This window comes from Eumetopias jubatus, unplaced genomic scaffold (assembly GCF_037043125.1).
Source record: "Eumetopias jubatus isolate StellerSeaLion01/CBP00866 unplaced genomic scaffold, mEumJub1_p1.0 scaffold_7, whole genome shotgun sequence".
NCBI lineage: Eukaryota > Metazoa > Chordata > Mammalia > Carnivora > Otariidae > Eumetopias > Eumetopias jubatus.
Genome location: NW_028274813.1, coordinates 69,643,722 through 69,787,900, shown reverse-complemented (window position 1 = coordinate 69,787,900; position 144,179 = coordinate 69,643,722). Strand labels below are relative to the sequence as shown.

General features: G+C 38.7%; 1 pseudogene; it reads right to left on the bottom strand.

Annotated features, from left to right (window-relative positions):
• Nucleotides 1-51,576: 51,576 nt before the first annotated feature.
• Nucleotides 51,577-116,350, bottom strand: LOC114217849 (glycerol kinase 5 pseudogene; annotated as a pseudogene).
• Nucleotides 116,351-144,179: the final 27,829 nt, after the last annotated feature.

Genomic DNA, 144,179 nt, shown 5'->3' with positions numbered 1-144,179 from the left:
AGTAGTTGTATCTCATAGTCATATGATTGGACTGACCAGTGAATAAATTTCTAGGAGTCATTTTGCAAGATAAGATACATAGATACTACATATCTATATATCTATATCTGAAATAAAGGAACAGGTAAAAGTTGCTTTTGATTTAGGTAGTGGGAAGCATTAGAAGATAAGTAACCCAGATGGACTGGGGACAATAGAAAGATTAAATACTAAGGTCTGACCTAATGGAGAATTTTTAAAGACCATGAATGGAAATACTCCCTTCTTCTCTTAAACTCTGTTTTTGTTAATATCACTTATGCCCTTGTAAAGCCACCATTCCAATACATAGGGCCATATTCTCCTCCTTTTAGTATTTTTCTTACTTAATTATTTCTATTTCAAGAATTCTGCAAGCACCATAATGGTTAAAACCAGTAGGGTCTCTTATATAATTATGAAGTCTTGCTATCCTGAGCATTAAGGAATATTTTTAGCTCTAGAATGGATACTATTATGACCATGCATACAATAAACAGTCATTGAAGATTTTGTAAAACAGGGTTGTGCTTAAAGAGTATTTTAGGAAAATTACCAGAGAACCAATTTGAGTAGGAAAGAATGGAGCTAGGAAAAGTGGTTAAAATGGCATACAAGTAATAAAAGTAGTGCCAATGAAGATGAAAAGAAAATAATGAACATAGGAATCATTTCAAAAGAAAATAAGGGAATTTGCAAATCAAAACCACAATGAGATACCACCTTACAACCTGTTAGAATGTCTATTATTAGAAAGACAAAAAAAATATCAAGTTGTTGGTGACCATGTAGAAAAAAGGGAACTCTTGTGTGCTATTGGTGGAAATGTAAGTTGATACAGCCACTATGGAAAACAGTATGAAGCGTCCTCAAAAAATTAAAAATAGAAATATCATATGATCCAGCAATTCCACTTCTGGGTATTTACCTAAGGAAAATGAAATTATTATCTTGAAAAGATGTCTGTACCCTTGTGTTCACTGCAGCATTATTTATAGTAGCCAAGACATGAAAACAATCTGATGGAAAAATAGCTAAAGATATGTGGTGTGTGTGTGTGTGTGTGTGTGTGTGTGTATAAATATTATTCAGCCATTAAAAAAAGGAAATCCAGCCATCTGGGACAACATAGATGGACCTTGAGGGCATTGTGCTAAGTGAAATAAGTCAGGCAGAGAAAGACAAATACTGTTGATCTCACTGATATGGAGAATCTTCAACAAACAAACAAAAACCCTAGACTCATAAACACAAAGAGCAGATTGGTGATCACTAGAACTGGAGGGTGGGGAATGGACAAAATGGGTAAGGGTGGACAAAAGGTGAAAACTTCCAGGTATAAGACAAATGAGTCCTGGAGATATAATGTATAGCATGGTGACTATACTGCAGTCAATACTGTATTAGCAATATTATATTGTATATTTGAAAATTGCTGAGAGAGGAAATCAAAAATTCTCATGACAAGAAAAAAAATGTGTAACCAGGTGGCGATGGATGTTAACTAAACTTGCAGTGATCATTTCTCAGTACATACATATATCAAATCATTATGTTGCACACCTAAAACGAATAGTGTTTTATGTCAATTACATCTCAGTTTAAAAAAAAAAGAATGAGATTTGGTTTTAAACATGAAGACTTTGTTGTGAACATGGGGTCTCTGAGCAGAGGTAGTCAGCAGGCAACTGAGAAGGCAGGATCAGAGCACATCAAGGACATCAGGCCTGAACATCCAAATGCAGAAGGTGACCTGATAAATGCATCTGACCAAATGTTCTTGATGTTCTCTTCAGTTTGATTAAACTTTAGACCGATTTCTTGCACTCTAAAGATCCTGACCTCCCTTTTCTTAGGGCATTTACTTAAGAAACTTGCAATTGTAAATTCTTTCTCTGCCCCTTTGAGATGCAAATCTTCTCCCAGCCTCTTGCCAGTTTTATAACCCAGGAATGTCTTTCTCAAGCACTTGGGAGCCATCCCTTTGAAATGGAATCATCAAGAAAGAGTGCTTTTATCTCTCAGTCTCTATGGGAGGATATGAGCCTAACTTCAATAAGCACCAATTAGCCAACTCAGATGGGCTAATCACATTGATCAACCTTCCTACTAATACTCTCTTTCTCAAGTACTTTTCCATTAGCTCACCCCAGTGCGTAAAATGCTCTTGACTTCTGTTTCTACAGAATTGAGTTCAATATTTCTCTTCTATCCCAATGGTTTTGAATAAAGTCTTTCTTATCTGCTTATATAGTGCAATTTTCCTTTGATAAATCCATTGGATTCATGGAGGTATTTGAAATACCCAAGAAAGGCAGTGAGAAAGAGATAAAGGACAATTTTGTAGATTGGGGGAACTCAACTTTTTAATTAGAGGACTAGAGAAAGAATTGTACAAGTTGAAAGAAAACCGGAATATATAATATGCAATTTAAAGGCCAAGAGAATTTCAAGAAGGGAAATGTCAACAGCATCAGTTTTCCATTAAGATATGGAAAAGTGATTCCTGAATAAAATAAATAAAAAGGTAATTGGCCAAAACAAGTGGGAGATAAGTGCTGATATTTATTCTAACATCTTTATTGCATGCATACTGTGTACCATGCAATTTTCAAAGCTTGGGTTTCAAAGGTGAGTCAGACAAACAAGGTACCTGATCTCATGCAACTTACACAGAGCTGGAGAAGACAAAAAATAAAATAAAATAACAATACAAATAAACAAAAGAAGTACCAGAAATTATAGATGCTATCAATCTGGCTAGAAGGAGCCAGGAATACAAGGCAGATAAACTGTGGCAAAGACCATATTGCAGGAACATGCTGGTTGAGTTCAAAGATGCAGAGCCTGGCTCTAGCACGGTGAACAAGAATTGTATGAGATGAGATCAGCAGAGACCATAAAACTGTAGGCCAGCATTTTATTTTCAGTGTGACATGGAGCCATTGGAGAGATTTAAGCACAAGAGTGACATCGTCAGGTTTATGTTTTAAAAGGATAACTCTGACAGCTTTATGGAAAATGAATTCTAGAGATGCATGATATGGGAAGCAGAGAGGCCCTTTGGGACCCTGCAGTGCTAGAGACTGTCATGGCTTGGACTAGGGTTCATGAAGAAAACAGTTTCAATAAAAAAGAGAGGCTGGGAGTCAGATCTGTGTTGGGAGGAAGAAGATGGGTGATGTGGAAGCAAGGGCAACAGACACTTTGCTTACATGCTTTGAATGTGAGATTTGCATGGCCAGAAATGAGAAGCATTACAAAATCTTCATGTAGGGCAAGACTGAGATTTTCAGAGGAGAGGAATGGACATAAAGGAGAAAGAGAGTTCATTGCAGAAGGAAAGGGTTTAACATTTGAAACAGAAAAGAGCAAGAGTAAAGAAAGCAGTTCCATGAATACAGATGGTGCTTGGAATATTGTAAACCTTTACACCGTTTCATCAATGAATAAGCAATTTCTTCCTTTCTTTCCTTTCTCCTCTGGAAGAGCATACATGATTGTTAAATAACAATGGAACATAAAGCCTAGCAAATACTAATTTGTATCACTAGAGCCTCATTCATTCTGGAACTTGCAGATCAACGTCAGTGTCTACTTACTGCATCAGCTGCCACTGGACTTTGTCTGGCTCTCAGGAGAACTGAACAGGAAAGTCACAACGTAAGGAGTTGAAAGCAAAAACAAAGTAAAACAAAACTACTTCCTACCACTACTACCAAATATTTCTCCTAAGAAGGACCCTTCTGAATAGGGATGGTTAAGGAAAAAAAAGCCTAAGAAGACTGCACACAGGGGAAGGAGACCAGTGAACCTCTGAACGCACTTTTGTGAAATTCATGCTGGAGAGTACTTTTGAGCACGTGACCCAGCTGCTCACTAAGACATCTTTCCAGTTCCTCTACAACTGTGCTTATGAGTACAGATCACGAAAATGACAGTCAGAGGAGAATTCTTTTCTTATTAAAAAAAAAAACACACTTCTAAAAGTGCTTTACAGCTACCAAAGAAACGATTATAGCCCACCAGATGGAAACATTTTTTTTTTTGCCTCAGCACCCCAAAAAGACAAGGCAAGTTAAGCCTGAGTGTTATATGGTTTTCCCCAGAGGACGTTCCCCTCAAGCAGAAATTGACCTCTCAGGGCTCTGTGGATACTTTCTGTATACTGTAGTGGATACTTTCCGGGAATCCAAATTCACAAGTAAAATATTTTGGTAGCATAATGTGAATATATTGTTACCCATTGCTGAATTTTGTCATCATGATGATTTTTGTTTGTTTGTTTCACGATCGCTAAGTTCTGCCAAATTTCCAGTGGTAAGATTTATCATCATATGTCTGACAAGAAATAGAGATGTTCATAGGAGGTTGGAGGTTGGACTGGAATACTACCAATAGCTCCTACAGTTCTGAGATTATATGAAGTCCATACTTTCTGTGGGAAGCAGGGGGCTGTGAGTCTGTCATCCTGGCTCCTGAGCTAAACCCACAAAGCCCGACCCCTCGGAAGATAGTATAAATGGGGGCTAAATGTTTACAAATATTCCAAGCACAGTCTGCCGCGTGTTTCTTAAAGCTCCCAAGACTTCTAGATGATTATTTTTTTTTTCCATCATAAGTGTATGAAGGTGAATTTTTATGGTCTGGGGATTGGCGTGAGTTTCGTTCATGGTCTGCTCTGCCGTACTCTCTTTAAGAGTTGCAAGTGTATATGTCATCTCTAATTGGAACTCCCAGGCAGAAATGATGCCATCAGGGAACTTAAAATATGTGGCTGTATGAATCACCCTGCAGATCAACCATATTGCTATAAAGCAAATAATTTACATTTAAATAACTTATCTGCATTCACCTAATTTAAAAGTAATCTTTATTCTTTCTCAACTAATCCCCAAACTTATGGACTAGTTTGATCATATTTGTGCAATAAAATTGAAATTTTCAGATATGGTAGGTAATCAATTTTAGTCACCTCATCTGCGTTTCCAATCTCATTACAGATTGCAATTTTCAGTGCAGATTACATGATGACCCATCAGTGGCTTTGTTGTTTCTGAATTACCGATTCCTTGCCTACTGCCAGATAAGAACAAAGCCTATGCATCAGCCTGACAGCTTGCAAACAGAAAATGGGCTTGTAGGATTGGATTTAAATCCCAGGTGTAGGGGATAATTACCACATCACTCATGCAGTAACTGAAAAATGGTATTTCAACAAGAAAAATTACATTCCTTTTATAGTGCCAACAGAAATCATTATTTGAGGCTTCACACTGATTCACTGTATCATTACATGTGCACTGTACTCATTAAATGTAATGTTTGTTGCAACATAAAAAAGTTATTGTTTTAGGTACTTTGGTAGAGCAGGTAGCTTAAATTTAAGGTTTGTGGAACCTTGATGGTATAGAGGTCGTTTGGACTCTAATATATACCGTGCAAGAGAAACGACAATCCCAATGCAGAGCTTTCCAACCAGCTCCTATTACAGAAGGCGTGGATGGATAGCACAAAGAAAATGGAGTATAAATCTTTTGTTTCAAAACCCCAGCCATTTAACCCTACAGTCTGTCCAGAGGAAGAGGACAAATAATGATTCAGATCTCCTTGGCAGAGCGGTGCCGCATAGTGCATATTTTACCATTAGCTTTGAAATCATTGAAGCCCAACATACACGGTCTAAAGGACGGAAGGATGGAGACCATATTCATTTGAAAAATCATTAAAGAAAACAGTGGCAGACACACTGGAAATGTACTCCTCACCACTGACGTCTAGTCCATCACCCACAAGCTTGCAGTTGTTTCCCAGAGATTGCATGAGCGGCACCACAGTGAAAGCAAGAGCGCAGAGTCTCTGTAGATGCAGGAGGCTAGTTCTCTTGTACAAAGCTAACTCTCAGCTGACTGCTGAGAGCAATGACCCATGCTGTAAGAATCAGAGCCCTAGTTATGTTTATGGCCAACTGGCTTTCTCATTAGGATGATCAGGACAGTGCAAAAGACGACCATGTCCTCAGCTTTGCTGTACTCTTGCATGGACTCGGATGGGAGGCACTGACTACTGGTAGATAGATGATGCTAGATGCTAGATAGATGATAGGTGATAGAATTTTATGTGTCAGCTCATAGCTTCTTTGCCTCGCATTCCTAATTTCATATAATGAACCTAACTCTCTTTCCATGTGTGGAGAATGAGATCTTTTGTGGAGAGGCTTAAAGCACAAGCGTGAAGAGCTGAAATATGTCTTTCTAATCCTCTCCTCCCCTCACTTCTGTAGTCTTTCCATCTTGACAATCTCTCCAGGATGGCCTGAGACCTTCCCAATGCTGAAGCAGGCTGAGTGGGTGGAAGGTATACAAAGTTCTCTAATTTCTCTCTAGGTTTAGGAAGGTACTTGCAGCAACAGACTTATTTTTCTAAGAGCTAGTTCCTGTCCTCTTGTAACTTAAGAGAAAATTCACCCAACAAACTTCAAAGTGGTGTACACAGATAAGGTCCTTGTGCTCCAAGAGCTTATACTCTAGTTGGAAAGGAGAGACATGAGGGGCACCTGGGTGGTGCAGTCAGTAAAGCATCTGACTTTTGATTTCTGCTCAGGTTGTGATAGTGTTGTGAGATGGAGCCCCGTGACAGGCTTCACGCTCAGCGGGGTGTCTGCTTGAGATTCTCTTCCCTCTGCCCCTTCCCCCACTCACATGCTCTCTAAATAAATAAATTAATAAATAAATTAATTAATTAAATCTTTAAAAAGAGAGAGAGAGACATGGAAGGAAAAAAATATATATATACAGTAACAAAAGGTCTTAGGTATTAGGAGCTGAATGAGTAACAGGGGCATAGAGCTACAGAAGAGGCAGTAACCCCTGGTTGAAGAAGGCTGCATGCAGAAGCAGGGGAAATAAGGGAAGGAAGCCCTTAAGTACACTAGTGAAAGGGCTGAGGGAGCTTCAGTAGTAAAACATTTAGTGGTAAGACTGCGAAAGAATGCTCTGCCCTCCTCGATGTAAGGTTTTCAAAGACAGAGACTGGCAATGTTGCTAGTACTTAGCAGGTACTCAATCATCATTAATTTGAACTTTAATCATAATAGAAATAAACATTTATGTGTACTTTTTATGGAAGGCACAGTGCTTATCTTGTTTAATTCTCACGTCAGTCTGACGAGGTTATTAGCACCCCATTTCAAACAGGTGGCAAACGAGACAGAGAGAGGATAAGTAATCTACCAAGTGATGGAACCAGGATTTAACCCAGTCTGTTGTCCTACAGAGCTTATTCTCTTAATCACCACACCAGCTATAATGGCTTCACAGCAGCTAAGAAACCTAAAATTAAAAAAAAAAGTCTTTTTTTTTTTTTTTTTTTTTTGTTCTCTTGTACAAAGCTAACACTACCTAGCCCCAGTCATTTACCAATGAAAATCCATCACGGCTACTAAGCAAATACGAGTCGTGTTGATAATCATTTTAGAACAATGACTTGGGATCTGATTAATAGTCATAATAGCACACATCTCAGGTGTGGGTCAAATCTCACATTGTCTTTGAAGAGCATACTCTGAGCTCCAGCTATGCCAGTATTGAAATTCTGTGTTGTTGGTGGCATTTCGTTCTATTTCTTGAAATGCAAAGCATAACCTATTCCACCCCCTCAGAAACTCAGCAAACCTAAAAAGATAAGTCCCTTTGAAAGATGCCTTAGAGGAATTTTTTCCCCCAGGCTTATCGGGGAGAATAATGTGGGTTCGGTTCTGGATCGGGTGGTCATATTAGAAAATGCATTAAAATGCAGGCTGACAAACAGGACCAAATGCAAAATTACCATTCTGTTTTGCTCCTGACAGCACTGTGGAGAATGGGATTTCTCTGTATTCGTGCCATCGGGGCCTTCCGTGGCATGGTTTAATTGGGGGTCAACATGTGGTTGACCTAGAGATTGTAAGCTGGGTTCAGAAATTAAAACTGACCAGACATGAATGTCGTTTCCCACCTGCATAGTCTTTGTGGTTCACAGGCCAAATTTTCCACATGAAAATCCCTACACCTTCCCAGCACCCAGTCTCTGGTCACACTTGCTCTGCAACTCCTAATGTAGTCAGAACCGGAGCAACCACATTCACCTAAGAATCCCTGTGCAGGGAGGCTGATCAAAAGCCTCCCCTCTGTGAATAAATTGGCTGTGCCCAGAGTAAGAAAATCTGCTGTGTATTCTTAAAAGGAATGTGATCAGAGCGTGTATGATATCCAAACTAGCCAGTTATTTTCATTGCAACATGAAAGCGCTCAGCTCTTTCTCCTGGGGCAGGGAGGGCTGCCTCTTTGGCCCCGTGGCATGTCCTTGTGAGGGCAGTGAGAAAGCAGATGCTTACATTACCTGGGAGAACCCTCTTTACAAGCCTCTCTTGGTCTAAAGAGCTTTGCTGCTTAATTTGGTTGTTTTCTGAACATGTGAGACGTCGCCCGTCGGTACTGCCTCCTGTGGCCTCATTGTTCGTGTCTGGGTTGTGCAACATCTCTGTGCTGGGGAAAGGTGCGGTACAAATTGCACAGAGGATGTCTCATTGTGCGGGAGTCTGAGCCAGGCCAGGAAGATCTCACAGCATTAGCGACTGGCGGGCCTCCAGCCTAGAAGGTAGGAGTGGGAGGTGGGGAGGTGGTACACTCCTCATGCCGTGCGCTAATCAGTGAAATGACTAGTCTGAAATCACACAGGAAGGAAAAGGCATGCACAGAGCAAAAGGAAAGGCATGCATGGAGTTAAGAGGGATTGGGAAATCATTTGTGTGCCTTCCACACTGCACTGCTGCATCTCTTCTTTCTTCGTGAAAGTGGCAAAATAAAATGCCTTTATGTTGTTCATGATGGGTAGGGGGTTTTCCTTCCCTGTTTGTGATCCTGTGATAAAGACATGCATCCATTATGTATTTTAACTTCTCCTCATGAAACGCTCTTGGGGGAAAAGGGACAATGAAGTCTCTCCTCTGGGCAAGACCAAACCTGGCAATGGAGACCGAGAAGTTAACTGCCTGTTCTATGTTTGCATGTGGCAAATGTTGCCACGTACCTTCTAAGAATTTCTTCAGCTTTGAATCGCTCAGCAGTGTAAATGTAAGTTACTAGATCTTTGAAAGTCAAATACAAATCTATTGCAGTTTTTGGAATTCTGGGGCAGCCAATACAGCCATATCAGACATATTCATTGCTTAATCCAAGACCTGAAATTTAAATTTTTATAGTTCCTTAAGTCAGATACTTCATAGGACAGTTTCTGGGGATGATCTATGGCCAGTGACCTTATTTCTGAACTTTTCCTAACTGTTCTTTTTTTTTTTTTCAAGATTTTATTTATTTATTTGACAGACAGAGACACAGCAAGAGAGGGAACACAAGCAGGGGGAGAGGGAGAAGCAGGCTTCCTGCCAAGCAGGGAGCCCGATGCGGGGCTCGATCCCAGGACCCTGGGATCATGACTTGAGTGGAAGGCAGATGCTTAACGACTGAGCCACCCAGGCGCCCCTTCCTTACTGTTCTTAAACCCAAAGTCTCAGTAGAATTGCTCTAGGGCTGTTCTTTCACTCAATTATTGTTTATTCATCAGCTAGCAGCAATAAAACTTCATGCTGGATGCTTAGGGGGAAGATGAACAGCACATGATTCTGCTTTCAATCATTTTATAATCTTGTGGAGGTTATCAGCCTCCCAAACTGGCTATAGTATCAAAAAGATCTGAATTACACACCCCAGAAGACAGAAGTCATTTTAGCGGAAGTGACTACAGAAAGATTCCTGTAGAATGTGCCGTTGAGTCGAGTCTTACTGGAAGGGTAGAATTTTGAAGAGCAGAGATAAGGAAAAGAATTATAGGTGGGTGAAAAAGAAAAGAAAACTGGAGCTGGCTGGAATGTAGGCTATATGTTCAGAGGGAGTGGAAGAGGGTTATCCAATGCCAGCTTATATTTCATTTGATAGGGGACAGGCATGGAGGATACTGGCTATTGCTCTGGAGGGTGCTATAAGCAAGTAATATTTTAGGAAGATACACGTGGAACTAGAGGCGGGGGTGGGGTGGGTGGTGAGACTCAGGTGCACTTGATAATCCAGGTAAAAATAACAAGAGCTCACATGAGAGCGAGAGCATTGCAGAAGACACACAAATGGGAGAAACCTGGGATGTTTTCTGAATCCTGTGCCAGATGTTACAAACAGCCACCATAACTCTGAGCCATACCCAATAGAAAGCAGGAAGAGGATGACCAAAAAAAAAAAAAAAAAGGCAAGACAAAGAAAGAACAGAAAGAGGATTCAAATCAGCATTGAGTTTATCAAGGGACCAAAAAGGATTTTTTTTTTTTCAAATAGGAGCTCAAAGTCAATAATATCAAATGGTATAAGGTCAATGATAAGAATGGTACACAGACACCGGGATTCAAAATCAGGAAGTATTTGTTCACTGCCAAGAGAAGAGTTTCAGATTACAAACATTAAGGGGTGAGAGATGGTAGGGAAGTAGACTCATAGCTCTGTCTTTAACATATTTTCTTTTTTTTTTAATTTTATTTATTTATTTATTTATTTGAGAGAGAGAGAATGAGAGAGAGAGCACATGAGAGGGGGAAGGGTCAGAGGGAGAAGCAGACTCTCCGCTGAGCAGGGAGCCTGATGCGGGACTCGATCCTGAGACTCCAGGATCATGACCTGAGCCGAAAGCAGTCGCTTAACCAACTGAGCCACCCAGGCGCCCTTTAACATATTTTCTAATGTAACTTGGTGGGGATGTTGGAAAAATAGCGACTGATACACAGATGATGGCAACGTAAATGGGCAAAACCTTTCTGGAGAGCATTTTGGTCATATGAACTTGAAATGGGAATCTCCTTTGATCCTGTAATTACATTTTCTTTGAATCTATTTTAAGGAAATATTGTTGATCGTTTAAAAAATTATCTACAGGATGTTTATTACAAGTCTTTATATAATGGTGAAAAATTGAAGTAAACTAAATGAATTCTGATAAATCCACTTTAGGACATAGAACTATATATCCCTATGAAAATGTGTCATATTAAAAAAAAAAAGCTTGTGATATAGAAAAGAGTTTATAATTTTTATCTGTTATTAAGTAAATTAAACAGGTAATAAAAAGGAAGCAAGGTGTGATTTCATTTTCAAGTGTAATTATATATACCACAAACATTTTATTTGTAAATGCATATGTGTACAATACAGTCATACACACGTGTGTATGGTTATGTGTACATACAGATATGCATATAGATATACATGTATACAATGATAGATACAGCCAGATATTTTTGTTTATCTGTTCAAACCCATTTTATATACTTGGTCTACTTTGCTCTCTGCCTCCTGCTCTCTGATATATTTGGGTCACCTCCATAAGCTCCCCTGTGCTATAGTAGGGTTAGGAAGGTGGGACAGTAAGGCAGGAGAGTGGAGGGAGCAAAGGGAGTGAGTGTCTGCATGTGTTTCCCCAACTCCATCCCAGTTTGGTTATCTTGGTCTCTTTGGATTTCCCAAACAAAGTACTCAACTCCCAGCCACACTGGGTTCTTCCCTACAAGATACTCTCCTTGTGGGTTCCAGTACTCTTGCTTTGCTTTACTTCTTCTGGGCCAGAGCTGATCACAGATAGATAGCAGATATGATGCATCATCCCTTATGGCTCCCCTATGTCTTGTCCACACTTAAAAAATGTCCCTTTATTGAATTTGCTTTATTCCCATTTCAGTTTGCCTACTTTGAGTGGGACAATTGTCTGGCTTGTGCTGCTACAATTTTAGGAGCCCTCTTTAAGGAAAATAATACAAATTTATAAATATAAATTTAGGTATGAGAAATAATATTTAGAATGAGAATGAGAAAATCAATTACAACACAGTATAAATTTCAGAGATAATTTATATGGCAAAGTTTCCTGAATCAAAAAAAATGTTCTTATGAATTAACCTTATGACAGAGCTCTATAATACAATTTTTTCAATATTGGTTTCCCATATATTCTGTTTCTTTATATGAAAACAATTTAGTAAACTTGTCACCAGTAGAGAGAATACAAAAATGAGTTGCTTTCCTCTAGCATGGATGAAAATGTTTTAACTGATAGTTTAGAAAAGTTCATTGAAGTTTTACAACTTACTATTGATAAGATCATGTCAATTATTAAGAATGTTGTTAAATTTGGGAAAAATTATTTCTAGTATCATTCATATAAGTTCTAAGAGGCATTATTGAGTATATTCCTGTCAGAAGAGGACTTTCATTTTGACCACTCATCAATGAGATCAAATCCTCTTTTATTTATAATTTTATTCATCAAATTCCTGGAAGAACTTTCCACAAATTGACTTCTGGTCCTGCGTATTTTAAATCTTGTTTCTCCTCCTCTATCCACATTGCTGTAGTATCAGGCATCCAGAAAACATTCATCTCAAGATATGACCTCTGGCCCTGCACCTTTGTCTCCCAGCTCTGGCTGAGTTGGCACAGTAGGTAGGAGGAATTTCCTGGAACTGATGCCTACCCTGAGATGGCTGGCAGTAGCCCCATATATATGTAACAGCAGACCACAGAAGTATATCTCACTAATCCTAACTTTTTCCAGGTCAACTTTCCCCTAATTGTATCTTTAAAATGCCTGTGTCTTCTCCAAGGCCCCCTGAGCTAAGGGAAAGGGAAGTATGTTGGAGGGGATATTGGAGTTGAAAGAGAAGATGGTCTTAAATAACAGGGGTTAAAATATATTATACAAAAACACGTTACCACAAGCATGCATTGGAAGAGACTCATGCAGGTGCAGGGCCATGGAAGATAAGTTTCATCAGTAAATCTACTTCTGGATATATTCAAGCTGCCTCATCTTACATGCTCTCCTTCCTCCTCTTATCCTCCATATCTAGCTCCCTCCATTCCATGCACTATAGGCAGAATTAATCCCTCGTCTCTCCTTCTGTAATATTTCTTGAAGAATCTTCTCTAAGTACTTTCTCATTATAGTACTGTTAACGGTTTAAAAGTCGTTTGCCTATAGATCTTCATTTTGATTTAGTTATAAAGACATAGAACCAGGCAATTGATGAAACATACCTACAAATACGAGTTCAATAAATGTTTTCTTTTAAGTTATTGACTAATTAATAAAAGGCGATAAGATAAATAATAGTAAAAAAGAGAACAAAACTGATAGGCGAATTCTAAGCATGGCTATTGAAAGGAAGGAAATTATAAGAGGATAAAACAAATCCTCAAGAAACAGAGAAAAGATGCAGTGGAGAAGAGGAAAGTTGAGTAAGCTCCTAAAAGATGCCTTCAGGCTTTTTAGTAAAATAAGGAGGTAAGTCATCAGTTGAAATAAGGGGATATAACAGATTTGATGTGCAGGAAGCCAACCAGTTGGAAAAAATACTAATAGAAGTATATTATGAAATCAAAAAGTATAAACCATAGGATAAACAAAGAATAAACAATAGATGAAACAGCTATTGTTGAAACTCACAACCTGAGTTACAGTTTATAGTTGTAACTCACTCAAAATCTGTAATTTTTTTTTTTTTACATAATTCTGCCCTTTGTACAAATCTAGTTTGCCAATCCAGGCACTACTGTTAGAGATTATCAGAATGTTTCATTGGAGAATTCAATCTCCTGAGCCATTACCAAGAGAAGCAGGGCTCTCCATCAAATTTCTTGACAGCATTACGTGGGCCAAACAAAATGTATGTACAAACTCAATCCTGCCCGCAGGCAACCAGCATGTAACCTTTACTTCAGATCCATTCAACATCTATAAAAGCTATGAAGAAGGATGCTGTTTCCTCCCCATCACCTCTAATGAACTTCATTGCGAATCCGCAGGTGAAGCCAGGGGAAGTTGGGGAATTGCACTATTGTGAGTTTATTAAATATGTTAATTTGTTTATGTCAGAGTGATATATTTATTATTCTAAAACTAACATGATTAGCCCTCAATAAGGGTGACATGTGTCAATAGAGGGAATGCCAAATTAAGAATTGATGGGTTAAAAGAAAAACAATTAAGAAAGCAGTCAATTGATCTGATTTGCACAGGGCCTCTGACCAATGAAGATGGAAAGCAAGGGGCAGTAATGATAAGGTAAGCTCCCATACCAACACTTCTTACCTGTCTGATTGCAGATCTGATTACAAATCCCCTGACTGATAGAGACCACCATTCTGCTAGAGGAATGCATCATGCCTTAGCCTGTGGGGAAGAGAGATTTGATTTCATTGTTACACTTATTAGAGAACTAACTTCATTTAACAGCATTATCAACAGAAACTAAGTGCGAAGTGTGTATAGACAATTCCATCAGGCCTTGTAAAACAGTCATAGACTAATAGCTTCAAACAAATCCTTCAAAACAAATGTGTAAGCCAGGATTCAAAGCAGATATGGAGTTTTCCTTTTTTTTAAATATTTTATTTATTTATTTATCAGAGAGAGAGAGTGCGCATAAGCAGGGGGAGCGGCAGGCAGAGGGAGAAGCAGGCTCCTCACTGAGCAGGGAGCCCATTCAGGACTCAATCCCAGGACCCTGGGATCATGACTTGAGCCGAAGGCAGATACTTCACCAACTGAGCCACCCAGGCATCCGTGGAATTTAATTTTAGTAATAAATCTGGTGCTTCCAGCTTGTTCTCCAGAGTCACAAGTAGATGCTTAAGAGGAAGAGAAGGGGAGATTTTACATCGGATGGGCCATGAAACGTGTCCTTTCCATATGGTATTAAATCTCACACCCAAGTAGTATGGACTCCTCTCATCTCTTCATTAAGGAGGGAAAACAACTGAACTGCCCACTGGGAGATGGGGACTCTTGCTGAGCTTCAGACTCTGCTAAAACACTCACAATGAAGATATTCCTACATTCTCAAGGGAAACTGGGCCTGTGTCTAAGTGACCCTTTCTCAACATGTTTCTCCTAGTGTTTAACCTGAACCTCCTATTGTTTCAGTTTAATCCCATTTATCCTGGTTCACTCCCCAGTGGCCACACTGACTAAAGGTAATGCTACCTCTGGAAATGAACTTGCAGTCCTGGATAGGCAGGTTTATCAAGGCTGCTAGTGAAGGAGAGGAGATAAAACAAAATGCCTCAGGAGGCCACAAATGGTTCAAAATCCAATAGAAGTGACATTACACATTCAGTATTTATGAGAAATGAGCTAAATAAATAAAAACTCTAAATGTTTCAGTGCGGGTGAATAGAGGAGTGAGGAAATAGAAGTTAGGCTGTATACTCTATATCAGAACACTTTACAATGATTCCTTGAAAATTTCCTAGAATTGATAGTTTTTAAGTTCATGGGAAGGAGGTGTAAGATGTAAGGGTCATAAGGATTTATTGATAATTATTAGGCATGATGAATTTATTACCTTATTGTCTATAGTTGCTAGCCCAGTGAACAAGAGAACTTCCAGTTCTGGATGATTACCAGGTCTCTGAGCTCACTACTTGGTGGATAATTGTGGGATGGTGAAGACTGAAAGGGAAGAAGTTAAGAGGGAAAAGAATAAATTAAATTTGAGATATTGTGAGCTATCCATACAGAGATATTGGGTAGATAATTGGATATGAAAATGTGGAGATCAGTAGACAAGTTTGAGTTGGAGAAATGTATTTGGAAAAAGGTAGATGGGGAAGTAGAAGAACAAAGTAAATAGGGAGGTAGGAGAAAAATTTGGATCATGTGGTGTCCTAGGAGTCAAGAAACATGTTTCAAGAAGGTTATGTTCTAGCAAATGTGTTAAGTGGTGCTAAAGAGTTGAGTAAGATGAAGAATGAAAAGTTCCTTTAGGTTTGGAGATGTGGTATGATCTAGTGAGATGATATGGGAAAATACCTTCAAACTTTTATTTTCTTATTTGTAACTTCAGTTTCTTAGCTGTTACCTGCAATGACTACAGATGTAGTTTTATCAAAATTTATAGCTGGCTGTTTTTTTGTTTTTTGTTTTTGTTTTCTGTTTTTGTTTTTGTTTGCAGAATATCCCCATTTGCCTGAGGAAAATTCATGCCTTAATTATTTGGGGCATCTCCAAGGATGCTGACATTATCTATGAATCAGTACTGGCCATTCCTTGCCAGCAGTGGGAATGGAAATCCATCACACCCACTGTCGAAACATGACAGTGGTGCACAACACTGAGGACCTGATTGCTGTGGTGACGTGTTTGTGACTAGAGTCAGATAGACTCCTCTGTTGTATTCAGTTGGGAATACATCTTGATAAAGCCACTTGGACACCAAAGTGTATACAATGTAGTGAGGCAGTCCTATCAACCCACACACAGATACTCCTATCCTCAGAAAGCACACCTGTCTTCAGGGTGGCTGGATTTAGTATGGGCTCTGGTATCTTCCATTGCTCCAGCTGGCAAATATTTTTCCTTTATGTATCACTACCTGGATTCCTCCTTCCATTTTGGGAAGCTCCACCTCAGGGGCTTCTCATTGTCCTTCCAGCTATTGGCTTCTTTCACTGCCTTGCGGGTGCATGAGACATAGGTGAATATGGCAGAAGCTCAATGGAGGACAGGAATCATGTTCCCCAGGAAACCATTCAACACTTTGCAAATCAATGGATACAAACAGGGAGGGTGGAGCCTATGCAATTTCACCAGCAGAAGAGCTTGATCCTTAACCTAAGACACCCTGTTATGTACATTCACATCACTTCTATGAAGTTTGAAAAGGTTCTAATAGAATCATTTTAAGATAAATCTGATCCTCTGACCCTCAGAGATGTTAAATAATTTTTCCAAAGACACACAGCACATGAGTGGACAAGGTGTAACTTGAATATAGACCAAACTGACCTCAAGACTGTATTCTTTCTCTTTTTCTCTCTCTCTCTCTTTTTTTTTTTTTGGTAATGTCTTAATGAGGTACAGTTGTCATTGTCATGCAATATATCACATTTAATGTGTAAATTTTGGTAAGTTTGAACATATTGTATACCCATGAAAGTATCACCATAGTCAAGAAAATGAAGATATATGCTACCAACAAACATTTCTTTAGGCCCTTTTATAATATTTCCCCCTTTCCTGTCTCTGACACTCTAACCCCAGACAACCACTCATGTATTTTCTGTCACTATGGATTAATTTGCATCTTCTAGAATTTTATATAAGTGAATATTTATAGTACATACTCTTTTTCTCTAAATTTCTTCACTCAGCGTAGTTATTTTGAGGTTTATTTATATTGTTTTGTGCACTAATAATTCATTCCTATATACTGCCTAATAGTGTTCTATTTTACAGATGTGCCAAATTTTATTTATTCATTCACCAATTGATGGATATTTGGGTTGTTTCCAGTTCGGGGTTATTACAAATAAAGCTGCTCTGGACATTCACATGCAATGTGCAATCTTTGTAGGACATATGCTTTCATTTCTCTTGGGCAATACTGTACGTACATGTTTACTGTTTTAAGAAACAGCAAAACTTTTTCAGAGTGGTTCTACTATTTTCCATTTACTCTGAGCATGTGAGAATTCCAGTTCCTCCACATCTTCACCAATATTTGGTATGATTAGTATTATATCAACCTAGCTGATCTTGTTGAGGTATCTCATTATGGTCTTAAATTGTGTTTCCCTAGTGACTAATGATGCTTAGCATCTTTCATGGGTGTTTATTTGCTATCAGTGTATCTTCTTTGAAGAAGTGTCAGTTCTTGTGTCCATTTTTTTTTTAATTTGGTTGTCTATCATTGAATATTAAGGGTTCTTTGTATATTCTGTTTTTTTTTTTAAAGATTTTATTTATTTACTTGAGAGAAAGAGTGAGAGAAAGAGCACGAGAGGGAAGAGGGTCAGAGGGAGAAGCAGACTCCCTGCCGAGCAGGGAGCCTGATGCGGGACTCAATTCCGGGACTCCAGGATCATGACCTGAGCTGAAGGCAGTCGCTTAACCAACTGAGCCACCCAGGCGCCCTCTTTGTATATTCTGAAGACAAGTTCTCTTTATCAGATATATGATGTACAAATATCTTCTACCAGTCTGTGTCATACTTTTTCATTTACTTACCAGTGTCTTGCAAAGACTTTCATTTTTCTAACAATGTCTTTCACAGAGTAGAAATGGTCAATTTTGATAAGTCCAATTTATCAATGTTTTGTTTATTTTATGCATCATGCTTTTGGTGTCTAGCCAATGAAATCAGTTTGACTTAAGGTCACAAAGAATTTCTCCCATGAGTTCTAGAGGTTTTATAGTTTCAGCTTTCACATTTAGATGTATGATCCATTTGGAGTCATTGTTGTTTATAGTTTAAAGTATGGCTTGATGTTCATTTGTTTTGCTAATGGGTATCCTTTTGTTCCAGCACAATTTGTTAGAAAGATTATCCCTACTCCACTGAATTTGGCTTTGGTACTTTCCACATATGTATGAGTCTATACTGGCCTTTCTATTTGTTCCTTCACTCTATTTGTCTATATTTAAGCCAGTTCTAAAGTCTTGATGACTAGCTTTTACTAAGTCTTGAATTCAGGTATTGTTAGCCTTCTGATTTTTTTTTTTAATTCTTCCAAGTTTGGGCTACTCAAGGCCTTCTACATTTACCATGGGACTTTTAGAATCAATTTATTAATTTCCTTAAAAATCTGGCAAGATTTTGATTGTAATAGTGTTGCATCTATAGACCAATTTAAGGAGAACTCACATATTAACAGTATTGAGAATTCCAACCCATAAAGGTGGTTATCTTTCATTCAGGTTCACTTTAACTTCACTACATAATGTTTTATAGCTTTTAGTTTAAGGATTTTACATATCTTTTGTCAAATTTATCCCTAAGTTTCTATATTTTTGGATGTTATTATAAATGATATTTAAAAATTTAATTTCCTATTGTTTGTTGCTACTATATAGAAATATAATTGTGGGGATGGGTTAGCCTGGTGATGGGTATTAAAGAGAGCACATTCTGTGTGGAGCACTAGGTGTTATGCACAAACAATGAATCATGGAACACTACATCAAAAACTAATGATGTAATGTATGGTGATTAACATAACAATAAAAAATTTAAAGAAAAAAAGAGATATAATTGTATATACTTGATCTCATATCCTGCAATCTTGTTAAGCTCACATATTAGTTCTAGTATCTTTTTAGATATTCTGTACTTTTTCTACATAAATGATAATGTTGTCTGTGAATAGAGTTTTACTGCTCCTTTTCAATTGGATGTCTGCTATGTCTTTTTCTTGCTTTATTACACTGGCTAAAGCTTGTACTCCTGGCCCTTCATTTATTCATTTAACAAATATTGTTTTGATTGCCTATTATATACCAACCATGATTTGAAGTAAGATGAATGCAGTATGAATAAAACAGGAAGGGTATGTATTATCATGGAGCTTACAACAATTGTGCAATTGCTTAAGAAAATAGATGTATTTGAACATAAGTGCTACTATGAGCGAGGAATAGCTAATAAAAATAGGAATATTTAGCCTAAAAAAAAAAAAACAGATGAAAAGGAAAATAATTATGCCTTCAAATATGCAAGGCACTATTTTGCAGAAAAGGATTAAATTTTTTTCCATATAATTCCAGAGGACTTAACTAGGATTAATGACGGAATGTTGAGAAGAGAAATTTAAGAATTTGCTGCCATAAAAAACCATTTGATATCGAAACAAGCTGCCTTCTGAGAATCTTTCTGCGAGAAGTTTATCAAGAGGCTGGATAATCTTTTATTAGGTATGCCATAGAGAAGCATCATTCTCGGGTAAAAGACACAGCTAAAGGATTACCAGAGTGATTTCCAATTTGAATAATCTGAAATTCTATAGATATAAAGATGAATGGGATGTGGCCTTTGTTTGTATTATGTTTACAATCCCATTGGAAAGAAAAATAGGTTTATAATATAAACAACTCAATTCAAATTGTGGTTCAAGAAACTCAATTCAAATTGTGGTTCAAGAAACCAAATGAAGATACTTACAAAGTAGGGTGTAATTAATGGCTATATAAAAGGTACAAATTATATATTCAGCAAGAATTGTCCAGATATTTGTTGTCAAACCAAATCTATAAATGGCAATTGTAATCCCATTATTTTTTCACATATTCCAATTTCTTTCCAAACTTCCTATTTGCCTTCTTTTGAGTATCATTTCCTCTTTATATAGTTTCTACTTCCTAATTCCTCCCTCAATATTGATCTTAAATCCCAAGAGCATCCTTCATGAAGATCCCCTCAAAATTCCAGTCCTCTGTAGTCATTCTCTTTTCTCATTGATTGTTTACACTTCAGTTAGATCATCAGGAGAGAAAATAAGTCTTACATCACTAAGTAGATCTGATCCCTAGACTTGCATTCACAATGTGCACTCAATAAATGGGAGCTAATATTAACAATGATAATAATGCAAAGAAGAACAGGGAGGGAAGCTACGATGCTAACTTCAGGTGGTATGGTCAGAAAATGTTTTTTAGAAGAGTTAAGATTTTACCTCCTACTTTTCTCCTGACTCACCAATACATTTGCTCATTTTATAAATATGCATTAATGTCTTGTAAGTCACACCTTGCCAGAGACTGAGACACAAAAAAAGGATAAGACAGGCATGGCTTCCCCACTCTGGAACTTATATTCTTACTATAGAAATAAGAAAAAAAAGGCAAATAAGCACCAATAAATAAATGAATTAAAAATTACAAAAGGAATGAACTAGAGACTAATTTTATGTAGAATGATTACGAGCAGCCTTTCTAAAGAGCTGATATGCAAACAGGGTTGGGAGCAAGGAAGTAGGGGTATATTTTGAGAAGAGGAAAAGAGCTTCTGCAAAATTTGTTATGTGAGAATGACCTTATTTTGTTCCAGGAATGAGCAGAAAATCATTTGGCTGGAGCAAGGGGGAGCATAGGATGAGATGAGCTTAGCAAGGTAGACAGATCCAGGTCATGCAAGGCATTGAGGGCTAATGGGGAGGGGCTTCAGACTTCATTTTAAGTATAAAGAAAGACATTAAAGGATTTTAAGCAAGAGTGGGACATGATATGCTCGTTTATATTTTTTTCAGAACATTGGTTGCTCTGTGGAAAATGGATTGACAAGAGTATGGAGTCAGAAGGTGGTTGGCAGTAACTCAGAGAAGAGATGATACTTGCCTGAATAAGGGTAAAGTAGCAGAATTGGAGAGAACTCAACAATCTTCCAATCTTCCATTCTGCAATCTGATGTGGCCCCTTTAGCAGCCCTTTGAGCTTTAAGAATATTGGAATTCTGCTCTTATAAGCCTCAAATCAAAGCTGCAAAGAGTACCGCTTTTTTTCCCCCCCTAGGAAACTCACTGTTCTCTATTTGGATGCTGGTTTATTTATGGTGGCTTGGAAGAGGGCTGCTGATGAATGAAGGTTATGAATGTTCTAGGTCTCTGCCAGCCACACACTGGTGACACCTCAGGTGACCCTCCACAACACAGCTGTCTGCTGCTCCATCAGCAGTGGTCTCTGCTCCTCTGAAACATCAAGAAGCTCTAACCGCCATAGGATCTAGTCTGGCATGTTTGCTTTATTAAGAAAAACAGTTGAGACACTTTGTTATTAAAGGTAAACAATCTGGCCAGGAGAGTGACTCATCATGTATAGACGGACGGCAGGCTAGATCCCTAGATACCACATGGATAAAAAAATGAATTCCATAGCTTCTGGAACATTGCCCCCTCCCCTAACATAATGTTGGGATTTGAGCACAGGCAATTCTAAAAGGGCAGGAAGGCCACACACTTTGGGATAGGCCTGCTTCTACAACTGGGAAATACTTTGGCCCACTGACAAAGGGTTCAATCATCCTACTTGCTTCAGGTCCAACCTCAGTCCCATTGGCTGCCTTGGAATCATAATCGGCAGGGCTGGGCCCATGTTTATCCTCATCCACTACCATCTTTGCTGCTTGCAAAGTAAATAAGTGGTATGTAGTCTATGCCACTTGTGCCTGGGTTTTAGCTTACCAAAGTATTCAGATGCCAGGAGGCAGAGAAACTGCCCCATGCCTCCCATGATAGATGCTGCCAAGTCAGAAACCTTGTAGTAAACCCAACAAATTGTGTGCAGGTGTTTGTTTGTTTGTTTGTTTATAAAGTAGACTCCACAACCAAAGTGGGACTTGAACTCATGACCCTGAAATCAAGAGTCACACGCTCTACTGACTGAGCCAGCCAGGCACCCGTGTGCAGATGTTTGAAAAATCAGGCGGCAAAGGTTTGTTCACCTGCATCTGCTATCACCTCCTGGTGCCTCACACAGCAAAAGAGAAAATTTACCTGCTAAGCTTTTACCACAATGACTATAGCCACACGGACTGACAGAATAGGATTCCTTGCCCTCTTCTGTTTTTCTCTCACGTGATGGGCACATTTCTGCTTAGTCAGCTGCTTCAAAACTGGGCCTCCAGGAGGTCTATAACAGCTCACATCCAAAAGAAGGTGAGCAGAAACTGGACTTTGAAAAAATGCATTCAATTCAAAACCTGTTCTTTAGTGGACATGACAACATGCAAGGAGGAGGCTGCCCAGCTCTTTTAGGAAAGGTGTCTTCGTTCTTAAAGTCATGAGAAAGGGGTAGACCCATGACCATCTCTGGACATCCTGCCTGAACAGGATGCTTGGAGTGGCTGTAGCAGCCTCAGGACTGAGAAGGAAGCAGGTCCGAGCTGATTAGAAAGGTGGACAGACAGGGTTCTGAGCATCTTCGAGTCTATCTAGGAGATATTAGACTCCTTTTCTTTCAGACTCCTTTTATGAGAGATAAGCTCCCTATGATTGAAGCCAATTGTTACCTCAGCTTTAGGTTGTCTACCTGGTTTAGTGGGCAAGAGAAGATTCCCTTGGTGTTTCAGAAGGGCTTTGGGCTCCTGAAAATCTACTCAAAGAGTAACCTCAACATTTTAAAATGTAGAGGGACTAAGGCAGCTGAGGGATGCTCCTAGTGACATTAATGTGTCCTGATAGCACATGGCTCCCCATTTCTCAGCTGATTTGCAGGAGGCCTTGACCTTCTCAGGGAAGATCAGGGGCCACTGCTCTGATGGTTATCTAAGTCTCCTCTGACCTTGGAGTATGTTCTCTTACAGACTCTCTCCATTTCTTGGTGTTTTATGTTTTCTGCTCGCACAAACTCCACTTGCTAATGGGAAAATGATTCAAAAAATATTAAATCTTAGCATTCAGAGAATGTTTAGCATTGCCATGGCATATATACTATACATGTGTATGTGTTTCTGATTCATATTTACCCTTTTGAAAATTTGATCGTCATACTGTATCTAGTTTTATATCCCCTTATTTGAACTCATGACTCTATTTATTATGAGCATCTCTATCTATTACTAAATGTATTCTTAAAGCTCAAAAAAATACCCTTTGGTCTGGGCAATGCCTCCAAGGTATTCCAGTGTGCAGTGAAAGTACTTGAGATGAGGCAGATAATTTCCCTCTTAACTTTTTTTAAAACTCTATTTCTCAGTACCACTTCTAGATTTAATCTTGACAAAAGGATGAGTGACTCTGAAGGCTGAGCTGCTAGGCCACGTTCTCTCTACTTAGGAAGATAACATGCCCTAGCCAATGGGGAGACAGTCTGCCAGTACCAACCACATGACTCTGTGGAGCTCTGCACAGTGCACTGTTTGAGAGCATGGCCACAGGGTTTCTGCCCACCCCCCTGCCCCACCCGTTCCTGGTTGCCTCTGAGATGAACTTAAGCAGGCCATTTATCCTCTCTCATTCTTCTTTTCTTCATTTGTAAAATGAAAATAAAAATAGAAGTAATTCCATAAGGTTGTGGTGGGAACGCAAGAGCCTAATTCTGAACTGAGAGCAGGCTGTCAAACGTTAGCTACCTTTACTATTGTTATTAAAGTTTTAAGGGTTTTACCATGAGTTTACACTTACCTCCTGTAATCTAACTATCCTCTAAAAAAGCAGGAATTAAAGATTCAGCAGGCATGTTTTTCATCTCAGCCCTACTCAGGTGACCCTCTTCTAGAATGTCTTCATGCCTCAGACTCTCACCATGTGTAAGCCCTCACCATTCCCAGAGTACAACAGACCTTTCCATCCGTGATTTCATAATCCCTGTCCACACGTGATTTCCTCTGCTAGAATGCTCACCCCCTCACTTCTTCACCCACCTGCCAAATGCTTGTTCTTCCTTTAATATCTCCTCCTCTGGGAAGCCCTTGCCCAAATCTCCAAAGAGGTGTTGTTCCATTCTCTTGCGCCCCCACAACACCATTTTTAAACCAATATCCCCAACACAGCCCTTACCAGGGTGTGTTCATAAGTGATCTGTTTGCATGATTCTTCCACTGCGGTGTATGCTTTTGGGGGGGTCCAGGAACACGTCCTTATCATCTCCAAAGAGCACAATAAACGCTAAATGCGCAGAGGAAAAAAAAAACCTGTAAGCCATACATTTCCCCAGGGGGGGAAAAATACATGAACTTTTAGGAATCTGAAGGGCAGATCAGTTCCCCTGCTTTGAAGCCCTCCATGTGTTCAGGACGAGAAAAGCCCCCAACGGAGTCAGAAGGAAGGGTTCCATTCAACACACACCTAATTACAGTCCTCACTCGATTCCCTCTTATAAATGACAACCATCAGATGCCAAGTTGTGGCAGAATGACATCTGGCTCTTTGGCAGACACCCCCGGCAACAGCGTTAATGACTTCGGAGATGGCTCTGGATGTGTAATGCTGTTAAGTTTGTTGTCTGGATTACATTATCCTCCTCAACATCTTTTTACATTGTCCTCTAACTCACTTCTGATTTTGAATCTGTGAGACCTGGACACATTTATCCAAATTTGCCCAATGCCCTTCATGGCCTTGACATGCCAGTCCTTTCATACATTTTCATCAGCTCCTGGGCATTTTTCACAGAGAGCTGTGGATGTACTTCACAGCTAGTTTGTGTTCTCATAGGCAACTCAAAGGGGAAGGTTTTTGTCATCTGGGAAAAAGTTCTTTAGTCCTCGACCAAATTACATTTTCTAAGATGACCACATTTTGGGCTTCTTTTGAAATCATGCTATATAAAGAAAAAATGCCTCAGTGACTACATATGCTTTGAATTTGAAACCAATATGCAACGCTTCATTAGCTCCCAGGATGAACTATAAAAAGGCAGGGGTTGCAACCATAACAGTCTTGCCTCTGACTGAGAAAAATATATACATTTTAATTTTTTCCTAGGCATTAAAAACAAAGCCTTTATCTGAAATTTCATCCAGTTTTCAGAAATGATGCATTTAATTTCAGTACTCACCCACTTTCTTTTCTTTTTTTTTTTTTTTCTCTCCACCGCGTAGAAACAGGAGGCCAAACTGGAAAGCCAGAATACCATGAGAAACAAAATCCCCTAAGCTTTCTCTTCTGTACCAGTTGGTTATTGGGATTTTGGAAAAGACCAAAATTAATCAAATAGGATATAAATGAAAATGTATAAACTATTAAGAGAAACGTTAAACTCCAAATGGTAAATCATTATAGCAAGTAATGACAATAAGAAATTGTTGTAATGTAAATCAGCCCCTGAAATAAACGGGCTTAATGTTAACTTTATTCTATGGGTATTTTGACTGTTTTTTTTTTTCTTTTTTGCTTACAAAATAACTGCAATACTCACAATTGGAGAAAAAAATCACATTATCTAGTGTTTTGACTTATAGGGGAAACATTTATGTGTAGAACCAATGCATTTATCATGCTTAATTGGAAATTAATGAAACAATATTTATATTGCCTGTGTTTTTACTTTTTTTTCTAAATTTAGGCATGCCATCTTAAAATGTATTACATCCACCTAAAATACTGATGGAAATCACAGATATAGGATTATAAAATGTCAAATGCAAAATTAAAAGGAAAAAGATAATTTTTAAAACTCTATGTAGTAGTTCTCAATGATACCATAGTACCCTGTTTCTTCAAAATTCTGGGATGATTTGTAAGAAATAGGAATGCCCATGATTCAAGTCCTATGAGTTTCAAATGTCATACGTTTCACTTGTTTTCACAGAAGAGACAGAACAATAGACATCAGAATACAATGTTCTGGAAATGGCAAAATGGTTTTTATTTATTAACTATAAGGAATAAATAATGGGATCTTTCCAAAAGTTGTCAGTCTTTGGCCAAAGTTTCCTGTGCATTGGTTAACAAAACTTCAATTCCCATAAATATATTGATGCTTCCAGGAAGGTATGAACAGATGCTTTATCTCTACATCGTGTGCATAAATGTACGTTCTGAGATGTAAATTGATCAAACTGTAGAAACAAATCATTTAAGATTTGTGCAGTGATTAATAACAGAAGCCAGTAATCAAATCTCCCTGCCACCAGCACATCTGTTACAGAGAGTTTCTAGTTTGCCCTATTATGCAAATGTGCAATAAAACAAATACATTACTTAATTTAGCAGCTGGTTCAAAAACATTATTTTAGGTGATTTCACTATGTTTTGTGTACTTTTGCCATTGATCGTGGTTAATGTGAACTAATTCAGTTGTTTATGAGATGAGGGCTTCCACATAAAAAAATAGCCCTCGGGAAAGCCAGCCTTTGGGAAAATCATTTTGACCCTTGTCTCTGAGAACGAAACACTGCGGCAAACGCATGATAAGTCATGGCTCTCAGGACCCCTACTCAAACAGCATGGGAGCCTCAAAGGCTTTAAAATGGAAGCTCCCTTTACTTCCGTGTTCTTGAGGATGGAGACAAATTCTGACCAGGGCTGAAACTTGCTGGATTGGGGCTTTAATTTAAAAATAAATAAGTAAAATAAAGTAATAAAAATATTAAAAAAACCTGAAGTTGTTTTTTATATTAAAAAAAATCTCGGCACACACAAAAAATAAATTCTAATAGGAGCACTGGACTGTATGTTCTGGTGTTTTGCTAGTGAAAGGTAGGGTCTCATGGAATCAGTTAGAACCAGTGAATTATCTGGTATATTAAAAAGTAGGAAACTCATTTCTCTTGAGCTTGAAAATTACATGAAAACCCACAAGCAGGTGGGTCAGGCTCTTACTCAGTGCTCAGGGGTACCTTTTGCGTAGGTGGTGACCAAACTTGGATTTGCTAGACCAGTGAAGGGAGGAGATGAGAAAAGGCAGCAGTGGAATCCGGTGCAATCTCCCACAGAGTCTTCAGCAGCTGGATAGCAGGCAGGAGAGTAACCTTGATTGGTTAGCAATGGAGCTAAGGAAAATGGTGACTAGAGAATAAGAAGTAATATGTTACTGGAGAGTTTTAAATTGTTTGGAGACTGCCACCATACTTAGGACAGCAGATAGATGAAAAATAAGATATATGCCCAGTTCATACTTAGGGTCTCTCAGTTAATATGCAGGTTCTCAGATTCCTTCCATTAGAGGCCCGTGGGACAGTTTCAAAAAGGACCTTTTAGTTAGCTGTTTATGAATCTACCTTCACTTCAATGGCAAAAGACTATAGCTTAAAGATGAGAAATGATACACACGCTTACATGCTTACTGATACCTATAATAATCCAAATAATCAGTGTCTATTGAACACTTGTGTTAGCACAGCTCTGTGAAACATCCTTACAGACAGTATCTCTTTTGATCTTCATATTTTACCAGTGAGGGTAGTATACTTAAGTGACCTGCCCAAGGTCATGGGACATTGGGACTGGAATAAATGACTGATTCCAAAGCCCATCGTCACAATTATGTTATCTCGTTTCCTAAACCAAGGTTAAATTTCCATAGGAGACCCGAAGAAAGAAATTGTGAAGTGTGTCCTTAGCACCACAGAGGTAAGTGGGACAAATTCCAGTTTTCTAAATAAATACTTCATTGCATGTTCTGCAAAGTAGGTGGGATCATACTGAACTGAGAATTCAAATATTAACATTAAAAAAGAAAAGATAGAACACTTGACTGAGGGCAAGCCTTTTGGAAATATGGATTTACCCAGCAGACAGACTGATTATTCAAGGTTCTCTAGAGAAACAGAACCAACAGGGTGCGTGAATATACGGAAAGAGATTTCTTAGAAAGGAACAGGCTCACATGGTTATGGAGGCTGGCACGTGGGAATCTGTGGTGTGGGCTGGCAGGCTGGAGATGCAGGAGATGCAGGTGCAGGTGCAGATGAAGTCCAAAGACAGTCTGCTCAAGAATTCCCTTTGGAACAGGAAGGCCAGTCTTTTCATTCTATTCAGATTTTCAATGATCAGATGAAGTGCACCCACATTGTGGAGGGCAAAATGTTTTACTCACAGCTCACCGATTAAATGTTAATTTCATCTCCAAAAAGGCCCTGCAGGTTGACACATAAAATTAACCATTACACAGACCAAGTTTATACTGAAGACACCAGCAAAATAAGGTACATCAGAAGAAAAGAATATTTTAAAAATAACTCAGTGTGTGATATTTCAGGGGAAAAAAAAACAACCATCATGGATAAAACTATGATTCTGGCTGTCTTATCCTTATCTTATAGTTTAGCATTTTTTGTATTTTGATTAGATGCAGTGCGGAGGACCAAAAAAATCTCCATAATCACCACAATATTTTAGTGCTTGGGACCTCGAAAGGCCTGCCTCCTGGCCATCACTTGAAATTTCAAACCATCATTACATGATTTTTTTTCTGTCCAATCCTTTAAAAGTTATAATGAAAGTGAATTGAATTCATTTGGCAAATATTAGGCCTGCCAACAATATTCTTACTTTCTGTAGAGAATGAGAGGGCAACGTAGCATAATGGGCAAGAGCAAGCCACTGAAATCAGAAAGGCTTATTTCTTAACTCATTTTAATACTTTCTATCAGTATGATTTTTGGCAAGTTACATAACTTTCTAAGCCACCATTTCCAAAGCTATGAACTAAAGATAATTGAGCCTATTTCCTAATGCTAACCTGAGGATTAAAGGAGTGAAAGCATTTGGAACTTGGGGCACAGTGCCTGACATGTAATAACTCAATAAACATTCTTGTGATAGCCATAGGAAGAAGAAAAGGAGTCAGAGCAAAAGGCATAGCTGTTGGACCAAATCCATCTATGAAGATTCTTCTACATGTTGCACAATGAGAATTCTTGATGAGGAGACCACTGAGTTAATAATAGGATCCTCAAAGAACCATCATAAACCCTATGCTCTCTATTTTCAGAGGCCATTTTCCACGTCATTTCATTAAAATACACTCAAACTCCACATTAAAGAGAAATTCAGAAGCTAAACAGTTTTGAAAATTTATTTTTTCTCTAATTTTGCTTTTTAAAAATTTTTTTATTTAAACTCAATTAGTCAACATATAGTACATTAGTTTCAGATATAGTGTTCAATGATTCATTAGTTGCATATAACACCCAGTGTTCATCACATCACGTGCCCTCCTTAATGCCCATCACCCAGTTACCCCATTCCCCCACCCACCTCCCCTTCAGCAACTATCTGGCTCTAAACTAATTTGTATTTATTGACTTGGAATTTTAGGAGTTTCTTCAAAGTAAGAAAATCTATAATTTTTCTAATGAACTGGAAGCTTTATGGAATTTAAATTTATTTATTTTTAAAGATTTTATTTATTTATTTAATTGACAGAGAGAGAGAGACAGTGAGAGAGGGAACACAAGCAGGGGGAGTGGGAGAGGGAGAAGCAGGCTTCCCGCTGAGCCAGGAGCCCGATGTCTGGCTTGATCCCAGGACCTAAAATCATGACCTGAGCCGAAGGCAGTCGCTTAACTAGCTGAGCCACCCAGGTGCCCCGTGGAGTTTAATGTTTAATGAAGTTGTCACTATTTTGTGTTGTAGAGGTTTTAATAAACATTTTAGAATTTGCATTTTTTGCTTATTTTGGAGTCAATAAAGTTTATCCACGGGTTGCAAATATTCTTAAAAGTTTTTGACAAGTTTACAGATATTATTCCCATACTGCATAATGTTTGAAACTGTCTTGCATAAGTTTTAAGTTCTACAGAAAGACAGAGAAAGAAAAAAGGTCAGGCAGGGAGAGAAAGAGAGAGAGTCAGAAAACCGTGTTTTCATCCTTAGTCTAAAAGTCTTTATAATTTTTAGTTGTAATTATGAAACATTTCAAACATACAAAAAAGTGTAAAAAATACTGAACTACATCTTATTGTTTATTACATCTCCCACCTTACTTTTAATTTAATGTTCTTTCTTCCAGAAGTACATTCATTAATTTCAGTTTGGGCTCATGGTTGAATGCTAGGCTGAATATAAATTTCTAGTTTCAAAGATAATTTTTACTCAGCACTTTGAATATATCATTCCATTATCATGTTACCTGTGCTATTATAGTTGAGAAGTTTGTTGTGAGTCAAATTGTTCTTTGAGATCTACTTATTAGCTTCTCAGGTTTGCTCTCTTACTTTGGTACTCTATACTTGGTCTACAGCATGCTTAGGTGTAGAATGAATATATTATATACATATAGTCCTATATATAATATATATGTGTATAAATATATATACATGAATATATATATGGAATATATGAATATACATATATACATTGAGTTTATATATATACGGAAGATCTGAAGATTCTGGTCATGAATCAATTCAGTTAACTTTTAGACATTCAAATATTTCAAATATTTCTTTTTTGCCTCTTTATTTTTCCTTTTCAGAATTCTATTAGTAGAATGTTGGACCACCTTATTTTATCTGTTTCTTAAGCGCCTATGCATGTTTTCTGTATTTTTATTTCTCTTGCTTCTTTCTGGTAATTTCCTCAGATTTACTTTACAGATTACAAATATCTCCTCATGTATGTTCAATCTACTATTTAACCCTATCTTGATAATTTTTAACTTCAGTGACAAAATTCTTTATGTGTTCTATTTTTATTAATTTGAAATTTGCCTATTTAATGGTACCTTATGTTCTTAGACTTCTTCTTTCATGTCTTTAATTACTTTAGGCCTCTTTAATTCTTTTTCTCTTTGTAATTGTTAATCTATAATCTCAAATTCTAGGCCCTTAATATTCTTGGTTTTGTACCTATGGACTTCACTCATGGTGGATTATAGTTTGTCTTTATAAATTCATCCCTCCTCCCTCCCACCCCTTGAGAATCCCTTGAAGCCTGAGTTATAGGAGAATCCCTATAGAGAAGTTTTCAATTTATTTCTGCCAGTCCCAGGGATTCCACCACAGGGGTTGTTATTTGGCGTTCTTGGATTACAGATATAGATATGTACAGATATAGATATCTATACCTTGGATTACAGGTATAGATAATGTAAACCTGAACCTTAAACTTACACAGGGCTCATGCTCAGTATTTCAAGCCTCAGGAAAGACGTCTTCTCACTCAGACGCTGGTGAAGACTGCAAGCTTTGTTCTTGTCTTAAGATGGTAGGTAGATTTTTTTTCCTAGTTCATCCTTCCAATTCTTAGACTTATGCAGACATCTCAGTACCAACACTGATTTATATGGATCCAAAACTTCATAGTCTTTCTCTGGCGGAAAACTAAAACCTAACCTATTTTGTTACCTGGACAATAACCCATTCTGGTCAACCCGTTAGTGTACCTTCTCTGTTCTTTGTTTTTGGCATCTGAAGGTTTCCTTTTCTTTTAGTATATTCGAATGACATTCAAATATTTTTTATCTATCAAAATTAACAATATTAAATGTTTATTGCTGGAGAGAATTTATTTGTTTTAGTCAGTGTTATGGGCTAAATTGTGCCCCCCCATTCATATATTGGAGTCCTAATCCCCAATATGAAGGTATTTGGAAACAGGGTCCTTGAGAGTTAATTAGGTCATCAGGTTGGAACCCCCATGATGGGCTAAGTGCTCTTACGAGAAGAGATACTAGAAAGCTTGCTCTGTCTCTCCTTGCCATGTGAGAACACAGTGAGAAGGCAGTTGTCTACAAGCCAGAAAGAAAGTTCTCACCAGAACCAGAACATGCTGACACCTTAATCTGGACTTCCAGCCTCTAAAACTGTGAGAAAATTAAACACCTTTATTTACGCTGCCCAGCCTATGGTACATTGTTATAGTAGCCTGAGCAGACTAGGATAATCAGTCATCTTTCTGAAATATTGAATCTCTGATCCCTTATTTGTTCAATTAATATTGTTTTAAGGAAAAAAGTCTTGCTGCTCTTACCTTTAAATCAACAACTGGGGCTCTGCTGATTCTTCCTGGATTCAGATAAACCATACTATCAAAGCAAGTAATAGACAAAACAAACAAACAAAAAATACCTACTAGTTCATGTGGAACAAGTAGTTCAATTCATGTTAATTCCAAATGGACCACAATGTAAAGAATCAAATTCAAAAGAATAGCCAAGAATAGAATGATTTTACTTTATTTTTTTTTCTCTTTTTTTTTCCTTTTCAGTGTCAGCATCGGATTTTACTTTATTAAGGAAGAAAGAAAGCAAAACAAACAAAAAAAGAGCTCCTATATGAATTCAGAAGGCAATCTACAGAAGCCTAATAAAGTGAAATCTTCCATCAATATTGCAAATGAAATATCTTGAGGGACTGTGTATAATTAATAAAAAGATGGGGCTATAATTATGGTGGTAGATATAAATTATTACCAAGAGACCTCCAGCTAATTTGAAGGACCTTTGGCTTTTATGTGTCTATAGTTAGAAATAAGAAATTTACTACAGGAACACATGTAGTATCTATTGCAATCTTAAAACAAAGAAATCTGGTGAATGACAGCAGTATAACCCCGAAGCATCCTGATGAACTGTAAATAATCCAGGCTCTTCTGTGTGTGCGGGGGAAAAAAAAAAACAACTTAGCTGATAATTCATAGAGGATTGTATTCTTTCCATGTGACCAAAGGGCTTTAAAAGGACCTGTTCCTTGTGCTTCAGAGGCTGGTATTAATAAAATTACTTGGTAATATGGCAGTTGTAAATTGCGACCTCTTGTCATTGGCTGGGTCATAGATGTCCCTCTCCTTTCCTTTTTAAACGCTGATGGGTTCAACAGAGTAAACATTGACTTCATAAATGAGCCAGGAGTCAGAGCACTTTAGGTTCTAGTCACTTCCATAATGGGAAGTAAGCAGAGCAATTTAACAGGGGATGTGAGAAGGGACGGAGGGGGACTGGGATCCCAGTCAAACAGACGACGGAAGGAATACCCTACGTAAGTGTGCCAGACATACTCATATAAAAGAAGCCGTGGGTCACCAGAAACTACAGGAATGGCATTATTGGGTTGCTCCCATAATTAAGGGAAAAGGCATAAGTCAGGAGCATCTCAGACTAAACGTGTTCCTCTACCATACACTACAATTATCACGCTTACGTTCTTACTCCGATAGGCACTTCACATTGATGGTGTGGAATACCTTCTCTTGTTAGTATCACGAGTCAGAGTGAAGTGTACGACAGATCAGAGATCAGTTAAACCTCCCACCCTTGCAAAGACTGTGGCCATCACTCTGTCATGGCAAAGCTAGAAACAGAGATTTCCAAAGGGCAGCATCATAACTGGCCGATTCTGAAAAAATCCATCACTTTCAGGGCAATGCATACCAGATGAATTTCTGCCAGTCCTTTCCCAAACTAGGAAGTTAGTAATCATGGGAGAGAAAGGTTATTAAACTCACAACATCATTAACACTATCTGTCATGATACATACATTCTTATGCCCAGCAGAAGCACTGACATGTTCTTTCTTCTCTCCTCCTAAAATCTTGTTCCTTATAACATCTCCAGATATTTATGTGGAAGGCATGGTTAGATGTCTACCCAAGATCCCCTCTTAGCACTTTTCCTTGCTCACAGTGTCTGAATTGTGCTGGGGGCAGAGTATGACCATCCCTAGGCAATGTAACATGATTGACTAAAGCCAGTCATGACAGTCATTTCTGTTGCTTAGGATGTAAGAGTAGTCATGTAACAAGTTCTGTCTGATGAGACCTTAAGGAAAGTATGCAGGTATATTTCTGGGGAAATAATTTAATGCTTTCCAGATAAAAGAAAACAGACAGCTGTGTCACACTTCCTGTGCCCTGCAGATACTCTGTGAACACAGTCTGGCAGTTGGGCTGCAGGGGTCATTTGTGCTCAGGAGAGAAAAGTGAGCAAAGTTGAGAAGACATGGACCCCGATACCACCAAGCTGCTGACCAATACCAGCATCAGCTAACCTCTCGTCTTTAGGTTATGTAGAAGAAATAAACCGTATGTTTAAACAACAGTTAGTAAAATTTTGTTACTTGCAGCCAAATCCATGTTTAACTGATATAAAATATATAAAACTACAATTTAACAAGCCCATTTCCTAGTTACCATCAGCAAGCATGCAGTATTTTACTTTCATAATAACCTCAAGGTAAAGGCAGTCGATCACTCCAAATCCCAGGTTAACATATGGGGAAGCTAACACAGTGCAAGTTGTTGGCTTAGCTTGGGTTGCCCAGTGAGTATGTGGCAGAGCCCAATTTGAAGCTGCGCTTGATGTCACTCTTTCTTTGTTCATTCATTCATTCATTCATTTATCTAACAGACTTTGACAATCTACTTTAGGAAGAAATAGTTGTGCACCAGGAATATAAATATTAATGATTAGACAGTTTGTGCTCTCAAGGACCTCACAGTCTAGTGAGTTCATAATCTTTGAACTCTCAGTTCAGTGGCATTTTAATTATATCAGTCTACCTTCTTGCTGATAGCCATTGTCATGTGAGCTATGTATTCTTTTTTTTTTTTTTTTTACTCCAAATGCAGGTGATTTCAAGGGCATTTGCCTAATCAAAAGATATACCTTTCATCTGTTACTAGGATGTGAATGGAAATTTCCAGCATCATTTCAAAACCAGAATTTTCTGAACAGTTTACCTTTCTTTCTACAAAGGCAATTCTGCTAATGTTTCTCTTTAATGCTTCATCTGAATGATGGTTGCATTGAGATAGTGTGAGGTGGTCACATGTCTAGAGCTGGGAAATCAAATGCATAGTGACACATCATGGGGTACAATTCAAAAGAAGGACTGAACATGTAGGTGGAGGGATGTGGGCCAAGAAGATGCTGCAAAATATGGAAAGATGCTGTGCTCAAATGCTAACTTAAGTAGAAGTCAAAATATTCTACTAAATTCAGAAGCCCCAGAGAATGATGAGGATATGCTAATGAAAGTACATGTGATATGATGAAAAGACTCAAAATAAGTCATGCCAACAGCCAAAGGACTGATAATGGCAAAGAGGTATTTTCAGTCAATCAGTTGTCTAAGCAATTGACTAAAAATAGTTTCTTGAAAACTATTATGTGCTTAGAAATGTGCCAAGTGCTTTATAGGGAAGAGCAAGACATAAAAGAATCATAAAACATCACCTTTTTAGTCAGTTAAGTCAGAGTCCATTTGGGGAAAAGAGACTAACACATATGGAAAAAAGTAAACAATATTCGAATGGCATGGAAGGCAATGCTAAGAGATAGGGCACACAAAGGTGTTTCAGGACTGGAAAGGTGTGATGCATGGTAGAAAGCGTCTAGGACTGAAATCAGAGATCTTGACTCCAGTTGCAGAACTATACCCTATATAAACAAATGGTCCCACAAACCTCTGCTTCTCAGGGAAGAGCTAATTTAAGAAGACAAATAAGAAAATATGGAAGATCTTGTGAACTCTTAAATATTAGATACACATTTATGCTATCATTTTCATGAATGTGAGAATGTTTTATAGAAGAAAACAAAAGGGAGAATTAAAAAACCAGAAAAGATCCACACAGTCCAGGAAATGAGTGATATTTCCTAAGAGGGAGATAAAAGGAGCAAAGATGGAGGACACAGGCAGAACTCTTGAGCTCTACTTGTAACTCTGCCAATTAGACCTTTACTGAACCTTCCTTTCCTCATTCAGAAAACAGGAAAAAAATAGTGCCTTCAGTGGCTCCCACGGGACGCGAGGATGAAATAAAATCACAGATACCAAATTGTTCCACCAAAGGATGTTCTCTTGGCTGCAAGATTGCTGGACTGGCTGGAGCAGGAGTGTGAGCTAGAGGCTAAATGAGGTATAGGATGATATAAAATCAGGGGACTCCTCACAGGCAAAGAAATTCCAATTCTGTATGCCATCAAGTGATATCAATACAGGAGTGTGAGTCGCCCACCACCACCAGTGCATTGTGCCACCATCCAAGGGAACTCGACCATGAAGAGTAGTATAAAAAGAGTCAGTCCCCTAACCACCAAGGTGAGACAGACAGTTCAAGTCTTAAATTATGCAAACTACACATAGGATCCATTAGAAGAGACACAAACACAAACAGTGAACTTCCCCCCCACCCCACTACCCAGTTGCCGCTATGCAATGTGATCTGCCACCCAGGTGCAGGCAAAAAGGAAATGCATTGTTGACAGAGAATGAAAAATTTATTACTATACAAGTGACCAAAAGACTGTGTGCTTTTCATTATCACTGTGCACCAGCAACTCTAAACAATGTCAGTGATGAAATACTCCACTGCAAAGGTCTTGTTGGCCTCATTTCTAAACAATCACAGAGGTTACAACTGAGTGTTATTCCTATATATACATGAACTTCAGATTAGCATATTTTATTACTTATTAGTTAACAAACACTGTATTCTCCATGAAAGGTACTTTAGAGAACTCCCAGTTGGACAGGAGCCCCTGACACATGTGGACTCAGCTAAACAAGTTTGGTCCAGAAGAAGATCATCATAGTTCGGCATTCTCCAAGTGCAGATCCAAATGCTGTAGCTTGACGTATGCCTGAGTATAAACGGTAAAAAAAAAAAAAAAAAAAAAAAAAAAAATCGCACATGATTATAACATGAAGAAAGAACAGAAGTTCTTCAGTTCTATCATTCTGGTGATGACTTTAAGTCGGTATGTGTGTTTAAAATTTGTAAGAGTGAAATAGAGCATGAACTCCACATTACTGGTAAGTGCAAATTTTAGATCATACATGAAATAATTTACCAAACTTGAACTTCTTTCAAGTTGGAATCTATTCTTTTTAAGTTGTTAATTATTTTAAAAAAATAAAGGATGAATCGAAATCAGTGAGTATCACTGGTTATTAGATGATCGCTACTGAAAATACTTTTTGTCACAGAAAAGGGAAAGATCTTAAAACTGGTCCACTCTGAGAGCTAAACATTCTAGGTATGCCAAAGGGAGAGAGTTCAAAAGACCCCTAAGTACTTTTTTTTCAAGGAAGTTTTGTGCTTTGTGTGTGCTATGGATAGACAGTGCTATTGAACACTCAGCAGATTTTAATTCACGGTCAATTCTACAGTAGGACATGCACTAAGAATTCTCTGATACATTGTGCCATATCTTCCCTGCAACCCCTTAAAACAAAATCTATGGTATTGGAAAACTCTTCATTACTGCTATTTACACGATGAACAGAAAACACAGTGCAGTATTGAGAGATTGCTTTTGAGAGATAATGCAGAACTAATTCGTTTTGTTTGGAAGGTATAAAGTGTGAGGTTTTGCTCAGAAACATGGCTCTAGGTATGCTTTCTGAGGCTTGATTCTAGCTGTCTTCACATACTTTTGTGGATAAGAACCATCTGGAATATTCCCAGCTGGACAGACTCATGGAAATGCAGGACTCCTGAAGTCTATCCCCGAAGATTCCAAATTACAAGATTTGGAATATAGCCTAGAATTTGTGATTTCAATGAGCACACCACTGATTCCATTCAGGTTACTCCCGGATTAAACTTTAATAAATATGGAGAAACTGAAGGTCTCAGAAAAGCAGAACTTTTTTGGTAATGTTTTCCTATTGACTGTCATGCTTTTAATTCAACAAACTGGCATTTTGCAGCACGAATAAACAGACAAATAAATAAGGAAAGAAGTAAACAAATATTACCCACACACCCACTCTCCTCCAAAATAAGAGGACAAAATGAGCAGAGCAGATGAGAAGAGTTGCTGTTGATGGAGATAATTCACAGGAAAACACCTGTAATAGTGAAATGGTCTGAGAATAAAGTACCCTGCCAGATTCAAAGTGAAGAAAAGAAATTTTAATTGTTACTTTCCATTGTCTGAATGATGGTGGCCCTCCAAAACTCATCTGTTGAAATCCCACCCCACAAAGTGATGGTATTGGGAGGTGAGGCCATTGGGGGTAATTATGTCATGAGGGTGGAGCCCTGATGAATGGGATTGGAGCTCTTATTAAAGAGACCCCACAGAGCTCCCTAGCCCCTCTCGCTATGTGGGGGCACAGGAAGAAATTGCCTTCTATGCACTAGGAGGCAGGAGCTTACCAGACACCAAATCAGCCTGTGCTTTGATTTGGACTTCCCAGTCTCCAAAACCATGAGAAATAAATTTCTGTGGTTTAGAAGCCACCCAGTATCTGATACTTTGGTATATCAGGCTGGGGGGAATAAGACAGTTTAATAAATATAATGAAATTCTGGCACTGGATCTCACTTCTGAGAGTTTTTAGAAAGGCAAACATTACATAATTTAAGAAGCTATAAATACAAACAAGAAATATATTTTTTTCCTTAAAATCTTCTCACATTTTACTTTTAGTAAAATGTGACTTTTATAGTCCATTGATTTTTATATGCAGCTTAATTCAGAAATATCTACTGGACACCCATTAGGTGCCACACATGGAGATCTAACCGGCATCGCTCTTAAGAGGCTTTTAGTCTAGTTACAGAGACAGGTGCATAAAGGGATTGAGGCACGCTCAGCACCACACTCTGCAGACACCAAGAAGCCCAGAGGATCACCCCCTGCCTTGTGCTGGTGGAGGGAGGCCCCCTGTGGGTTAGTGTGACAAGGCGGGGCCATGTGCGGCATTTGCGCATATATGCTGGTAAGGTATCCTGGTACATGCTTTCCAAGGAGCGACATCTCTCAAATAAAATAACATCACCACCTGGATTGAGTGCCTTGAAGGAAGCATCCACACGCCAGACTGAATAGAGAAGAGCATATCCAGAAGAAGGATGACTGGGGAGAGGAAGTTCACTTCCTTGATGTAAGTCCCAGTAAGCTGTAGTTGCTTCTCAGTATCCCCGGCCTGGGACTAGGGGACTGTAATTGCCAGCCTCATCCATTGGGCAGATTTGTGGGCAGCTTCTGTCACAGATCCTTTTCCTTCTTGTCACTTCTTACTTTTTCACAACAGTCAGATGCTGCTGCTACTGCCACCGGCCTCTCCCCAGCTCTAGTCAGGCACAAGGGAAGCAGGGAGACCATCTTGTTCTCATATTAAATATAAGCCCCAAGGGTGATGTACACAGCACTCCGTGTTCTTTCCAGTTGTTTCAGATGAAAAAATAATGTCTGCGTGTGTTGGTTGGTGGTTTTAAGACATTTCATTTCTGAAAACAGAGAGATAATAACAGGCGACAAAAAGGTTCCCAAAAAAGCAAGTGTTTCCCTTTTCCCCTCATTTCACGAGCGAGGGCCTGTTCTCCCACGGAGGGAGCCCTTTCCTGCTCATCTGTCATGGTTTCTCAGGGGAATTTTCCTCCTGGTGATTTCTCACAGCCCAACAAGCCTCTTCCCGGCTCAGTGTGCTTTTCTGGGGGCTGATGGTTTCCTCCTGTCCAGATTTGTCCCCTTCCCACTGGTTCCTCCCCAATTCCAGAATATCCGATTTGCTGGGAACATCTGGGCTTCCAGAGAGAGCTGACCCGGGAAAGGAAGTGCGGGGCAGTCTCAGGGAAACCATCCTCTATGGACTGAGTCCGTCGGGTCACCCCATGGGACCACACTGGCTGTCTCTCAGAAAAAAACGCTCACACCGACTCCACAGTGGCCGGCCCTACTACATAACCAAAGATGACAGCATTTCAATACTACATTAAAGAACCCGTAACTTCCAGAGCCTGGTTTCTGAAGTGATTCTGAGATTGAGATTTTACTTTTGCAAACTATTTAAACCTAAGCATTTGAGTTTGAAAGATACAAGCATCCCCAGAGGGCAGAGCGACGAAATGCCCCTTCCATGTGTGTCCCGGCCGCAGCCCACTGCCCCCCTCCTCATCCACTGAGGTGGGGAGGAAAGAGCCAGAAATTGCCCATAATCACGCTATGCCTTTCTACTGTACATCCAATATGTGCTGTCATTATTTCAGTTTTTGAAGCTCTCATGGCAGCATTGCCAGTGAAGATAATGGGGCCTATTATTTTCAATGAGCTCCATCAGGAGGTTTCAATGGGCCTGCTATCACTCGAACAAAGAAGCATTGGGAAGCAACACTGCTTTCTTGTCATCAAAATGGCTGTGAGTTTGTGTGAAGCTAAAGAACACCCCTTTTCCTTTTCAGCCCGGTTGGATCTGAAAGGGCCAAGAAAGCCAGTTTAGAAAGAAACAAGCCTGGCTCCTTGCCGAGTGCCCTTTGCCCTGGCCAGACGTATATATGAGCTGCTTTCATTTTATAGAATCGATAAGTTCAGCAAAGTGAAACCTGCATTTCCATTGATTTCCTATTTATAGCCAGAAATATGTTCCCATGGAAAATATCGTCTGTTAGAATCGAAGACAAACGAAACAAAACAAAAGCAAAAAAAAAAAAAATACCTGCACCAATGAAGTAGTTGAGGGGGTAGTTAAGTCTAAGGCAAATTAAGACATTCTACACCATTGGCTCGGCCTTGAAATCTCTTTCCTTCCCCTGTTCCAGACTCTTCTCTTCCCCAGACTTGAGAAGTTTTCCTTTATCTTTACATCCATAGCAACTTGAGCTCAATCCCAAAGCTCCTTTTGTTTTGGTATTTTCCGAGCCTTAGTAGTTACCTTTTAATAGACACCATAATCACAACACTACCAGTCTAACCCTTCCAAATCATGGTCAATTTTAGGATCGGTAATATGCATTATTTGAGGTTTATAAATAGGAGAGTCCAAAAAATGAGTTCACTTATAATAACAGTTCTATCAGAGTCTGTTAAATAAAAAATAAAGGTCACTAAAACATTTCAACTTTTGCATGCTTATTAGTGCATGCTTCTAAGTATGTTACGCATTTACTCGTTTAATCCTCGTAACCACCCATGAGAAGGAGTGCTGTTGTTACCCTCACCCACAGAGGAGGCCTAGAGAGAGGAAATCACTTGCTGAAAGTTATACAGCTAGCAAGTTCCAGAACAGGAACTGAATCCTTGCAGCTTCATTCTAGGGTCCATGAAATGGGGGAGGCCTCTCTATCTGATTGAGCTATTGTACAATTGTTTGAAGTGCTGGCCAGTTTTTCTCTTCCATGCTTATATTTCTTACCTGTTCCCAACCTGTCCCTCCTTTCCCTTAAATACCTCCATTCAAGCAGTTAGTAGGTTCCTGGTCCTTGTCCTTAAGTTTGCCAGAGTAGAAAGCAGGAATAGCCTGCCAATCTGTCTCTAGTGTTCTCAGATGCTTAAATTCTGTTAGATGCATTATTTTAGATGCCTCTGTGTCAAAAGCATAAAAATGGAGGCAATGCATTTGAGAGGAGAAGGATAAAAAACCAAGATTCCTGGAAACGTGGTGAATCTGCAAGTTTCATACAGGAATGACAGCTGTCTCAGCCAAGTTATTCCCAGCACAGACATTTTTGCTGTGTTCCAAAGCTCTGTGGACACCATATGATAATTTGCAAACATCCAGCCTTCACTCCAGTGAGGTCCATCCAAAGCCTGAAGCCAAGGCTTCAACTGGGCTGCCTTCCCATTCATTGCAGGGGGACACTGGCCTTCATGGGCATCCTCCACAGCAAGTCCCCCAGTGGCACCCTTCTGGGCCTGCAGACCTGGCTTGGCCCTGTCCAGTTTATCACCTCAATTTATCCTGCAGTGTTCCAGACCACCTACAATCCCAAGAGAAGGAAGGGTGATGGAGAAAAGGGAGTGGCACTGGATAGAACCAGTTTAAGTTGCTCTGCGCTAGGACAGAGGTTGGCCGCAGCCTTGTTACACCAGCTTCGTCTTCTGCCATGTTTGAAAGAAGTACAAGTAGACTTTGGCTATAGGCAGGAAAGTGCTACCCAGCTACTGTCACCACTTACTTCAGTTGTCATCCTAATAAGTATAGAGTACTGCAAGGTGAATTGACTCATAATAGTACTGTCAATGAAGAATGATTGGAAGTGTTTGGAATGACCACAGTAGGGTAGTGAAAGATCATCTGTGCAATGCCACTTGAACTCTGGTTCGTGTGTCGGGTACTGGAAGGCTCAGATAGGAGGTGTTTTATTGATCCATATGCACGGTTTATATTTATGTTTATTATCTCATTGCAAAAAACAAGGTTTGAGATGACAATGTCTGAAACAGTCTAGCAAGGACAACTTCCATGATGCATAAATATGCCCATAATTTCTTTCCACTTTAATTTGGCACTAGCTTTATCCCCATTATATTCTAGTCACTCTTGTACCCAGTATTTCTCATCTGTTTCTAAGAGATCCATAGTGGCTACATTTTTAAGGATTATTTTTAGGATAAAACACATTACAGTCCCCAACTCCCTACCACATGCAATAGTCATACTTCTAGATACATTTTTTTGAGAAAATATGTAAGTGCATGGAGATACCTGAGTACATAATGCCCCCTTGAGATACCTGAGTATGGCTGAAAGCACTGATCTGTCCATGTGACCTATGATATAATTGTGGTTTAAGTATTTGTTAAAATTATTAGACTCTAAATTTTTTTAAATATCTTATTTATTTGGCAGAGAGAGAGAGAGCGCGCACAAGCAAGGGGAGCGGCAGGCAGAGGGAGAAGCAGGCTCCCTGCTGAGGAAGGAGCCCAATGTGGGACTTGATCCCAGGGCCCTGGGATGATGACCTGAGCAGAAGGCAGACACTTAACCGACTGAGCCACCCAGGCGTCCCTAGCCTCTAAATTTTTTAAGCAAAGATTCTGTCTTATTAATATTTTATAAGCACAAGTTAAGCACAGCATCTGGAATATAGTAGGTCCTTAGTAAATGCTTCCTGGTGAATGATCAAATATTCTTATTCAGCTGAAGGTTAACTAGAGAACAGAGAAAACAACTGAGATCTTCGACCTTCTCCATGTGGGTAGTAGCTACTTCAGTTTGGTAGTGATGGAAGAAAATCATACTTATCTAAGTTAGCAAACATTTACATTATGTTTACTATATAGTGCTTTTCATAAGCCTGGCGGAATTTAAATTATCCTACAAATATAATTAATCTTCATAATGCCCCCTTGAGATACTGTTTTTATTTTTATTGTTGTTTTCCCTATTTTACAAAAGGGGAAACTAAGGCACTGTGAGGATGATCTGCCCAAAGCAACATTAGGAGTTTACCAACAAAAATATTTAGTTGGTTTATTTTTAACATGAATTATCATTATGCCATCTTATATTTATCTAGATGATTTGGGTTAATGAGAAATTAAAGGTGAATCTGTTGATCTATGAATCGAATGAAGTTTAAAAGTACTTTTTTAAGATAGATTCCCCACTGCCTCAAAATTCCTCTACTATGAAATAGCTTGTGTGGGGGGGTGCATTCCAGAACTAGGTGTCTTAGACTCCAGAATTAAGATAAATGTTTTGAATCACGACTTATTCTATTTAAGTCTATATCAACAGCTTACCAATCAGCTTAATAGATTTGGTTATCCATAAATCACTCTTTCTTATTTAGAAATATAAACCACTTCATAATATAATCTTCCAGGGATTTTTCCCAGACACTGCCCAACTAATTACAGCTTGTCAAAATATCAGATTATGAGGACAAGTGGAACCCTTGCAAATCAAATGCTAAAAGGTAGCATAACAATTAAGGGGGAAAAAAAAGGTCTGGGGGTATTAGTTGACTACAGTTTCAAAAGATGCCAAGATGATGGTAAGACTTTTGAAAAGATAATGCCATTTTATGATAAATTAATAAACATACAGTGTCTGGTTTGTGGTGGGGTGATAGGCCTACATTTGAATATGGGTTTCAGTTCAAGCACCTTATTATAAAAGAAGAAAATGACAAACTAAGGTTACTCACAAAAAGTATGCTAGGGAAGACAAGGCATCTCTAAATCAAAACAAAGAAGGGGAGATATTTGGTTTGACAAATGGAAGCTCTAGAAAACTCACAACAGTTGTCTTAGAATATCTGAAAGAGACTCGGCAGCGAGGGGTAAATATTTTCACTGCAGAGCCCTGCCTTTCTATCCCTGAACTACACCTTTATCTCTCTTATTTCCACTGCCTCTGACCTAAAATGCTTCCTTATTGCAATAATTTTCTAATTAGTGTCCCTGCATCTCATCTCATATTTCTCCCACACAAACTCTTCATAGCCTATCAGAATCATCCTTCCAAAACACAAATCTTACTGTGACATCTCCTGGCTTAAAAACCAGTGGCTCTGCGGTACACACAGACTAAGCAGGAACCCAAGGGCCTTACAGGGTCTCTGACTATAGCTCCCATTCTCCTGCCCCTCCTCTCCTATCCCAACCTCCCAACTATCTCCCTTTCATTAAAATTATGCTCTGGTTTCTGAGGACTGGTGACTCTAAGGAACTTGGCACCTCTAAACCTGTTCTCCTTTACTCACACTGTTCTTTCTCTCAGTCTGAAATTCTCCACCCCCATCCCATCTCCAACTAGTGAACTTCTATCCATCCTTGAGAACCAGCTAAAGTACATCAGCTCTTCTACAAATCCTACCCTACTTCCCACAGTCAGGATTCAGAGCCTGCTCCTCAGCACACCACTAGCACTTTATACATAATTGCCAAGTTATTGTTAGAAATTCATGTGCAAGTCTTTCCATTTTGCCAAACTTTCAACTTCTCAACTCAGTGTCTTCCTGACCTATGACAAGCCCTGGGTCAAGATAAAGACTCTTGTTTTTTGTCAAGTGAATGAATGAGGATAATATATCGAAGGGCAACACTTTGGAGCAGATACTGGTTCAATATAATAACAGCATCAATGATGACAGTGATTTTAATAGCCATCATTTCTAAGCACCAATGAGGTGCCAAGCAATGTCTTAGGAGCTATGCACATACCATCTTGATCCACATAATCCTAGGCAGTAGGTTACTTACAAATAAAGAATCTGAGAGTCAGGGAGATAAAGTGACTTGCCCAAGGTCAAACAACAACTAAACGGGGGATCTGGGATTTAAAAACAATTCTCTCTGACTCTAAAATCCATGCCCCAAGCTGTACATCGACCTGCCTCCTTTTAAAAACTCCAAAAAATCAGAAGTATTCAGTTGATTCTAGGGCTTTCTCTGGAGGTTTGTTTCAAATCACTGAAAGTGAATGTTTCTCAGAAATATTTTGAAATGATACCTTCACTCTTTGGAAGATTGGACTCTGCACAGATAGGGCACCAAGGTAGGAGTGGCTTAGAAGGGCGCTATCCAGCTTCCCCTCTTGAATAATCCCCATCAGCACTCTCCAAGGTACTCTGAATATCTATGTTATCTAAATAAAATTAGGCACTTAGAAATGAACAGAGTTTCCAGACTAGCTGCATTTACTCTCTCACCAGATTGATGCCCCAAGTCCCTCCCGCTGAGAAATTTGGGACCTTCTGTTAACTGCACAGGATGCCTTCATATCTATCATTTAGTGAAAAAACTGATTCTATAGAAAGAGCACAGAGATGTACAATACTACTGTTTAGGTCCTCTGCTTAATGTTAATTATGTACATTCTATATCACTCTCCTCTCATCCTCTACAGAGAACATTCTTTCTGAATGTGCCATGGGTTTATTTAAGTTATAAGAGCTATAGGCTAATGCTTCTCGGCTATTTGAAAGCCCAAGAAACATTCTGAAATAGTTTACTGAAAAATTGCTTACCATTTGCTTATCTCCCTACCATGGGATATATGCAAGGACAAGTTTAATGCACTTATCTCCCTGCTCCGATTACATCTTGCCATCTGTGGTGCGTTCAAAAGGACCAGAGAGGCCTGCATCTATAATGACTGTGTTTTAATATTCTGGATGCTATTGTAGATACCAATAGATTTGGGAAGGAATCAAAGCCTAGGGAAATATATGGGTAAATGCAGCTCAGTTACCTTCCTTCCTTTAGATGACTTGCCTGAAGTGGAACATCCTAAAGTTTGCAGGTTTGTACATGACATCTTTGAAAATAGCTCTAGACGTGCGTTGGCTCTGTTCAAAAAATGGAACGTCAAAGGTGATTCAGCCTAGCTGAAGCAAGAAAAGTTTAATTCAGAACATAATTTGCTTTCCTTTATTTGCACACTGCAGTTCTGGGGAATAAAAGCCATTATGGAATCAAAGGACAATTTGCTTTTTTGTTGTTGTTGTTGTTCTGCACTGAATTTTTAAAGGCTTTTTTAAAAGAACATAAACAGATGAATGGTACTAGATTCAGTGCAGCTTAAAACTAAGTACCTTGAGCTCTTTCCCATGATAAACAGAAACCAATCTTGGCTCTCTGCCCCCAAGCAGAGTTCTGTGAGTACTCACTGAGGCAGATCTCTTTCTTGTCTGGGGGAATGGAAGTCCAGGCAGCGTGGGCAGTGATTCTCAGAGAGATGGGGATTTTAAAAGATATTCAATTATGAATGTTTCAATCTTCTCCCTCTTCCCCCCTTCAAAAGTAAAGTCTCTCGCCACTTTTAGGTCTCTCTGTCTCTCCAAACTTCAAAGGGAGATGTTGAGCCTGTATGAGAAAACTCTGGGCCTTTCTATGCATCTTGTGGGGGGTGGGAAGGGAATATCATTAAGGTGGGAAGATCGGAAGAAACAACACTCACACTCGAAGGAAAGTAAAACAGAAGATCTAATAAAGTGAGGGAGACAGTGAAGATTCCAAGAGCCAAAAAATATGTGTTTCTCTAAGAGTTTTTGTAGGATGAGGATACAAGGTGTGGATGCAAAGTTTGGGGGGCAATGACAGAGTGTGAGGATATTGATATGAATTATGCATTGAATCCCTTGGACCTTCTTCAAGAAATACTAGTAAAAAGGTAGGATTGCTTCTAATTACTTTTTGATTGCTGAGCCCTTTCTCTGAATGTGACAGTGTACAGAGAAAATAGACAATGTCAGGACCCAGCTTATAAGAGGAATTAAAGACGACACTAAGTCTAAAGCCAGGAGGGAGTAAGTGAGTTCTGTCTCTACAATCCTTCTTGAATTGGAGATGCAGCATGTGGCCTTGAGGTCCATGAAGCCTCGGTCATAGAATCCCCAAAGAGAGTGTTAACCTAGAGCATGGTGGAGACCTTTGGAAAGGTCTCTGTGCCAAACATTTAGCTCTACGATATAGGTCAGGAATTTACTACTGGCCACCAAATAATAGGATTCATGACTACTACTAAGAGATCCCTGCTGTAGTTAAGGACAAAAGGCAGGAACAATTAATGATGTGTGAGCGATCTACCAAGGGCTCCGTTCTGGGATAACGCTAAAAACCGTGTAAGGCAAAGCTGCAACCACCCAGGAAGTTCATAATCAGGCTAGGGAATCATGGTTACCCATAGGGCACAACTGGTGATTACGAAGACCTGGAAGAGTCAGGAAAGGCAGATTCAGTGGCAATTCAGTAGAGGCTTCTCACCAACTCCCCATTTAGGTAAAGTGTGTCCCAGAACAGAGGATGCCATCCCTTTGGGGGGAGGTCACCTATCCCCAGGGGTTGGGGTGGCAGTCCCGTCAGACTGGAAGACAGACTTCCTGACCCGCAGTCAGGGCCTTGCATTTTCATTCTGTGCTAGGCACTGCAAATTATGTAGTTAATTCGAAAGATGGGTAACGTTCATACAGGAGAAATGGAGAAAGGCAATGGATCACAGGCAGGGAAAATGGGTATGGTAGAAAGGGACACTTCATCCAGCCGTATTTATGGAGATTCATAAGTACTTTCTCAGCTTCCGACAAGACATACCATAAAAATTAATAACTATTTTCCATATTATCATACTTTCTCAAGTGTCCAGAACCCACTTGTGATTCTTTCATCCTTGCATTATTCTACTGTAAAGGCTAGCAAGTTAAAATAATCAATTTCCCATGCTGCCTTGCTGCCCCAGGTAGGCTTGTGACACAGTTCTGGCCAATGAGATATCACCAGAAGTCCGGGGTTTGCTTCCCAAAATCAAAAGGCATAGCCTAGTGAACATTAGTCTTTGCCTTTCCTCTGTCCAGGAATGCTGACATAAGGTGAAAAATCCCATTCTTCAACGCTGAGACAGGAAATAATAAGTTAGTGAATGCATAGTAGGGATGGAGTAGCTGAGGAGAGAAAGAGCTTTAGTTCCTAATGATACCATTGAACTGTCATGGCAACCCTGAATTTCCCACCCTTTAACTTCCTGTTTCATGAGGCAACATCCTATTTAAGCCATAGTAATAGAACTGTCTGTTATTTACTACCAAGTGAATTCGTAACTACATCTACTACACGCTTCAATTCAACATAACTGCCATTTACTCCCTTCCTCATGTCAGTAACATCTTCTCATAGCGGCAAACTGAGCTCTTCAGGTTCCTATGTCCTTTTCTGAAATTCAGAATGTCTTTCTGGCTTTGGAGCAAAACATCCATTTTCCACAGGTGGTACATTAATATTCAAAATCTCATATTGATTGCCAAATGCTTCCAAAGGTATGTACCATTGTGTATGAAATTATAAAACCATATTTAGCCCCAAATTAGTATTAGATGCTTTTAAAGTCAAGCATATATGCTAAATAGTAAAATAATTACCATGTATTTTGTATTTCTACATTAATATGGTAATATAGCATGGTCTAGAACATTTCAATTTATGAATAAATCTATATGATTTTAGAACAGCTGGTTGACAAGCAACAACTCAGACTACTTCTTTGGGTCAATTCTGAAAGTTCTTCCCCATTTATAGCTGGTCAAACCAGTTTACATTCTAGCATTTTGACCATATCAGTTATACTGGCAATATGCCAAAGTTACTTTTTTTAATCTGGATTCCTTACTTATTTCAGGTGTTTTTGAAACATATTTGAAGCATACTATACTGTGAGATGTTGCAATATCTGTTCATGATTTTTTTGACCCAAGAGATCTGTCTCAGTTAGGATGCCTTCAGCTGCCAGAACAAAACGTCTAAACTGCAGTGTCTTGAACCACTATGCAAGTATGTATATTGTTTACTACCAAGAATGCTGTATGCAGGTAATTGCAGAGTTGTTTTGGCAGCTTAATGACGTGATAAAAGATACTGGTTCTTTCCACTGCACTAATCCTTCATTCTCCATGTGTTTATTTTCATCCCCATATTTGTCACTTCATGGTCACAAAATGGCTGCCATAGCTCTAGGCATGTCATCTTTATCAAACAGCACCCAACTAGAAAAAGAGGGAGAAGAGGGCTAAGGAAGATATTCTCCTTACACAACTATCTCTTTCATTAGGGAGCAAACTGACTTCCAGATGCTCTCACCAAATTTCTTCTTTAGGAAATCATCCTACAACAATCTCCGCAAGGGGTAAGAGAAGAAAACAAGCGCCATTATTGGCCCAGACTAATCATGGCACACCTCTTTGGGTTAGTCACAGTGCTATATGAATCCTATTAGCAAAGGAAACATGTCTGAGGCCAAGCAGCCACTTACAAAGCTATAGAAACAATGGACCCCTTATCCCCTTATTGGAATGTTATTCATTATCCTCCACCATATTCTTATATTCTCACTGGAAGTTAGTTATTAACAGTAAAATGTTATACAAGCCTATAATATTTTTTTTAACTGATAACAATAGCATTTACCTTAACCATGGAAACTCTAAAGAACTTTACATAGTATGGAAATGTAAAACTATACAGTAGTGTATTTTTGTTTATTCATTTATTCAAATAAAATTTTACTTAATATGTCCCATATGCCAAGCTCTGTTCTATGTACTTAAAACTTATCAGGGGGAAAAAAACACAGACAGAGAGATAAAGAGCACTGTCCTTGAGGCGCTAGTGGGGGGAACACAATGAATAATAAACATTAACTAGTATTAAGCCCCTTTCTATGGGAGGATTTTCTTCCTACATTTTTTACTTCAGGCTTGGCCAAATTACCTGTTTTAGCCAATGAAATGTCAGTGGGAATAATGGGTGCTATTCCAAGCAGAAGTTTCTGTTGTCTCTCTTTTCTCTCTACCAGGAGAAAGGCAATTCAGCATGGAATATTCAGAATGAAAACGACATTGAAGCACAGCTTCAGTCAATCTCTGGAAATAAAATGTTATTTTAAGTAATGGAGGTGTTTTGTTACTATGCTCTGATAGTAATGTGATAGGCTAAGCTGACCAGTATTGGAACTCATACAGTGTATAAACACTGAAAAGTACTAGAGTACAGGGGCTCAGAGGGGCGTGTTCAGATAGCAGTATTAAATAGAATAATCAGGTAAACCCACTGAGGAGATGAGATTTGCATTTGCATTCTAGAATAAGGTGAGAGAATTTTACCAAAGGGATATCTGGGGAAGGAGAATTCCATATACAAGCACCAACTAGACAAAAGGCCCTCACATGCATACTGTATGTGGGACCATCAAAGAGTTGTCTGTGGCTGGCCCTGGCTTTTAAAGGGGGGACAGTGATAGGAGATGAGTTCAGAGGAGGAATGGTGCCAGATGGAGTAGGGTTTTGGAGTTCAAGGGCAGGATTTTGGCTGTTACTCTGAGCTAACTAGAAAGCCGTTACAGGGTTTCTAATAGAGGAATGACAGGTATTAACTTAAATTTAAAATTTCACTTAGCTACTGTATTAACAATAGACTATTGAGGAACAAAGGTAGACATGGAGACCAGATAAGAGGCTAGTGCTAGGAATCCAGGCTAGATAAAATGGTTATGTGAACCATAGAGGTAGCCAAGGAGATCGCAAGATATGATAAGATTCTAGACAAATTATTCAGGTAGAGAAAACGGGATGTGCTGATGGATTGGGTGTGAGGTAGAGAAGAGAAAAATCTATGCTCCTCCGAGCAAATGAAGTGTGCTCCCTTAGAAACAGTAACTCCATGCTCTCCAGTGGACAGAAGTATTCAGCACCATCATTCCTGCCGACCACTTGGGGTACTCACCAGTTGTGCCCACCAGGCCTGGGAGGCACACCATGCTGCCAGATCACTAGTCAGTAGTGTCCACAATGGCTTCTGAAATATGAGAGGAGATTAGAAATTGGCTATTCCTGTATAGAAAAGAATCTGAGCATGCTTGCTAATAGTTTTACCATCTATTGTATTATTAGTCAGACATTGTATGGCATAGATCTAAAACTATTTGTTTTACTATTTTGTAATTGTTTGCAATATACTTTTTTGGCTACACTAAACTAAAAATCACTAAATTCATGTTTAATAATTAAACAAAAAAGACTATAGTCTCCATTCCTCAAGAAACTTGATGATAAATATGCAACCTACATGAACTCTTGATGATATTTACCATCTTCCATGGGGGTATTAATGATACCACAGATCAATGAAAATCAGAGGACAGCTCTCTTCTCCTCCCCCTTCTACAGACAGCCCATCATCTGGTGCAGTGCCAGCCATGCCCCCGGGACACAATGCTGAACATGTTCCTGTATGATTCCACCCACAGCAAATTCAAAGGCACAGTCAAAGCTGAAAATGGGAAACTCGTCACCAATGGAAAGCCCATCACCATCTTCCAGGAGCGAGATCCTAGATCCTGTCAACATCAAATGTGGTGGTACTGGTGCTGATTAAAAAAAGAAGAAGAAGAAAAAGAAAAATAGAGGGCAAGGATGAAGAAACATCAGTGTCTACTTCAAGTTTTTTATTTAAAGAAGATTGTCCCTCAAAATGATTTTATGTATGCACCTGCCAGATGGAAGTTCACAGATTTACTAAATGAAGAATGTCTTTTCATTTAGATCAATGTTCATTATTTTATTTTTTTTAAGGTTTGATTTATTTATTTGTCAGAGAGAGAGAGAGAGCACAAGGAGGCAGGCAGAGGGATAAGCAGGCTCCCTGATGTGGGGCTCGATCCAAGAACCCTGGGATCACGACCTGAGGCGAAGGCAGCCGCTTAACCGACTGAGCCACCCAGGGGCCCCCAATGTTCATTATTTTAAATTACATTTGCTCAGCTTCCATTTCAAGTTTTCTTATGGTCCAACAGCTGAAAAGCTTCGCGAATGATTGATGCTGGTGCCCTGTGAGTGTCATCAGATTTTTCAAATAGAAAGTCCGTTAATTCAGTAATGCTTAGATTACTTTATTCAGCTAGTTCGAAGTAAAGCTTTTAAAATTTTATCCCTTTGAAGGTGAAATTTCTAACACTATTTCACATTCCAGTTGGCTAAGTGCAACAATAAAGATAAAATTATTTGTTTTGCAGTGAAAATTTGAATGCAAATTTTGGGGACTACAGTATCATAATCATAATGCAAAGAACAACATTCTTTCTAATTAAGATCCTCCTGAAGTAGAAGTATATTGGAATTGATTGTGGAACACACACGACTCAAAACTGAGTCCAAATTTGGGGTGATATTCTAAAAATAAAAATGAAAGTTGTCCAAATTTACAAATAATTTATAAGCACACAGAAAAACTGAGCTACAAAGCTGATATTTAATTTAAAAAAACAGCTACGAATAGCTGCTGCCAGCAAAGTGGTGGAACCCATAGCTGATCCTTTCAAATACAACTAAGTATTCTAAATGGCAATGAAACTTTTCTGTGTCTTCTAATTGTTGGTAGATTTCCGTTCAAAAGCATTGAAGTCTTTAACTGAAGTGTTCAGTAATGAGAAAACCTAAACAAAACAAAGCAAAACTCCAGCTACTAAAGATTTTAATGTATTGCAGCTAATTATTAAAACTAAAGCCTGAAAACAAAAAGACTTTTATATTTATCTCTATAAAACCAAAGGAATAACAGGACAAAGTGATGACATGTCAAATGAGTTATGCAATTTCATTTTGAAATTTTACAACTTCACTTTGCAATATTCCAAGTGTCTCTAGAAAGACTCATTTCATAGAACTTTTATTTTTTATTTTTTTATTTTTTTCTTAACATATATTGCATTATTTGTTTCAGAAGTACAGATCCATGCTTCATCAGTCTTGTACTATTCACAGTGCTAACCATAGCACATACCCTCCCCAATGTCTATCACCCAGCCATCCTATCCCTCCCAACCCCCACCACTCCAGCAACCCTCAGTTTGTTTCCTGAGATTAAGAATTCCTCATATCAGTGAGGTCATATGATACATGTCTTTCTCTGATTGACTTATTTCAGTCAGCATAACACCCTCCAGTTCCATCCACATCATTGCAAATGGCAAGATCTCATTCCTTTTGATGGCTGCATAATATTCCATTGTATATATATACCACTCCTTCTTTATCCATTCATCTGTCAATGGACATCTTGGCTCTTTCCACAGTTTGGCTATTGTGGACACTGCTGCTATAAACATCAGGGTGCATGTACCCCTTCGGATCCCTACATTTGTATCTTTGGGGTAAATACCCAGTAGTGCAATTGCTGGATCGTATGGTAGCTCTATTTTCAACTTTTTGAGGAACTTCCATACTGTTTTTCAGAGTGGCTGCACCAACTTGCATTCCCACCAACAGTGTAGGAGGGTTCCCCTTTCTCCACATCCCCGCCAACATCTGTCATTTCCTGACTTGTAATTTTAGTCATTCTGACTGGTGTGAGGTGGTATGTCATTGAGATTTTGATGTGGATTTCCCTGATGCCAAGCGATGTTGAGCACTTTTTCATGTGTCTGTTGGCCATTTGGATGTCTTCTTTGGAAAAATGTCTGTTCATGTCTTCTGCCCATTTCTTGATTGGATTATTTGTTCTTTGGGTGTTGAGTTTGATAAGTTCTTTATAGATTTTGGATACTAGCCCTTTATCTGATATGTCATTTGCAAATAGTTTCTCCCATTCTGTCGGTTGTCTTTTGGTTTTGTTGACTGCTTCTTTTGCTGTGCAAAAGCTTTTTATCTTCATGAAATCCTAATAGTTCATTTTTGCCCTGGCTTCCCTTGCCTTTGGCGATGTTTCTAGGAAGAAGTTGCTGTGGCTGAGGTCGAAGAGGTTGCTGCCTGTGTTCTCCTTTAGGATTTTGATGGACTCCTGTCTCCCGTTTAGGTCTTTCAACCATTTGGAGTCTATTTTTGTGTGTGGTGTAAGGAAATGGTCCAGTTTCATTCTTCTGCATGTGGCTGTCCAATTTTCCCAACACCATTTGTTGAAGAGACTGTCTTTTTTCCATTGGACATTCTTTCCTGCTTTGTCAAAGATGAGTTGACCATAGAGTTGAGGGTCAATTTCCGGGCTCTCTAATCTGTTCCATTGATCTATGTGTCTGTTTTTGTGCCAGTACCATACTGTCTTGATGATGACAGCTCTGTAATACAGCTGGAAGTCCGGAATTGTGATGTCGCCAGCTTTGCTTTTCTTTTTCAATATTCCTCTGGCTATTCGGGGTCTCTTCTGGTTCCATACAAATTTTAGGATTATTTGTTCCATTTCTTTGAAAAAGGTGGATGGTATTTTGTTGGGGATTGCATTGAATGTGTAGATTGCTCTAGGTAGCACTGACATCTTCACAATGTTTGTTCTTCCAATCCATGAGCATGGAACGTTTTCCCATTTCTTTGTGTCTTCTTCAATTTCTTTCATGAGTATTTTACAGTTTTCTGAGTACAGATCCTTTGCCTCTTGGGTTCAATTTATGCCTAGGTATCTTATGGTTTTGGGTGCAATTGTAAATGGGATCGACTCCTTGATTTGTCTCTCTTCTGTCTTGTTGTTGGTGTATAGGAATGCCACTGATTTCCATGCATTGATTTTATATCCTGCTACTTGACTGAATTCCTGTATGAGTTCTAGCAGTTTTGGGGTGGAGTCTTTTGGGTTTTCCACATACAGTATCATATCATCTGCAAAGAGTGAGAGTTTGACTTCCTCTTTGCCGATTTGGATGCCTTTGATTTCTTTTTGTTGTCTGATTGCTGTGGCTAAGATTTCTAATACTACGTTGAATAGCAGTGGTGATAGTGGACATCCCTGCCGCCTTCCTGACCTTAGGGGAAAAGCTCTCAGCTTTTCCCCATTGAGAATGATATTCGCTGTAGGTTTTTCAAAGATGGCTTTTATGATTTTGAGGTATGTAGCCTCTATCCCTATACTCTGAAGAGTTTTGATCAAGAAAGGATGCTGTACTTTGTCAAATGCTTTTTCTGCATCTATTGAGAGGATCACATGATTCTTGTTCTTTCTTTTGTTAATGTATTGGATCACGTCGATTGATTTGCGGATGTTGATCCAGCCTTGTAGCCCAGGGATAAATCCCACGTGGTCATGGTGAATAATCCTTTTAATGTACTGGTGGATCCTATTGGCTAGTATTTTGGTGAGAATTTTTGCATCCATGTTCATCAAGGTTATTGGTCTGTAATTCTCCTTTTTGATGGGGTCTTTGGTTTTGGGATCAAGGTAATGCTGGCCTCATAAAATGAGTTTGGAAGTTTTCCTTCCATTTCTATTTTTTGGAACAGTTTCAGGAGAGTAGGTATTAATTCTTCTTTAAATGTCTGATAGAATTCCCCTGGGAAGCCATCTGGCCCTGGGCTTTTGTTTCTTGGGAGATTTTTGATGACTGCTTCAATTTCCTTCGTGGTTATAGGTCTGTTCAGGTTTTCTATTTCTTCCTGGTTCAGTTTTGGTAGTTGATACATCTCTAGGAATGCACCCATTTCTTCCAGGTTATCTAATTTGCTGGTGTAGAGTTGCTCATAATATGTTCTTATAATTGTTTGTATTTCTTTGGTGTTGGTTGTGATCTCTCCTCTTTCATTCATGATTTTGTTGATTTGGGTCCTTTCTCTTTTCTTTTTGATAAGTCTGGCCAGGGGTTTATCAATCTTGTTAATTCTTTCAAAGAACCAGCTCCTAGTCTCGTTGATCTGTTCTACTGTTCTTTTGGTTTCTATTTCATTGATTTCTGCTCTGATCTTTATTATTTCTCTTCTCCTGCTGGGTTTAGGCTTTATTTGCTCTTCTTTCTCCAGCTCCTCTAGGTGTAGGGTTAAGTTGTGTATTTGAGACCTTTCTTGTTTCTTGAGAAAGGCTTGTATTGCTATGTACTTTCCTCTCAGGACTGCCTTTGCTGTATCCCAAAGATTTTGAACGGTTGTGTTTTCATTTTCATTGGTTTCCATGAATTTTTTAAATTCTTCTTTAATTTCCTGGTTGCCCCATTCATTCTTTTTTTTTTTTTTTTAAAGATTTTATTTATTTATTTGAGAGAGCGAGAATGAGAGAGAGAGAGCACATGAGAGGGGAGAGGGTCAGAGGGAGAAGCGGACTCCCCGCTGAGCAGGGAGCCCGATGCGGGACCCGATCCCGGGACTCCAGGATCATGACCCGAGCCGAGGGCAGTCGCTTAACCAACTGAGCCACCCAGGCGCCCTGCCCCATTCATTCTTTAGTAGGATGCTCTTTAGCCTCCATGTATTTGAGTTCTTTCCAACTTTCCTTTTGTGATTGAGTTCTAGTTTCAAAGCATTGTGGTCTGAAAATATGCAGGGAATAATTCCAATCTTTTGGTACCAGTTGAGACCTGATTTGTGACCTAGGATGTGATCAATTCTGGAGAATGTTCCATGGGCACTAGAGAAGAATGTGTATTCCGTTGCTTTGGGATGGAATGTTCTGAATATGTCTGTAAAGCCTATTTGGTCCAGTGTTTCATTTAAAGTCTTTATTTCCTTGTTGATCTTTTGCTTAGATGATCTGTCCATTTCAGTTAGGGGTGTGTTAAAGTCCCCCACTATTATTGTATTGTTGTCAATGTGTTTCTTTGCTTTTTTTATTAATTGCCTTATATAATTGGCTGCTCCCACGTTAGGGGCATAGATATTTACAATTGTTAGATCTTCTTGTTGGATAGACCCTTTAAGTAGGATATAGTGTCCTTCCTCATCTCTTATTACAGTCTTTGTTTTAAAATCTAATTTGTCTGATATAAGGATTGCCACCCCAGCTTTCTTTTGGTGTCCATTAGCATGGTAAATGGTTTTCCACCCCCTCACTTTCAATCTGGGGGTGTCTTTGGGTCTAAAATGAGTCTCTTGCAGACAGCATATTGATGGGTCTTGTTTTTTAATCCAGTCTGATAGCCTGTGTCTTTTGATTGGGGCATTGAGCCCATTTACATTCAGGGTAACTATTGAAAGGTATGAATTTAGTGCCATTGTATTGCCTGTAAGGTGACTGTTACTGTATATTGTCTGTGTTCCTTTCTGATCTATGCTGCTTTTAAGTTCTCTTTTTGCTTAGAGGCCCCCTTTCAATATTTCTTGTAGGGCTGGTTTCACGTTTGCAAATTCCTTTAGTTTTTGTTTGTCCTGGAAGCTTTTTATCTCTCCTTCTATTTTCAATGATAGCCTAGCTGGATATAGTATTCCTGGCTGCATATTTTTCTCGTTTAGTGCTCTGAAGATATCCTGCCAGTCCTTTCTGGCCTGCCAGGTCTCTGTGGATAGGTCTGTTGCCAATCTAATGTTCTACCATTTTAGGTTGCATATCTCTTCTCCTGAGCTGCTTTCAGGATTTTCTCTTTGTCTCTGAGACTCGTAAGTTTTACTATTAGATGTCGGGGTGTTGACCTATTTTTATTGATTTTGAGAGGGGTTCTCTGTGCCTCCTGGATTTTGATGCCTGTTTCCTTCCCCACATTAGGGAAGTTCTCTGCTATAATTTGCTCCAATATCCCTTCTGCCCCTCTCTCTCTTTCTTCTTCTTCTGGGACCCCAATTATTCTAATGTTGTTTCATCTTATTGTATCGCTTATCTCTCGAATTCTGCCCTCGTGATCCTGTAGTTGTTTATCTCTCTTTTTCTCAGCTTCTTTATTTTCCAGCATTTGGTCTTCTATATCACCGATTCTCTCTTCTGCCTCATTTATCCTAGCAGTTAGTGCCCCCATTTTTGATTGCACCTCATTAATAGCCTTTTTGATTTCGACTTGGTTAGTTCTTTTATTTCTCCAGGAAGGGTTTCTCTAATAACTTCCACACTTTTTTCAAGCCCAGCTAGTATCTTTAAAGTCATGATTCTGAACTCTAGGTCTGAAATCGTACTAATGTTCGTATGGAGTAGGTCCCTGGCAGATGGTACTACCTCTTGTTCTTTTTGCTGAGGTGTTTTTTTTTCATCTTGTCATTTTGTCCAGAGGAGAACAGATGAATGAGAGAACAGAATGCTAACAGGTTAACAATGTCTCCAGCAAATATACTCTATACAAATCAGAAAAGACCTGAAACCAGGGGACAAGAAAGGGAAAGAAAGAAGAGAAAAAAAAAAAAAAGGAAAAAGAAAAAGATAAAAACAAACAAAAACAGAACAAATAAAAAAAAAACAGAATATGATCAAATATTATCAGGCTAGTGCATAGATCAGTGCCACACACTAGCTTTTGGGCATATTTTGGTTTATTAGAAGAAAGTGCCTCCTAAAATTTTAAAGGAAGAAAGACTTATATATGTACAAAACAAGGGTTGATACAATGAAGGGATGGCAGATGACTGTAAAGATTAAAATTATAAAAGATTTTATAAAAGGAATTGATAAGATAAGAAGTTGTTTTTTAAAAAGAAAGAAGAAGATTTAAAAAGAAAGAGAAAAAAGAAAAAAAAGAAAAAGGGAGAGAATGTGATCAGGCAGGAGAATAGAAGAAAGCCATACTCTAGTGATTTAGGGTATACTTTGATCTGTTAGAAGAAATTGTATCTCAAAATTTTAAAGAGAGAACAACTTATATATATATGCAAAAATAAGGGTAACTACTATGAAGGGATAAAAATATGACTCTAAAAATGAAAAATAAAAATGTTTTTTTTTAAAAAGGGATTGATAAGATGTTGTTTGAAAAAGGGAAAAAGAGAAATTCAAAAAAAAAAACAGTTAAAAAAATTAACTTTGAAAAACTAATGAATTATGGTAAAAAAAACCCTGAATTCTATGTGCAGTATTCCCCTAGCGCTGGAGTTCTCCCGTTCTCCTTGATCGGTAAACTTGGTCTTGGCTTGCTGGCTGTTCCTGCTGATCTTCTGGAGGAGGGGCCTGTTGCCGTGGTTCCCAAATGTCTTTGCTGGAGGCGGAAATGCCCCGCCCTCGTGAGTCGGGGCTAAGCAAGCTGCTCCAGTTTGCTCTCAGGAGATTTTGTTCCCTGCAAGCTCTCAGTACAGCTTTGGAGGATCAGGGTGAAAATGGTGGCCTCCCAATCTCCACCCGGGGGAGCTGAGAACTCGGGGCCCCGCTCCTCAGTGTGCCCCCGCTCCTCAGTGTGCCCCCAGAGAAAAGCCGTCACTCCCATCTCCCCGGTCTCTGGCTGCACTCCGTGCTCATCCGGCCTGTGATCGAGCATTTCTATGTCTGGCACCTGACCCCGTGTGGAGTCTCCAAACCCAGCAGATCGCTGCGGTGCACTCCCGCGCCACTCCTCCTGGGGGAGGAAGGGGAGTCTCCCCGGCTCTGCCACTTGTTGGGTCCCTGCTGGAGGAGCAGTAGCCCGACTGGGCTGCGGATCACAGTTTATGGCCACCCCGAAATCAGAGCCCGCGCCTCGGCTCCGTCTCTGCAGCCGGCTTCCCCGCTCCGATACCTGAGAGCTCTGCTGCACTCAGGCACCCCGCGTCTTTCTGTGACCCCAAGGGTCCTGAGACCACACTGTCCCGCGAGGGTTCCACCCCCCGCTTAGCCACTGGAGCAACGTCCCTCAGCGGAGCCGACTTCTAAAAGTTCCGATTTCGTGCTCCGCCGGCTCTATCACTTGCCAGAAGCGGCCGACGGAGGCCCCCTCCCCCGCTGTCTATCCTCCCAAATATCGCCTCGGATTCACTTCTCCTCACGTCCTACCTTCCAGAAAGTGGTCGCTTTTCTGTTCAGAGTGTTGTTACTATTCTTATCTTGGATCTCCTGTTGAGTTCGTAGGTGTTCAGAATGGTTTGATCCCTATTCAGGTGAATTCCTGAGACTCCACGAAATCCAGGTCTCCTACTCCTCTGCCATCTTGCTCCACCCCCCCTAACTTTTATTTTTTTTTAAGCTTTATTTATTTATTTGACAGAGAGAAAGAGCGCACACAAGCAGGGGGAGTGGCAGGCAGAGGGAGAGGGAGAAGCAGGCTCCCCACTGAGCAGGGAGCCCTATATAGGGCTAGATGAAGGGCTCTATCTCAGGACCTGGGATCATGACATGAATGAAGGCAGATGCTTAACCAACCAAACCACCCAGGCGCCCCTCAAAGAACTTTTAATTGTATATATGTATATTCTATGCCAGTAGGATAAGATTGCAAAGTCCTATGGTTTTGCAGTTTTTAAATTTGGTGCAACACTCAAAAGAAAAATATATAGAGAAAATTATTTGACAAATTTTTATAATAAAAATATTTCTCAAAGAAAGGTCCCCTTGATGGAAGCAAAAAGAAAGAATTTGTGGCCTATTTTAAATGAACCATATATGCACTTTAATGAAAGAAATTAGATTTGAGATTTCTTCCATTCAACAGAATTTTCTCTGAACTTCCTGGGATCCTTGAAACTTGCGGATATACTGTTCTTCTCATTTAAAAATATTATAGTGTACAGAGAAGAATCTACTGACTACATCAGTAATTCAAAATTTCTATTTTGTATTTTTAAATGTAAATTTTATTTAGAAAATTGTTTTCAAAGGTAGTTTTGAATAAACTCTTTTCTAGATCCACAATAAAATCAAATTTTCCATTGAGAAATACCCATTTCAAAAACTATATAATTTCAATTATTTTTCATTTCTGTTTTCTCACCCAAATGTATCCCAGTTTGGATGATAAATTATATAGCCACTCTAGACAGGGACAACTTCAAGGATTTTGCCAGAGCAGCTAGAGGGATGGATTTACCATTACTTGGGACGGAGAAGGTGGTGTTTGGAGCAGTTTGCCACAATTACCTTTGTGATATGACTTTGTTCTCCTCTCACCAAAAAGTGAAATGTATTTTCCTGTCTCTTGAATGTGCATTGCTCTTGCAACTTGCTTCAACCAACAGACTGTGTCAGAAGGGATGATAGGACTTTTGAGGTTAGATCTGTACAGGCCTTCCAGCTTTCCCTTCTACCCTCTTAAGAACTCTGCTCTGAAACTGCCATATAAGGAAGCCCACCTGACCAATAAAAGGATGAGAGGCAATAAGCAGGAGAACAAAGACACTCCAGCTGACAGTCAGAACCAACTGCCGCACCTACGTATGAGGCCATCCTGGACCTTCTAACCTACCTTCCAGGTGAACACAGCTGAGTGAGTAAGTCAGGAATAACCATCCACAGAACCATGAAAGATAACAAATTATTGTTTTATACCACCAAATTTTGGGGTGATTGGTTACAGAGCAATAGATAACTGTTAGAATACTTAAACAAAGAGATTCATTACAAAAATCTAAAGAATGATGACAGGAAAGGGATGAGATCAAGGACTAAGTCCTGGGTGCCCTAATATTTAGCTAATGTCTATATTACATTAATAAATATTAATATTACATGCATATTATATTAAATTTTGCCTATATTATTATAAAATACATTTGTATTTAAAAATAGCTATGGAAGTGATTCTCTAGTATTTCAAAAATATTAAGCCAGTGTGATGATTTACAGTGACAGTGTAACCCTATGTTTTCATCTTTGGCTTCACAAATTCTATTTGTTTGCAAATGGGAACATGAAAGGTTTATTGTTAGAATTACTACACATGCACATACACATACACCCCATATGTATATATCACAAATTTCACTATGACTAAGTCATTGTGTGTGTGTGTGTGTGTGTGTGTGTGTGTGTGTGTGTATGTTTACTGATGGCCTACAAGGTCCATGTTTGGCAACCATGGATGACAAGGCCAAACAAGGCTTTATGCCATAATGAAATTTGTGATCTAGTGGGGGATATAGACAATTAAATGAGCAATTACAATGTGAAGAGAAGTATGACTTGCTATGGGACAACATACTGGACAACCTTAACCTCAGACTTGGGAGAAAACCAAGGAGAGAAATACTCTGAATAAAGTAATTTCTCAAATGAGACTTGGAAAATATACGAGTGCTAACCGATCAGCCAAAGTTATAAGACATAAAATCCTGAAAGTCAGAGAAGGAGAGACATCATTATATGTCCTAAGACTTACAAGAAGCTGTGCACATAGATTGTGGAGGAAGGGGAGAGGTGGGCACAGAAACACTGAGGAAGACATGCAGGGGATCAAAATGCAGGATTCTAAATATTATTAATTATGCTACAAAGACTTTATTCTAAGATTTAGCGTAACTATCTCAGTATAGTTGGTAGGGGTGAAAGCTAGGATACACACAGTTCTTGACTTATGATAAACTGACTTATGAATTTTTGACTTCACAACGATGCTAAGGTGATGTGAATTCAGTAGAAACCATAATTGAACTTTTTAGATCTTTTCCTGGACTAGTCATATGTGGTACAGTATTCCCTTGTGATGCTGGATGTGCAGCAAGCCACAGCTCCCAAACAGCCCTGCCATCACAAGGGTACACAACCCTTACCATACACTTTCAATGATTCTGTGCCCATACAATCATTCCATTTTTCACCGTCAGTACAATAGTCAATAAATTGCATGAGATATCCAACACCATCTTATAAAATAAGTTTTGTCCTAGATAATTTTGCCCAACTACAGGTTAAGGTAAGTGTTCTGAGCATATTTAGGGCAGGATAGGCTAAGCTATGATGTTTAGTGGATTAGGTGTAGTAAATGCATTTTTGACTTAGGATGTTTTCAACATATAATGGGTTTATTGGGACATAACCCAATAAAAAGTTGAGAAAGATCTGTACAATGGATTGAAGTATGAGTGGGAAGAGAATAACCACAAAGATGGTTAACAATTTCAAAGTCTGACTCTATGTAAGAAAGATGATAAGGAAGTTGGTGGCTAGGAGAATAATGAGTTTTCAAAGAGGTTGTCGTAAAGTTAGGCAACAACTTGAGCATGATTAGTACTGATAGGGAGCAATCTCAATATAATGGTAGAGCTGAAGGTACAGGAGAAGGAATCCTCCCCTTTTCATCGAGGGAGAATGCTGGAAGGTGAAAAGAAAGGACATCAAGAGCCCAGGTGGAGATACTAGCACTAGACAGTTAATTCATGCACTGCAATGAGAGTGAGAGAAGGGAGGAGAGGATAAGTGCAGGTGCAAAGAAATTGCTTTGGTTGCATGAAGTTGAGAACATTGCTAGTAGGCTTCTATTTTCTCCTTGAAGTAGGAGGCTAAGACATATGCTGAGGAGTAAGAAGCAAACTGGCAGGAACAGAGGTTTAAGGAGAAAGGAGAAGGTTGGAAATAGCTGTTACAAAGAAATGAGAATGAGAACTAATTAGGAAATCAATGGAAGCCCAGTTGAAGTTGGATGTCATGAATTTAGAATAGCATCAATCTGCTAGGTTGTAAGTTTATTCCCCTCCATGCTCAACATTAGGGTTATAAACTCAAGGAAGATAGGTAGCTAAATTCATTCAGAATTACTTTTTCCAGACAGACATTTTAGGAGGACAATGGAGCCATATGACATGAATGCTTCAATATAAGGCAAGTTAGGATAAATGTTACATGAATGATACAAACAATGATGCCTGTAAGTCTAGGGAGAAAAGGCAAGTCAGTATTGGATGCATCTGTCAAAAAGAACAGTGAGCATTTTCTAAGAGAAATGGGAAATGTCAGGACATTCAAGGTGAGGAAAACTCATAGGTGATGGCTTAGACATAAAGAGAGCATGGTGATGTTAGAGACAGGAAAAGAGTTAAAGAAATGGTGGGTCCTTGGTGAGAAGTGATGTGAACTATACTAGAAAGGCAGGTGTGCCTAAGTCTGCAAAGCGTGTGTGTGTGTGTGTGTGTGTGTGTGTGTGTGTGTGTGTGTGTAAGTTTGGAGCCATTACGAATCTTGAGCAAAGCAGTGAACATTGTGGGCAGGGGTGATGAATGAAGCACTTGCACACACACACACACACACACTCACTCACTCAACTCATATGCCTTAGCCAACATCACTATTGAAGTAGACACTAATGCTTTAATTTGGTTAACAATAAGTGGATACCCTAGGAGTATGGACAAAAATATGACAGTCATATACAACTTTTAATATTCCATATCTAGCAAAGATATTTTTGAAAACTCAGTATATTGTTTAGTTTCTAAAAGTTTTGTTTCTTTCATTTCTTCAACCAATATTGGTTAAGTACCAGCTACTCTTCCAGGTGGTAGGATTACAACATGAACCAAAACAGAAAAAAGAAAAAAGCCCTGTTCTCAGTGAGTTCGCCTTTTATTAGGAAAGACAGACAATAAAAAATAAATAGATAAAAATACATGGTATGCAATGATGTGGTAAGTTCTTTTGAAAAAGAATAAATCTTGGAGGGAAATGGGTATTGCTAGGGCTTGGGAGATGTTTTATAGTTTCAATCGAGTGGTCAGCAAAGTCCTCATTATGGAGTTGACATTTGAAAAAGAGCTGAAGGATATAATAAAAAAGCTGGGGGGCAATCTGAGGTGATTGTAAGGACTTTGGCTTTTACTCTGAGTGAAAGGGCAGGTCATTAGTGGGTTTTGAATAGAGGAGAAAAGATGACCTGATTTAAGTTTTGAAAGGATCATTTTAGCAGCTGTACAGAGAGTAGAGTGGGTGGGTGAGAGTAGAAATGGTGGAATAATAATGAGACCATTAGTCATTTGAAAGAGCAATGGTGCTGCTTTGCACTGTGGGTGGCAATGTTGGTGTGATGATCTGTTGACATATGAACATATTCTGAAGGTAAGGTCAATAGGATTTGATGAGAGATGGAGATAAGGCATGTATCAAAGAGTGAAGTCAAAAGTGACTCCAAAATTTTTGACCTGAGCCAAAGGATAGATTTACCACTTCCTAAGATAGAAAAGACTATAGATTGGAGATGAAGGCCAGGGGTTTAGTTTTGGACCTATAAAGTCTAAGATGCTTACTAGACATCCAAATGGAGATCTTTAGTAAGCAGCTAGACATACAAATCTGGAGTTAAGGGTAGAGGTATAAAGCTTGGGAGTATTTGTCTTCTAAATAAGTATAGGTAGAGCATAGGACTGGACTCCAGAGCCCTGCAAAATGTATGGGAGATTGAGAAAAATGATGGTGAGGTAGGAAGAAATTCACGTTAAATACAAAGATGCAGACAGGTTAAAAGTACAAGGATAGTAAAAAATATAATATGCTAAATGCTAATCAAAATAAAGCTGGATTAGCTATTTTAATATCAAAGTAGAATTCAGAGCAAAGAATATTACCAGGGATTAAGGGGGTTATTTTATAATGATAAAGGGGTCGAGATGTAAAAATCCTAAACATCTATGCATCTAATAATAAGCTTCAAAAATAGAAGCAGAAACTGACACAACAGTAAGGAAAAACGGAGAAAGTCACAATTACAATTACAGTTGGGCATTTCAACCTTCCCTTCTCAATAATATATATGAGAATTAGACCAAAAGTCTGTAAGCGTATAGAAGACACAAACAATGTTATGAAGAAAGTTGATTTTTAAAACATTCCACCTCCCATTTTTCTCAAGCACACTTAAGCATTTTCTAAGACAAACCGTAGACTGAAAGTCCAAAAACAGCTCTTGATAACTTTAAAGTGATGAAATTTTATAAGTATGTTCTCTGACATTCCAGTTAATTTGGAAATAAATAACAAAGAAATCTCTGAAAATTCACAAATACATTGTAACTGAAAAACAAACTTATAAATGACTTGTTCAAATAAGAAATTACAAGAAAAATTAGAATATATTTTGAGTGAATGAAAATGGTAATACAATATATTAAAATTTGTGGTATGTGTTTTATTCAGTGCAAAAAGGAAAATTCCTAGTATTCAACACTTATATTAGTAAAGTAGGAAAGTCTCCGATCAATGTCCTGAGATTTTTACTGAAGAAAACAAAGATGAACAAAAGGAACCCAAAGTAAGATGAAGGAAATAATATAGATAAGGGCAAAAATCAACTAAATAAAAGACTAAAAGGAGAGAAGGGGGTGTGAGAGAATATCAATAAAACAAAACCTGGCTCTTTTTAAAAATTAACAAAAATAATAAACCACTAGCCAGACTGAATAGGGGAAAAAAGGGGAAAATGCATAATTTGCTAATATCTGAATGAAAAGAAACTATCAGTACAGATATTACAGATATTAGATAATGAAAGAATATTTTGAACAACATTACACTAACAAATATGACAATTTAGATGACAAACAGAAAAATTTAAGACAAACTACCAAAGCTCTCTCAGATATCCTGAATATTTGTGTAGCTATTAGAGAAATTGAATTTCTAGTTAGATATCTTTCAAGAAAGAAAAGTTCAAACCCAGAAGTCTTCACAGGTGAATCCTATCAAACATGTAAAGAAGTACTGATGTTATTTTTATACAAACTCTTTTCAAAAAAAGAAGAGGGAGCACTTTCCAAACCATTCTGTGAAACTAGCATTACCCTGATAACCAAAACAAGACAAAGTCATTATAATAAAACAGATCCACACACCAGTATTCTTCATGAACAAAGATGTACAAATTATTAATAAAATTGTAGCAACTGAACCTAAAAATATATCAAAATGAGAAGACATTTTGACCACATTGGGCCATATGGTCTCAGTCAAGGTTATTCAACCACAGAGCACATAGGCATCCACAGACTACATATAAATGAATGTACTATGTATGAGCTGTGTTCAAATAAAACTTTATTTATGGGCACTAAATTCAAATTTTACATAATTCTTACATTTTACAAATGCTATTGTTCTTTTGAATTTTTTCTCAACCACTTGAAAATATAAAAACCTTTTTATATAAAAAAATATAAAAACTTTTCCAAGTTACTATTCAATTCAGGAACACAGAGCTCACAGGGAAAGACCAAACTGCTACATCTGCTCTGTGTCACTTTTTCCCCTATTCATATGGAAACAGATGGTGGGCCAGATCTGGCCAATGGGACATAGTTTGTTGACCTCTGGTGTGGAGCAACTAAAACGGTCACGTTCTGCTTGTGGAAATTTAAAATAGTACGACCACTGTATTTTTTTTTTTTTTTTTTTGAGAGAGAGAGTGAGTATGGGGAGGGAAGGGGCAGAAGGAGAGGGAGAGAGAGAATCTTAAGCAGGCTCCATGCTCAGTGCATAGCCCAATGCAGAGCTGTTGATTCCATGGCCCTGAGATCATGACTTGAGCCAAAATCAAGAGTCAGACGCTTAACCGACTGAGCCCCCCAGGCTCCCCAGTACAACAACTTTAAAAGCAGTTTGGCAGTTCCTTAAAAAGTTAAACATCCACCAACTGTATGATCCAGCCACGTCAGTTGTAGGTATTTATACAAGAGATGAGGAAACATATAACCTCATAAAGACTTGTGCATGAATATTCATAGCAGTGTTATTTGTAATAGCCCCAAACTGGAAACAACTTAAATCTCCATCAATTAGTGAATGTATAAACAAATTGTGGTATATCCATGCAATGGAATCTCAGCCATAACAAGGAATAAACTATCAACACACACAACACACACACAACAACATAGAGTTCATCTTAAAATAATTATGCTAAGTGAAAGAAACCTGTTTAAAAAGAGTATATGTAGTATGTTTCCATTTATATTAAATTCTACGTAATGCAAGCTTATCTATAGTGACAGAAAGCAAAACAGGGGTTTTCTGGGGATAGTTGGGCATATGAGAGAGGCTTGGATTCCAAAGGGTCACTGGAAAACTTCTAGGAACAGAAATGTTCACTATGTTGATTGTGGTGATGGTTTTAGAAGTATATACACGTATCAAATTCATTACATTGTGTACGTGAAGTTGTATCTTATGTTACCTATACCTCAATAACATTGTAAGAGATTAAACCTGTCTTCAGAAACAATTTTATAAATTTTACATTCTATCCCAAATTTAAATTAATGATTGCCCCTCTGGGGCAATTGCTTTTTAGATCTTGTGTCTAATTATAGAACAGTGGGCTTTAATTCCTTGAATATGTTAGGAGGATTTAGCAAGCAGATGGGGAATATATCTGGAGAGTCGGGCATACAGTAGGCAATCACAATGATTTCTGAATTGAGAAAGGACTATGTTGTAACACAAATATGCTTACCATTTAAGCATTTACATTTTTGACTGTGCTTAAAACCAGTCACTTAGGGAAATGGGAGACTAGGGTGGGCCTTCTTCCTTTCCAAATTGAAGATCAGTTTTCCCAAGTCTTAAGATTTCAAATGAGGCAAAGTACTTTTCTGTGAATTATGCCAACAGGTATGCTGAGAGGGAGGAGTCCAAGTTGTACCACTAACAAATCTATGCTCCAAGTGGGAATTTAGAGATAATTTATCCCAATTCCATTTTGTAGCTAAGAAAACTGAGGTATGGAAAGGTAAAGTGACATTGTAACACATTTTAATCAGTTTCTGTTACATGCCAATCAGATAGATATCAGCTGAGGTACTATGGGCAAGCAGTAGCAGACAAGCTTATTTAGTTATATTAACAAGAAAAACATGTGATCATATCGAAGATATTAATGATCAGTGAAGCACTGTCCTCACTGGTTTTCCTTCCTATATATGTGTTTAAGTTGTTAATACATGCACTTCTGAAATGTGCACGGAGTGAAACTTGGTAAAATAGATTGGTGTATATTTCCTGATATAATCCCTTTAAAATAGTTTGATATACACTTGAATTTTTAAAAAATGTTGGTACATATAAATTAATACATTGGCCCCAAACATCAATAACAATGGTTTCGGTTTTAGCTATGACCTCATCCTGAGAGAAAAGATTGCCTTGAGAAGATAATGCAGTGTTTTCTATTATACATATGATACTATTTAAATTCAGCACTGATTAAAGGTTGAAATAAGTTTAATGTCACTGCTTTCATTTATATGGGTGAACCCCAAATGGAAACTCTGAGCCCAAATTGATTTACAAAGCCCTATTATTCTCACGTAGTTCTTCCTTGTAAAACTTCTAACCGTGAATGGTATTATTTCACAAACAAAAGCTTTGCAAGGTATTCTTTTTTGTCTGGTTTGTCTGGTAGTTCCCTTGTCTCCTAGGCCTGCATTACACATTCTGAATAGGACCCTGTGAACATAATTAAGGGTCACACATACGATATAAAGAGTAGGGGATGAGGAATTAATTTCTCGGTTTTTCTTCCCTGGGCTACAGATCGGTTTGCAAGTTACTATTCAATTCAGGAACACAGAGCTCACAGGGAAAGACCAAACTGCTACATCTGCTCTGTGTTATAAAGCAAGAGAGAGAGAGGGAGAGAAAGATTAGATTTTATTTGAACACAAAATGAACATCCACAGTCTGTACGCTCTGTTTGGGAATAGCTCCATGTTTTAGGCTAGGTCGCTTTTTTAATGCTGTTTTTCTTTTCCTCCCCAGTTCCACTCAGTTCATCACTAAAGCTCAGACACAGTACCCTTCTGGGCTGCATTTATGCAAATTGCGGACCATTCAAAAGGAAGAACATAAAGGTGATACAGAATGGCCAGGAAATCTCACTCTGAGGGTGATTATTAATGCCATGAAGGAGTCTGGGGAACAGGCTTAAACCACGTTTACAATGAGCCACTATCACAAATATTTTGACACCAAAATGTGGTTTCACTGTGAGGTACCTATAACATTCAGAGAGAAGATAAAGATTAAAATGCTTTTAAAGACAAGAAAGCATTAAAATGGTGGACCTGTCTACTAATTGAGAAATTACTGGTATCAATACTGGGGAGATTTAGTAACATTTAAATAGACATTAATTACTTCATCGTATGGAAGAGGAGACGTCCGTGAGATTTGTCATACTTGCCATCTTGTTCTGATCAATAGTCAATTAGGCCTCCAGGAAATCAAGTAAAACTAGCCTGGCCTCTTCTGCATAACTGGATTCACTAGTTGGTACAAATGTGCTTGCAACATCTTAATAACAGATCGATGGTACCCCCATAATTTGTAAAGTTCCATGTTAACATTTGGATCTATTAGCTATACAACATTGGTTGGAAATGTATAGGCTTTATTTAGGAATGGTCTTTTTTTTTTAAGATTTTATTTATTTACTTGAGAGAGAGAATGAGAGAGAGAGAGAGAGCACATGAGAGGGGGGAGGGTCAGAGGGAGAAGCAGACTCCCTGCTGAGCAGAGAGCCCGATGCGGGACTCGATCCCGGGACTCCAGGATCATGACCTGAGCTGAAGGCAGTTGCTTAACCAACTGAGCCACCCAGGCGCCCCGATTTAGGAATGGTCTTGCCATTTCTGCCCTCTTCCCAAAATGGCCAAGTGGCTGAAGTTGGATTTAGTTATCCCCTTCCTACGGCATCCTCACTTCCTCCCATTTTGTCCCAGATAAAGTACCACAGGAATCCAAATGGCTTTTTTTTTCTTTCCCCATACTTTCATCAACTTTTCCACTGTTGTCTTTCTTATCTCCCTGCTCAAGATAACAGACTGAGGATTCACCTCTATTTCCTTCCTCTTGAAGAAGAAAATGACAGGAACGGTATTTGCAAATAGAAAGAAACCGTAACAGTTATCGGAAGACAGGGGCGAGGGGAGGAGCAAAGAGAAGGAATAAAAAGAAAACATAAGTGAAGCATAGTTTTGAGGACTTACTGAGGGACAGTATAGAAAATTGGGTTGAAGAACACAAAGGAGAAAGAAACCTTTGGGGAGACAACCGGCATATGAGTGGGTCATCCCAGTGTCCTGAAAAAGCTCCCAAAACTCAAAGCAGCAAAATAAGCCACAACAATTCACTGTTGGTGAATAATAATTCTTCTAAATTAAAAATATGGGGACATTTTTTAAATCCAATGAAGAGATAAAATGATTAAATGGGAAGAACAATAAGAAGTTGCTGAGAAGATCAAATTGAGGAAATTTCCCAGAACGAAATGTGCAAGAGAATGAGTCAGAAAGAATAAAGATTCATGAATGATAGATACGGGAAATGTAATACCATTCAATTAGGAATTATAGAAGAAAAGAGAAGAAAAAACAGGGGAGAGAAAAAAAGCAATAAAAGCACATATATACAACATAATTTCCCTGAGCTAAAGAAAAGTAACAGCCTTCTGATGGAACAAAACCACCAAGTTTCAAGCAGAAGACATTTTAAAGATGGACATTTATACAGATCCTGGTGAATTTTGAGAATTCAGAGATCCAGAGGAAATGCTAAATCTTTGGAGAGCGAGGGGGTAGGTTCCCTGTGAAGGAAAGAGAATTAAACCGCTGTTAGTCTTCTCATTAGCAATCTGGGATGCTAGAAAACAATAGAACAAAGTCTTCAAAGTATTAAGGTAAAAATTAATTGAAACTTATTTAAGGATTTAGGTTTTGATTTTTTTTTTTTTTTTTGTAATCAGAACAGGGAGTGAAAGGAAAACTTTTACTTGCTGTTTTCATGTGACACTGAGGGTCAGCCTCCTGCCTGGTTTTGTATGGTCTGCGAGTTAAGAATGGTTTTAACATTTTAAAATAATTTTTTAAAAACCACTTCCACTCAAATTTCAGGGCAGATGCATAAAGTTGAGTTGGAACATGGTCTTGTCTCCTTATTTACGTCTCATCTATGGCAACCTTTCTACTGCAATAGCAGAGTTGTGACAGACTGTAGGGCCTCTCAAACTGAAAATACGTACTGTCTGGTCCTTTACAGCACCAGTGCCTATTCGAGAGCCTTTGCTTTTCAACCACATTCAGGTTAATCTTTCCTTTCCCTCCCCTCCCCCAAAATGTATATAACCCCTTGTCCCATTTCCTCAGGGCTGCCTAAATCTTGCTAGGTAATATGAAGAGCAATGAACACATTAGCAGGAATCAAATAAGCAACCTAAAAGGTAATAGAATTCTAGCTCGAATGAACTCCACAACCAGTGTGAAGGCAAAATAAAGACATTTTTGGACATGCGTGGACTCTCAAATTACTCTTAAATGCTCAAGGCAGCACTCCAAAGCAGCAAAAGAGTCCTACAAGAAAAAGGGTGATGTGGTACAAAAGCAACATGGGCTGCAGAGTACAGTGTGGATGAAATAAAGAGAACAGAAGGGAAATTAGAAGGGAATCCACTGGACCTTCACACGTGAAACATTCCCGTCTGAGCAGAGATTGAATGACAGAATTATAGTTTCTTCTCTATCCATTCAGCCACACTACAGAGATCTAGAGTGAATAACATTTATATAACAACAAATGTGGCTTTTCTTCTGTTTAAGCTATTAGACCTAACCTGTAGACAAAGAAAACATAAGAATTATTTATATTCACAGGTCAGAATATACATTTGGTATAAGTTAATAATGAAATAATAATCATATAGTGAACAAAAATCAGAGAGAAAAAGTAGAGTTATAATGGCCAAATCTTTGTATTTCTGGGAGGTTATAATTGTGTGAAATTGGTCAAGAAATAGAACATCATAGTAGTTACCGGAAATATTAATTACAGTTAACTCTGGAAAATGTAAGAAAAATTTACTCTAATTTCAATTTTAAACACTTTTTTGTTTCATTGTATGCAGGGTATACCCAGAAAAACAAATACCCAATCTCATCTCCCATTCTCCCAGGGCTGCTTAATGTTTTGAGGGATAACAAGGGTAGTAACTAACACATCTGCTCACATTAGCATGGATCAAATAAATAAGTTAAAAGGCAATATAATTCCAGCTAAAATGAACCAGTCTCTGTGCATCCCTCATAGGCTGGAGCTGGGACTAGAATTTCACCTCCTGTGATGACCCAGTGGGAGAAAGAAACCGCTGGTCTGTATAGCATTCTGTAGCCTTCCAACGATATCCTGTAGGTAGGGACAGATTTCTTTGATTCAGGCTATTCTGGAGTCAAACAATTATAAAATATGATCAATGGAAAGCATAGTATGCTTGGGCCAGATGATCATTTCTGGGTTAAGCCTACAGATTAAACGTGGGTCTGACAGCTCAGGTGGGCAAGTAGATAAATGGATGACCCTTCATTCTGAAGGTGGAACATGGTCTCGTTCTAGTTCTCAGTTCTAGGAGCCTCATGCAGATTTTGGCCACTAGATTATGGCCCCTGAACCCCAGTTTATTTCAAATGTTCTGTGGTCAGCCATAGAGGTCATAAAAAACCCATGTCCTCAAAATGGCCACGGAAGAACTCGGTCTCTGGAAGCCAAGCTCTCTCCTGAAGGTTGCACATCAGGCTAAAGTCAAACTAGTTCCTACTGAGCCCAGGGAAATGGCTCACTCAGCATGAGAAAAGTATAAACCAGCAGGCTTCCTGCCTTCAAGTGTTTTTCTCTGACTAAAGCAACTTGCAATGGAAAGAGAATAGCAACCAAAAACAAATAGTTCAACCAAATGTCTTTTGCAGATGAATTACCTGGAGAGCCAGGCTGACTTTCATGGATACTCTCCTCTGGACTCAGTTATTTCCTGTCTTTGCCCAAATCTGGGTGATAGGGATCTATCCTTCAGGATTCATGCTTTGTTTATTGTCCATCCTTCTGAACAATTTCATGAGAAAGTCTAAGTCCTTGAGGGGATTTCCCCCTGCTTGTTTTTATGGACTTTGGCTTTGCAGTATTTTAAAAGTCATTTTTATTTCCAATTATCACTGCCACTGACTTACAGAATTCTACTTCCTCCTGCTTTTTTCCACTTCCTCTCCTTCCCTTGAGCAGGTTTTTTGTGCTTGAGGAATAAAGTTCTGACTCTCACTCTCTCTCTCACCTCTTCACTCCAGTTAGTTTCCCCCTGCTGGTCCCAACTGCTAATCGGACCATTTCTTCTGCACTAAATTACAGAATTATCCTGAGGCAACAAAACTTCAACATGAATGTTTCCTTGCAGTTCAAAGTATTTTAGGCACTAGGTGAATGCCTAGCGAGAGTTCATCCCAAAATGTACACAGCAGTATTCTTTGGGGTTTAATTTAAGCTATGAAAGCAAAAATAAATAAATAAATAAATAAATAAATAAATAAATAAATAAAATAAAATAAAATAAAGAAGGATTACTTCACCAACATGTTCCCCCTCCTCTGCTTAGTGTTTATCAGTACTTCAAAATCATCCTCTGACACTGGCAGCTCATTCTAGGTCTTTCTCTAATAACAAATTGTCCTTATGACTCCCACTCCTTTGTTTTGCAGGATCTCTCTTTAACCTTCTGTGAGTGGAAAAAACAACTATGCAGCCTTGCTCCTTCTTTCGGCAGTCTCTAAGATTTGCTCCTGAATCTCTGCTGAATTCTGTTTGAATAATTCATCCAACTCAATTTTTACTGAGTGACTAATGTGCTAATTAAAAGAGGAGTCATTTTAAGGTTGGATTGGATGCTCATTACTAAACATGACTATAAAATATTCATATTATATTTGGGGATTTGGCAGGGGGAAGGATGTGGAAAGGACAGACATGTGTAGGCATGTTAATACCTTTACAAAAACCATGATCAAAATCACCGTCTTTCTGATTCTGGGAGTGTTGATGTTATAAATCCTGGGCTCTGCCATTTCTTGCTGGGTAAAAATGCATTTCGGTAATGGATGACACAATTTAAAACAAAAGGATCCAAAAACTGCATCTCTGCCTAAATCGCTCAAGTGTCTAAAGAGCATTTGGATCGAGTAAACAAGGCTATCTTGATTCCAGGAAGGTCTCTTCATTCTTCAAGCCATGCCTTGAATATATCAACACATTTCAGCATTTTATTGTATCGTATTATTCACACGTATCTAGATACACCCAATCGTTGAAATAATGTCATTTCTCTCTGACAGAGAAATGAGATTTTAGTGACAATTGTGACATTCTGCAGGCGAATGGTTTTTTGACCAGAGAACTTTCCTTAAAAGTCATGGTCTAAAAGCTCTAAAAAGTATATTTGAAATCTTTGGTAAGTGACATTCCAATACACTGACTTCTCAGATAGTCTTGATTAGACTTCCTAACTAAAAGTATAGTAAAATGTTGATAAACGGAAATGCTTGAAGAATAGGATGTTCTGACTAATTTAATTCTGTAATGAAACAGACACCTCTTTCTATTTCATTTCTTATTATTGGAAATCATTCTCAAATACATGGTTCCTCTTTCCTTAATACCACAGGAATCAGAAATGCATTTTTCTTGGATGATTGAAAATTTTGGAATTACCACTGTGGAAATACCATATTATATATATGCTGCAAGTTATGGATTATATAAAGTCTCCATGAATTTATTAATCTGACTTTTCACTCTTTTTCCCTTAGAGTATATTTCATCTAAATAATTGAGTTGCATTACCTACTTGATCAAGATTTACTGTGTACTATTCTTAGAAATAGACTCGTTCTCTCATAATAAGCCAATCCTTGGAAGTAGGGCAACACTGAAGGAGGCGCACAGGATGATTTGAACACTGTAGCTGCTTGGCATTGAATGGAGACACAATCAAAGTGTTTAAAAATTATAGGAATAAAATTAATAAAATGCTGATAGAGCCTTCACGTAGCAGACATAAAACCATTAAATAGTCAAATTTCTCACGGCTCTAGCTGAGAGTTCCAGCTAGAATGTTATTTCAAAGCACCACAGGATGTCATGGGAAGTATGAGAACATCTAGGACTTTGTGCAGGGGGCTTCTTTTTGAATATTAGTAAAACCTGGAGCTGCTCTCTCCCTGCCAAAACCCCAGAAGACTCTAGAACTCCTCCCACCACAATGGAGATTAGAGAGAACCACACCCAGCGTTACACCAAAGTAGACAAATAATGGTCAAATCAAGATGTACAGATACAAAGGAAGGGATTTTATAAGGAAGGTAAACCTCCTTGGAAAAAAAAAATTCTGAACATGGTATAAACTTGGGGGAATTCCAAACAGAGAGACTGAGAATTTTAACATAAGTATTATTTAAAAAGCCTTACCCATTATAAGAAAGCAAGAACTCTAAAAAGTGGAATAGCAAAAAAGTAGAACATTAGAAGATATGGAGCAAGAACATCCAGCACTGCAAAACCATGATGGTAAGAACAGAGGAAAACTTTGGGTGAGGACAGAATTATTGCCCTTAGTCACAACCATCTTAGTGGATTCCACCAATTACCTCCTGAGGATGTTCTGGAAGGTCATGTAGAGTGGGAGGACTAAGGCCTGGGCTCTGCTCTAGATCCAGACCCTTTCTACTTAGAAGATCTCTCAGCAAGTTATTGGCCCCAGTTTCCCACAAAATAAAGTTACCTCGCTTTTGATATTGTTTCAGGATGAAATAAGGGATGTACAAAGCAATCACATAAGAAATGCTCAAAGCCTATTACTTATGGGACAGCTGCTGCTAGAAATCTGACTAAAAGTGTAGACAAAGCACCAAGAGAGCATGGAGGTGAATACAGCTCGCTCTCTGCCTGAAAAAGACAGGAAGATTTCACATAGGAGATAACCTTTGAGTTGGGTCTTGAAGAATGAGTAGGAGCCTACCAGATTGAAAAAAAATAATTAAAGACACGATTTCAAGGAGTGGGAGAGATGTGGGTGTATATCTAATGGGAAAAAAGGCAAGGAAGTTTAAAAAGAACAAGGTGCAGTGCTATCATTTTGGAGACTTGCACATAGGGATGCATAAGATATTTTACAAAGAAACTTCACAGAAATTATTCCACCAGATTTTCACAGCAGTTTTGATGAAGTATGTTAGCAGTTTTTGCAAATGGGAGAGCTGTGATCCAAAGAAAAATTTTCCCAAGGACAAAATATTTAATAGATAATAATCTGATGCACCCTTTCCTGTAGCAGGCTATGCTTATAGTCGAAGTTGTGCTCTTGTTCATCTGAGTTGCACACTGAGGCCATATACCACAGACAGCCTTCATGTGTACCAACTCTGGACAGGTTAAAGGTCAGCTCAAGGTTGGGACCTCGATACGAAGAGTTCAAAGCTAAGTGACATTGAAATAAAAAATTGAATCAGCGGGAGATTAGGTAAACAGGAATCCTGGGTATTAACTTCAAATATAGGCTAGTATCCAGGACTTGGCTTTTGTGGGCCAGCATGCCTATGGTATATGGAATGGTCATGCTCATTTAGAGTTCCAAGGAGGAGACTAAGAGTATTTACTAGGAGCCTAATGATTGGAATACATAAATAAATCTCCCAGTGAATGACTTAATAGATTCTGAAGTTTAAGAATCATATAGACCATTCAGAAATAGAAAGAACCTTAGCTATCATCCAATTCAACTCCCACATTTTACAAATGAGGAAGCTCATTTGCCAAGAAGTCAAATAATGGGAAACCTGCAATAAAACCCCAGGCCTCCTGTTTCCTAATCCAATGCTCTGTTGTATCTCAGTAGGAATCATGGATTACAGTATTTTTTGCTGCCTAAATTCTGCCAAGGTGCCCTACATGCAAATACATGCCTCTCCCTTTCCCATCCCTACCCCCATATTTCTAAGAAATACAGAAAAGTGAGAATCAAAATGGAGATGAAGGGACTCTGCAGAGAGCAAAAACAAGAGACTTGGTTAAAAATTAGTTAGGATTGTTCATGGTCTAGAACTAGGTCTTCCATATCTTGGTGCATGCTATCCACTTTTAGCTTACACATTCCATCCTCAAATGCCCACAAGGTTAGCAATTAAAAATCTACACGTTGGCTTTGCTGGATGCCCTGGCTAAGGACATTGTTAAATAATGCTCTGTTTCAGCCCAACAGATAAAACTATTATGAATCTCTTCTCTAATTAAGGATTAAGGAATTTATTGCATACAGTAAGGCATTTATAAGATGTGGAATTGTCTCAATTTCTTTCTGGCAGTGCTCCTCTATTGATATTTTAAGTAGACTAGAGCAGATTTAAAATGTATTTGAAGAATGAAGTGTGCAAATATGAAGTGTAAACATGAATGTCTTTTAACACCTATATTAAAGTCAATGAAGGAAAAATTGCTATTTGGAATAAAAAGAGAGATATATCAATTAAACATAGGAAAGATATCAGTAGCATAAGGAGAATGTAATAAAGCAGTAAAGGGGGCTCAAAGAAAACAAGGGCATTTTACTAATACTGCAGTGAGAAAAGAAGTACCAGAGAGAAAATAGGTCCACTAATAAATGAGGAGCATGAAATTAATGATGAGTCTAAAATGGTAGAGATAATGAACTCATTTGTAAAATTGGTCCTTAACAAGAAAAATGAAGTTAGGAAGTTTAAACAATTAAGAAGTAATGAAAACCTTGCAAAAATAGCTGTTGACAAAGAAACAGGAGAGAAAAGGCCAATTCTATTTTGGTCTGGATCAAAAGAATTATCTCATGGCAATGAGGGAAGAGGATTTCTATTATGTCAGTGAGAACGTCCTTAAATCCTGCTCTAACTTTGTGGTCATCTTGTTCAGTTTCATCCTCATAATGAAGACTGGGAGTGAAGAGGCTAGAACTTATGGAGTTACCACCTGTCAGGTTTGTGCACAAGCAGAAGAAACTAGATATACTGTGGCTACAAAGATGATAAATGATAGGTTGTCTTTGTGTTATTTCCACCCTCCAAGCAGTATTGTTGGACAGGGTGCACTATGAGTAACTTAAAATATGTCTTACATATGTAAAACGCTCACCATTTCTTCTTGAATTAAACATGCTCAAATTGATGAAATGTTGATCTACAACCTTAAACAGCACCACAGAAATTAAGATAGGATGATATGATAGATTACCTTGTCTGCCCCATGAACATCTGCCTTCTACTTGTTGATGGGTAGGTAACGTAGAAGTTACATGACTATGAAAAATACAGAAAATACTTCATATTACTTCATAATACTTCATATCCTTGAATTTTCAAAGCTTTACTTCCTCGTAATGTATAGAGTTGCCTAATCACTATGTTGTACACCTGAAACTAATGTAACATTGCATGTCAAGTATATTTCAATTAAAAAACTTTTTTAAAGCTTCATTGACTCTTCTTGATCTAGCCATGATTGATTAGGTTCTAGTGATGTTTAAAAAAAGATTCTGCCACTTTATGGATCTCTTTACCAAACTTAAATACTGGAGGGGTTCAGAACAAGCCTGCCTAAAATATGTCACTTTGGTATATGGATTATTTTGAGCTGAAGGCAATCAAGGCCCAAAAGACAGGAAGAGCTTTGGGTGCCTGGGTGGCTCAGTCGTTAAGCGTCTGCCTTCAGCTCAGGTCATGATCCCAGGATCCTGGGATCGAGTCCCACATCGGGCTCCCTGCTCAGCAGGAAGCCTGCTTCTCCCTCTCCCACACCCCCTTCTTGTGTTCCTGCTCTCGCTATCTTTCTCTCTGTCAAATAAATAAATAAAATCTTAAAAAAAAAAAGACAGGAAGAGCTTTTTCTCCCCCTTAACTGTCTAAAAGAATTGAGATAGAGGGCCTGATCGAGGAAGAGAACTATCACCAAGATAAATACAGAGTGTATGAGCTAGGTTTGATAAGCTGGGGAAAGCTCAGCAGGGCCTATTTGTTCAAATTCCTCTCTGTGTCTCATTGTCTCTGCATGGCATGACAAACATTCATTTACCAAACATTTGTTCTTCCCATCTTCCTGTGAATTGTCTTCCTTCCCTTTGAAGCCCCAGACCCCTACCATCTTTTTCTTAGCTCACTGTGGCATATAAACCTTAACTGGCTGTCTTTGAACCTCTCATGTCTATGTGAGGCTCCTGTATGTAAGAAGTTAAATTTGTTTTTCTCCTGTTAGTCTGTCTTATGTCATTTTAAATTAATAGAGCAGCCAAAGAACCTAGAAGGGTAGCGTAAAATGTTTTCCTCCCCCAGAATACCATACAGGAGGCTGGAGGTTCCCAGGAAGAGAACAGCAGAGGAAGTGCAGGGTCTGATGTAGCCAGGGGCCAACACATGGAATGCTGCAGACCATCTCAGGGGCCTTTCCCTTCCTCCCACCGGAAACTTCAGACAAGTTTTTTTTTCAGTGGAAACATACATCAGATGGCATCATCAATGTCAGCAGAAACAGAATGTATGCTGTATAGAAATTAAATTCATTGGCAAATGTTAACCGATCAATTCAATATGTCTGTACTGACTGTATATTACATACTAGGGAAGACCTGGAAATGGGTGGATGAGATCTGAGCTAAGATGTGATTGATAAGAAGTCAGCCTTTCTGAACACAAGAAAAAGGATAGTAGCAACAGCAAAGGCCTTAAGGCAAGAGTGAACTTGGTAAGTCTGATAGTTTTTAAGGACAATGTGATTGGCGCATATTAACTGAGACAGGATGCTCCTATCAAGGAGCAGGGGCCCTATTAAGCAGAAACATATAAACCATGACTGAAAATGTAGTTGATGTACCGAGTGCAGTGAAAGCTATTGGAGTATTTTAAAGTAAATCACAATTACGTTATTTATAATTTGGGAAAATTAACCTCATTTTAATAAATAAAGATAGCTACCTTCTAATTTGAGGGTAAAAGATAAATAAAATGTCTTAGATTAGAATTGGAAAACAAGGGTGCCTGGGTGGCTCAGTTGGTTGAGCATCCTTCTCTTGATTTCGGCTCAGGTCCTGATCTCAGGGTTGTGAGATGGAGCCCCCTGCCGGGCTCCATGCTCAGTGAGGAGTCTGCTTGTCCTTCCTCCCCCTCTGTTCCTCTCCCATTGCCCCTCCCCCAGCACACACACTCTCTCTCTCTCTAAAATAAATAAATTAAATCTTAAAAAAAAAAGAATTGGAAAACACACCAAATAGGTAACAATGTCAAATGCAAAATTAGGAATTATTGCATGTTAAAGAGACCCTGTTTCAAGCAGGTGGTAGTATCTAAGAGGCCAAGAGAAGCCATTGAAAGGGGTTCTGGGCTTAGGACTAAAACCACCTGCTCAGCTAAAAGTTCAGGCACTTTGCTGGAGTGGCGAATGAGCAATCACTAGTAGATGAAGGACTAGATGGGTTTCAAGAGAAAAGAGCAGAGTTCACAGTACTAAATACAATATTAATCCTCCCTCTGGAATGAATGGATTAAATTCTTTCTGTTTTTGCCATTTCCAAACACCAGAATTCTTCATCTGTAAGGAAGCCTAGCAAAAAAACAAATGTTAGACCATTCCAAATAATTCTCAGACAGAGAATTATCTCAGAAGAGCCCTGCTCTGAGAAAGTAAAAGATGTCTTGGAGCACCAAAGTGACAAAAGAATTTTGACTTCCATTGAGGGTAGATTTAAGACCAGACTCACCAGTTGCCAGGCCACCTTTCCAAGATGGTACTACAGGGCATCCCATAGAGTCACAAGGAACAGAAAACTGTAAGACAGAAGAGGTACTAACGTACTGAGATCAAACTGGCTGAGAACAGTGCTTATAGACAAAAATATGCATGAGGTAGATAAAAAGAGAATCAGAAAGAGGGGAGGGCCAGGCTATTAAAAATGACAGAGCTACAGAGACACTAAAGGTGAGAGGCAAGAGCACAATCGGAGGAAGAAAAGAACACGAGAATAGAAAAAGAAAGAAAGATGTGCATCATTTCAAGAACACACATATTCCAGTTTCATTGCTCTTGAATTCTGCTTTTGAAGAAACACCTTCCAAGTATAGTGGCTGTTTCTGCAGACCAAGTTAAAAGGCCGCTGCCACATGGATTTAACCGTGAAACCACAACACATTGAAAAGGAAAGGAGTATTTAGTGCTCACGTAGATTTTGCTCTTTTAAGAAACAGTAATCAGTCTGTGTATGTAATTTGGAGAGTAATGTAAATTTGGATAGGGCTTGTTTATAATTGGGTACTAATGTGGGAGTATTATGTTAATGAAAGAGTCAAGAGGGAAGCAAAGGCTGCTCTTTAATGGATAGTTTGTAATAGTAGTTATTGTAAGACACAGCAATTTTGCTTAACAATTAGGCCATTGGTTGGTTTGGGAAGGCCTGTTACATTTTCCTATGGCATCTTTTTAATCATGGTGTGTGGTGGTGAATTGGCCCAGGTTTTAGTTGGGGGATGGATTCATGGAATAGCTATTTCTTTCTCTGGGTAGGATGTCTCAGGAAACAGGTGCCCTAGGTGATGCCAAATGTCACTACATAGCACAGTAACAGTAAAGGGTAATTGCCTCTGTAAATGAGAGGCAGTGGGGAGATGGTAACCCTGGGGGCTGCATTACTAAGGCAGCTTCTGTGCACATGGGGGTCACCATTTCTTGCTCTATGCTTTGCCCTTGGCCAGGAGTTTGGAGCCTTGATCTTGAAGAAAATTGAATGAGATAAAAGTTGGAATTCAGTAAAGGAAGGCAGCGCAGTGTAATAGAAAAAAGTACAGAATTAGAGTTATAAATACTGTGCTGGAATTTCAGCTCTGCTACTGACTAGCTGTTACCTGATAATGAATAATTGAAACTCTCTGAGCTTCACAATAAGAATAATATATATCTTCTAGTATTATAATATTAAATAAATTAATATGTAAAATGTTCTATTTCAGTGCCTAGCTCATAGAATTATTATTTTTTATTATCACATTTCAGAAGAACATTTTAGATGTTTTCATTTAAAAATCTCAACAAATAGATACAAATCTAAAGAACAGGAAGTTGAACAATAAAAAAAAAGCAAGTTGTCAATGACTGCAGAAAGCATGACAGAATGTGTATGGAGATCTAAAAACACAAAAACACACCTGCACATTAGTAAGGGATTAGAGAAAGCTAATAGAGAATGGTAAATCCCAAATCTAGGACAGCGGTTGCTTCTGCAGGAGGATGAAGGAAGGGTGGGAGGGACTGTTGGGAACAGCAGTATACAGGATGGTGTAGGGCTCCAATCATCACTGATTTTTGCTTATTCAGCTGAGTCATGGGTATATGGGTATACATTACTATATCTCTTCTTAGGTCTGGCAAGTTTCACATTAATTTATTTAATTGTTCACTTCCATTTCTTTTATGTTAGAGTAAACAAAGTCACACAAAACACATAGGAAAACTATCATTGAACATTAATAGTTTACTAAGATAATAATTTATGGATATTTTTGTGTACATGATCTCAAAGGACCCACATACTTCAACAAATTTAAGCAAAGTAGTGTGGTAGGAAAAATGCAACTTTAAGTTAGATGTGGTCTCAAAACTTGGCTCTGGTGACTCAAGCCATGTGATCTTAGTCAATGTCCTTGGCCTCAGTGATTTAGTTTCTTAATCTATAAAACCAGAATAATAATGCTTACTTCATTGGGATATTGTGATGATTAAATATAACAGCACACAAACCTAGTATATAGAAGGCTCTCACAAATATAAGTTCACTTAATACCTACCCTACAGAAACCCACAGGGACACTGTGAAACTCTGCAGTATGAATTGTGAATTTGAATTTCAGGTTGTTCAAATACAAATTCAATGAAGCAATTGCAGTATCTTTGAAAATCACCAGAGCAGAGGTCCCATGATACCTACCCAAAAATCTGGAGGGGGAGTTGGCTGTGGGGACTAGGGAATGAGTAGGAAGACTACTACTAACATTTAGGAAGAATTAAGTTGACCATTTGTTTATGTGACCTCTATGTCCTCTTACCAACACAGTCAGGATAGAGATGTACTGAATCTAATTAAATATAGCAGATAAAATTATGTCATATAAAAAGGCACATCAACTCTAATTCTGGAACACAGGATTCATTTTCTTTTCTCTGAGAAACCTTCCTACCTCCACAGGCTGCTGGCACCAGAGACTCTAAGAAAATAGAGACCTAAGCTTCCTTCGCCAGAAGCCCAGTTCGTCTTTGTCATGTCTTCCTCTCTGTCTCTTCCCTTCTTCCTTTCCTCTTCCTCACCCCATTCCTAGCTTGTAAGAGTCCACCTGCTTTTAATTCTGCATGAAGAAACACATTGAATAAGGACTCATTTGAACTTGAAATACTACAACAATTATTAGACAATCTCTATGCTAATCAAAGTATAACCTATGAAAAAAGCAAAAGAAAAGTAAAGATAAAACCATGAGTCATAAACCAGTTCATTAAAATAGGTGACCTTTAACTATGCCTCATTGGCATTTTCTCCTCACAAACTATGACCACTTATATAAGACACCATGAAATTACATACCTGTTAGTTTTGCTCTTTGCAAATGGAGCTGCTCGCACTGGAAATTATAATAGTGTTTTGTATCCAAGTGCATACTTTTTAAAGGAACCTAAAAGTATATTTGAATTTGGGGTTTGTGGTATGACAATAGAAAAAGATAATTTACACACATACACACACACACACACACACCTTTTTCTCTATACTTATTTCATGAAAAGTTAAAGAAAAGTGATACATTGACTTGTCCCTTTGATTTTTATACCAAACAATAAAATAAATAAGCTATATCTTGATAGCATTTGTAGGAACCCTGAGAAAGTCTCTTTAATAATATGCTATTTGATTTTTATTTATCTTTTCTGGTAATCTTTTTGTGCTAGCCTCTTCTGCAAACATTTTATTATTATTAATTATTATTATTATTGAAGTATAGTTGACACACGATGTTACATTAGCTTTAGGTGTACAATATTGTGATTCAACAAGTTATACATTATGCTCTGCTCACCACAAGTGTAGCTCCCATCTGTCACCATACAATGCTATCACAATACCATTGACTGTATTTCCTAGGCTGTGCCTTTTATTCCTGTGACTTCCTCATTCCATAACTGGAAACCTGTACCTCCCACACCCCTTCACCCATTTTGTCCATTCCCCCACTCCATCCCCTCTGGCAATTGTCAGTTTGTTCTCTGTGCAAATCTACTACCATTTTTAAAAAGAAAAAATTTTAAGATCAAAATACTTAATATTATAGCAGTATTGATAAAAGTATAGAGAAACAGACACTCTTGAATGCTACTGGTAGGTGCAATCACTTTAGAAAGTAATTTGACAATAATTATATGTATCAAATTTTAAATGCGTATACCCTTTGATATAACATACACACTTCTAGGAATATAGTCTATAAATGTACTCACTCATCCAAAGGGTATTAATGAAGCAATATTTCAGTAACAAAAGAATGGACACAACTTATATATCAGTTAATAGGGTACTAGTTAAATACATTAGCACAGCTGTAACATGGAATACATTTCTGCCATTAAAAGAATGAAATAGACCTCAAAGGTACTATGTTGAATGATCACCAAGATACATGTTCAAGTGAGAGATTAAGAAACAATTTATATAGAATATTCATACACACAGACATGCCATTATCATAACAAACTAGAAATAGTTTTTGACTCAAGGAAGGCTGATTAGAACCCAAAGGGGGAAGTATACTAACTCTTCATTGTATAATCTTTTATATTCTTTTATTTTTTATCATATCATGTATTATTTTTTCCAGGTAAATATACTACTGTTGGTATTGGGAAAGGAAATATATAATATTATATAATATTGATTTTATTTGCCTGAGTTTGAAACAAAATAATAATAAGAAGAAGAAGCAGCAGAAGAAGCAGAAGAAGCAGAAGCAGAAGCAGAAGAAGCAGAAGAAGCAGCAGAAGAAGACAAATAGAAAATTTAGCTTTGGGATTATGAACAATCTGTCTTGAGGTCACTGTACTCCTGCAATAGACAGACTAAACTATTCAATTACAGACTATAATGAACAATCATAGGCCTACCTTGCAGGATCCTGAGAATAGAGAAGGCCTGTATTCTATGAATAGGATGTTTGAAATAGAAAGATCCCAGTAGAGACTGAGCCAAATGTGGTTAGTTCTTTATCCTACATGCTTATTAGAGAAGTCACTCTTCCTACCTGCAGTAAGTCTTCTCCCAAATGCACTCCTATTAATTGCTGATGGAAATACAACATGGTATAGCCACTTTGGAAGACAGCTTGGCAGTTTCTTACAAAATAAAACATACACTTATTATACAATCCAGCAGTCATACTCCTTCATATTTACCCAAGTAAATTGAAAACTTGTATTCACTCAAAAAAACCTGTGCATGGTTGTTTATGGTAACTTTATTTATGATTGTTCAAACTTGGAAGCAACCAAGATATCTGTTAATAGATGAGTGGCTAAATAAACTGGTATATCCAAACAATGGAATATTATTCAGCACTAAAAACAAATGAGTTATCAAGCCATGAAAAAACATTGAAGAAACTTAAACACATATTACTAAGTGAAAGAAGCCAATCTCAAAAGTGACATACTATAAGATTCCAACTGTATGACATTCTGGAAAAGGCAAAACTACAAAGAAAGTAAAAAGATTAGTGGTTGCCAGGTGTTAGGAGTGAGGGATGAATAGACAGAGCACAGAGGATTTTTAGGGAAGGGAAACTATTCTGCATGTTATTACAAAAGTAAATACTTATCATTATGCATTTGTCAAACCTACAGACTGTACACCAAGAATGAGCCCTACTATAAATTACAGACTTTGGGTGATAATTATATGTCAGTGTAAATTCATCAACTGTTATAAATGTACCACTCTGGTGGAGGATGTTGATGGCGGGGAGGCTGGGCATAGGTGGTGGCAGAGGTATATGGGAATTCTCCATACTTTTTATTCAATTTGGCTGTGAACCTAAAACTCGTCTAAAAAATAAAGTTTATTAACAAGCAATGTTTTCTCCATTATTACCTATCTAGCCATAGGTACTATTTCACAGATAAAATAGAACAGTAATTCTTTGCCCATTGATATTTATGACTATTTTATTTTTTTAAAATCTAGTACAAGTTTTTCAATAACCATTGAATCACTAGCCTAAAAAGAACCATTATGGGGGCACCTGGGTGGCTCAGTTGATTAAGCGTCTGAGTTTGGCTCAGGTCATGGCCTCAGTGTCCTGGAATGGAGCCCCACACTGGGCTCTGAACCCAATAGGGAGTCTTCTTCTCTCTTTCCCTCTCCCTTTCCTCTCCCTCTGCCCCTTCCCCCTGCTCATGCTCTCTCTCTCTCTCAAATAAATAAATAAAATCTTTAAAAAAGGAATAATTTATGGTAATTCAGTAAAGAAAGTATAGACAAAGTTAAGAGAATGTGGCAAGAGGACAATACAGTTATGTAGTACCATTGTACTTTCATGTCATTGCTTCAACCTCAATACTGTCTGGTAATTGATTTAAATCCTTCAGCATTGAAATCATTCTAGATTATTCATTTCTTGCTTCTTTTGATTCAATATTAAGGCTTCCTAAATATCATCAACTTTCCAGTAATAGGAAAAATTTGCAGTGATGAAAGCAAAAATTATTCACCTTGCCTTAGGTTAATTTTTGAACAAAATGAACATTTAAAAAAAATAATCTCACAATGTAACTACAGAAATTCAATTACCTTGGGCTTTGTTTTGGTGAAGAATAGTGTAGGGGAACTATTACCATTTAGATCTTTGCATGATATTGGTGTAACCTAACACTAACAAATAAACATTGGTGCTTATTGTGATTATTGTTTACTTCAAGGTTTTCTGACCTTGAAAGAGCAGAGAATACTATTGACTTGGAAACATTACTGCTTACAACTCACCACTCTGGGAACCAGAAGGATTTACAAGGTTAGGATGACAGGCATGTCATGTATTTGCATCATGTTTGAAATGTTAGTAGCATATCACACACATGGCCAGCATATTCATTTTGCAATATTCATCTTCGTTCTTCTGTCAAGCATGGAAGTACAGGCAATGTGACTCTCAGATATAGGTGGTAAAAGAGCTTTCCTTTCCAACACCTCTGCTCAGTGACCATGAAGCCATGCCTCCTGAATCCATGCCTCTAAAACTTTCAGTGATTCAGTGTTATATCTCAACATAGTTTTTGCTTCTCCATTTATTGCAACCAGTGGCCATGTTCAAGGATGAACACAAGCCTAGGTCCGATCTTTGGTCTCCTACGTAGTAATATTTGAAGGGTTCATGTCTTAAGCTTGTTTATTATTTCTTAAATCTCTTCACCCCTAAACATCAGTTAAAATGAATCTATTATATATAAGCTAGCACCTAAATTCTTTAGGTTAGCTAATTTGGGTAATGTGACTTAAGAGGGATCCAAGAAAACAGGGTATAGGTCAGGTAAATTTTTGATTTTGGGGGAAAGAGAACATTCTGGAACATAAAATACAGTTCTGCAGTGTCAGTGACAGCAATCAAAAAAGAAAGTGATGTCTTTTCCTTGTCCTAGATTAAGGAAAACAAAGAAATGATGTTACTCTTCTTTGTGCTATGTGGAGAGGTGGCAGTCGTCTCCTACATAGCATCATGTCCACCCTCAGACCCAAGATTACTAAAAAGTGGACCACGAAGTTCATCCAGCACCAGTCAGACTGAAATATCAAAATTAAGCACAACTAGCGGAAACCCAGAGGCATTGACAATAGGGTGCATAGAAGATTCAAGGGCCAGATCTTGCTGCCCAACATCGGTTATGGGAGGAACACAAAAACAAAGCCCATGCTGCCCAGTGGCTTCTGGAAGTTCCTAGTCCACAATATCAAGGAGCTTGAAGTTCTGCTGATGAACAAAAAAAAACATACTGTGCAGAGCTTGCTCACAATGTCTCCTCTAAAAATCACAAAAGCCATTGCGAGCAGCGTAGCTGGCCATCAGAGTTACCAGTCCCAATGCCAGGCTGTGCAGCAAAGAAAATGTGTAGACAAACAGCTTATGTGCCCATTGTATTTGTATTAATAAAACCATAAAACTACCCTCTGGCATTTGAAAGAAAGAAAGGAAAGGAAAGGGAAGGGAAGGGAAGGGAAGGGAAGGGAAGGGAAGGGAAGGGAAGGGAAGGGAAGGGAAGGAAGGGAAGGGAAGGGAAGGAAAGAAAGAGAGAAAGAAAGAAAGAGAGAAAGAAAGGAAAGAAAGAAAGAAAGAAAGAAAGAAAGAAAGAAAGAAAGAAAGAAAGAAAGAAAGAAAGAAAGAAAGAAAAGAAATGGTATTAAAAATAGGTGAAGAAAGCATGAAAAAGATTTTCCTTCTTTTACAATTTTGCTATTTTTTTTCGCAAGGGCCACTCAATACAATGTCATCGCAAGAATTCTTCAGGTTATTGATTTTTTTAATTTTTTAAATTTAAATTCAATTAATTAACATATAGTGTATTATTAGTTTCAGAGGTAGAGTTTAGTGATTCATCAGTTGCATATAACACCCAGTGCTCATCCCATCAAGTGCCCTTCTTAATGCCCATCACCCGGATACTCCATCCTCCCACCCACCTCCCCTCCAGTAACCCTCAGTTTGTTTCCTATAGTTTAGAGTCTTATGGTTTGTCTTCTCTCTGATTTCACCTTATTTTATTTTACCCTCCCTTCCACTATGATCCTCTGTCTTGTTTCTTAAATTCAACACATGAGTGAAATCATATGATAATTGTCTTTCTTTATTTTGCTTAGCATAATACCCTCTAGTACCATCCACATCATTGCAAGTGGTAAGATTTCAATTTTTTGCTGGCTGAGTAATATTCCATTAAACACACACACACACACACACACACACACACACACACACACACACACACACACACACCCCTCTTCTTTATCCATTCATCTATCGATGGACATCTGGGTTCTTTCCATAGTTTGGCTATTGTGGACATCGCTGCTATAAACATCGGGGTGCAGGTGCAATTCCTGGGTCATAGGGCAGCTTTATTTTTAACTTTTTGAGGAACCTCCATACTGTTTTCCAGAGTGGCTGCACCAGCTTGCCTTCCCACCAGAAGTGTAGGAGGGTTCCCCTTTCTCTGCATCCTCACCAACATCTGTTGTTTCTTACTTGTTAATTTTAGCCATTCTGATGGGTGTGAGGTAGTATCTCATTGTGGTTTTGATTTGTATTGATTTTCAAAAGAATTATCTAAGTCCTGAGTTCTTGAAATTGAATGAGAAGTGTGTTGTGTTCCCTCAGAGTCATGGTATCCCATGGAACTTTCTTGTTTGTTTGTTTGTTTGTTTTGTTTTTAGTTTTAGAGAGGGAAGGTGAGGAGAAGGGAAGAGGGAGAGAGAGAATACATGTTGGGCATGAAGCATGACTTGGGGCTTGATCTCACAATCCTGAGATCATGACCTGAGCCAAAAATCAGACATTTAACCAACTAAGCCACCCAGGCACCCTTCCATGAAAGTTCTTTTTTTTTTTTTTAAGATTTTATTTATTTATTTGACAGAGAGAGAGAGAAACAGTGAGAGAGGAAACACAAGCAGGGGGAGTGGGAGAGGGAGAAGCAGGCTTCCCGCCGAGGAGGGAGCCCGATGTAGGGCTCGATCCCAGGACCCTGGTATCATGACCTGAGCCGAAGGCAGACCCTTAACGACTGAGCCACCCAGGCGCCCCTTCCATGAAAGTTCTTAAAAAACAATGAGAAGTTAATTATTCATAAATGCCAATACTTAGCTGTTATTCTCCCTAATGAATAAAATTGTCAAGGTTCCTTTTTTTCTGTGATAATCAGTCTGAACTGCTCTCTTGGCTTTTGGATACTCTTAATTTCGCCCCAAATTAGTTTTCCAACTGCTCTTCAATCCAAATCTTCCCTCCACATATGACTGCATGATCATCCCACTGTGCTCAGAGTGTCCCTATTTCAGCACACCTTCCTTTTTCTATTTATCTACAACTTTCAGGAACTACTTCAGGACTCACCTCTATAAAGCCTCCCTTACCTATTCATTCATTTTTCTATAAATTCTTTTAGCATTTAATCTGATCAATACTTTAGCTATGTATTCATACTGTTCAGAAGCAGTGTGGGCTCTACAAGTGTGGAAAATACTAGTGAATTTAGATGTTAGTGAATCTAGATGATGGGTATATGGTGATTATTGGGTTTTTCCTGGTACTTTTCTGTAGATTTAAAATTTTTTCAAAAGATTGGAAAAGAAATTTCTTAAGTCAGACAGCCTGTTTTCAAATGTTAGTGCCAAAATCTATCAGTATGTGTCTTTATATAAGATCTGTCTGTGACTCAGTTTCCTTTGTAATATGACAATAAATAATGGTGCCAACTCCATAGGATAATTAAATGGGATAATGGCTATTAAAAGCCGAGATCAATAATTTCAAAATAATTTTATTTAAATTAATAGTCATAATTGTCATTGTGTACAATGCAGTATTGTGTAGTGGTTAAGAATACGTTCTCTGCAGGGGCGCCTGGGTGGCTCAGTCAGTTAAGTGTCTGCCTTCTGCACAGGTCATAATACCAGGGTCCTGGGATGGAGCCCTGTATCAGGCTCCCCTCTGCCTCTGCTGCTCCCCTTACTTGTGCTCTCTATTTCTGACAAATAAATAAATAAAATCTTAAAAAAAGAGTACGTTCTCTGCAATTAGATTCCTGAGCTCATGTCCTACTCTGCCACTCATTAGCTTTGTGACAACACACATGGTGAACTTTTCAGAGGCTTCGTTCCTCTTTTGCTAATTGTTTTTTTGTGTGTGAGGATTAAAACTGTAATATACAGAGAGGATTAAAACAGTATCTGGCAGATAAGCAATCAAAAATCATTTCAATTTATTTTATATAGTTCTTGACAGTAATATGTGAACAATTTTTATCATAAAAAATTCTAAATTTCTTGAAGTCAAAGATCCTTTCTTATACTTTTAAATATGCCACATCACCAAGCAAAAGGCCGAGTATACAACAGTTATCTGATAAATATTACTTGTCCTGCAACCTGATCAAACTCATTTGTTTTGTCATAGAGAGGAGACCTAAAAAGCATGTAGTCAATAGTACATGGAAGAAAAACAGAGATAGGGAAGGGAGGAAAAACCTGCTCATGTTTTTAGTCAGCATAATGAGTAACTCACTCATAGGTCATGTTCTTAAATATTTATTACAACAAATTGAACAATCTTGAAATGAATAAGCTTACTAAGATTGGGAAGAAAGTAATGGGGAAAGAATGTCAGAACAATACCCAGTGTGGGAGGGAAGGATGATGCCAGCAACATCCCTGTAGTGGGAATGGCAAGTGGTTTTATGGGGGGCAATTGCCAACTATGATGGGAGGCAGTTGCCTGGCATTTAGGGCAGAAAGAGACTTGGGACTCATTAAGAAAGAAAACTAATACTCATACTCGGGTGTCTGGGTGGCTCAACTGGTTAAGCAGTCTGCCCTCAGCTCAGGTCATGATCCCAGCGTCCTGGGATTGAGTGCCACCTTGGGCTGGCCTGCTCAGCAAGGAGTCTGCTTCTCCCTCTGCCCCTCCTGCATGCTCCCACCCCCCCTCATGCTCTCAAGCACATGCTCTCTTGAAAAATAAATAAATAAAAATTTTTTGAAATACTCATGAATACTAATTAAGATAATGTTATCTGCTATTACAGATACACTTCACATTTTCAGTGGCATGACACAATTGAAGTTTGTTTATTGCCACTGTAAAGTCTTAAAAATGGGTAAGGAGGACAGGGCATTCTCTGCTCCAGGAAGTCAGTGAAGGACTAGATTGATGGAGGTTTATTCATCTTCGCTTCCCTGTATATCACCTTCATTCTAGCTCATAAGGAGAAAAAAAAAATGGATAGTTTTATTGTGGTAGGAATGGAACTAAAGTACATTGCCTCCATGTGTTTTCCATTAGTTCTAGACTTTAGCCACATGGCCTAACCAAGTGCAAAGAAATCCAGGGAATGTGATCTAGCTGAGTCCAAGAAAGAAAGGGAAATAATTTTGTGATCAGCTAGTCATACTTGCCACGGCATGGCTAATCAATGATGTCCGCATGGAGCAAAGAACTCTGTTGTGTTAACATAAGGTATGTATTTGCTGATGCTGAACCACACAAAAGGACATGTAGTTCTTTTGGAGACATCATAGAATTCAGAGTTGGGTCTTTTGTGCTTGTAGTGTGAGGATTATAAACTAGAAAATCTGGAGAATCTGAGGGCATCTGATCTCTGAGGTTTTGACTGAAGTAGATAGAGTTTGAGAAAATCAGTGGCAGAAGAGTATCTTTTGCTTGGAGAGGATTTAGCTCTTTAAAGTGGAGTTCCAGGTTGGAGTCTGAATAGAAGCAGCAAAGAAAAAAAAAAAAATACTTCTTAGGACTGGCTTCAGGCCCAAGAAATATAGCAAAGTAGAAAGGTGAGGGTTCCTTCTAGGTTACAAAGCTCAATGAAAAGTAAAAAGAGTAAGATTGTGTACTGGTCTAGGACTCCATTTTTTGCTTGTTTCTCTTAGGTGCCTTCATTGTAGTGGTTAGTGTAGAAGATTCTTTACCTTTTGTGGAAGGCTCATAAATTAGCTTTAAATATAGTCTTAAAATATCATTAACTCTGGAATACTTCTAGTCCCTCCATGAAATTCATATAGCTTCATAGAGGCTTATTGTTAAAGGAATCATTTTCATCCTTTTTTGGCATTGGCCCAAGCAGGCCAATGAAACAGACATTTCCTGTTCTTGGAACTATTAAGAAAGTAATTCCCATGCTTCCGTCCATCCAGTTCACTTACTCCTCCCAAAGGAAAAGACAGTGCTTATCTGACTGGTAATATTAGGAAAAGAGTCTGCAAACACATGGCCTTGGCTTCAGACTCTTGTATAGGGTAATCCATTATTAGAATTTCCAACACTGGGGAACAAAATAGTGGTAGGGATAGTAAGGCCTGTGGTTCTGACTGTGGCTTGGAGAGTTAATTCTGAGAGAAATGTATAAAGAAATCCTATTATGGTCATATTTTCAATCCACCTTTTCTAATTCAACTCTATCATCAATAAAGCTTGTAGTTTGATATTTATTTGTCTAACTCTTGTGTATTTTTCTCAAATAATTCTTTTTTTATTTAGATTTTATTTATTTATTTGACAGAGAGAGACACAGCAAGAGCAGGAACACAAGCAGGGGGAGTGGGAGAGGGAGAAGCAGGCTTCCCGCGGAGCAGGGAGCCCGATGCGGGGCTCGATCCCAGGACCCTGGGATCATGACCTGAGCCGAAGGCAGACGCTTAACCGACTGAGCCACCCAGGTGCCCCTCTCAAATAATTCTTAAATAACCTAGAAGAGGGTGACATTTATTGGCAGCCAACTCCAACAATTACCAATATTGCTGTTTCTTCTTCCAATTATTTCTAGCTTATTGTATGGCTCCTGGCTCCTAATAACAATCATCATCAACATCATCATCATCATCTAAACATTGTCAGCAATTTTAAAAGTCATCTCGCATGTTCTCAGAGAAATGTATAGGGAATATGGGGAAAAGAAGAGGAGTATTGAATATTTCATTTCTGTGAGGTCTAGAAGCTTGATTTCCCTGTAGACCTAATTTCTTTCAAGCATAGAATATTAGTGCTAGCAGAGTTGAGGTGACAAGGAGATATTTTCAAGTACAGAAAGCCATGATCCACTCAATGAACATTCCTGGGCAGTTCACCTCCTCCCTCCTCCTGCATAAACAAACAACAGAGGATTTTGATGAGGTGTATATTTCCAGCTTAAATCTTTGTCCCTAGAATGCAACTTGACTTTTGGGCCTACTTCATCAGGACTATCATCATGGCTGGAATGCAAGAAATAGCAATAAAGCCGTAAGGATGAATGAGATGTCTGCTCCAAATAGTCCAAGTTGTTTTATGGCTAAAGACAAACTGATTTCACTGATAAAGCTACTTAGATGGAGAATCTTGCTGCTCAGATTGAGTCCGGTTATTGGACATTCTTCATATGTGGTAAATATAGATCCAAGTTTGCAAATATGAGGGTTAACTGACTGACCTTCCTTAAAGGTAATCTTTGGAGGAAAAAAAAAATTTCTTCCCACACTTACTGTGTAAAGGAGAATTTCCTTTTATATCCTTGCTTTGCTTCTCTTCATTAAGCTGTAAATGATCTCACATGATCTCCCAGGCAGAACAAATGGCACAATCTAAGGGTTTTCAGGTTACGTTGAAAACAAACCAAGTAAGCAAGCATAAATAAATCAGATATTTAAATTCTAATTGATTGCAAAATCCAGAGCCTGTGTCTTGCAGCTATAATTTCTCTCAAGGTAGTTATTGTATTCCAGTTTGACTTAAAAGAGAAAAGAAGTACCTGCCTGTGTGTGCTGGGGGAGGTGTGGATTTCTTCCCCAAGGAAGGTAGTCTCCATTCTACAGGAGGGAGGGAGGGAGGAGAAAAGGCCTCTTTTCTCTGTGAGTTGCCACGCCCGTTCCATAGATTCTGTTCTAAACAAAGCCTGTGCTTCTGCAGCTATTGCTTTCCCCAATCCTCCAAAATTTATTTTAAAAATAATTAAGCCTAATTAAAACTATCTGCTTTACTGCCACAGTGGTCCTCCAAAGCCCTGGAAAGACACAGAGCCTGCTCAGAAATGGACTGGAAAGCAGAAGGCAATGGCGCTCTTCCTACGCAAGAAAAGAAGCAGGAAGAAAGGTTAATGTTACTGAAAAAACCCAGAGATTGAAGACAGGTGTTAGGACCCGAGGCAAGATTAGAGACTGTGGGAGATTATGTGCCCAGAATGAGGGTGAACACGCTGGTCTCCAAAGATCCAGCCAGCAGTCCTGAACTATTTGCTCCACAGGAGTGACCGTGTTATTTCTTGCGGTTTAGTGTGTCAGCCTCCATGCTTACTGGACCCTGGATGCTGAAGGGTACGGGCTACGTGGCCAACCTGGCTCGCTGAGATTGGTGGTTTAATTTTCCTGCTGCTCTCCAGAGAGCCTATTTCTATAGTGTAGCATATTTATTATGACTATTAAGTGATAAAACGAGCTGCATTTGAGAAAAGAGTCATGCCCACTGAAAACTCCATGTTAATTAGCTGCAAATAAAACTCAAACATCTCTAGGAAGCCTCAGGTTTTATATTCTAATTCTATCAGCTGTTAGGTTTCTGTTTCCCCATCACTACACAGCCACAGGGTGAAGAAATTTCTCTCTTAATGTACGAATATTTTCAAACAGATTCTTTGTGCCACTGCATTCCTCGATTTAAAAACATTTAGGGGGGCGCCTGGGTGGCTCAGTCGTTAAGCGTCTGCCTTCGGCTCAGGTCATGATCCCAGGGTCCTGGGATCGAGCCCCGCATCGGGCTCCCTGCTCGGCAGGAAGCCTGCTTCTCCCTCTGCCAGTCCCTCTGCTTGTGTTCCCTCTCTCGCTGTGTCTCTCTCTGTCAAATAAATAAATAAAATCTTAAAAAAAAAAAACATTTAGGAATGTCCTAGCAATAGTGAGGAAAATAGGAGACACCAGAGGCACGTGCACAATGAAATTTTATGGAGGCGCCAAATTTCATTTTAAGCAACAATTTTGATATTTCTCCTCACAACCAAAGCCTTGATATCAGCTTATTAATAGAAAGAAAAACCCTTTTTTGTGATTTCAGCTCGATTACAAAAGCCCAAATGATCAAAAGGAAAATAGCAAAGGATGTGATGTGTGCATGTGCGTATTTCTGGTGTGGGAGCAGGGAGTACAGAAGAGGCATTGGGAGTGGAGGGATATTGGAAGGAAAGAGAAAGAAATGTACTGGGAAACACACCACCCAGATATACTGCCTTTGAGTAATAGTGCCTACTATAAAAATACTGACAAAAGGATTTCACTAACAAGATTTTCCCCTTAAGATCATTTTTCTCTAGAATGTAACATCCTTAAATTAGAGAAGTTGAGAATATTATAAAAGAGAATACCCAATTGGAAAGTGAAAACAGGGTAAAAAACAGAAAAAAATGTAAATCAAAACTCTAAAAGAATTCTAATTTATGTGTCAGCCCTTTTAGAAATCCAGAGACATGGTTAAAACTTCTTCACTCACAAAAAAACTTTCAGCCTAAAATGTTTTATAAGACTTACTTGAGAACCTCAGAAATCTGGATCTCCCTGGCTACTATGTGCTAAATTATAAAGGAGTCCGTTTTTCAGTTAGTCAACTGCAAGTTTGAAAACTCATTTTCAAACACACTATACGGAGAGAAATTGCTAAAATGATTAGTCCCGGTTGCTAAGGTAGTGACAGTCTGACAGGTAAAGGCATAATCAAGAAGTTCTCTTCATGTTCTGGGCAGTCAATCTCTTTGGTTGTTTGGCTGACTGGTTGGGTTAGGTTGCTCTCACCTCTTGCTATGCAATAGGAAAATAAACATAATCTCAATGTCTGCGAGGCTTCCACTGTTTATAGATACAAGTGAAATTCCACTACTAGAAAAACTGAAGTTCTCTTAGTACCTACCACCTGTGGGAAAGCCAGAGCCGGGATAGATTCCCTTTAACATTACTTCCCAGTCTCAGAACTCCCTGTGTGTCTCTGCCTGTGCCTCTCTTCTCTGTCCCAAGGGGTGTCAAGAAGACCCTTCCTTCTGACCCCATCTCTGGCATCAGGCCAGTTCTCCCACCCTGACCATCACATCCTACGGATCGGGACTTTAAGAGCGCCCTTGGACCCAAGCTGTAATGCCATGCCCTCCTCAGGAGACACTGCTCTTTATTATGACACTGTCACCCCTGGCCCAGGCTATTCTTCCTGGTCCTCTTTCTTCCCAGATGCATGAGGGACACTGTGACTTTTCACAACAGGTGAGTGAAGGCCCAGATACAAGGGAAGGGAAGAGCATGCAGAGGTTAACTCACAGCAGCTTCTAGAGATGGCTGTTCCTAGAGCCCTGTGGTTGTGACAGTTCCTTAAAGGCTGCCTCCTTGCCTCTCTTTGTGAGGGAGGTAAGTTATCTCCCCTAGTGTCTCTTCAAGGCACCAGAGGAGAAAGAGGCCAAGTCTCAGAGACGAGACCCAAACAAATCAATCCTAAGGAGATAAAAACATCCCTACCTCTCCCCCAGACTAAGTATTCATTCTTGTCTCAACATTGATTTGGTCCTAGGGTGACTGACGCTGGAAAACCCCACTCCCATAAGAACAGGTCCTCACCTTATAGCCTTAATGAAACAACCACATGATAACACAGCCATCCTGCTTTATCAGTGATGCACACACTGAAGGTAGAGAGGGGCAGGAGACTGGGGAAGCAGGAGATACTGCTTCTTTATGACCCCGGCTTCCAAATTACTAAGAATTGATAGCTCCATTAATGTTTAAAGTTTCACAAATTCTGGGCTTTCAGTCTTGAATTTACCACACATAGAAGCGTTTTGTGGTTCTTTCTCTAGGGTGAAGTGACGGTGATTCCTACATATCTTTTCCAAAGTCTCTGGGTCTCAGAGCCTGACCAACTCCAAGAAGCTGCTCAATGTAAGACTCAAGATATATTTCCACAAGAGCATGTAGCACTTCGTAGGCATCTAAATCCATTCTTAGAAAAGAAACATTTTTTTTTCAGAACAAGCAGCCTACAGAAATGCTATTCTGCCTACCACATAGATGACCTTTTCCATGATCACCCAGAACAGTTTAGCTCCTCCTAGCTACAGCTTCTCAAACACCTCCTTTTCTAATTACGACCTGTGATTTAGATTTGCATAACTGAAAGGCCCAGGCAAGGATTTTCTTCAAAATACAGAAATAGTCTGCATCAACATTGTATCAAGTCCCAACTTTCAGCAAAAAAGAAAAACTGCTTGCAAATTTAAAATGACCTTTTCTCCACCCCAAGTTCTGTCACTTCCACCAATGTTTCCAATAGCATAGGACCAGCTCTCCATAGAGCTCAAGCTAAAAGTGCCACGTGCTTTTCAACACTCCCTTGAGCAGCCTCTGCAAGAAGCTAGCCCCAGAAAGGGAACTCAGCCCTGAGGTGATGGCAGTGGAATCACTTTTGTATCTTTTTTCAGGAATTGCTTCTTTTTCTCTACATAGTCAGCAAGTGACCTTTCTAGAAAGTACCCAATCTAATGTCAGTTGAATAATAATAATAGCAAACACCTAAGAATAGTTACTATGTGCCATGCACTGTTCCAAGTACCCTACATAGTTTGACTGGGTCTTTAAAACAACTCTATTGTATATGTCCTACACACACACAGCAGCTCTGCCCACCTTATGGGCCAGACAGAGATTAAATGATTTGCCCAGATCATACAGAGTAAAAGTGGCAGAACAGATATTTGACAAATTGGCTCCAGATTCATTTTCTTTTCTTTTCAAGATTTTATTTATTTATTTGACAGAGAGAGAGAAAGATGGAGAGCATACGTGCACAGGAGCAGGGGGGTAGGGCAGAGGCAGAAGCAGGCTCCCCGCGGAGCAGGAAGCCCCACGTGAGGCTGGATCCCAGGACCCTGAGATCATGACCTGAGCTGAAGACAGACACTTAACCCGCTCAACCGACTGAGCCACCCAGGGACCCGAGATTCATTTTCTTAACCACTCCACTGCCTCATGAGCCTGAATGTCATAGTACTTTTCATATATTCCTAATTTAAAAAGTGACCAAACAAACTTAAGAGTATTTCAGCCACTATCCCACTGCGTCTGTTTACTACCGACAGCTTCAGAGACACTCTAACACACATTTGCAGCACACACTTGTAGGAGGAGCACGGATACTGCCCGCATCCTCTTTGTTGTATCATTATCACCAGCCACCCGAATAGCAACTACTGTTTGTGGAGATTTTTCTGTGTCCTAGGCACCCAACTAACTGCATATGATGCCGAGTGTCATTTAATGTTCACAAGCCCACAGGTGTTATCATTGTTCTTCATTTTGCAGAATGAGAAACAAGTCTCCGAGAGGTTAACTTGCCGAGGGTCATGTGGCTATTGAGTTTGAGAACTAAAACTTGAGGGCCAGGCAGTTAGATTGCAGACTCAATGCTTTCTGACCCATGTGCTGTACTACCTCTGGGTATCACTGTTATTCCAGAAAGGCGGGATTTGTTGTGAATTATCGTGGTGTGGTGAGGCCACTCAAATTAGTTTTAAAAATGAAAATTCACTTTCTCTCATTCATGAGAGGCCTCAGATTTTTCCCTTATGATTGATTTTTATACCATTTAATACATCGTGTCTAAAATGAAGAAGCTAGTTTCATAGAGTAGAAGGAAGATACTTTGACTTACGCTATCTGAAGTATAAGAACTGTTATTAGTTTTTCCATTTTTCGATTCATCTCATGAAACCTGAGATTATATTCATTACCTCCTTGGCGCGAGCCCCAATTTACATGCATGCAGGCAGTCTGGTATGAAAACTGTTGTTCTTTGTTGTATAATTACTTTGACCTGGGAATCAATAAATAGAAACATGTTTATAAGATTGTGATGCTAATTTACATGAAACTGGAAAACCACTAGTGTTAAAAAATTAACAAAGGAAGTACGATATTAAGAATAGTTGAGTCAAAATAATATCAATATTGCTATTATGTTTATATACCTTTGTTTTCTCCAGGTTTTCTTACCTAAAGAATTCAAAAGCCTTTTTTACATTCAAGCGCATTCCAGTCTGAGGGACTGTAACATAAGGTAATAGAGTGGTGTAGGAGAAAGGGCTGTGTACAGTGAAATAGCCCAGTAGAGTGAGAAGAGCATCGGATTCAGAGGCAAGACATTTGGGTGACATTTACAGAAAGCAAGCATATCAAAATCTTACAGTTATTTTTGTCACAACAGGATTGCAACGCTTGGTTTTGCTTGCCTAAATTGGCTGCAAGAAGGCAGTGAGAACAAACCAACAGTTTCAAAGAACCACTTCTTCCAAATGGTTTATTGACACACACATTTTCCACATCTGATGCTGCCTCCCTGGATCTATAAGGTCAGCACAATTACTCATTAGGACCTATTTTAGTCACCTACTGACTGGGATGAATGGGAAAGTAGGCCTATGTTCTTCTCTCTTCCTAACTCGTTTGGTGCCCAAAATAGGAGTTTTAAGGTTGGGAAATATATATGTACACAAGCATGTAAATTGTGTGTGTGTGTATGTGTGTGTGTGTGTGTGTGTGTGTGTGTGTGTGTTTCACCTGGGAATGTAAAAGGATATAACCACCTTGGGAATCTGTTTAGCAATGTTGGCTAAGGCTGACGTTTGTATACCCTATGTCCAGCAGTTCCACTCCTAGGAATATGCTCCCAAAAATGTGTGTATGTTTCCACGACATTACACATAAAATTATTATAGTTATAAAATATATAACTATATACTATGTACTATTTAATAGGCAAAAACTAAAAACCCTTCAAGTAAAGTTCGATAGTTGAATGAATAAATGAAGGAAATACTGTACAAGAGTAAGAATGAACACATTGCTTCTCCACAGTTACATAGATGAACCGTAAAAATGCACAGTTGGATAAAAGAAGGCAGACACAGGGGTGGCTCAGTCAGTTAAGCTTCTGACTCAATGAGCAGGGAGTCTGCTTGAGAGATTCTCTCTCTCCCTCTCTAAAAGAAAAGAAGAGAAAAGAAAAGAAAAGAAAAGGAAAGGAAAAGGAAAAGAGAAAAGAAAAGAAAGAAAGAAGAAAGAAAGAAGAAAGAAAGAAAGAAAGGAGACAAACACAAAAAGTACATGCTCTATGATTCACTTTCCACAACATTTAAAAACAGGGAAATCTAATCAGTGGTATTAGACTCCATAAGAGTGGTTATCTATAATGAGAAGAGGTGACTGGACCAGGTCCTGAGAGGGCTTCTTCTTGGATATTAGTGATCCTCTATTTCCTGAGCTGGCTACTTTGTCACACAGATGTATTAACTTTGTGAAGTTATTAAGAGTTAGACTTAAGACTTTTGCACTTCTCTGCTCATGTACTATACTTCAGTATAAGTTTATATTAAAATTATTCTATATATGCATAGACTTCTAAAATTCTATATATATTTTTTATGATTTTATTTATTTATTTGACAGAGAGAGAGCACAAGCAGGGGGAGCGGCAGGCGGAGGAAGTGGGAGAAGCAGACTCCCCGCTGAGTAAGGAGCCTGATGTGGGCCTCGAACCCAAGACCCCGGGATCACGACCAGAGCCAAAGGTGGATGCTTAACTGACTGAGCCACTTACGTACCCCATAAAATTCTATATATTCTTAATCACATTACCTTATAGTAGGATTTCCTCAATTTGAGCACTATTGCAATTTTGGGGCATGATAATGCTTTTTTTGTGGGATGCTGTCCTGTATGCTGTGGGGTGTTTAATAGCATCCTTGGTCATTACCTACTAGATGCCAATGGCACACTCCCTTCCCCAAAGTCATAAGAACCAAAAATGTTCCTAGACATTGCCAAATGTCCCCTGGGAGGTAAGGTTGTCTCCAGTTGAGAACCATTACCTTAAAGTAACTTAAACACAAGGTCACATTTTACCAAGTGTACTGATGGATTATGCCACCTACATTATTTTCCTGACCATTAATTAAATGCCAAGAAGAATTTTAGTCACTGTCACATGGGATCAGCCTGGAAAGTAAGAGACAGAGTCATTCACACCCACAAACAGAACTATTCATGTTACATGTTGTGCAGATGAGATCGGAATGAAAGAAGATTCTAAAAACTACCTCAAAATTCCTCTCTGAGAAAACCATGTGACAATCAGAAAATAACAGACCATATCTTGACCTAACTCAAACTCTGGACCTTTTCATAATTTGGAAAGATGAATATTGGAGGGTACAGTGGCCAGTAGAGCAGATGAGGAACGCTCCCCTCGGGATATCTTTAGTCACTATGGAGTGAGAGGAGGCACAGAGGTCCAAGGGACCTCATTAAGCAAACTGTTATGGCAGGGACTCTCCCTAACACTGAAGACCACCCCTTACGTGACAAAAGGCCAGAAATCAAAACTGCTCCCTGTCATTCCAGACTTAAGAAGCAATAATGCAAGGACATGGTTTCCCTGCCAGAGTTACTCTTGGCCCTGGTGTCTTACCTCCTCAGTAAACTGCTCTATCACTAATAAACTCTTTAACTTAAGATGCCAGAGAACAGTCTAGAACAGCATTCTCCAGGAGAGAGAGAATACAAATCACATGTGATTTTATATATTCTAGTTGCCACATTAATAAAAGTAAAAAAATAATAGGTGAAATTATTTTTGAGAATGTTTTATTTAAACCAACAAATCCAAGTAATCATCCATAGATAACAGAAAATTACTAATGAGGTATTTTTCTTGTTTTCATGCTAAGTCTTTAAATCTAATGTATGACAAGTATCATAGCTCAATTCAAACTAGTCACAATTTCACACAATTTCAAGGGCTCACTAGTCACATTTGGCTACCGTATCAAACAGTGCAGTTTTAGGACCAACAACAACGAGGTGGACAGTGAGGATATCTGGAGAGAATCTATCCATTTTTCAGGAGACATATGGTGGCCATAAACACTTTAATATAAGAAAAGAATCCATAAACAAGATTGATACGGACTCGTCTCATAGTTTTCTGTTGTAATGCTTGTGATTTCCATCATAATTTCTTCTTTGATCCATGAATTATTTAGATGAGAATTTAAATTTCTACACTTATTTGGAAAGGGAAGGGGAGAGGGTGTTCTTGTTTTCTTATTGATTTTTAATTTTATTTAATGGTGCTTTATATTATACAAATTTTCACTCTTTTCTGAGTCTTCCTTCTTGGCCCTGGACGTGGGTTGTTACTATAACTATTCCATCCATGCTTTCAGTCCATGAAAGATCAAGACTATTAACTATATTGTTCAGCTCTGCAGTGCCTACTTAGTAAATTTTGCTTGATATAAAGAGGTTTGTTAAAAATCTTCTGCTATAGTTACAGAGTTATCCGATTTTAGTAATTTTGTTAATATTTTCTTCGTGCATAGGAGGAGTTATATGAAATTGCCAGTAGGTCATCATTTTTTTAACCTAAAAAACTGTAACTTTATATAGTTCAATCTAATTATTTGAATTACTGCATGCATCAAAATTTAGAATATTTTGAATCTTTCCAGTGATTTGTTCCTTTTATAATAATATGTCGACCCATTTTATAACATTTCCTGCATGAAAATCCTTTTGTTTGATATTGTAGCTATTAACTTTTTTGAGTTGCATTTATTTAGATATGATTTGGATTTCTAATAAACAATATATAGCTAAATGATTTTAATCTGAAAGTTTGTATTTTAATTGCAAGACCTCAAAATTATAGTTGGTGTGATTAATGATATCTTTGGATTTACTTTTGCAATATTCTATTCTGCTTTCCTAGTCATCATGGGTTTTTTTCTTTTAAGGTTGCTTTTTTCTTTTCTTGCCTTCTGTAGGACTGTCTTTTCTTCATTCACTTCATACCACCCACTGAAAAATTGTATTTATTTCCATATGTGTGGTGATTATTCTTAAACTGCCGTCATTTGATTTCAGATGCAAAGTTAATTAACAATTGTGGCTTCCTTTGTGGAATAAACATCCCTCAGACACTTTGCTTCTAATTATAACCCTCTTATCTTAATTCTATTATTTTATTTTCTACCTAGTGTTTTTTTATAACTCCCAAATTCATTATTATTATGGTGGTGGCTGTTTTAAACATTAAATGCTTTGCTGGCTTACTGATTTAAATGATTTACTAATTTTTTGTTCATCAGAGCTTATTGTACTCTACTTCTTCCACTGAAATCAATTTTCTTGTTTCTTAAGATCGGTCTTCAATAGTTCTTTCTGTGAAATATCACAGTCTTCAATACCTTTATTTCACCTTTTCATTATTACTTTATTCCTGTATGTAATTCTGCATTGACTGTTATCTTTTGTTAGCACTTTGAAGACAAAATTTGTCATTTTTTTGCCCTCTATTGTACACTCTTGTCACTTTCATTCTTGCCCTTTTGTAAGAGATCTGCCTTTTCTCTCTAGTTGCTTTAAATGTTTTCCTCTCTGGCTTTAGTGTTCTGCAATTTCACCACCACGGGCCTGGGAATTGGTTTGTCTTTATTAATTCTGCCTATTTTTCAAAATACCAATTCTGGGAAATTTATAGCACTGTTCTCTTGGAATACTATCTTGCAATGTGTCTGTATATTCTCTTATGATGAAACTCCTCTAAGTATATGTTAGATTCATTTTATCCTCCACATTTGCTTAATCTCTCTTCCCATCTTCATACTCTCTTGCTGGGTTACTTAATCAATCATCAAGTTTACACATTTGTTATTTAGTTGTGACTAATATTTGTCCAATATATTAATTTGGTTTTTAATCTCAATTAATAAAATTTTCATTTTCTAAATCCATTCTTTGTTTCATTATTCTCATTGGATTTAATGTCTTAATCATCATTAATATAATAAGTTTTTAGAAATATTTATTTATTTTAGAGAAAGACCAGGAGCGGGAGGGGCAGAGGGAGAGGGAGAGAGAAACCCACGCTGAATACAGACCCTGATGTGGGGCTCAATCTCACAACCCTGAGATCACAACCTGAGCCTAGACCAAGAGTCAGATGCTTAACCGACTGTGCCACCCAGGTTCCCCAATAATTTTATTTTTATTATCATTTATGTCAACTTCTTTGGGCTATAATCATTGCATTATCTATTCACTAGCATATAATTGATCATTTAAAAATGTTTTGTACCTTGTATTATGACATTATCTTTATACAATTTCTTTCGTTGGAAATCCATGTAGCCTATGTGGTAGGAGTGTCCATTTAGAATAGTTATATTTGCTTCCACCAAGTACCTCGCTAGCATTACCAGCCAGGGACCAAGTTTTATATTACTATTTTGGTTTCTTATTCATGGTCTATGTGGGTAAAATAAATTCAGTGGAATTTGCAAACCCCCTCTGACCCCTGTCTTTTCCCTGTCCTACTGGCTAGATGTTATCTAATCTGAGGATGAAGCCATTCGTGGACCCCAACTTTATGAAGGGATCTCTCACTATCCAATATCTAGCTCAAAAAAACCCCAATGCTTTACCTCAATCCCTCAAGTGAGGTCAAACTGAAGCTACTTTTTCTCTGATGACAATCCATTCAAAGGCCCCAATTCCATGCAGGGATTTCACTTCCAAATACCTAGCTTGAAAGGGGCTAAGGCATTAGCTCTGTCCCTCTAGTGAAATGAAAGCCTAACTGACTAGCCTGCAGTTCACAACTCCCACTTGACCTCTTGCTCCAGCACAGCCAGAGATTCAACATGTGCATATAATTCTGCTTTTCGGCTTCACCTATGTTCCTAAGCACCTGGAGATTTCGTTTTCTTTTTGAAAGCTCAGCTATGCATTAAAGAAATGTTGTTTTTACATTTTACCCAACGATTCTAGTTGCCAGGTTATCTTGGTGCGCCATCTTATTGGAATCCTAAAAGCTGTTTGAGCCCTTTCCCTAACTCAGCATTCATGAGGCTAAAACATGTTCCTATCCATCATAGTTATAGATTATGCAATGAATTGTGCTAATATAGGAAGTATATATTTGCAAAGACTCCTAGGATAATACCTCTCAATCTTTAATTGGCTCATAATTCATTTGCAGAGTCTCAATCAAATGCAAACGCTGATTCAGTAGGTGAATCATGTGATGTCCAGGCTGCTGGAGGCTCTATTTTGAGGAGCAAGGCCTAAGGAGATTCTGATACACACTCTCTAAGGAGGTATCTTCCCACCAACTGCCTGCCTCTTCCAAGTCACTGTTTACAGCAAACTATTTGCAGGTACATTTGGTGTTGATGACCTGATCAGACCACCACAATATTACATATCTCTTCAAGTTTTGTATGATCTTTCCTTATTATTTTATATTTAAAATTCTCACTTCTAACTTAGCAACATTAGCTATTTCACTTATGTACTGTGTGCCTCAGTTTCTCAGAAAATGGGGGTTTAAATAAATTCTTTAATTTTAGAGATAATATCTACAATTTTTGCGACCCCAATATTGCCTACATAGAGAGGACCACATAGAAGACACTCAAGGCATGATCGCCCATTACCAAAAATGAGACAATGTACATTACCCAGATATGGACTCACTGCCCTTGTCTTTGTTCTACAATTTTATGAAAAGAGAACTGCTTACCACCAGAAGACTGTTGCCTGTCCATTACCTATGCTGAGCACTTTAAAAATGAGGCACAGTCTGGAAAGGAGAGACTGTGGGGAGTGAGTCTATTGCCCTCAAGGATTGTCTGTCTTAAATTCCTCAAGGTGAACATCATTGCCTAGAGGGGACCATAATAAATTGCTTCCCCAGCTGTGATGTTGCTTAAGGACACAGTTTCTGAGTCTACTGGCTTCATTACTCTCTAACCTGGGGTGAAAAGAGACCTCAAAAGGGATTTTAATGGAACTCTCTTTGCCCTCTTCTACACCCTAATGTACATTACAGACTATCCCTCCCAGAAGATAAAAAGAAAGAAATAGGTTTGGTATACACAGCTGAATGTGAGTACCCAAGAATCATATCGGTGTTTATCCCCAAGGTAGTATTTGAATAGCTTCTCTTACCCTTTTATCATTTCATCACTGAGCTCATCTTATAGTGATGGAATATTTTTTGAGAGTGTGTGTGTGTACTCCTTATATAGAGAGAATACACACACATAGAGGGTTTGAAAGAGATTAAGATGCTTGGCCCTCATTTCCTTTGCTCATTCATTTTAATTCTGGCTGATTTATACATATGAGAAAGTGCCTTAGATCATGCACACACACAAAATCCCCATAAAACTCCCTAGAAAAGCCCAAGCAATTGAGTGCCACGTGCTGCAGACAGAACCTGGGATAGAGTATAACTAACCAAGTAAGCAGCTGTCAGAAAAGCTGAAACTGGGGTCTCAGGTTCTCAGTGGGTCATTGTTGGAGCTCAGCCATCCAGGAATACTCTAAGTAGCATACTTTACACCCAGTGTTTCCCCATACTGTGCTTCTCAAGTCCATATCTAACTCAATGATATCTTAAAGCAACTGCAACAATAGGCCAGCTTATCCCTATAGATCTTACTTCCCCAGGAAAGCAGTCTAAGAAGATTTCACTCACCACAGAGGTGCTCTGAGCTATACTGAACGTACACTTCGGTTGTACAGAATGCACTCAAAAGATGTCCACTCTTTAACCCATCCGGGAGTGTGTTATAATGTGTTGGTATTGTCTCTTACTCCAGGAAGCATTGCAACTCTTTTTCTTACTGTTTCCCCACCACTGATGATCTATAATTGACTTCTCAAAAAAGAGACAGAAAAGCAAGAGAAATTTCTTTTTTTTTGATTGTTTCAATTTTATTCAAAGTTAACAGATTTTTAGTAGAATAAAGTTTAATTTGAACTTAACAAGATTTCAAACTTTTTGGATTTGTAACTTTAATATGCTACATATTAGCCTAAAACTTTTAACTGCAAAATATCCTGTTTTGTACATTCTTCTCTTCCATAGAGGAATGTATTAAATAATCCTAATGCCCCACATCAGCATCCTGCTTCCTAGGGAACCCTCTAACTGGCCTCCTGGAGTCCATTCTTCACCCTCCCAACTAATCCTCTCACTAATTGTCAAAGTGGTCTGTTCAAATATAGATCTATCCATGTCCCTCCCCTGCCTAAAATTCTTCAGTGGCTCTCCAGTGCCTTCATGATTAAGTTCAAACCCCTCTGTATGAGGAGTCTACCACAACTGGACCTCTGTTCCTCTCCAGCCGTTCCTCTTGCTCTTCCCCTATCAGCACTTACTGTAATGGGCTGGGACATTTGCACAAGCAGCTTTCTTTATCGGACCACTCACCTCTTAGGACTCCTTACCTCCTCTCCTGGCTGTCTGCTAACTCCTTCAAAACTGAGCCTCCTCTGGGAAGCCTGCACCACTTGCTTAAAGCTATGGTTGTTCGCTGGGTTTATCACACAGGTATAATAATTGGTTGACTTGTCTGGCTGTAACTAGAGACTCCCATAGCAGGGACTATGTCTTTTTTTTTAATTATTATGTTATGTTAATCATCACACATTACATCATTAGTTTTTGATGTAGTGTTTGTTCCATGATTCCTTGTTTGCATGTAACACCCAGTGCTCCATTCAGTACTTGCCCTCTTTAATACCCATCACCGGGCTAACCCATCCCCCCAGCTCCCTCCCTCTAGAACCCTCAGTTTGTTTCTCAGAGTCCACAGTCTCTCATGGTTCATCTGGGACTATGTCTTTTAAACTCTTTATTCCCAGCAGTGACGGTCATGTAGCAGGTACTCAACAAATTTTCAATATGTAAAAGAATGGAGTGGTTTCTAATGCCAAAGAAAAGCCTATCTACTCAGGAAGTTTACCCAGAGACTTTCCCTTTGCTGAAGACAGAGCAGTTGAAAATTAGTTTTCCTTGCCTCATAATTCTGACTGAAGGAGTGAAGTGAGGAGGGTGGCGGTAGGAGGGGGAAGACCCATCCACAGAAGAGGTCAAATGAGTATTTTGTGAGTTATGTGCATATGTGTATGGAGCTTAATGGACACCAAGGTTTTCCAGACCCGCTCTATAATTCTGTGATTTGGGAAGAGAAATGCTATTGGCAAGAAACGGCTTTCAAGACAGTTCTCGCTTTTATAAAATCCACACATACCAACAGCAAGGCCAGCTAGAAAAGCTGCACAAAGGCAGGACATGTCTAAGTTGATGGGTCTCTCTATATTCACATTAATCAGGTCTGAAGTCATCTGCATAACAAAATTGTTCTTACAAACTCCTCCATCTGCCCGGACTTTTGTCACAGGGATATGGATCTCTTTCTGCATCAACTCATATAACTGTTTGTTTCTGAAAGCTATTGACTCCAATATTGCTCGTACGAGATAGTATTTATCGGTGGAAGCCTTCAAACCCATAAAAGAGGCACATGCACAGGGGTCATTTAATGGACCCTGCAATCCACTAAAAGATGGAACAAAACAGACTCCTTCAGAACCTTCTAAACTTTTGGCCATTTTTTCAGTCTCAGCAGCATCTGTGAAAAAATCTAATTCTTGAGCCCATTTGATGATAGTACCAGTGTCTCCTGCATTGCTTTCAGCTAAGTATACAACTTCTTGGCCAATCTTCCACCCAATTAGTGGATAAAAGCCTCCAATAGTATGCTGAAGGCTATTTCCAGTATTAATATCCAAAAATGTCCCAGTTCCCATGGTTAGTTTCACGTCTCCTATGTGGAAGCAGCACTCTCCAAACATGGCTGACTCAGCAAGAGAAATTTCAATTGGTACACCATTTTTCAAATAGAAGTGCCTTGGCTAAAATTAACAAAAAATATTTGTTCCTTTAACCTAAGAATTAATTTGTTGACCTTTATGGCTTTATTTTCACAGATAGCAAATTCCATGTACCTGGAGAAAAGAAGAAAATGGAGCATTGGCATAGAGACAATTCCCAAATCCGACCTTAGTCAAAAATTCCTACCAAAGCCTTTAACAGAAGAAAGCCAAAGTGACTGGGGGGAATGTAATCTCTTCTCCTGTCTGACCATATGGTGGAAAATCTTGGGAGAGTAGAACTTCCAAGAGGCAGGCAGCCCCAAGAATAAGAGATCTGAATCTACAGAAAGAATAAATGACTGCCACATTACCAAGAACAGAAAGAACTTTGTATGTTGTAAAGTTTGAAGTCCTGGGAGCATTCAGCCTACAGGAGAACACCCTCGGCAGAAAAGCACCAGCGGGAAAAATCCCTTGGGACCATGCACTCTAGAGGGCAGGGATGTGTCTGTTTTTATTTTACCCCAGCTACCTAAGGCATTGTGTGACACATGCTAGGTACTCCATGTACACTCCACGTAGTTTTACAGAAGAAAGGTGAGGAAGGAGAGAAAAAGAAATGAGACATATTTATCCAGTTTTACAGTATATTTTGTTGCTTCTTATTGATGGAGCAGCTTGGTGACCTCTATTTTTAATTTCACAAAGCTGCTGGCATTTATTGAGCATTACAGGGTCCTCTTGACTGATCCTTTATCACCATATGCCCCAGTCACCCATCGAGGTCTGAACTGGCAGTTACTCAGTGTGCCCCAAGTATAACTTTGTGACCACAGGAGCTAGTGTTTTCTGTAATTATGCTCCTGGGCTGTGAAATCCGTTCCCTGTTGACATTAAGAGAGGAACGTCTGTTGTAGAAATTAGGTTAAAGTAAAGGAGGTGCATGTATTTGCTGATCTCTTTAATCTTTACTATTGTTTTAATTTGATTTTTTATTCTCTGCATCACCACTTGGTAAAGTGCTAGTAATCATAATGACAACCAGCACTTGTATTTTACCAAGTTCCAGATGTTATTTAATCCTCAAATAAGCTTTATTGGAAGTACCAAAACTCTCCTTATTCTACAGATAAGAAAAAAATAACCTGAAGGACAGAGAGGTTAAGCAATGTAAGCAACAGAGCCCAGGTTCAATCCAAACAGTTTATCTCTAACAGTATGATAAATATATTTAAACTACACATAGATACGTATACTTGCATATGAATGTATAATGCATGTATTTTAAAGTAGATAACACTGTAAGTTTGAACAATGGATATTCTTGGAAATTGTATATTTTAGCAACATCTGAGTAATTACACAGCAACTACCACCTCCATGTTCCAGCCACTATACTATCTGCTTTATACACTGTATCTTAATACATACAAGTGAGATCTTATTTGGCTGAGTAGATCATTTGGTTTGTATGATACCCTCTCCCAAGGCATTTTTTAGTAAATGGCATTATCATACACTAAACCCAGGTTGAATCCAAAGCCACACTCTTAAAAAAAAAAAAAATGATCATATAATATGTAAAACTTAAGACCAATTCATTAGGACTATGAGTTGAATGTTTACAGTTGGGATATATTTTGGCAAACATATTATAAACTTGGGGTCCACTTCCAGATCCCTTTGTCTCCTTTTCCATCTCTACAGAGTTTATGATCATCTCCACGTATGTGGTGGAAATACTCACACACTACACACATACACACGTACACACATACTTACAGAATCAAGTAAAATGAACCCCAGGACTTATAGTATTGAAACTCCTAAAATGAATGGGTGATGAGAGGCTTTTGAAAAGATCTTTGGGAGGATCATCTCAACTAATAAGGCCTACTGGATATCGCCATTATCTTTTCTTTTTTCAAAAATGTACCTTAGAAGAAAGGGACTCAGAGTGCCACACACACTGGCCAGGCTTTGTTCAGGACTTCCCAAGGCTTTGCTGATGTTCACTTTGGTTCAATAACAAGAAAAGCCTGCCATTTATAAATATTCTTTTAAATACAGATCCAGGGGTTGTTAGTTCAAGTTCTATGATGATATAGAACTATGTACAAAGCGTAATGGTCAGGGATAACTGAACTTTACATTATCAGGCCTGAAAAAGAGTACACTAGTTTCACTAGCACCTGGGTGTTCTCGGTAAGACCTCTAGAAGGTAAAAGAAGATATGCTGAGATATATAGCACCTGTGTCTGCTCCAGGCTCCTCTCACTGCCAACTTCATATCCTTAAAGTCTGGAATTACTAATAAGTCAACATCCCAGAGGAAGGGTGTGTGTGTGTGTGTCTATTTCCCTCAGACTAAAGAAACAAAAAGTTTAAGGGCTCTGAGGAGTGGGAATATTTAGTTAGTTTGAGAAATATGAGGTTTTATGACTGGGGTGGAATGAACAAGTAGGAGGAAGTGGTTGATGAGATTAGACAGGTTAAAACTAAATAAGAAGGCCCCAAAGACATGCCAGCACTGCTTGGCTTGTGGAGACTAAATTTTCTACTTTCTGAGAAAATGGAAATTGGCTCTGTGATGCCCCTTTCTCGTAGAAAGGAATCCCAGGTACCCAGGCCTCACTGTGAACTAGGAGCTATATAAAGGAATACTGGTCTTATTAATGTATATCCTCTCTGCTTCTAGTCAGAAAAACATCAAAAAAGAACACCAGCTGGCTTTTTCCCCTGTGATATCAGAAAGGCCAGGCACCATGTCAGTGAAAATGGGGAAACAGCGTGAAAAGGAATTCTGAGGGAATACCAGGATGAGTCTAAGGTGGTTCTTGCTTTCCAGGAGGTCCCAGATTCAGAAGAGAGACTGGAGGAGACCAGAGGCCCAATTCCCAGGGAAGGGAAAGATTAGAAAAGAGTCAGAGGAGGGAGCCTGAGAACCTCTCCTTGGTGGGACAGGTCTTCCAGGTAAAGGTGATATCTGAGCTGTAGCTCTGTTTTTGTTTTTTAATCTGTGTAGCATCTGCTATGACCAGGGCATGGGGACTGGATCGGAGAGGAGTGGTCTAGACTTAAAGCCTATAAAATTTAGAGGGATTGGGTTTGTTTTGTCTTAATTGCTTTATTGAGGTATAATTAAGATAGGAAAAACAGACCAAGTTTAAAGAGTACAACTCGATACATTTGACATGTGTACACTGATAAAACATCACCACAATCAAGATGACAGATATATTTATCACCTACAAAAATCTTATGTGCTCTTTGGTAATCCCCCCCCACTACATTTCCCATCCTCCCATTCCCCATAGCTGGTAAATTGCACATCGGCTTTCTGTCACTATAGATTAGCTGGCATTTTCTAGAAATATTGCTTATAAGATAAACTCCAGTGACTCAACATGCCATGGAAACCTTCATTGGTTCCCATCTCCATCCACAATGTCATTTCCAAAGACTCTCCCAACTGCCCCTAAGTTCCAGCCACATTTTAAACCACTTATGAGTTCCCTGTTCTTTCACAGTTCTTGAGATTTTTTTTACATGCTGAACCCTCTACCAGAAGTCCTCCCTCCCATCATCAATTTTGTGAGGTCTTAATGACTCTTCAAGACCTAGCTCAAATGTATGAAAGCATCAAGCAGCTTGGATGACTCTATGCATTGTGTTACAGATTTATCTGGTGTACATTTATATTAATGACTTATATTCTTCATATTCATTTGCCTATTTCTCGTGCTCAACCATGAGTTCCTTGAAGGCAGATACTATAGCTTATTAATCAGTGTTTCCTGAGCACTTTGCATCTATTTGGTACTTATGTATGTTTGTTGAATAAATGAATGAATCAGTGAGTAAGCCAGAGAATCAATGTGACTTTCTTCCTCTTCCCTTACCTAAATGTACTCCACGTCCCATGAAATCTTTATATAAACAGCAGAAGTTTCAACAGCAAATAAATTGTCTTTCCAAATATCTTTCTACAGGTTTGCTCCTATACAATGATAACTTAACCTTTTCTGCTTCTTCATTTTTCTTTTCCTTCCAGCTCCTACTGGCCTTTAAAATACATATATAAATTAATAGACCAAAGAAATAGTTAATAGGCAAATTAGTAAGAATGAGGTCAAGAAGAGAAAAACTCTTCTTGCTAATGCCAGCTACATCACTGCAAACCTTAAATACCACCACACTTGTAAAATCAGTAAAGCAGACAAAAATGCATTTTCCAAATGCATTTCATCATCCAAGGATAACCACAATTTTCCCCTTCATACAGTTTCTTCTGGCCTATACATGTATGCACATTGATTTATCTTTACAAACTGTGGATCATACTATGCATAAAGTTCTATATCCTGCAATTTTATTTACCATTTTATCGTGACCATTTCCTCCTATCTTTCCAAACATGAACTTTAATGAATACATAATTTTCCTTTGTGGAGTTGATATAATCAACTCTTGATTTTCTAAGCTAATGGAGGCAAATTATATTGGAAATGAGATGGCTATCTAATACCTACTAGGATAACCAGAGTTTGTCAAATTCCTCCTGCAATACAGAGAAGTTAAAGGGAAAGAGAAATGTTGAGTCTAAACAGAGAGTTGTTGAGCTTTTTTCCTTTCACAGGAAAAAAAAAATATTGGTTAGCATTTCTTTGATATTAAATAGTGAAGAAGATTTTAGCAAGTTCCCCAAAGGTCTTAAATTAAGGATTGATTGATTAATATTCTATATAACTTTCCCCATTTCATTTCATCAATATGGCACTTTAGGCCTTTTCTCTCTTGCATCATTATGCACTGACCTTTCCATTGTTAATGCTTCTGTTCTATGCCTGAGTAGAGAGAATTTTTTTCCCTCTTTTCAGAGATTAGCTGCAAAGAAAATTTATGTGACATTCAAAAGAATTATTTCCAACCTACCCTTTCAAATGCCTTTCTGACATCTAATGATATAATTGAGCTACATTAATTTTAGGGAGCATCTATATTTGCATAATAAAAAATTTGATTTTAATGTACTTCAAAATATGCATTGCTTCAAAATTAATGCAGTATATTTTGCAAAAGATACAAGCCACATTTAATTTTGTTACTCTATTACAGCATACTTTGCATTTCATGGTTTAGTTATAAAATGAGTCAATTTCAATATTGTAAGGTTTATTCACTCTCTCCTGTTACCAATATGCAAATTTTCTCACTAAGAACCATTTGTTGATGTCCAGGGCACCCCCAATACCAGCACTATTTTTGATACAGATTATATACACAATAACATTGTCTAAGCCCAACCTTCTCTGCATCTGTTCTGTGTAACTCTACCTCTTTAGGATGATAAATGGACTCATGTAAAATAGTGCTTTTTGACTATATAACTTAGGACAAAACTAGATTTAACAAATTCCATGTTTCCTTACTAATAGTACTTCTTGGGACCATTAAAGGAGTAGTAGAATAAGAATAAAGAAGAATAAAACAAGATTTACTCTAAATCTCAAAAAGGACACAATATTTCCTCTTCTCCAGCAAATTACCAGGGAACTCTTATCCTTGCATCGAAGGACTGATTATTCTGGAATATACTGATCTAAGTACATCTTCACTATTTCAAGAAATATTCCCACTTTTCCAGTTTTCTCTTTGAGTTTGGGGATTCCAACCAAAGTGGGAAGAATAGCGTGAGTTGTAGGAAAGAGAAATGGACTGAGGACCACTCAGAGGGATGGTTGAGATGTGTACCAGGGAGGAGCTCTTGGACAAGAGTGCACACAATGACCCTGTCTCCACACCTCTGTCCCACAACCCATTCAGGTTTCTGCTCAGGCCTAGTTTCAGACATTTTCCAGTTTAAAGCAGCTTCAGATTGGTTTTTCTCCTCTTTGAAGGGTTTACCTTCAAAATATATCCTGAATCTCATCATTTCCTGCTACCTTGATCACTGTAGTTCTAGGTCAAGCTACCACCATTCCTCGAAGCACAACAACAATGGTCTTGTCATCATCGGTTTCTGGATTCCCACGCTTGCTCCCCAGCATCTCTTCTTGACACAGTAGTTAGAGTTAATCCTTTAAGATGTAAGTCATATTTATGACTCTGTGATGAAACCAAAATAGCTTCGTCTTATAGCCAAAACATCTACCATGGCTTCCAAATACATAGAGGACCCAGCCCTTGCCCTCTCCCACCCCTCTACTAACTGATCTCCACAAACGTGCCTTCCCAGGCTTGCCTCCTTACTTTACTGCAAATACAGCAAGCATGCTCCCATTTTTGTCTTTGTACTTGCAGACCTCCGCCTGTGACACTCTCCCCCCAGGATATCTGCATTGTTTGTTAACTCCCTTCTTTCAGAGAGTAAATGAATGAATGAAGAACTTTAAAAATTTATACAGTTGCTATTTTCCACAAGGGAAGCTGACATATGTGATAGAGTAGACAGCACCAGTTTGCTTGGCCTTAATTCTGTAGGACTGTATACATTTATTTTTTTAAAAAGATGCTAATGTGAATATGAAAAATATTTAGGGAAACACAATTAGAGAGAAAAAAATCCTGAATTTCCTATCCTATATATTCTATATAATCTATTTAGGATTATATGGATCACATAGACTGAGAGACAAATGCAGATGTCCTTCTGTTTTTCTATTTCTAGAATCAGCTGTGGCAGAGCTGGAAATGATTTGGGACCTCTTCTACAATAACTTCCCCATTTTCAAAGTAAAATGAGACAGATGATGAAGTGATTTCCCCCCAATCCCATAGCTTCTTTCATGAGTAGGATATACATTCTCTACCTCTCAAGCCCCTGTGCTTCTATTACCCTAGACATTTTATACTTTGTGCTGTATAATAAGTTATCCAGAGGCACATGCATTGGCCATGGGGCCATAATTATATCTTCAGGGTAGAAATGAAAGAAAAGAAAGCAAGCTAAAATTTGGCTGCATTTCTTGGTTTAGGGCTGAGAAGAAAAAATCTGCTAAACTGGGTATTTTCCCTTCACACAACTTCCAAAATGGCTTCCAGCTTTGCCTCACTGTCTGCAAAAAAAAAAAAAAAAAAATTAAGCTCAAGTAGAAATGCATATGAAATTGCTGAAGAGGCTTACAGTTGTACCCTTTCCCATATCAATATTCTTTATGAAAGTTAAACAGTTTTAGTAAAAAGTCTATACATCCCTCTGGCAGAGAATACCCAAACCTTGAAGCCACCTTTTATGAATTACTTCTGAACATAAAGCCGAATATTTTCACATGTGATATACTCCTTAAAGCAACAGACAGTTTTAAAGATCAAAAAGAAAAACATTCTGTTTTTGAGTAAATACATGATTGTTTCTGTGTTCCTCTTCCGTATTTCCATCAACTTTTGGGGATTTGATACTGTAGCTTTTAAGAAAACATCCTGACGCATATTTACAAATGTTCCTGATTTTTTAAAGAAGGCAGAGTGTACCCAATCATGCAGCATGTAAACTAACTGTGAGTTCCCTTTCTTCTCTCAGAATGTTTTTACGTGCCACTGTGAAGTACACGGGCCACCTCACACCCTCCCGCTAATGCAGGACAGAACAGTATCAGAAATGTGTACTTGAATAACTATTGTCAGAGGCATTTATAAATAAAAACAAACTTAAGGGCATAATATATTCTTACAAAAGAAATGTTGGTGAATTCTAAAAAGAGCCTAAGAATAATTCCATTTCATTTGTGGGAGAATATTACTGGGCTTCTTTTCCATGGTGTCACTCGTATTCCACACTCTTTTTCCATCTACTCTGCAGGATTACAATAAGAAGGAATAAATTTTAAAGTAATTTCAGAAGAGGGGACATGCTGTATATACACCTCTCTGTACTGATCAACTTGCACATAAGCAGGCTAATTTCTATTTTCAGAGACCTTTATTAATATTGGTTTTTCTATAAAACTTTTATGAGCATGGGAAGTCATTCGGCCTTATCAGCATTTCCATCCACACACCAAGTAAGCTAAAGTAGCTGCTTAGATGGAAAATCAGTTGCAGTTTGAACGAGGTATATGCCCATATCCCTCATTGCCAGGTTGAGCTATTCCCTTCCTTACTATTTCTGTACTCCTTACACCTGCTGGCCATCTTGCAACTTCTTTTGCTCTCTTAAGCAGACCTGTTCTAGTGCTGTTCTTTTCCATCATGTTTGTAAAATCCATTTAGCTCCATGATAACACCATTGCTTTTTAAAATATTTATTTGTAATAAATGAAAATGGAGTAACTGCTTTGCACCCAATAAACACCCAAAATTATTACCAGGGGAGCCAAATAAATCAAGATGATTGTTTGCCTAGTTCTACCTAATTCTACCACGCACAAATGCGCACCCCCCCCCAACACACATAAATGTGCACATGTATTATGACCTGGTCAAACCCATGGGAAGTTTCAAAGACAGTAGGGGTGATAACATCCTTCCTAGGACCCAGAAACCTGGAATGAGGTATGTACCACCCACTGGGAGTGATTATGTTTGTGATTAACTACAAATTCTATAGATTTCTGTATTCACAATCTCAGCTGGGAAGCTAGCACTAAAATGGGAGATTGAGACAGAGGCCAAATCCTTTAATTTTCTTTCCCAATAATAATTTTGGCAAAAGATACAGCTTAGTATTAAAATTTAAAGAATAAAAGAAAGAGGATCAGCATCTGGGAAAGAGTCCTAGGAGGCAGAGTGAAACTTTTAGGGGTGTTCCACAAAGAGCACACAAAATAAAAATCCGAGTATAAATGTGGTCTTTGTGGCATCTGTTCCCATTTTCTCTCATTTCTCTTCTTTCCTTCTTCCCCATTTTCTTGGTCTGTTAATGAGTTTTCCACATCTCTTGAATAAGAAAAAATGTGCTCGTGTCTTATTTTTCATTTCCAATTTAACCAGAAAGGTCACGGAGACATTTTAAAATAGTACTTCTTGGCAATATTTTAAGGCTGTTAAAATCTCTTAATTCTCAGAGGTTCCACCGGAATCACCAACCTTTTTACTTGACGACTATCCCCAAGAAGAAATACCAAATACCATTTTCTTTTTTCCCCCCGCTTTGTATGCAAGGTCAAAAAAAGTATCAGAGAGAAGAAATGGGTTCTAAACGGTCTAGGTCAGCTTTTCAGCCAAGACCATACACACTGACACGTGATAACACGTGATAATCCATTTTTGTTATTAGATCAAATTCAGAAAAAGGTCACACAGTTCAAAATAGCCCTTAAAATTAAATCAGAAGGTTGTCCCATTTCAACCCTTTCTGAGAAGAATTATATTGTATCCCAGATGCACGTTGATCAGTCCTATCTGTTAAAGCTGCTTGCTTTTCCCTCCAGAGGCTCCTCTCTTCTGGGGAAATGGCCAAAGAGGCTAGGTGTTGCTCTCTCACCCTTGAAATCCATTCTTTGGCTTCTGATCTGTGGCAGGGCATACTTAATAGGTAAGGTTAATTGGAGTGAGATTTTTCAACATCTTCCCCAAAGATCTTCAAATCCTCAAACTATAATACAAATAGGTGATTAATTTCTGTTTTCACGAACTCACCATCTGGATGGCTAACAACTTTGGGCTCCACTGTGAGTTCGAAAAAGAAAGTATCCAGGTGTCATCTTTGTTTTTGTTTGGTTTTGCCTGTTTCCTCCATAAAAATTTGTAATTGCCATCACTTCATGCTATCGTCCTCCACTCTATCCCTTTCTAGTGACACAAAGGCTGAAAAGTCTTAACAGCATGATGTAAACAGGACCACAGGTGTACCACTTCCGTCATCACTGGACTGACACTGGAGATGGCCATCATACACCAGTCAGCTGCATCCAGCCACTCAGGGGACAGAGGGAGTGGAGGCAAAGGAAAAGGGGAGGACTGTCTGTTAAGTTCCTGCTGTGTTGGGCATTTTGAATCTTGTTTGGTACCCAGTATAGTATTGGGTAATTTTACAACAATGCTTTAGGTTGGATTCTCCTCATATTAAAAGTGATGGACTTAAAGCTCAGACAGGTCTATGTGATACCTGTAGCGTGAAGCAATTATTTCAGGCTCAGAATGAGGATTTTATGGACTGAATATATGTGTCCCCCACGCCCCAAATTTATTTTTTGAAGACATAACCCCCAGTGTAATGGTACTTTGAGATAGTGAGTAGGGAAAGGGTTAAGGTATAGGCAGGGAGAGATAGGAGGCCCCTGACTAGACTCTGAAACTATTCCTGGCAGGCAGAAATGCTGAGACAGAGCGGAACAAGAGATAAAGGAACAAACCAGACCACTCTGCCTTGGGTATTTTTTTTTTTCATGGCAATTACATCATCACCACAGAAAATGACCAGACCTCAAAGAAGAAGTAAACCATGAAGGATGTTATCAATAGTCCTTGCTCAAACCAAGATGGCAAGAGAATTTCAAGGCCACCAGCTTCCTAGTCAGTTCTCAATAAAAGACTGCCAATGAAAGCCCACAGTGGCAACCCATTCGGGACCCCTCTCACTCTAGAGAGCTTTTTATCTTCTTTCTGTTTTTACCTTCACTTAATAAATTATCATCTCACCTCCCTGTGTCCACGAGATTCATTCTTTCACTCTTCAAGACAAGAACACTGTAACAATGGGGGTTTTGGGGGGCAATTAGGGTTAGATGAAACCACTGGGCTGGGGCTCTCATGATGGGATAGTGCCCTTATAGAAGAGACACCAAAAGTTTGTGCTCTCTCCACTCTCTCTCTCTCTCACTCCTCCCACTCCTTACCTCCCCTGTTCCCACAAAGAGATCATATGAGCACATAGTGAGAAGGCACCATATGCAACTCAAAGGGAGAGATCTCATCAGAAGCCAACCATGTTGGTATCTTGATCTCAGACTTCCAGCCTCCAGATTTGTGAGAAAATCATTTTCTGTTATTTAGCCATCCAGCCTACAGTATTTTGTTATGGCAGCCTGAGCAGCCTGAAACAGAAGATTTCCTTGGCATTTTATTTAGAAAGAGTTGGAAATAATCTCTGAGACTGGAATTCTATTCCCAAAAATATGGAAGATGGTAGAGAGTAGCTAGAAAATGTGGAAGAAAAACATTTTTATATATAAAGTGTTTTAAAATGCATTAATCTGATGCCAGAAAGTTAAGAGAAATGCTTAGATACCAGAAATCTGAGAGGGAGAATCCACAGAGGAGTGAAAACACTGAAGCAGGCTTTTACCCTCAGGCATCTGACGATTCTTGATAGCCTAGAGAATTTTAACTGACTAGAAAAAGTGAGGTGTAGACCAGGGTCCATCCAGAAGGAAGATCAGATCAGAGACTCAAAAATAAGCCAAGGCCATGGAAAGGAAATAGCTATAGAAGGTAAACTTAATACACACACATCCACATGCCTATACACACACAAAAATGGAAACTATGGGGATAAATACATGTCTTTAAATGGGAAAAATGGGAAAAAAAATTGTCTCCCCTGAGATTTCCTAACCACTGTTGTGCAGGTGGAGGCTGGATACCACATGACCTATGTATTCTTCACTTCCTACTCAGCAAAACATACACTAGAAATTGACCTTATAAGGCGTCTGACTCAAGCTTTAGTTAACTTGTTTAGCTACCATGGTTCAGCATATCAGCCCTTGGCAAGCTGACATAAGGGCAAAGAAACACGCTGGGCACCTGAGAGAACAAAAGGAAAGAAAAGGTGGATGGAAGTAAGAATTAATGGTCTCAATCATGTGCCAGATGCTCTGTGCTCACTATTCTATTTGACTCTCACAGCCTGTGAAGTAAGCATTGCTCTTTCCATTTAAGATTAGGTCATGGACATTCAGTGAAGAATGATAACTTGTTAAGGTACACACAGCAAGGGCATGGTGGTGCCACAGTAGTAGCCCAGTTATCTGGTCACCAAAGTCCTTTGTTTATTTACAGTAAAAGCCATGTCCCATGACAACATCTATAACTTACAAACTGAAGTTTGATGAAGGAAGGATGTAGACTTCACATGGATGTCATTAAGATCTAAGTGGGCTTATGTTTGTTTGTTCTACTGCCATACTGTCCTCAGGCAACGCTGGAAAACTCTTTTAAAATTCCAGGTCCTCAGGAGGTTATTTTAGTGGTCCTGGAAATGGTAAAACAAATTGTTGTGAATGGGCTTTTTAAATTGCTTCTTGGCAGGAATGGAATAATCAAGTGCAATGATTTTAATTGATTACAGAAGAATGTTCCTTTGAGCTGATGCAGCAAGTCTTTTTGATCTGTTTTTGGCTTAAAATGTGAATTGATGCAATGACTACCCATGTTAGATTTTACTATTGGAAAAGTCTTCAGTGGGAAAAATTAGAAATGCTTAAAGTCATGTGACTTGTTTCTTAAAGGACACCTTCCAAGCATCCTTTAAGAAACAAAAGTGATTGCTTCTCTGTAGCCTCCCTGCTTAAATCTTACTTTGATTCTTCTTTTTTTTCAATCTCAGAATTTGGGTCTCTGAGTAGAGACATGATGAAGACCATACAGGTATAGGATTTTCAGCTCTGTCACTAACGAGCCGGGTGAGCCAAATTGTCAAACCCTCTGGCCTCCGTGCTTTCCTTTCCATAATGAAGCAAACAATGAAGGCTACTACTTCATGCCTATAATGTGATCATGGTTAAAGAAGATAATATCTTAATACGTTACCTGAAACAAGACAGGTGGTCAATGAATGCTAGCTGATAGTAGTAGTAGTAAAAGTACTAGTAGAAAAAAATAACTTTCACCATCTCCAGATATTAGAATAACATCTTATATTACTGAAAGTTTCCTAAAGGCTTCAAGTGCAAAATCAAGGGGTGTTGGAAGGGTTGGTTCCTTCTGAGCACTGTGAGGGAAGGATCTGTTGTAGGCCTCCCTCTTTGGCTTGTAGTTATCTGCCTTCATGTTCACATAGTGTTCTCTCTGTGTCTTCACATTGTCTGCCCCTGGGCATGTCTCTGTGCCCAAATTTTTCCTTTTTATAAGGACACTGCCATATGGGAGTAAGGCTAACCCTGGTGACCTTATTTTAGCTTGATTACTTCTGTAAAGACTCTTATCTCCAAATAAGGTCATGTTCAGAAGTCCTGGAGGTTAGGACTTTAACATAGTGATTTGAGGTAGACACAGTTCAACTCATAACTCTACCCTTGGCCCTCCATGTCCTTCTCACATCAAACTATAATCACCCCACCCCAACATCCCTTAAAATCTTAACCTGTTCCAGCGTCAACTCTTAAGTCCAAAGCTCACTTGCTATCATCTAAATTACGTAAGGGTAAGAGTCAAGGTACTCATTCAGAGGCAAAATTCCTCTCCAGCTGTGAACCTGTGAGGCAGTTACCAAGTTATATGGCCAGGGGTCAGAGAATATACTTACAGAGATTCATAGGTGCCAGCATTGGCTCATAAAGAAGTCATGTGGTCTAATTTCTAGCTTCAGTTTGGGGGAATAGCATGAATATCTTATTTTTTGTCCCTCAAGATATTTATTAGAAAAACTGAAATTGGAGAAAAATGAGAGATACAGGAGCCTATATACACACTGAAAAGCCTAATGTATAGATCGAGAAAAATTTTCCTGCTGTGGAATGTGGAATCTTAAAGAGAAGTGACTTTCCAATCAAAGGCTGGGTGACAAAATTTTGTAGGGTTGCAGATGCAAGGTATATTTCTGCCTTGAATAGAGGTAGTGATCATATAATTGTAAAGTACCTGAAACCTCAAAACCTAACTCATAGTCCTTCTTTCTAAACAACACAATTTCTTATAAAAAGCACCAAAACTACCTAATATACAATTTTGCCCACATAATCACCCTGAAAGCATTTGTGTAATCAAAAGCAACCTCTGGGAATGGAAACTGGAATCTGGAAGTGAAACTCAAGAAAGATTTCATCATTGCACAAACAATTTCAAATTAAGCACTAATCAGAGGGGAAAATTAGGTTTATTCACAGGGGCCACTCAAAATAACCCTCTTAATAATGTAGAAATTGGCTGTAGCTAAAGTCCCACAAGTCTAGACACAAATACATTTAAAATACAGCAAAGCCAGTCAATATAAAATGTAGCAAATACAAGAAGTCAATGTAAAATAGATTTCCCAGATATGAGGAACATGGTTCCAGAATTGTAAGCAAATGGCTCAAGAAAAAAAATCTGTGATTTAGCAGAATTTTAGGCTTATAAGAAATGTCTTTATTTTTATTAGTGTCTTGGTCTTAAAATGTCATTTCCTATTTCCCTTTTGCTAATCAAGACAGATACCTACCAAAACCAAAAGGGTCACTAGGCACTGAGGTCATATTTGTCAAGCTAAAAAAAACAAAAACAAAAACAAAAACAAAAAAATAGTAATCTGAAATAAAGGGAAAAGGAGAATAAAAAGAGGGACAGAAGATAGTAGCCAGTCTACGCTGGGTGCCATTTTAAACCCACTTGGAGTGGAATTCAGAGAGACTCTAAGAGTGTACATAGAATTAACTAACTTCCCCCACCCCCCAGCCTTCCTAGTTGCCCCTAAGCCTGTGCCCCATGCATCTGTGGCTGATTCAAGCACAGGTTTTCTGGTGAGAGGCCTGGCTTCCTCAGAGGGGATGACCAGAGGCAGAGTTGGAACTAAGATTGCCGTGAGTAACAGTCCCATTCTTAACATGTGTCCTTTAATTCTTCTCTTCCTTCCTCGTCCCCACTACGTCTTTTGTCTTTTCTTTTTTTCAATGCCTTCACTTTCTCTTATGCCTCCCTGGCTCAAGACCCTTGTACCAACATTGTTTCTTCCTGCAGATGGCCAAAGAGTTTGCTGACCTCTGCCTTCCTTTGTGTAATTTTCAAACACACCTGCTCCCACACCTTGCAAACAAGCCCCATCTAAACCTGCAATCACATCGGGGTGCCTTACATCCTAGCTGGAGAATATCTGGTCTCCAGGCAATCAGGAGCATTCTGTCTTCAAAAAAGATACTAAGTCGGGGGGACGCAGCACTTCCTTTCTGTGCTTGCGCTCGGGGCCGTGGCAGCAGGCGTGTCCTCAATGCGGGCGGGTTCGTGGATCTGTCTGTGCCACAGAAACACCAGCAACCACATCATCTGTTCCAAGGACCACGCATCCATCCAGCTGAATATGGCCGAGGTTGACAAGGTGACAGGCAGATTCAATGGCCAGTTTAAAACTTACACTGTGGGGCCATTCACAGGATGGTGAGTCCAATGACTCCATCCTCTGACTGACCAAGAATTGTTTCAAAGAATTTCTGACTGGAGAGGATCACGGATGTGGGATATTTGTCATAAATAGTGAACCCCCCCAAAAAAAATAAGATACTAAGTGCTCTCTTGCCCTGAAAGCCCTCTAAAGTCGAGGGGAAGAGTTTATAAGAGATTCGAACCAAATTTTACAAGCTGGACCAACTTTCCCAGTGATGAGTGATTTTACAAAAAGAGAGTAGCCAAAGAGATTTTCAACTCTTGTCATCAACACATGAATGATACAGATAATGTCAGAAATAAACAGTTGGAATAAAGCTGCACTAACCAATTTGATGATCATTAGCCACAAATGACTATTCAAACTTAAATGAGTTTAAATTAATTAAAGTTTCATTCCTCAATCACAACAGCTACATTTCAAGGTCTCAGTAGCCACAGATAGCTGGTGGCTACTGCACTAGACCATGTAAATATGGAACGTTTCCAGCACCACAGAAATCTCTATTAGACAGCACTGGAAATACCTGCATTGGCAGAGAAAGCAAGACAGAGAAAAAGACAAAGGGGAAAAAGAGAGAAAAGAAACAAGGAGACAAAGAAATACAAAGATGAAAGAAAAAAATTAATTGAAAGAGAGCAAAACTGCAGGTCTGAGATTGAGACTTTTTCCTACAGGCTCCCTGCAGAGTGTCATGTGAGTAATACGTTAATAGGAGAATCCTTTCCTCAGCACTTGATTTTTTTTAATTTTTTTATTGTTATGTTAATCACCATATATTACATCACTAGTTTTTGATGCAGTGTTCCATGATTCATTGTTTGTTCATAACACCCAGTGCTCCATGCAGAACGTCAGCACTTGATTTTAAGAGGCTGCCTTGGGTCTAAGCAAAATGAGTATAGAGATTCACCCATAAGAGAGGTTAAAGTTCATGAAACCAATTAGTTGCTTTGACCTGAATCTACTCATTTTCATTTAGAATTTTTTTTTTCAGCCTGCCAGGGAGCATCCTGCATCACTCCCCCATCTGCTCCTCCCTCTAAATCTGGGACTGACTATGGCAATGAGACTGGAACAGCACATGTATTAGAAGTGAAGAGCATCACTGGGAATTTAGAGACTGTGTCTAGTTTGGAAGAACCCAAGGGAACTTCAAGAAAAGTAATCAGAGTGAGTAGGAAAGGATACATAATGCGAAGTGTTCCCTCCAGGAACTTTACTTCAACAAGAACAAGAGCATTTCCCTGAAGAACATGAGTAATGTCAAATGTAACTGTTCACCATGCTTCTCCAAGGCACCAAATGGGCTTTTAAGCTACACATTCCTGCATGTTTAACAATAGATTCAAAATAGGAACTGTAAATTTGTTCTCTGCCTTTCTAAATTTGCAACAGCAGCAGACAGTATTGGGGTTGTTGTGTGGTCTAACTGGGATATCTGCTTATAATTCAGTAAGAGGGCTAGAAAAAAATGGATCAGGGCCACCTCAGAGGTTTCAGTGTTTTTTAACCTCTGTTTTATGTGGTAAAACCACAAGACTGAGTAAGAGCAAAGCTTTGGCAGCCTCTGAAAGTATTTGCAAAAGACATTTGCAGAATGTAGGCTTACTTTATGAATAAACAACAACAATAAAGATATGTTTTACTTATAATCCCTTAGAAATAATGAGCCTACATCTTAGCCATTTCCTTGGAGGGGAGAACAGGTCAAAATATGAACACTCTATGAGGACAGAGAAAACCACCACTATCATCCCCAGACACTGCTGTAAGGAGACTAACGTGAAAACTCTTCCACCCTTGACCTCCGTACTGATACTTCCAAAACACTGTTTTTGCATCAATCCGTCCCTTCCCTGTGGTTTTCTAAGGAGGAGTCCTAGGACTCCCAACTGTCAGGAGAAACATCTTGCTACAGACATTCCTAGTATTTCTAATCAAAAGGACTTGTCCTCTTCATCACTATTTCCCAATCCTAATCGCTTAATATCTTAAAAGAAGATTGCCCCAATGCTGAACGTCCAGGCCAGGATAGTGAGATTCGTTAGAGTGGGGACTTGGCAGCCACACTTTCTGGGTGAGAATTCTTTGCTCTGCCTTTTCATGTGTGTGACCTTGAATAAATGACTTAATCTCTCTGAACCTCTGTTTCCTTCTCCCACCTGTAAATATACACATAGAGATAGACAGGTAGATAATTGGGGATTGTAATCAGAGTCTGGCATTTATCCTCTCATCACCTACATGAAAGACACTGAAGAAACGGAGATCGCTAAGACATAATCCATGTACTTAGGCAACTCAAAAGTTCAGTGGAAGCCGGGCACTTATAACACCTTGTAATGGCTATGATAGAGTCAGATACTAATTACTTTAGGAAGACAGAGGAAAAAGTAATTAGTTCCCCCTGAGGGTTTAGGGAGAGATTCATGGACGAACCTGTGCTGCCTTGAAATTTTAATACATATCCAGAAGCCACTGAGAGTGAAGTCAAGGGCAAGACGAGTGAGGACCGGTTCCTACAAGCCTGTGGACAACCCCTCTCCTGGTATCAACTCCTCCCCTCCGGACAAGGTTATCTATACACACATATGTTCCCCAGCTGTGCCAACCTTTGCCTTGCTGTTGCCATCATTACTTGAAGAGGTACAGCTCCTCTCCAGGACTATTGCTTTCAAAGCAGCCTTCGTTCCTCTGTTGAGCAGTGAGCAGTTAATCATTAGAGCCACAAGGAACCAACCACCGCTGAGGTATAGACACACATATGCATAAATGTATATATACATGTGTGTATGCATACATATATATGTATTAAGTAAATAATGTACATACATATATTAAGTAATTATACATGTGTACATATTAAGCACCTGAGTTCATAGCTCTTTGTTAGGGCTCCAAGAATGAAAATAAGTCTGAGATCCTTGCCCATAAAGAGTTTTAAATATAGTAAAAGATATGCCTATGCCATACCATAGGCACTGCTTGCACAGAGGGGAAAAGAGTAAGTATTTGTAATACTGTCTTTAGCTCACAGTACTACCAAGAAAGCTGGGAAATACACTGTAAGCTACCCCACTATTCTCTACTTGCAAGCATTTTTTCCACCAAGTAGCAAATAAAAAGGCAAACAGAAAAAGGAACAACTATTAGATATTGTGTGTTCATTATGTATATCCTATGACCATCTGGAAGCCACATTCTCTCAGCAATATCTCACCAAATATCACCCACTCTCCCCCAGCTACATCCTGTTCTAAGGGAGAATAGTTTCCCCCTTAGGGGCCATGAGCATAGAAAAGGAGGACTAGTTTGGGGATCAGAAAATCCATATTCTAAACCAGACAGCTATAAAACTAGTTAAGTGCCTTTGACCATTTCATATCTTTTTATTTCCCCATCTAAAAATGAAGATTCAAACTACAGATGCCCTTGGGAATGCAGGGAGTCATCTTGGATTTCTAAATGTTGGCCAGTTCAAAATCTCTTCATGTGTTTATTTTCAAATGTATTTTGCCTGTGAGAAGGACATGAATTTGGGGGGTCCAGAGGACAAAGTGTTATAGACTGAATGATGTCCCTCCCAAATTCATATGTTGAAGTCCCAGATCCCAGTACTTCAGAAAGTAACCATATTTGGAGATAAGATCTTTAAAGGGGTAATGAAGTCAAAATGAGGGCCACTAACCCAATATGACTGGTTGTCCTGATGACAAGAGGGAGAGACACCATAAAATGCCCAAGCACAGAGAAAAGGCCACGTGTGGAAGCAGTGAGAAAGTGGCCATCTGCAAGCCAAAGAGAGGGACCTCTGGAGAAACCAAACCTGCAGACACCTTGATCTTGGACTTCCAGCCTCCAGAACCATAAGAGAATTTCTATCATTGAAGCCACCCAGTCTGTGGTATTTTGTAATGCCAGCACTAGGAAACGGAAATAGTAGGAACTCAAAGAATACAAATGAATTAATATCTTCTGAATCACAGATTCTTGAAACATCATGTTTCTATCTATAAATTTCACAAATTACGGAGAAGCCCAAGAGGTGGGAATCCCCAAATAAATGATTTCGGAAGATAGAGTGGTCCATCCACCTACCATTTGTATTTGAAATTATTTTCTTGCCTTTATAGAAGCAGATACCGCATCATAAATTCTAACAATCACTTCTGGGGGGCCAAAATATCTGAATAAGCAGGACTACATAGACATCTCCCAAAGGAATAAATTTTTCTAGATGTATGAACCGGTGACTCTGTAAGCTACTCTGAACCAAAGAAAAATACTATATCAAAAGATGATCTGATTCAGTGTCCTCTGAAATCTCCCAAGAAAAGCTGTCCTTCACAAGTAGAGCTTTTTTTTTTTTTCCCTTTCTGGCAAACTTTGTCTTACCAAGTTTTATTCAGACCATCTGAGTTAAAGCACAGTTGTGACTTGATTGATACTTACTTCCATGTGGAAAACACTGCAAAGTTTCTTTTGCATTGATTAGTGTCTTCCAGCTGCCTAAAGTCCCACAAATGAATTCACAATGCATTAGGGATCACATCAGGGGGTTATTTATGGGTGAGGAGCATGCTTCTCTCCACCTCTATTGTGCTATCTATTTGCCCAAAGGATCAGAGACATATTACAGAGAACTTCTTGGGCATTATTCCCACGCAGAGTGAATGGCAGTTTCTGATTAGTCTTAAATTAGTTTATTTGCAATTTATTTTTTCATAGGAAGTATTCATTTGCTTTCTCATAACTAAGAGTCTATACTTATCCATCACCATGTCTTGCCATAAATCTAAACAGAACTGCCTGTGGGCCTGAGCTACAGTTTCGTCACCAGCATTAACAGGGTCACCCAATATGCTTATCACTGAGGTGTGAACTCAATCAGACTCTTATCTGGTTCCACCACTAAAATAAATAAATAAGCAAATTGCTAAAAATAAATGGAGCCATATCTTATTCAAAATGTTATCTGCATCTGCTGAGAAAGAATCCAAGGGAATCAGCTCTTACAGAGTTCTTCTGCAGTGTGAAAAATTGTAGGGCATGATGCCTAAGGACACAGAGCAAGACAGAACCAAGACCTACAGTATCGGATTAGAATTTCCACAATGTGAAGTAAATAGTGACCTTCTGATTCTTAGCTAGGCAACAGGCTTAGGTTTTATCAGGGGCATGGTGATTTTTAATGAACAGAAATGGATAGGCGAAATCAGAAGACAGGGAAAAACATGAAGCCGAGTTAATCTCTTCTCTGAAAGAAGTTTTTCTATTTCCCCCAATCCAAGAAATGCAGTTTGGTCGAGGAGTGCTACTGAGTGATCAATAACCAAAGGCAGAAATACTTTCAATGCCCCAAACTTCTGAAATTAGCGCAAGAGAAGAGGATGGATAGGAGAAAATATATGGAGAAATAGAGGGGCCAATTCTATTTTTAAATGGTTCTTAAAGCAGTCTTACCTAATGGGGCCTGACTGCCACACCAGAAGAAAAATAAACAGAAGAAAGGTAACAATAGCCACAAAACATACAAAAAAAATTGCTTTTGATTACATTTTCTAAAACATACAGTTTTTCCAGCTACCTTCTTTTTGAAATAGCTATGGTAGAGTGTGTTTGAGTGTACACGTGCAATCCAGGGCTTGCATTTTCGTTATTCTGTGTCTTTTATTTTGTTGGACTTGGGGCTGCACAGATATCCCTCTAGGTTAATATCTCATTGTCAAGGATGGTGCCCCATAGGGAAGTTCAGTCACCTCCTTCAAAAGTTCTTTCAGATCCTACCCCTCACTGTCAAAACTTCTGGCATTTTCTATTGGTTTTTCATTCCCTTTTATGTATCTTCTTTTTATCATTTTTTTTCCTTCCTCTCTCTGTTTTCCCTCTATCTCCTCCTGCTGTTCTTATTATCTCTAGTCCCACAGGTTCTCAGATGTGGGTTTTCTTTGTTTTCTGTGTTTGGTAGCTTCTTTGACTCCATCTCAGTAACTCTAGGGTTCTCTTTCAGCATTTGCTTTCCTTCTAATCAATGCCTTTCTTGTTTAAAACTACCGTGGTCTTTGGTTTGTCCTGCGGGCTACTTGCCTTATTGTGACAAGAAGGATGAATTGTCTTCTGCTTCTCCAGCAGACCTAAAGTGCTACCATCCATCAACCTGGAGATGATTTCATATATTGAGGAAGTCAGGGGCCAGAATGATACTAAATAAACAGTACTTGACTGAAAATTATTCTCTGTGGAGCCCCGATTCCTGGCTAGCAGTATCTGCCAGCAGAGAAATCAAGTATTGATCAACTTCATTGTCATTAATTTAAACGCTCAAGTAGTCATGGAGAATGTGTATCTGCCAATGTGTTTCAAAGTATCAACAGGAAAAAAATACACGTATTTACTTTTTTCTAAATGAATTGAACTATAATTCGCGTGTATGTGTGTAATTGGTGGGAATGAGAATTCTCTACACAGACACATGATGTGAACTAACTTATTCTCAAAGCTATACAATACTGTTATGACCCTTGAACATCCAAATTGCTAACATGCGATATTTTATTCATTTGGTCAATTCCCAAGTAAATACTCATCTAGGTTGTTAAAAAAAAAATTCAACTGAATAAATTTGAAGATCTAATTGCCTTTATTCAATGATTTGTGAATTGGGCAGCATCCCAGCCAGCAAGTAAAAAGGAGCTCCAAGGAGCTATGCAAAGTAGAAGACTCTTATAGGCAGAAACAGGGCAGGACGGGGAAATTATTAGCAAAAGAAAGGATTGTTTCAGTCATGGTCACCTTCTTTTAGGGGAAGGGTGAGACGGTCTACCATGCAGGTTACCTCACTAGTGTTGATCAGGAAATTCCAGATCCATTGCTTTAAAATTCCACTCCTGGAATTAGGTTAGGTATTCAGGCCTGGTTTGTTGTCATGGGGCTTAGCACAAGTGACTACACTTTGGGCCTGTTTCCTTTTTGAACAATGTTAATAAACTTCTGTTTGTTTTTCTTCTATTAATCTGTTTTTTGTTACAGGGGTTTCAGCCAAGAACTGAGAAGAGTAGAGGGAAACTTATTTTTTCTCTCCTGTAGTTGCCATCCACTACTGACATCTAAAGATAATAAACTCTTATCCTTCTTGGCTTGGTCAGGACCTAATGACGCTGCCATGCTGATTTAGCCTTTCCTATTGTCTTGTGGCCTTCACAAACCCCTCCGAGTCTCCTTTGTGTCATCTATCTGGCACAAGGCCTAGCCTGTCTACCTCACAGACTCTGCCATGGAATCACCTCACTTTTCTACACACACTCATCATGTTGGCTCTGACAAGTCTCCTGGCTCTTATCTTAAAGTCCACACCACCTAGAAGCCACGTTTGACACAAGTATGTAAAACAGACTGTTTTCCATCTTACCTCTGGATTCCTCTCTCCTTACTACACTTGGATGTGTGGGGTTGTCATACACAGCAGTCATATGCCCAAGTCCCAAATAAGGTGCAGAGCAAGAGGCTCTCTTTTCTCTTTCCAGACCTAGAAAGGGAAAATCAGAATATACATATGACTATGCCCCTTCTTTCTTCTATATCTATATCTAGTCCCCTAATCTTTGGACTAGAAAGGGTAGTCTGCCTTTCTTTTCCCTTTTGCTGTATGGTGGGAATATTCCCTTGATCTCTTACTACTTACTGAGATGGCATTTGCTTCTCCCTCACCCCTGAGACTATAATGGCAGCCAGGGAGTGTGGAGAGAATCTGGCTTACCAAATAACAACAAACAACCAGGCATTTCAAATATACCCAAGATAAAGACTGTGCATTTTTAAAAGCAAATTTCATTAATTCACACCATCCAAGTTCAAAGAAAATTAGTCCATGATTTGAGATTTTCAGATGAACTTCAAGTTTAGGAGAGGATGAACTCATTTTATACTGAGGAGATATAACAAAAGGTCTAGAAGACAGTGTGTGAGGTCTTAGAGCAAGTATTGGTAGAGCTCTTAGCAGGGCCCCGGCTGGGTGAGGATAATCAGGGTGCTACCTATACAGTCACATGAAGCCCAGCACTCAGAAAAGTTTTGGTTTAATACTCTGTGGTAGCTGTCCTGAAGTTCTTATATATATATATATATATATATATATATATATATATATATATATATATATTTTTTTTTTTTTTTTTTTTTAACAAGATGTCCTGCATTTTCATTTTGCGCCGACCTTCTGGGCACTAGGCATATATTCTTGGAGTTTGGAGTACTTGAACATAGACAATAGTCCTCAAAGGCTGGAGATTCACTCATATATTCCAAGGAACAGGACATGGGGAAGCCCTGAAGTTCTGTGCCCCCCAAAAAGAATGGAGGGAGATGCCTACTCCAGTGACTTCTTGGTTCTCAGAATTTACAGAAGAGGTCAGTAAAGAAAAAAAACAAGTCACATGTCTGAGTTACTGGAGTTTTCTCATAAGATGTACACATAATGGAGAGCCTGGATGGCTCAGTCAGTTAGGCTTCTGACTCTTGATTGACTCAGGTCATGATTTCAGGGTCCTGGGATTGAGGGCTCTATGTTCAGTGGGGAGTCTGCTTCTCTCCCTCTCTCCCTCTCCCTCTGCTCTTCTCCCTGCTCATGTTCTCTCTCTCTCTCTCTCTCTCTCTTTAAAATAAATAAATAAATCTTAAAAAATAAAAAGAAGATGTATACACAATGATGGGACTAGATCATGATTCACCTCTTGAGAGGTAATAGTCAGGAAATGAAACCAGAGCAAGACCTTGCCACCACCAATGAGCTGTCAGGCAGGCAAGTAGAATATCTCCTCCTGCCCTTTCTTCTGAGGGGATGGGATCAAGTAAACTACTTGAGGGTTTTAGTGTCAGATAGCAAAAAGAGGGGAAATTTAGAAAGAGATAGTGGCATAGACTGTTATCACTGACTGATAAGTGATTATAATTTGACTGAATACTTAGTGAGAAAAACTGAGATATTCAGAACTAAGTTGCATTACAGAAATAATTGACCATATTAAAAAAAAGAAAGAATAGGCCCCAAATGCAGTCACTTTTGCTAAGCCCCACAACAGCAAACCAGGACTTAATACCTAACCTAATTATAGTTTCAGGCTTTTCCAGGAGTGAAATTTTTAATCAATCAACCTGTAATTTCTTGATCAACATTAGTGAGATAATCTGCATGACAGAACACTGCCCCTTCCCTCAAAGGAAGGTGATCTTGCCTGAAACAATCCTTTCTTTTCCTTTGGTAATAACTTTCTTCCCTCACCCTATTTTTGCCTATAAAAGTCTTCCATTTTGTACAGTTCCTTGGATCTCCTTTCTACTTGCTAGATGGGATGCTGCCTGATTCATGAACCATGGAATAAAAAGCTAATTAGATTTTCAAAATTACTCAGTTGGATTTTGTTTTCTAACAACCTATATACCTCATACATATGAGAGAAAGCCAGGAAAAAACAAGTAACTCCCTGAGGTGGCCTCAACCACTAGTTTAAATACCACCTTCAGCTAAAGACAGAAAACTAAAACAAAGAAAGTTGTAGGGAAGCCAGTTGTGGGGAAATGCCCAGGAAAAGTACTATAACCAAGAGTAAGGTTTGTTATGCATATTTAAGTCTGTGTCTTTCTCCATTGATAAGATTCTCTCCTGATTTAGAGTCATCCTTTTCTTCTTGTACTGAAAGGGACACACCCTAATACATGGAGCTTTCCTTATAAATGTAAATATCCCTTACAAGGGGGTAACTTCTGTTCTCAGAGCTTCTCCAGTGTCTGCAATTTCTCAAAATAACCAGCTCAAAATAATCTCTCTGCCAAAAAGTCATATTTTGGGGTGGCATATTCTGCTATCCTTCACAGCAGTGCCCGTATACTGGATAAGGTTGCTACTCTTGGTGGGCACAGCCAATACTGTATCGCAGGACTGTATCCCAGGACCAGCACAAGGTCAGAGGATCAACTTCTGCTACTTCTACAAAGTCATATAGTCCTCTTCCTCATGAACTCAGGTGCTGTTTTTGCAAACAGAAGGAAGTCGATATTTGAGACCCTCATTGTGCATTTTGCCTAAAGAAACTGAGTTATCCAAAGGACATATGCTGGAGTAGCCCTGATAGGCAGTTAGACATTAAGTAAGTTAAATGCTGAAATGAACAGACACTTGTTTAGGAGATGCTGCTAATTAGCTTCAGTGACAAAGTACATTTTGAGCAAAGAACTAAGCAAGTTGAGGGACTGACGTGAGAATATATATGAGAGGGGTATTCCAAGGAGAGAAAAGAGCAAATACAAAGGCTCTGGGGTGCGGGAAGTGACTGCCATGGTCAGGAAATATCAAGGAGGTCAGGGTGAGCAAAGTGGACTAAGGGGAGGGGGTAAATAGTAAGAAATAAGGTCATAGAAATAATGGGGGAATCAGATGTTGAAAAGTCTCTGGGGCCATTATAAGGCCATTGGCTTTTATTCTGAGTGCAAGCAAAGAATATTAGATGGTTGGCCCATAGGAGTGATGTGATCTGACTTCTATTTTAAGAGGATCACTTTAGACTATAGGAGTTAAGAGAAGACACAAAGAGATTTCTTAAGAAGATACTGTGACAATCCAAATGAGAGATGGTAGTGGCTCGAACCAGGACAGTTATGATGGAAGAGTGACTTTAATTTGGGGCATTTTGAGCTGAGCTACTGATAATGCCTTCATGTATTGACACAAATCTGGTGAAATCTGTATCAGGGAAACAGATCTGGAAACCTTCAGCTTCTAGATGGTATTTGAAGCTATACAACTGGATGAGATCATCAAGGGACTGGGAGGTAGAGAGAAAATAAGATTAATCAAAATGTTAAGCCCTGTAGCAATTCCCTATTTAGAGTTTAGGGAGATGAAGAGGAACACAGGAAAAGTGGAAAGAAAGCCGGGTAAGTTTTAGGGTCTTAGAAACCAAGTAAAGAAACACTTTCAAGGAGGAGAAAGATAATCTGATGTCATATGATACAGACAGGTCTAATGAAGACTAGGAATTGACTGGATTTGACTAGATAGAAGCCATTCGTGAGTTTACCAAGGTCAGTTTTGAAACAGTGATGTGTACCTGATTGGAAGGAATTCAAGAGGAAATGGAGGAGAAGAATCAGAAATGGCAAGTATATATCACTCAAAGTTTTTGTTTGTTTGTTTGTTTGCTGGTGGAGAAATAAAGTAATCACTAGTTAGATATGTGGAGTCAGAAGTTGTTTTCTCTTCAGGATAAGAAAAATGATGGCATATTGTATGTTGGTGAGAATGATCTAGTAGAGAGGGAAGATTTTATGATGCAGAAGAGAGGGGGAAGGATTGCTGGACAGCCTAAGAGGACATGGCATATATTGTACAAGCAGAAGAGTTAGCCATACAAAGATGCCCAGTTTGTCTGTGTAACAGAGACAAGGCAAGTCCTGACATGCTTGTGATTTCCATTATCTCATGAGGTATAACACAGATTGTAAATACTGTCATTTTAGTTATAAAGGTGAAGAAACTGACACATAGTGATTTTCAAAAGCCAAGAAGGCAGTGTAGCATAGGAGCTTAGGGCAAAGACTCCGTCAAACGGATGAGTCCAGCTCTGCCATTCTAAACTGAAGTTTCTTACTCTTCAAAAACTGATTGTGAGAATTAAGTGAGGTATTGGGGGAGCTGATCACCGCGTGGTAGAGCCGAGCTACAGCTGCTCAATGCTGTCCGTGTCCTCTTGTTCTTGCCACAGCGCTTTCCCGTACTTCCTTGCTGTGGGTACAGGTAAGTGGGGCTCTGTGACTGAGTTCTGTCCATATAAGTGTGAACAGGGTGGTGACCATCAGTTTCAGGCCCAGCCTGCTCTCACTTCTACCACATTCTTCCTCTCTTCTCTCCCCCTCATCTTTCTGTCAATAAGGGATGCAATGGAGAACTTTGAGGCCAGAGAAGATAGCAGAGGCACTAATTGGAATGAGGACAGGCCCCTTCTGATTTGACTTGAGCAAGAAATAAACCTTTATTACATCAAACCACTAAGATTCTTGGCTTGTTTATTACAAATGCAAGAATTAACGAATACAGTGAGTCATTAATAAATGTTAAATGTTGATATTACTGTAGTCAGCTGCAGACCACAACATTAATTGATGATGGATGTCAGCAAACATCTGAGTTTCTTCACTCCTTGTCTAATGTTCTTCTCCACTATCTACTAGGTGACCTATTTTTTGTCCACTGTGCAGAGGAAGCCATTATCTCTTTTGGAGAATAAACCCTACTTGCTAGAAAAGGGAGAGCAGAATTAGATCTTGTCAGAACCTCAATCTATAAGTCATCTTATAATTACCTTAAGCAGCAAAACTTTGTTCCTTTGGCTCTCTCTTTTTAAGTTGAAATGTAACCAAAAATAAATAATTAAGGTTATGTATCACTGAATAAATCAGATTATGAGCATCTGATCTACTGATGCAGAATATCTGTACTCTAAGGTTTATACCACAACTGGGTCACAAGAGAAAACATTTCCAGCTACCATCTCTAAACTTTATGTGGATAGACAGCGGTTGACATTTTTCAATTAGCGATATGATAATTGCTATCCTAGAATTTGCTTAATTTCTCCAATTCAAAAAGAATCCAATTTTTGTTCTTATACCTTCCTGTTTGTTTAACTGGAACATAACATTAGGAAAAACTATTTAATATTCAAGAAGTATATCTCAAATAGCATCATGTCATGAATATTCCCCACTGTAAAGTCATACTTCTGCTTTGACCTTGTTGTCATTGTTTTGTTACATAATTTATTCAGCCTGGTATGTCTTACAGATTAAATACTCTAGAAACAAATTAAAAAGCATCCCAGTGGCTTAGAAATGTCAAGTAAGACTTCTTTTCTCCGAATACCTCTTGTAAAATGGGATAGTGAAAAATAACTCTACAAAATTGGCCAGATGATTTGTTTAGAGATCAAATTTCCAAGTGAAATAAGCATCTCTCTTAAAAAAAGAAAAAATCTTGTAACTCACTTCTCATTGTTGGATTCAGACAGGCACATACAACTTGCCCAATGACATGTGAAGAAGAGAAAGCAATCCTCTTTCTCCTGCCCAATACGACAGGCTTTTTATAATCAAAACATAGAGGCTTTAAAGAAGACACTTCCCCAGAAGGCAGCCTGCTCACCCTTCCTTGGCCCCATTGAAGAGAGTTGCCAGGAAGACAACAGGGTTCCTGAGCAGAGCTTTCCAGCAATAGAATGGGCTGCTATGCTATGAGTCCTGGGCCCTAGAAGTTTACACTCAGAAGCCAGATGACGAATCATGGCAGAAGGTATAAAAGGGCTCCTTATTTGAATGGAAAATTCATTGATTCATTACTTAAAAACAAAACAAAACAAAAAAAAACACCCTCTATTGAGAATAGGCACTGAGAATACACATATGAAAAGACTAATATCCCTTGAGAAGTTATTAACACTCCCTCTGTGCCAGGAGCTGTTCGAAGCAAGTCTTAACCTTACAGGTATGAATCCATCTAATTCTCACAACAGCCCTATGAAGTTGGTCTTATTATCATACTTATTTTATAGAAAACAAACTGAGGCTCAGGGAGATCAAGAAACCTGTCCAAGTCACCTAGACAGCAAATGAGAAAGGGCTTGAACGTAAGGCTCCCTGACTTCAGAGTTCATGTCCCGTCCCTGCCTCCACTTCCTTTGGCTATGAGGCCTAGCAGTCTATAGGGTGACCAACGGAAAAACAATTATGTTCTGATAAGGGCAAGAGTGAAGGCATGTATGAAGTACAGAGATATACCATATGTGTCAAGCAGGAATTTCCAGGTTAGTTTTAAATCTTGATGTCGGATTTTAAGGTCAAACTGACTATAATAGGGAGAGCACAAATAGAATGGATTTTTTACTTAGGCACTTGTTCCAAATGTATAAGACAGTATTAGAGTAGGGTCTTATACATATGAAGAAGGGTATCTAGCCTTCCCACTTCAAAACATCACTCCCATACTTTGCAAAAGCACAAAAGCAGGCTATGTTGCAAACATCTGCTATGAACACTCTTGCTATGTCAAGCCAGCTCTCTTTCCCCCAAGATCAGGAGAAACAGGCTCTTTAGGCCATAACCTTAGGATTAAAAAAAAAAAAGAAGAGTAAAAAATAGTTAATTTAAATTCTGGGAGTCATTTTCACATAAAAATGAATTGACCTGAAGACCATTATAATCAGCCATATAGAAAATGACCTATTAGATGCTCTAAAAAACTGATTCCCCTAAAATACAATTGATTATGGGGTTATTTATAACCTCGGCCCAACTTCAAAAGGCAGAAATTGTAAAGCTCATCCAATAAATGCATCTTCTGTAGATTTTCCCAATATATTCACATTCTACCTTTCTCTTTTGCACGCCCATTACAGGCCCTGATAAAGATTGATCTGCATTACTCAATTCTTCCAAAAGTTCACTCCTTTTTTTTTTTTTTTTTTTTTTAAGTTCACTTCTCCTTAAAGATGGCTATGGGTAGTACTAATTTAGAGATACAGGCAACAAGTTTCTTGGTCTTTTTGCTTCGCAAATAAACCTCTCCATTTAAGAATAATAAGTACCATGGTAACCCTAACAGCTTAGGAATTGTTCAAGCATGCAGTTTCGGGGCCGGGCGGGGGCAGAATCTCAGCATTTCTGAAGCTAGTTTAACCCTTCTAGATTCAATGTCCCTTTTTCTATGGCAGAATCAATTTGGTTTAACCTTTTTGTCAAAACAGATAAGAAACCTTTTCACTGGAGGCATCAAGAAGAGATGGGAACAAACAGAATGAGAAATAATATATTTAATAGAACCTACTCTCATTTAAAGACGTACAAGCCAAATATGGCGTTTGAAATAGCAATTGGCTCAGATGCGGGCCACACTCTTGCGCATCTCAGCTCTGAGATGATGTGTAAGTCATGAATAGTGCAGCCAGGATGCAGTCCGTGGGGAGGAGGTACCGCGAGCCATTCTGTCTCCTATCCTTTTCTGGGTGTAGCATGAAATTCAGACCACGTAGGAAATGAACAACCTCGATGCCATAATTGGGATGTAACTGCACCTCATCAACAGAAGCCGGAGGTTGGACCAGGTCTCATGGCTTCTGTCTGCCTTTTCTTCTTACCTCAGTCTGCCTGATGGCGTTTTCCTGCAGTACTGAATGTGAGAGCCAAATCGAAGGCTGAAACGTTTCCTGCACATGCAGTTCAATAGAAGCAAACACATACCTCCTAGAAAAGTACGATTTGTACTGTACAAACATTGAACTGGGTTTGCACTTCCATATTAGAATAAGGAACTCTAAGTTAATCTAACAGACTATGCGCCAAATCTGTAAAAATATTGGATATTCTTGCTAGCAATCCTTATTAGTGGTTAAAAGAGGGAATTCTCGCTTTGAATCCCTCGCCAGTAAAAAAATACTGCATTCTGCCAGTGCATTCGAAAAAGCAGTTAGAGCGATAGCAAAGGAAGACATGGAAAATTATACCGTCCACATGCAAGTGCATTCATTCTGTCTCCCCGTAAACCTATGCTTGATTCGTGAGCCTCCTTGGTTAATATCTCTGAATATATTTTTCTCATTTATTTTTTACTCCATTGTTTTCAATTTCATTATATAATTTAAGTTGTATTGTCTGTGAGCTGTATAGCTCATCTGGTGAATTTGTTCTGTCAGTAAGATTACTTCTTTTTTGCACATCTATTAAAATTTTAATAAAAGTTTCACTGGTAGGCAAGCCCTCAGTACTTTTAGAGAATGATTTAGTACATGTTCCTGTTGATGAAGATGGAGAAAAGGAAGGTGTAAAGAATGGAGGGATCCAATTTGAGCACAGTATTCTAGCGAACATTTAGTGATGATGAATAATGTTATTATTACTATTATTATTTTATGAACATTTCCTTCTTCCAGGTATTCTCTCCAGAGGAAAAAGAATACCTAGTAAGAGGAACACCAGGCAATTTTATCTTCCCATCAAATCTTGATGCACACACAGGGCAATGAGCCTCCGAAAATAATGGTTTGTGGCCTTGGTAACTGAAGGCAAGAAGCAATATAACCATTGCCCGATCTCATGATGGGAATGAAATAAACTACTGTCACTACTTTTTATCTTTTTTCCCAGTCCTTTCACATCTTCAAATCATTCTTCATTTCCCAGCCTTTAGCATTGTTCTTCATTACTTCTTCTTCTTCTTTTTTTTTTTTTTCCAAAAAGCCGGCTCCTAGCTCTACAGCCATAGGAAAAGCTTGTAGTGGACAAAACAAGATTCTTTTGCACAGCTACTTTAGGTGAGTTTTTACATTCCACTGGGAAGCTTAAATGGCACTGAATTTGTGACATCAACATGGTTTTAATCGTTATGTTGAGATAAAAATGGTTGGATAATAGCCCCTTCCTCAGATGACCTGAAAGTCCCTTCGTTCAATCATCCTTCTTGCCGCCTCCTGTCTCCCCCATCCCCTTCATAGCATCATTTCTTTATTCATAACTATTATTACCCCAGCTTTCTGGAATGTAGTGAATTGAAGACATTTTAAAGGAGCAGGAGAAGTTGGATACTTTTCCATAGTGTCTTCAGCAGCCCTCAACTGGAGAAGTACCAGGAAAGGTTATACTTTCAGATTCTCTTTTCCTTCTCCCTGCCACAGTGCCTAAATTCCCACTGTTAGAGGTCCACTTTTGGTGATGACGGCACTTTTATTGTAAAGCTTTCTCTCTTAAAGTGTAACTATCCTGGGGAGGAAAAAGGCATTAAGTTGGTTATCTATAAGGGCCCCTGTGAATTCCTGCATCTGAACTCATTTTCTTCCCCTGACATGTAGCTTAAACAGAGTATCAAGGGAATAGTATTTGTTATTGGGAGAAAAAAAATAGGAAGGCTATTGTGGCTATTTTAGAGCATAGGATATTTTCAGTAAGGTGAAAAGCCTCCACGATAACCATAGAGAGATTATGGAGGTAATGTTTGCAAGCAAAAAGAAAAGAGACCCAGAAAGAAGATGAGATGGGAGATGAACTAAAGAAATTCACTTCATTCCATTACCTAAGGCCTTGGGAGTATATCGGCACCCTACGCAAAGCCCTCCAGGGATAGAAATTTAAACTACAACTTGTGTCCTGTGCCTTTTGTTTTTTGGGATTTTGGTTTTTGGCATTTTTTTGACAGAGAGAGAGAGAGCTCGCACATGCAGGAGGGTTGGTGGGGAGCAGAGGGAGAGGGAGAGAGAGAATCTTAAGTAGGCTCCACACCCAGCGCAAGCCAGACATGGGGCTCAATCCCACAACTCTGAGATCATAACCTGAGCCAAAATCAAGAGTCAACACTTAACCAACTGAGCCAGCCAGTTAAAAGAGGCCCCTCCTGTGTCTTTCAAACTCTATAACCTAATGGGGTGCCTGGGTGGCTCAGTTGTTAAGCATCTGTCAGTCATAATCCCAGAGTCCTGGGATCAAGCACTGCACTGGGCTCCCTGCTCAGCTTGCTTCTCCCTCTCCCATTCCCCCTGCTTGTGTTCCCTCTCTCGCTGTATCTTTCTCTGTCAAATAAATAAATAAAATAAATACAATCTTTAAAAAGAAATAAATAATAAATAAACTCTATAACCTAATCATCACATCTTTGAAATGATTTTCAAATTTTTGGAATCACCGGATCTACTGTTACATGTTAGGGTGCATATACATTTATAAATACATATACAAATATATATAACATATGCGCCACCAGCTTGGAATGGGACTTATATCATTCTTTTCTTTTGCCTCCCCCTGACTATCCTTGCCCAAGTTAGATACAAGATTGCTCCAAAGTTTCCTACAGCCATAAAGTCAATAATCATACTCAGCCCCAGATAATTTAATTAATTTAATTCTGCTCTAGGGTAATCATTTGATTCTCATCAATTGTATATTGAAAGGATAAAGAAGGTACAATTGAAGTGAATGATGCAACATCATACCAGAATACAATTTATTCCTTTTTGAGACAGCAGGGAACATGCATTCTAACACAACAACTGGGGAAAAATGCGTTTAAAAAAGGAAAGATGGGTCACTAGGTGAGGGGTATACAGGAACTCTGTGTACTCTGCAACTTTTCTGTACATCTAAGATTATATCCAAATAAAAATTTCCTAAAACAACAGAAAAGAAGGAAAGGGAGAGGAGAAAGAGAGGCCATAACATTAAGGCTGGGTAGCAAGTAAGGAAAGACAAGGAACTTTTAATGAGTTCCCATACCATGCCAGCCACTGAGCTAGGCACCTTAATTTTTTTGTTCATAAATTTTGTTCATAAATTCCCATACCATGCCAGCCACTGAGCTAGGCACCTTAATTTTTTTGTTCATAAATTTGTTCATAAATTTTATGAACAAAAAAATTAGAATGACATAGATATTATAATTCATTAGAATGACATAGATATTATAATTCTCATCTTAAGATGAAGCACAATAGGGGGTGTCTGGGTGGTTCAGTTGGTTAAGTGGCCGCCTTCAGCTCTGGGATTTGATCTGGGAGTCCTGGGATTGAGCCCCACATCGGGCTCCCTGCTCAGTGGGGAACCTGCTTCTG